General features: G+C 43.5%; 3 protein-coding genes across 3 annotated transcripts in view; 1 reads left to right on the top strand and 2 right to left on the bottom strand.

Moving 5' to 3' along the window:
- Positions 1-4,976: 4,976 nt before the first annotated feature.
- Positions 4,977-19,086, bottom strand: LOC148049901 (vomeronasal type-2 receptor 26-like). Its single transcript, XM_087705220.1, has 6 exons — positions 19,049-19,086; positions 18,080-18,309; positions 16,778-17,073; positions 10,554-10,704; positions 8,559-9,001; positions 4,977-5,438 (listed from the first exon to the last, which is right to left on the bottom strand). Exons 1-6 carry the CDS (start codon positions 19,084-19,086, stop codon positions 4,977-4,979), a joined length of 1,620 nt encoding a protein of 539 aa, XP_087561346.1.
- A 59-nt stretch (positions 19,087-19,145) lies between these two features.
- LOC148049900 (vomeronasal type-2 receptor 26-like) lies at positions 19,146-61,036 on the top strand. The gene is made up of 7 exons (XM_087705209.1): positions 19,146-19,386; positions 35,863-35,896; positions 37,065-37,206; positions 37,606-38,463; positions 41,843-42,061; positions 59,158-59,287; positions 60,132-61,036. The coding sequence occupies exons 1-7, from the start codon at positions 19,146-19,148 to the stop codon at positions 61,034-61,036; spliced, it is 2,529 nt and encodes an 842-aa protein (XP_087561335.1).
- A 62,592-nt stretch (positions 61,037-123,628) lies between these two features.
- Positions 123,629-125,914, bottom strand: part of LOC148049899 (vomeronasal type-2 receptor 26-like) — a 14,953-nt gene continuing 12,667 nt past the window's right edge. Inside the window, exon 4 of the mRNA XM_087705200.1 lies at positions 123,629-124,533. Within this exon, the coding sequence (XP_087561326.1) occupies positions 123,629-124,533 (905 nt within the window). The remainder of the gene's footprint in view (positions 124,534-125,914) is intronic.

Here is a 125,914-nt window from a genome sequence, read left to right as displayed (position 1 = left end):
AATTCCAATTCTTATTGAGACTATGTTAACACCCACCCACCCACCCCCCATAAATCCCCATCCCTAATCCTCCCGACTTCCCAGGGCCCACACCTGGCACTGCCCTCTATCTAAAGTATCTTATATTCGTATGGATTAAAAATAAAAGTAATATATTAAAAAAAATAGATAGAAAGAAAATACAAATTATATAAAGGAAAAGAAAGAAAAAAAAAAGAAAAGAAAACAAGAGAAAAAAAACTCTTTGTGTTAAGCTCAGCCCCCCATCTTTATCTATGTTTAAATAGTGTAAGTCATTCTATATGTATTTTATTCTCGTCTCTTGCTTCTTTGTTATTTACCCCAACCTCCTGTAGGCTCTCCCATTCCTCTTACAATCTAGCTCAAAAATAATCTCCCCAAACTTTCCCTTCTAGTAAAATTTAAGCAGCGTGAATCATTCCACATATTCAAATATTACTTTACAGAAGAATAATCTCGTCAAACTTTCCCTTCTAATAGGATTTAAACAGCGTAAATCATTCCATGTGCATTTTACCCTCATCCCTTGCTTCTCTAATATTTACCACTATTTCCCATAATCCCTCCAAATAACCTTTCTTAACCTTATTTTCAAACAGTAATTCACACAAGAGTCAAAATTTATACAAATTTGTGCAGACATCAATTTACAATCTAGCTCAAAATAATCTGACCAAACTTTCCCTTCTAGTAAAATTTAAGCAGCGTGGATCAAATATTACTTTACACAAAAGTCAGTTTGCATTCTATCTTAAAATGATCCCATCCAGCTTTCCCTTCTAGTAGGATTTAAACAACGTAAATCATTCCGCATGCATTTTACCCTCATCCCTTGCTTCTCTGATATTTACCATTATCAAATTTATACAGACATTAGTTTAAAATCTAACTCAAAATAATTTCACCAAGCTTTCCCTTCTAATAAAAATTAAATAGCATGGATCCTTCCACATACTTTCAACAAGAATCAGTTTACCTTCTATTTTAAAATGATCTCATCATACTTTCCCTTCTAACAGAATTTAAACAGCGTAAATCATTCTGCATACATTTTACATATATACATTCAGCATCACCCCACCAATATCCAATTCCGCTTTTTCTACCGGAGAGAGGTCGCAAACCCCCATTCAATCCACACCTTTGACGAATATTTTAGAATGTCTAAATCCTCGATCTCCGCTTTCCTGCTTCTCCGAGGGAGGGAGAGCTACCCCCTCCATCTTGCAGCAATGTGGTCTGTTGCTTGCCTTCTCCTTCAGCTTGTCTTTCCTCTTTTCCAAGTGAGTCAGGAAGTCCCGCCTTCAAAGTCTTGTAATAGAAATCTCGGGCCTCCGAAACAGAATTGAGACGAAGTCTTTGATTCTCAAATGTGACCGTAATGCCGGCTGGGGCCTCCCATTTATATTGAATCTGATGATTTCTAAGCTCTTTGGTTAAGAAAGTATAGTCTCTTCTTGCTTTTAACATCTGGGATGGTATTTCTTTGAAGTCAATCACATCCTGGCCATCAACTCGCAAACTATTATTGTAAAACTTTTGCATGATCACATTTCTGGATTCTTTTGTGGAGAAATATATAATTATGTCCCTCGGGAGCTGTCGCTGTTCCGCTACCAACAAATTCTGGCGATAGATTTTCCGAATCTGCCAATCAAAATTAAGTCCCGGGCTTCCCACCGCATGGCTGAAGGCTTCAACAAAGGTCTGTTTCAGATTCTCTCGCTCCTTTTCGCGGAATCCTCTGACTCTTATTGCAAATGCCTTCTTGTTAAAGTTTATCATAACGAGCTGTTCTTGAGTTTCTCTAATTTTTTGTTGTAATATTTGAATATTAATAGTCAAATTAGAATTAGCCTCCTCCAAACTTTCCAATTTATTCTCTATTTCAGCGGTATAATCTGACAGGGCAGACACGGTTGCAAACGTATTCGCCTTCATTTGGGCAATTTTAGACTTTAAATCACCATATAGCTCCAATACAAATTCTTTAATTTCTTGTTTAAAATCATTAAACATTTGAAAGAAAAATTCCTGTGTTAAGAATTCTCCAGTAGAGGGCGTAGGAGACAAGGGCTGCGATTCCATAGTAGATTCTTTAAGTTCATTCATAGATTCTTTAGGCACATTCGTAGAGAGACGCTTCGATTTTGACCTGGGTGCCATTATAAATAAACAAATAAACAGCGCTTTCGCTCCCCTCTGTTTCCAAAAAGAAGATTATTTTGTTAAGGAGCGGTCTGCAGGAAGGTAAAGCCGGCTAAGTACATCCCCTATCAGTCACCAACGGAGAGAAATCGCCATTTTGAAGTCCGTTTAAACAAAGAAGCCTCTAGGACAAATGAGGCTGGTGTTTAAGATAGTAATAAAAGCATAAATCTCACAGGGGTGGGAACCGCCCGTATTAATCCTAGCTTCAAACAACTTTGCTTTGTCCTGGGGGGGGGGGTGTCGCCTGTCTAGGGCTGCAAAAAAAGGCAGCAGAGAAGAACTGGCTGGAGATAAAGGCTCCGCTTACGCTGGATCTAATCTCTGTCCACAGCCAAAAAAAAAGAGAAAGGCTGTGAATTACGAATAGACCCTAGCACACAGAGCTACTCCCTGCCCCTTTATAGCCAAAAAGGGGTGATATCTATGATCTTATTTAGATATACAGACCAGATCTCTGAGAGGAGCTCGGTTGAGCCCTCCTCGGCGACAGGCTCCGCCCCCAGGAAGTCTTTTTAGAACCTTTTCTGTAGGTGTGGCCTGCTTTGTGGGAGTGGCTTGCTGGCTATGTGACCGAGTGGGAGTGGCTTGCCAGCCATGTGACCAAGTGGGAGTGGCTTGGCAGTAATATGACTGAGTGGGCATAGCCAACTTGTAAAATGTGGTGACACTCCCTTAACAATGCTCTTGCTTAGCAACCAAAATGTTGGCACAGAATACATCCAGGGGTATTCAAACTTGACAGCTTTAAGACTTGTGGATTTCAACTCCCAGAATTCCTTCTCTTGCTCTTCATCTTGAAGATGTGCGGACGGGTGGGGGGAGGGAGCTGGATCCGGTTCTAAACGACATTGTAGATTTGTGGAACCTCTTCTATAGAAGAGGTTAGAACTGGCAGGAACCTCTGATGCTCACCCTTCGCACTTCAGTCAAAGTGGAGCAGCTCAAAGGGAGTCGAAAGGCAAGCATGATCACTTCTGCCATGGCCTGGCTTATCCACTTTGGAAAGAGGGGTGTATGAACCATGGCAGCTAGGGAGGGGTGAATGCCATGTGTCAGCTGGGGTGAGGGGGCTGGGATGAAGTGGCTGTAGCCAATTGTCCTAAGCTACACATTGACAATGTTTGCAGGTCTATAAAGCATAAAAAACTGATGTTGTTCCATACGTGTTGGGAGAGATTCACTTAGCAAGCACTTCTGGCATGATTTTGGTAGCAGCCACCTATGGTGTCAGGTTTCCAAGTGATGAAACCATTCCAAGAAGAAATGTGCAAAGTCCATTTTCGAAAACAAATTTCTTTTATTTAGGTGGACATCAAATTGGCAAAGTCTGTTTTTAATTCCAGATCTGAAACAAACCTGAATTACACCACATAATATTGTAAGTTAGAAACATCCCTCAAAAGTCACACTCTCCAATAAATAATCCATCCACATTGACCAGTGTCTTCAAACTCCACCTTCCATTCTCGCCTCTGTTCCCATAGGAACTCCTAGCCAAAACAATCCTCACTATCTATTTGTCCCCCCCCCACCTTAAGAATGTGGAGAGCCTGAAAACTTCCCTTTCATAGTAAAGAGAAAGAAAAGAAATAAATGAGTATAATAGAGAGCTAAATAAAATGGCTACACATATGTCAAATTCGGGCTCGACAGATGGCCTCATTCAGCTGTTGCCACATGGAAAATGGGGGCCACTTCTGTAACTGCACCATGTGGCCATGTGAGAACGTCGTTCGTTCTGCTTCCCTCTTGCTGTTTGTGGAGCGTTGCAGAAAACTCTGGAGCTCCAGTAAATATGTAATTTCAGTTGGGGCAACAACAGTCATTTCATTTAACCAAGAAGATTAGGGGACTGGAGGCTAAAATATATGAAGAATGAAGAATGGTTGTAGGAACGGGGTATCTCTATTTTAACGAAAAGAAGGACTAAGAATGACATGACAGCAGTCTTCCAATATCTCAGGGGCTGTCCGAAAGAAGAGGGAGTCAAGCTATTCTCCAAAGCACCTGAGGACAGGACAAGAAGCAATGCGTGGAAACTAATCAAGGAGAGAAGCAAGTTAGAACTAAGGAGAAATTTCCTGATAGTTAGAACAATAAATCAGTGAAACAAGTTGCTTCCAGAAGCTGTAAATGCTCCAACACTGGAAGTTTTTAAAAAGATGTTGGATAACCATTTATCTGAAGTGATGTAGGGTTTACTGCCTAACAGGGGTTTGGACAAGAAGATCTCCAAGGTCCCCCCAACTCGGTTACTCTATTCCACTCTATTCTATTCCATTCTATTTATTTTATTTTCATTTATCTTATTATATTACATTAAAATGAGAAAATATGCTATTTTAAATTAGTAATCATTCTCTCTCTCTCTCTCTCTCAAAAAAAACACCATTCTAAGTTGGGTCTCTCTTTGATAAGTTTCCAGCCATCACTTCTTACCATTCCTACAAGAGATCTGGAGAAAGAGTGTTGGTACTTACCTGATATGCCTCTTCTAATAGAGGGGAGATAGCATCCATACATAGGTTAATATTGTCCGCCTTCTGATTGAACTGAATCCGATTAAACTTAATTAAGACACGCCTCTGTTGCTAGGCTTACCCAGTGTCAGTCTCTGTTTCGCTATTTGCTTTTGGCTGCCATTTTAATTAACAGATATATTGTTATCAGAAATAACATTAAATATAACAATATTCCAAAGACAAAATAAAGTTCTCTGTCCCCATGCAAATCAGAGATATAAATCAGAGTTTCTTGTGTCTCATTATATTCTCTCGGCAATTCAGATGGGGCCTCAGTAGGATAATGAAGCATTTGGGGAAAAAGATGCAAGCCAAGAGACCAGCCCCAGAGGCCAAGATGGAGAAGATCTCCACAGCTACCATGGACTTCCCTTTGGTGCTCAGGTATGTGGGGAGGAATGAGATCCAAACACTGCAAAAGACCAGCATGCTGAAAGTAATGAACTTGGCTTCGTTAAAGCTGTCAGGCAATTTCCTAGCCAGAAAAGCCACCGTGAAACTGACAAGGGCCAAGAAACCCAGGTACGCAAGGGCAGTGTAAAACATCAAATCTGAGCCTTCATTACATTCCAAGATGGCCTCTCCCACCAAGGAGTGGAAGTCAAATTTGGGAAATGGAGGAGAGGTTATCAGCCAGATGGCACAAATGATCACTTGAATTAGGGGACAGTTTATGACAATGGTTTTTTTTTTTTTAATTATGGTTTTATTGACATTTGTAGGCCGCCCTTTTCCCTGAGGGGACTCAGGGCGGCTCACAGAAAACCAAGGGAGGGGGAATACAACATTAAGACGACAACATATAATAAAATCAACACCATGCATTCAATATTCGGGCGGGGTAACGGTCCTTATCCCCAGGCCTGACGGGCGAGCCAGTTCTTCAAGGCTGTGCGGAAGGCTTGGACGGTGGAGAGGGTACGAATCTCCACGGGGAGCTCGTTCCAAAGGGTCGGGGCGACTGCTGAAAAGGCCCTCCTCCTTGTAGTTGCCAGCCGACACTGGCTGGCCGATGGAATGCGGAGGAGGCCCAGTCTATGCGATCTTATAGGTCGTAGGGAGGTAATCGGCAGAAGGCGGTCTCTCAAGTATCCAGATCCACTGCCATGTAGGGCTTTATGGGTGAGTAAAAGCACCTTGAAGCGCATCCGGAGATCGACAGGTAGCCAGCGCAGCTCGCGGAGGATAGGTGTTATGCGGGTGAATCGGGGTGCACCCGCGATCACTCGCGCGGCCGCGTTCTGCACTAACTGAAGTCGCCGGATGCTCCTCAAGGGCAGCCCCATGTAGAGCACATTGCAGTATTCCAGCCTAGAGAGCACAAGGGCCCGAGTGACTGTTGTGAGTGCCTCCCGGTTCAGGTAGGGTCGCAACTGGCGCACCAGGCGTACCTGGGCGAATGCCCCCCTGGTCACAGCCGTTAAATGGTGGTCGAATGACAGCTGTGGATCCAGGAGGACTCCCAAGTTGCGGACCCTCTCTGAGGGGTGTAAAATTTGACCCCCCAGCCTGAGTGTTGGAATATTGGCCAAATCTTTGGGAGGGAAACACAACAGCCACTCGGTCTTTTCTGGGTTGAGCACAAGCTTGTTAACCCTCATCCAGTCCATAACGGCTTCAAGACCCCGGCCCATCACGTCAACCGCTTCATTGATTTGGCACGGGGCGGACAGATACAGTTGAGTATCGTCCGCATATTGATGGTATCTAATCCCGTGCCTGCGGATGATCTCTCCCAGCGGTTTCATGTAGATGTTAAATAGTAGGGGGGATAAGACCGAGCCCTGCGGCACCCCATAATTTAGGGGCCTTGGGGACGATCTCTCCCCACCCACTAACACCGACTGCGACCTGTCCGAGAGGTAGGAGGAGAACCACCGTAGCACGGTGCCTCCCACTCCCACCTCCCGCAGTCGTCGCAGAAGGATACCATGGTCGATGGTATCGAAAGCCGCTGAGAGGTCAAGAAGGACCAGGATGGAGGAATGTCCTTCATCTCTGGCTCTCCAAAGATCATCCATCAATGCGACCAAAGCGGTTTCTGTGCTGTAACCGGGTCTGAAGCCTGACTGGAAGGGGTCTAGATAGTTTGCTTCCTCCAAGGACCGTTGGAGCTGGAAGGCCACCACCTTCTCAACAACCTTCCCCAGAAAGGGGAGGTTGGAGACCGGACGATAACTGTTGAGGACAGCTGGATCCAAGGATGGTTTCTTCAGGAGGGGTCTCACCACCGCCGCTTTCAGTGCGGCGGGGAAGTTCCCCTCCCGAAGGGAGGCGGTTACAACCGCCTGGATCCAGCCTCGTGTCACCTCACTGCAGTTAACAACCAGCCATGAGGGACACGGATCCAGAACACAGGTGGAGGAGCTTACAGCTCTCATGGCCTTGTCCACATCCCTGGGGGTAACGTCCTGAAACTCAACCCAGAGCTGTTCTCCTTGATCCCCCTGTGCCTCGGCTGGAACTGCAGGTGTGGAGTCCAAGTCCGACCGAAACCGAGCAATTTTGTCCGCTAAGAATTGGGCATATTCTTCAGCTCTGCCCTGCAGGGGTTCCCCCGTCTCCCTTTTGTTCAGTAGGGAGCGGGTTATCCTGAACAGGGCGGCTGGGCGGGACTCAGCGGATGCGACCAGGGTGGCTATGTGCGATCTTTTTGCAGCCCTAAGTGCCCTAGTATATTCCCTGGTGCAGGTGGTTACCATTGCTCGGTTCGATTCGGACTTATCGGACCTCCAACGGTGCTCTAGGCATCTCCTCCGGCGCTTCATCTCCCGGAGCTCCTCGGTAAACCAAGGAGGTCTCCGGGATCCGCCGCCTCGGAGGAGCCGCAGTGGCGCAATCCGGTCGAGGGCCTCTGACGCTGCCAAGTGCCACGCAGCAGCCAGAGTCTCCACCGGACTGTGGGCGAAAGTGTCAGGAATAACCCCAAGCTCTGTCTGGAACCTTGATGGCTCCATAAGACGCCTGGGGCGGAACCACCTGGTCGGTTCCTCCTCCCTACAGTGGGGGTTTGGCCTCCGGAAGTCGAGCCTCAGTAGGCAATGGTCTGACCACGACAGGGGTATGATGTCGCTCCCCCTCAGACCAAGATCATAAATCCACTGCTCCGAGAGAAATACAAGGTCAAGCATGTGTCCCGCTGAGTGGGTTGGGCCTCGAATTACTTGGGTCAAGCCCATGGCTGTCATGGAAGCCATGAACTCCTGCGCCCCATCAGAGTTTTCACCGAGCGATGGCAAGTTAAAGTCCCCCAGGACCATCAGCCTAGGGAATTCAACTGCCAGCTCGGCTACCGACTCGAGGAGCGAGGGGAGGGCTGCTGCAACGCTGTTGGGAGGCAGGTACGTTAGCAGCAACCCCACTTGAGGTCCAACTTTAACAGCAAAGACTCACACCCGACAATCTCCGGAGCAGGGACCCTACGAGGAACTAGCGACTCCCGGATAACGGCGGCCACACCTCCACCCCTTCCCTGGGCTCTCGGCTGATGCAGCACCTGAAATCCTTCTGGGCACAGCTCTACAAGGGGGACTCCTCCCTCTGGGCCCAGCCAGGTTTCAGTAATACATGCCAGGTCTGCCCTCTCGTCTAAAATTAAGTCCCGGACGAGAGGAGCTTTATGGACAACAGACCTGGCATTTAGCAACAACAGCCTGAGACCAGGGTCCTGACTACTTACGCCATCTGGTCTCGGAGTGGGACTCCCAGGGCCGGAAGGAGGGATCTCTGTAATGTAGCGAACCCTCCTTCCCCGGTAATGGCCTGCCCTGAAGTCCCCGCCGTATCTGCCCCTCCCTGTTACGAGTTGGTTAGTGTTTTTCCTAGCATTTTCCTTGTTCTGTTTCCTGGTTTGGTGGCCATGAAGGCCAAGACCACCATGACTGTTTTTGCCAACACAGAGGAAACTGCAAGAGAAAAGAGAATGACAAAGGCAGTTTGTCGGAAGAGACAAGTGAGCTTCCCAGGATGACCAATGAAGAAAAAGGAGCAGAGGAAGCAGACCAGAAGGGAGACCAGAAGGATGTAGGTGAGATTTCGGTTGTTGGCCTTGACTATTGGTGTGTCATGATATTTACGGAAAATCATCAGTACTGCAGATGTGATCAGAGAAAGGAAAAGAGCTAGAGAAGTCAAAGTGTATCCAAGGGTCTCTTGATAGCTGAGGAAGTGGATCTTTTTGGCAATGCATTGGTCCTTGTCCTTGTTGGGATACTGATCTTCTGGGCAAGGGTCACAGTGGGCTGCATCTGAAATTAAGATTTTTTGTGTAAGGATTTTAGCATCATCTGCCATGATCATTATGCCTTTGCAGGAATGACATGACAAGGTCCCCTTTTGGTCTGGCCAACCTACAAATGATGTTGGTAGTGATATAGTGCAGTTGATGGTGCATCAAAAAGGGAAATCATCCTTCATTCAGGATGATTCTAGGGAAAGGTAAGCCAGAGAATAGAATCTGTTCAGTTCCAACTGGCATGGTCAGTTTTTGTGGGAAAGAAAAGGCCATCTGTAATCACTGCTAATTGAATTGAATTGAATTGAATTGAATTTATTATATTTCTATGCCGCCCTTTCCCCCGAGGGGACTCAGGGCAGCTCACAACCCAAGTCAGGGGGGGGGGTTCAAATAAGAAAAAAGAACACGAACAAAACAATACCACAATTTAAAACACTCAACAACCATACCATTCGAGTGGGGAGAAAAACTCATTAGCCCCAGGCCTGTCGGAACAGCCAGGTTTTAAGGGCTTTGCGGAAGGTCTGGAGGGTGGTGAGGGTCCGAATCTCCACGGGGAGCTCGTTCCAAAGGGCCGGAGCAGCCACAGAGAAGGCCCTCCTCCGGGTGATCGCCAGTCGGCATTGGCCAGTGGATGGAATTCGGAGGAGGCCTAATCTGTGGGATCTAATCGGTCTATTGGAGGTAATTGGCAGCAAGCGGTCTCTCTAACTTGTGACTGCAGTGTCTTTCTGTGTGAGAGAGATTATACACTTCCCTTTTCCACTTTAAACTGGAACCCCAATAAGATAGATGGATCTATCAGCCAGGAATCCTGTATTTTATATTACCTACATTGTATTGTATATACTTTTCTTACATTGATATAGCTTAACTTATCTTTCCTACCCCCTATCTTATCTCTATATCCTTATTATTCTGCTATACCTTAATTTTACATTTCCCAATTTCTTATTTCTTGTTTCTATTGTCTAGCCCAGGGGTCTGCAAAGTTGGCTCTTTGGCTGGGGAATTCTGGGATTTGAAGTCCACCAGTCTTAAACGAGACTTTGCAGTCCCCTGGGACTCTAGACATTTGTACCATTTTTCCCAAACTAAATAATATTCTGTCTCCTCCTTTCTTTGTATTTCCTGTGTCAATTCGTCCATCTCTGCACATTCTAAGATCATCCTTATCACCTTGTCTTCCTTCAGTATTATATTGTTTTTCCATTTCTGTGCATATGATATTCTGGCCACTGTTTGCTTGCCTCCAGAAGTTGTGTATGCCCCAACACTGGAAGTCTTTAAGAAGATGTTGGCTAGCCATTTGTCTGAAATGATATAGGGTTTCCTGTGTAGGCAGGGGGTTGGACTAGAAGAGTTCAAAGGTCCCATCCAACTCTGCTATTGTATTGTGTTGTGTTGTGTTGTATTGTTGTAATATGTAGGACTAAGTATATTTCTCTACTGTACTTTGTTGTGGTTAGACCTAATAAAAATAGTTCTGTTTTCCAATCAATGCAGTTCCCTGTTATTTCCTCAAGCCACTTTTTAATTTTGGTCCAGTATTTTTTGGCCACCTTGCATGTCCACCATGTGTGATAGTAAGATAGTAAGAGAGGGCTGGACTGAGGTAGGGATGAAGTGCATTGCCACATGCTGGTAGGGGCTTTTCTTCACTTGAGCCTGAAGCAGTTTTTCTGTGTTTTCAGGAGCCTCACTTTCCACACCCTTTGGAATTACATAGTCACCAGAGCTTGCATCAGAAGAACCTCTCCTTTCAGATCTAACTACCTCAGAATTATCCTCAACTTCAGTGGGCTTGGCTGTTGACTTAGCCCAAGATTGAGGATTTTCTTCTGGAGTCCCAAAAATGGAAGATGCCATCTTGTTCCTTTTTCCTCCTTGCTGATCTTTTGGCAAATCAAACCCTATTTTTAAATTAGAACCACCACCTGGGAGCCGGAGAACCCTGGAGCTACTTCAGCCACTGGGGTCCATCCCCGTGTAAGTAGTGGGGGGTGGACATGATGGGGAAGAAGTTGGAGGAAACCGCCTGGGTGCAAAGCCAGCGGAAGATTATTCTTCCGCACTCAGCTCCTGGCGGCTACAACTCTGTTGGCTCATATTTAGCTGGTTGTCTACTAAGGCTCCAATGTCGCTCTCATAGTTACTGTTATTAAGCTTGGTTTCACCCAGTTTGTATGTGTACTTTTGATTTTTTTTCTTGCCTAAGTATAAGACTTCACTTTTCTCTATGTTAAATTTCATTTTGTTAGATAGGGTCCAGTGTTCAAGTCTGTCAAGGTCCATCTTGGTTTAAGGGTTGGACTAGACAGTCCTGTAGGGAACCCATGAATTGTGCTCTGGAATTACCCTGTAAATTGCTGAGGAGCAGAAAAGCTGTCTGGGGGGTGGGGAGGGATGAGGAGAGTTTAGATCCATGAACTTAGAGGTTCTGCTGAAAAGCATGAATTGTTTGAAGAATGTCAATCTACCAAACAATGATAATACATTTGACATTTGCTTTTTTGATCCTGGCAGGTCTACATTTAAAGTGTGTTCTACCTGTCTGGTTAGAAATGGTTCCTTCTGGACAAGGGACACATTGGTAGCAACAGACCTGCTCACCCTCTGGAACTCTTCTCCTCTCTCCTGCATGGCACCTCTTCATGCCACACCTAGCAATAGGCACCTTCTAAAAGAGAAAAGACAAATACTGTTGGTGGCCCAAACATTGAATATGCTTTTTTTATTGATTTGTTCATTCCTGATTCCATTATCTGAGTGTCTTCAAAAGAAATGGTTACCTAGGGCACATCACAAATCAAGAAAACCCATTGGGGGGTTAAGGCCAGTGCCACTCCAAACCACCCAACGATACTGGAGATTGGAACTGGGACTCGGCATGCAAAAGAAGACTTACGAATTGAGACATAGTTTTCCTAAAACAAACAATCTAAAACAATTTTTGATCTGTCACAAATCAGACTTCAAACATGTTATATGTAAAACAAGTTTTTCATCAAATGGTTGCCCACAATTTTCTTGTAAGGAGGATTTTCGGAATGTCCAGAAGGGAACGAGTCTTTTGTTGGATTTATTTGACCTTCCAGTTTACCTTTATTGCCCAGACAATTGCATCAGAGTTGATGATGAAATCTTGGTCTTGGGAAGCCCCATGGTCTATATGTCCAACTTTCATGGGGACAAAAGATAGATTTGGGAAGAGAACCCAGTTGAGAAGATCATAACGAGCAGACCCCAGTCCATCTTCTGAGAAGTATATTTCATCTCCAGCACTGTTGTTGAACTGGACAGTCCTCAAATAGGGAAGAAGCTGAAAGAAAACAGACATTCAGATAATGGAGTAATTTGTTGAAGACAACAAATGAGGCATCATGGTTTCTATCGTTCTGGGGTGGCCATCATCTTAGGAGATGTGGGTATATCTGAGAATCTAGAAGAGTTTCTTTGGTGGAGATCTGAATAATCAGAAGTAACACAAAACTTCAAAAACTCCTCTTTCCCAATGGGCATTTTTATTATAGCTTCTTCAACTGCAGTTCTATGAGAGTGATACCTATATACATTATTGATATTATTATTTCACATAATTATTTCACATAAATGGGAGTGGAAACTTAGAACCAATTTCCACCAGAGATAGTGGGTCAATCATCTGTCACTGAGATTAAGCTTGCTTGGGATCACATATCCATCATCTGACAAAAATGAAAAAAATAACATAAAAATAAATAAACTATAAAAATAGTAATTAAAATAAAAACAAATACAGAGATTAAAAAGGAAAAAAAAGAAAAGGGGGAGTCAATGGACCACTATGTCTTTTTCTGCTGTCGGTTTCCATGTTTCTTTATTTCTATTTATTCTCACTATAATGAAATTTTTCCTTAATTCTAGGCTGGATCTCTCTTTGATAATCTTCCATCTATTATTTCTTGTCCTGCCTTCAGATGCTCTGGAGATAAATTGAGCCCCTCTTCTCTGTGACAGCCCCTCAGTATTTGGAAAGCTGCATTCAGTTCACCCCTAATCTTTCTCTTTGTTGGACTAGAGTTCCAGTTCCCACAACCTCCAAAACTACAAAAGCCAAAAGCCCATGTGAATGAAACACTGATGGACACAGGGAATGGGGCATGAGAGAAAGGGCATTGAAGTAGAGAACTAAAAGAAGGATGAGGCATTTGGTGGAACAAACAAGGTGACTCTGAAGCTACAACAAGTAAGATGTAGTTGATCCTTTCAGCCTTACAAGCCTTCCTGAGATACAGACCAGCTACAGCCATCAGGTCACAAGAAACTCTTTCCTCCCAAGAACTGTGTGATGAAGAAGCAACTCACTCAAATTGAAGTTTACAAGGCTTCAGAAGTATCAAGGCTGTAAGATGTTGGATAAAGGGGGATTAAGCCCTGGAAAATGAACCAAATCACCCAATCCTTAAAAGTGAAGGCTAGCAAGGAATGGTGGTTATGCTGCCTTCATGGCTAAAATGGTGGGTAGTTAAAAGAATATAGAGTGAAAAGGCAACTTTTAACTTGTTTAGCACTAGTAATAGCACTTAGACTTATCTACCACTTCACAGTGCTATACAGCCCTCTCTAAGTGGTTTACAGAGCCAGCCTCTTGCCATGAACAATCGGGGTCCTCATTTAACCCACCTCGGAAGGATGGAAGGCTGAGTCAATCTTGAGCCTGGTGAGATTTGATCTCCCAAATTGCAGGCAACTGGCAGTCAGCAGATGTAGCCTACAGTCCTGCATTCTAACCACTACACCACACCGGTTTAGCTATTATGGAATCCAAATGCAGGACTCAAAGAAAATGGTCAAGGCTTAGGGCTGTGTTTACTGTTAACATGAGCATTGGTGGAATTCTCTCCAGAAATAATGGGAGGAACTCATTTTGAGTCATTTTTTGAGTCATTTTTTTTTTGAGTCATTTTATTAAGACTTATAGGCCGCCCTTCTCCCTGAGGGGACTCAGGGCGGCTTACAATCATAAGGGAAGGGTGTGCAGCAACAAGGGACAAACAATAAGTGACTAAAAATAAAATAGTAAAACCACAACATGCATTCAACAGTCAACACTCGGGCGGGTAAATTAGAACCTATCCCCAGGCCTGCTGGGAGAGCCAGGTCTTGAGGGCTGTGCGGAAGGTCTGGGTGGTGGTGAGGGTACGGATCTCAACGGGGAGATCGTTCCACAGGGTCGGAGCTGCAACAGAAAAGGCCCTCCTCCGTGTAGTCGCCAGTCGACATTGACTGGCGGATGGAATCCGGAGGAGGCCCAGCCTGTGTGATCTAATCGGTCGGAGGGAGGTAATCGGCAGAAGGCGGTCTCTCAAGTATCCAGATCCACTACCATGGAGTGCTTTAAAGGTGGTCATCAGTACCCTGAAGCGCACCCGGAGACCGACAGGTAGCCAGTGCAGCTCGCGGAGGATGGGTGTAATGTGGGCGAACCGCGGTGCGCCCACTATCACTCGCGCGGCTGCATTCTGGACTAACTGCAGTCTCCGGATGCTCTTCAAGGGCAACCCCATGTAGAGCCCATTGCAGTATTCCAGCCTAGAGATCACAAGGGCTCGAGTGACTGCTGCGAGAGCCTCCCGGTTCAGGTAGGGCCGTAACTGTCGGACCAGGCGAACCTGGGCAAATGCCCCCCTGGTCACAGCCGACAGCTGATGGTCGAAAGTCAGTTGTGAATCCAGGAGGACTCCTAAGTTACGGACCCTGTCTGAGGGGTATAAAATTTGACCCCCCAGCCTGAGTGTTGGAATGTCAGCCAAATTATTGGGAGGGAAGCACAACAGCCACTCGGTCTTGTCCGGGTTGAGTACCAGTTTGTTAGCACTCATCCAGCTCTTAACGGCCTCAAGGCCCTGGCTCATCACATCCACCGCTTCATTGAGTTGGCACGGGGCGGACAGATACAATTGTGTATCGTCCGCGTATTGGTGGTATTTTATCCCGTGCCTTCGAATGATCTCGCCCAGCGGTTTCATGTATATGTTAAATAGTAGGGGGGATAAGACCGAACCCTGCGGCACCCCATATTTTAGGGGCCTCAGGGACGATCTCTGCCCCCCGACCAACACCGACTGCGACCTGTCCGAGAGGTAAGAGGAGAACCACTGCAAAACAGTGCCTCCCACCCCCACCTCCCGCAGTCGTCGCAGAAGGATACCATGATCGATGGTATCGAACGCCGCTGAGAGGTCAAGGAGAACCAGGATGGACGCATGGCCTCCATCTCTGGCCCTCCAGAGATCATCGGTCAATGCGACCAAAGCGGTTTCTGTGCTGTAACCCGGTCTGAAGCCGGACTGGAAGGGGTCAAGGTAACTAGCTTCCTCCAAGGCCCGTTGGAGCTGGAAGGCCACCACCTTCTCAACAACCTTCCCAATAAAGGGGAGGTTGGAGACAGGACGATAGTTGTTTAAAATGGCTGGATCCAAGGATGGTTTCTTCAGGAGGGGTCTCACCACCGCCGTTTTAAGTGCGGCGGGGAAGTACCCCTCCCGAAGGGAGGCGGTCACGACCGCCTGGATCCAGCCATGTGTCACCTCCCTGCTGTTGGCAACCAGCCAGGAGGGACACGGGTCCAGAATACAGGTGGAGGCACTTACAGCTCGAATGGCCTTGTCCACATCCCCGGAGGCAACATCCTGGAACTCAACCCAGAGATGGTTTGCCAAGTAAATCCCCTGTGTCCCGGCTGGATCTACTGCGGTGGAGTCCAAGTCCGACCTAAACCGAGCAACTTTGTCCGCCAGGAATTGGGCATAATCCTCAGCCCTACCCTGCAAGGGATCTCCCCCATCCCTCTTATTAAGGAGGGAGCGGGTGATCCTAAACAGGGCGGCTGGGCGTGACTCGGCGGATGCAACCCTGCAGAGAACAGGACGAACTCATATTTATGCATTTCAGAAATGAATTTTACACTACGTTAAGTCCTATTGTGTGTGCTAAAGTTAACAGAGATTGTGTTCGTACAACCAGCTCTGTAGCGCAAGAAATGGCAAACTCAATACATGGGTCGACTCACACATGCCAAGCCATACAGTGTTGGGTTGACAATTTTTTCACTATGTGTTTTGGGGCGCTCCCACAAGCGCTCATGTCTATGCACAATGATTTTGTGCGCACACATAAATGTATGGGTGGGTGGGCAGAGCCTTGCACTGCCACTACTGTACTACTGGTTCTGCCAAATTGGGCTGAACTGGGAGCAACCCACCACTGAAGCCATAGAAACTAAGCCACAGTTAAAATGAACTGAGTTGAGTGTCTTTTTGGAAAGGAGGGCAAGATCGGAAAATGTGGAGAGACCTGGCATATAGGATTCCAAAGATTCAGAGATGACTGAATGGATAAGAACATCACCATCATCATAATCACCACCCAGGCTACATCCAGAAGGAAACTGAGATGGTTCTGAAAATATGCCCAATAGGACAGTTGAAACATCTGGCAGAATCTTGTTCTATGTTCTCTGTTATTCTGGGATGATGATACCTCCCTGGAATGACCACTTTATGAAACTCAATCTCTGAAGACCTTTTTCAAAGGACTTCCCTAAATGGAACTTATCTCTTTTCAACAAAAACTATACGAAATTCACTTGATAATTGTTTTTTTAAATTAGTTTCCAGTTGGTTTCATGCCAATTATATGCAGTGATATGATGCCATGTGCATTTTATTTCCAGAAATGCATATGGGAAACTTCTTCTAGAAAGATCTATGGACTGGATTTAGAAAAAAGTCACAGAAATTACCTGCCATGACTGGATATTTGAGATCCTCTTTCCAAGTCTTAGCATGGCTGGTTGCCCTCTGGACTCATACATTGCATGTAATGAATGTGCCAGAGCATAAATGGCATTGTAGATATTGTAACTTTCACCTGCCATGCTTGCTTCAAACACGTAAGCTGGCAGATTCTGCAAATTCTCTTTTCCTGTACAGGGTTTTTTCTCCTTCGGAGGGACCTTGTCTGGTTTGTGGATCTGGCAGTCAAAGACCCATTCCCACCATCGCGGGAGAAAGACATTCCTTTGTGGGTTCAAAGGGTCTAAAGACATGAGAACACAGCTGAATTTGGAGATATCCCTGGTGTGGTCTCTAAAATGCAAAGCCCCATGGAAGGGCTTTATAGCTTTCAATAGATATTCAGATTTCATCACATTAAATTTCCAATTGGATGTAAGGATCCAGACATTCAGAAATGATTTTTTTGTCAATGTTTCATAAACTAACACCAACAGTTGTACATTTCTGATGGTACTAGAGTCTCCAAATAGAATAATCACTTTGGCTTTAGACCAAGTGTTTAAAATATGGATTCCTTTCGAACTTGGACTATTAGCAAAATCAGAATTCATCATTTGAGTGAAGGCCAGGCAGATTTCCTTCTCCTTGAGCATTGGCATCACAGTTGAGATGAAATGTTCTCCATTGTCATCATCAGGGGCCACCAACCCAACCCAGTTCCACTGGAAATACAGGAGCAGCTGGACTAATCCCACATACTGAGGAAATTCACTGGGATTAATTTGGAAGAAAGAAGGATAAACTCTTCTGTCTCCCTGAGTGAACTCAAAGCCAACACCAAGCTGGAGAAAGTGAGAAACCTCTTTAAAAGACAAAGTACATTTCAATGCTGACTTTAAATGTCCCCATTGTATGTTTTATTGTCCCAATACTCAGGTTTATCCACTTTCAATGGCAGGCTTCATCTTCCTCCCTTCTTAGGAAGAGCCACCAATTACCTATTTTGCCTGGTTGTGATTGATGAGAAGTCAAAGGAACAAACCATCCACCTGATGCAGAGAATAAACTGAACTGAAAGGTACAGAAACATGATAAACTATGAAAGTCAGGAAGTGCTTCTTCTTTCAGAATTATATCAATATTATTTAGTGGTTATATAAAAATGTATCTTGCAATATAAAATGTGTCCCCCCAACAATTCCTTGGCTTCTGTTGTTTTTCTATTACATATTATATTCCCCTTACCTGTGGGACCTTGAAGAGGCTGAAGATGGAGGCCATCTGCCTTGAGGATTTGGCATTGTCACCTCCAATGACAGAGAGCAGGGTGTCTTGCCTGTCACATTTGTAATCTGGAACCATTCGGCCTCGTGTAGACAGAAGAGAGAGGCTGTGTGAGGAAATCTCCCTTGGAATCTGGGCATTCTCATAGACCTGGAAGCCAAGTGTGATGTTGGGAAGGAGATCCAGATCCTTGTTCACCTCCATGACAGCAAACATCAAGGCCAGGATGTGCTGGTAGTATTGGGGTGTGAGTCTATTGAGAGAGAAATATTGGGGAACATTAAATTTTGTGTGATTTTGTGTGCTGGTGAAGTTGGACTTGCCATTTTTGTGTGTCTTTGGAACCGGAGTTTCATCACTGGAGGCTTTCAAGAAGACATTGGATTTCCATTTGTCAGAAATGGTGTAAGGTCTTCTGCTTGGATGGGGGGAGGGTTGGTCAAGACGACCTCTAAGATTCCTTCCAAGTCTGTTCATCTGTAATCTCTTTCATTCAGCTTGGATTGATTTGTGAGGAATGAGAAAAGCGTGTCTGTCCATATCTCATATCATTTTATCACCCTCTGTTCTCCCTCCCTTCTTCACTTGGCTGAAGCCCTCCACAATGGGGGGAGAGGCACAGATTTACTAAGATTTACTAAGAGCCATTATTCATAAGCTTTGCTGACTTCTAAACTGAATGGGTTTTTTTGTAGTACCCCACAGTGGCAAAGATTGAACTTTTCTTTAGGTTTTTTTCCTGTGACTTTATGTTCAAAGTAATATTACAAGTCAACTTCTTCACCAGGGCAGTGAGTATTATAGGTGCTGTCCCTCCTAACCTTTAAGTTGTATCTCATTTTTCTCATGAAGAGTTCTGGCAAGTTAGGAAATTCTAGCCTATTTCTCAAATTTTCCTCTTTATTGAGACAAGGACAAAGATCTGAAGATCCCTAGAACAAGCATTTCTTGTCCTAACACTATTTTATTTGGACTAGATGACACATACAAACCTGGTATCACAAAGGTTTGCAACATTATCAGTAACCATCGTACACCAACCATCTCCCCTGATGAAATCATTGGAATTTCCAGAGTTCAAGAACAACGATGGCTCATTGGCCCCACAGTTTTATAGAGGTTTGCAAGAATGAGTCCAGCAAATGCAAATTCATTTATACAATAAACTCAATTGCGAGTACCAACTGCAACCATAACAAATTTTGCTCATGGCCTGACCTATCCATACTGCAACGAGCCCACTCTTGCAAACTCTGTGCAGAACTCAAAAGGCGTCAACACCAAGGAGATACTGACTTATACATCGACTACCACACTGATTGCATCAAAAGTAAGTCCCATAGCCCATCACCCAGCATCCAACTCCCACCATCCAAAACTAGGTACACATGCCCCTAACCTCCTCATTACCAACCACTACCGACCTTAAATGCAAGCTCAGTAACACAAGAAGCATCATAAACAAAATGCCTGAATTCCTCCTCTTACTACATATGGCTACGTTCAACATTATATTTGTCTGCAAAACATGGTTGAAACTACCCCTCCCTGACTCCATTATCAAAGTAAGAGATTCCCATGTTTACTGTAGAGGAGGTGGAGTTGCTATCTCCTATAAAAAGTCACAAAATCTAAAAAAAAATATTCAGGTTAAACATGAACACGCTCTTCCTAAGACCATCATCTGCAAGTTGTCCTTAAATACCATACTTTGCTTCCTGCTATGTTACAGAGCCCTTAATTAGAACATTGTACATGCTAACAAGTTAACTTCACTACTAACCAGTGATGTGCGGTGAGGTTTATACCTGGTGAGGCTCAGCTGGGCATCCTTTTGCGAAGCAGCGAAGCAGGGCAGCGGTCGGCCTCGGCGGGGGGGGGGAATTGCATCACGGGAGCAGCTTAGCGCCCGGGTCTGCAGCAAAGGCGTTTGGCGGCTCCCGCGATGCAAAGTGCCCCGCAGCCTCCAATGCTGCTGCCCGCCCACTGCCCTGCCCTGCTTCTCCAGGCTTCGTCGCTGGAAGTCCCGGATCGTCTCTGGGGGAAGGCTGGGTGAGAAGCGGAGCGAAGCTTCTCCGCGGCCTCCAGGCGCTGAGCAGAGGCTCTCGCAGGAGCGCATGCTAGCGGCCGGCGGTCTTGCAGCTGGGGCCACTCCGGGCCGCCGGCCGTTGGCACGCGCTCCTGCAAGAGCCTCTGCATAGCACCGGGAAGCCGCGGAGAAGCTTCGCTCCGCTTCTCACCCAGCCTTCCCCCAGAGGCGATCCGGGACTTCCAGCGGCAGAGCCTGGAGAAGCAGGCCGGGGCGGCGGGGCACTTTGCATCGCGGGAGCCACCAAGCGCCCAGGTCTGCAGCAAAGAGCCAGCCTCCTCCTTCTCGCCCACTCCTCTCTCCTCTGAAGCACGCCCTGCCCAACGTAAGCGTGCTCAAGAAGACATGATTCGCTGCTTGCAAATCAGGAGCCAGGAGAATTAGTGCCTCTTTTCCATCTGAACTTCTTTGCCTTCTAACTCTTTCTTAACTTTTAGAAGGCGAAAAATTCCTTATGGAAAAGAGGCCCCGAGTTCTCTCGCCTCCTGCTTTGGTTAACACTAAGCAGACACCAAGCCACTGTGACCTGGAATCTGGTAGCAACTATCTTGGCTTTAATTATTTAAAAAATATATATTTAAATTTCTTTCTTTTTCCTAAGGAGACTGGTGAGGCTTCACCTCCCTTGCCTCTAGTGACTGCACGTCCCTGCTACTAACATGGGCAGCCTCCTGCCCACACCCGTTTACCTTTCTGGGTGACCTCAATCTATCTGTCACGCCCCACTCCACTCCATAATTAGGAAAGAAGACCAGGAGACTCCATGGGTTGGAAATCCAAAGTACGTTTACTAATTATAAATGGTAAGCGAGCAGTAGTGAAGCAAAATCTGAATAATATGGCGCGAAAGCAATTGATATATAGCAAAGCCCGTTCCCCCCCCTTAGGATCAAAGCTCCAGTCCAATCATAAGTCCTTCAAATGTCAGGTGTGAGAGAACTTCAAAAAGACAGGCCAAGATGGAATGTGAAGGCCGTTGATGCAGGCGGGAAACACGTACGCATGCACAATCCCAACGACTGGTACATCCTAGAACATTCCTCCAGCAGTCCTCCAGCACATCAATTAAAACCCTCCCACATACAGGCCCCCCCCCTTCCCGTTTCATGGCAGCTGAAGCACCAGCAAAGCAGAAGCTGACATCCGGCCGTCCCCCGGAAAAAAGGCTGTCAGGCCTGGAAGAAAAAACAAACAAAACAGACAAATAACAAACAAACAAGAGAGGGAAAGGAGAAAAGTCAAGGCTTGTCGGGATAAGAAGCATAAAATTTCTGCAGTAAGCGGGGGGCACGAACGTGGGATTTATCAACCCATTCCGTGTGGGAGGGGGGAAAATGTTTCCAAGCCACAAGGTATTGGATGCGATTACGGTGCCGACGGGAATCCAGAATGTCACGGACTTCAAAATGACGTTCACCATCAATAAGCAACGGAGCAGGCGGAGGGTCATCTGTGGGCCGTAGGTCGGACACCCGAACTGGTTTGATGAGGTTGATATGGAACACCGGATGGATCCGGTTGAGATGTTTGGGCAATTGCAAACGAACAGAAACAGGATTGATAACTTTCACAATCGGGAAAGGGCCAACATACTTGGGACCCAATTTCTTTGACTTTTGCGTAGTATCCAAGTCGTGGACAAATACACTAAACCTCCAACGTGGTACTCATAGGGCTGAGAGCGTTTCTTATCAGCCTGCTTCTTATGAGCCTTATGGGCAGCGTCCAAGGTGGAAAGAGTCAGGGGCCAAAGGCGACTGAGACGTTCACTCCAGTCTGCAACGGAAGGAACCTGAGGCTGGGCTGTAGGCAGTTCGGGAATAGGAACAAAATCCTGGCCGTAAACGACCCGGAAAGGGGTGAAGCCCGTGCTGGAGTGAACCGAATTGTTATAGGCCACTTCAGCATGTGGTAACAAGTCCACCCAATCGTCCTGTTGATAATTGATGAAACAACGTAAATATTGTTCAAGGACGGAATTAGTACGTTCACAGCCGCCATTAGTCCGAGGATGGTAGGCGGAGCTAAGGCCCTGGGCGGAGCCAATGCGTGTGAGGAACTCCTTCCAAAATTTAGATGTGAATTGGACTCCACGATCGGAGATAATACGGTCGGGAACCCCATGTAATCGGTAGATGTGGGAAAGGAATAGTTTAGCCAACGCCTTGGCGGAAGGAATCTTGTGGCAAGGCACGAAATGAACTTGCTTGGAGAACAAATCAGTGACCACCCAGATGACGGTGTGCCCCTGGCTCTCGGGAAGCTCCACAATAAAGTCCATAGAAATCTCCTTCCAAGGGGCAACCGGGCGGGCGACGGACTGCAGAAGTCCCTGTGGTTTCCCCGGCGGCTTTTTGGCGGTAGCGCAAACCGGGCAACTGGATACATAAAGTTCAATGTCCTTTTTTAAAGAGGGCCACCAGAATTGTCTCTTTACGAGGTGCAAAGTTTTTACGAACCCAAAATGACCCGCCATCCTGGAGTCATGAGCGCGACGAAGGATAACAAGTCGTAGGGAAGCGGGGATGTATAATTTAGCACCAATCCACGGTAGATCGTCCCTCATGGTGCACCCGTCCCGATGGTTCAGGAACCAGTCGTCTTGAGGAAGAGCCGCTTTGAGGTCAGAAAGCAGATCGTGAGGCACGTCCTTTTGAGCTTTGGTCTGTTGACGTGTGAGTACCGGAGCTGCCAAGAGCGGTTGGATGATACTCAGTTTGGAACAATTATACTGAGGTAACCGGGACAAAGCATCGGCCATGAAGTTCTTTCCGCCCGGGATATACTTTAGAGTGAAATTGAAACGGTTAAAATATTGGGCCCAACGCATCTGCTTTGGGGAGAGACGGCGAGGTGTGCGCAACGCTTCCAAGTTCTTGTGGTCAGTCCACACTTCAAATGGGTGTTTAGAGCCTTCAAGGAAATGGCGCCAAGTAGCGAGGGCCCAACGGACTGCAAAAGCCTCTTTCTCCCAAACCGCCCAGCGCCGCTCCGTGTCAGTGAGTTTACGTGAGGTGTACGCGCAAGGTTGCAAGTTACCTTGGTCATTGGCTTGTAGCAGAACGGCCCCAACGGCGACATCACTGGCATCAGCCTGGACGACGAACGGCTGGTTGAGATGAAACCACGTTTCAAATTTTTGTCAATGAAAGAACGCATCTCCTCCATTTCCCTGGGTGACATGGAGTAAATGCGGGGTTTTGGGAGTTTGACCCCAGGCAAAATGTCAATGGAGCAATCAGTAGGCCTATGGGGGGGTAGAATGTCCGAAGATTGCTCGCTGAAGACTTCCTCAAGATCCAAATATTCTTTCGGGATTTTCTCCTCTCCTGCAATCCTCTCCTGCCCCCTAGCGGCTACTTCAGGAACGTTAGTGATGTCAGGTTGGTTTGGAGAGCCCTCCCCCACTGGAGGCACCTTCGAGCGAACACGCAAGCGGCCTGTCCACCAATTTATGTGAGGGTTCCACTTCCGGAGCCATGGGATGCCCAAAATAAGTGGCCTGTCCATGCCAGGCGCGACCACAAAAGAGATTAATTCAGTGTGGGTACCCATTTTCATTTCCAAAGGCTCAGTAAAAAAATGGGCGCCCCCCCCCCCCCGCAATCGATCCGTCTATCTGGCAAAATACAAGGGGGGGTTTTAAAGTGCGCAATTTGATGCCCAATTTTTCTACCATTGCTGGGTTGATCATGGATCGGGAACAGCCGGAATCAAGTAAAGCAAGGAGGGTGGCAGGTGTCCCCTCAGGAGGAACTTTTAATTCAATAGGGAGTAGAAGGGGCCCCTTGTTTGAACTCACCCAGTGAGGTGAAGTGTCGTCATCAGAGTCATCAGAAGAAGAGGAGTTAGCATCCGCGTCATCCTTCAATGGCTGGGCAAGAGGAGGGGGGTTGGTTTCTCCAGCGAAAGCCGTTTCCTTCTTTTTCTTTTCAGAGCCTCTTGCAGGTTTCTCTTCACGTCTGGGAGGGGGTTGGGCAGAGAGGGGCAATTTAGCCCGACAGTCGGGGGCGGTGTGGCCAAGCTTGCCACAGCGAAAACATGTTAAAGGTCTGGAGGAGCCAGAAGGGGGCCCTCTCGCGTCGCCTCGTCGTTTGGAAAGCGATTGAGTAGTAGGAGGGGGGAGGGACTTGGCAGCCCTTTCTTTCCGCTTCCTTTTTTCTTCTGTGGCATAACGCAGACGAATTAAGTCAAGCTCAGCGTCAGCAGCATGCTCAAACCAAGTGATTAAACGTCTCGGCAGGTTACGATTGACACATTGTTGATAAATGTCAGCGTTCAACCCTTCAGCAAATCTGTCCAGAAGCGCATCCTCCCCCCAGCCTCTCATGTACTGGGAAAGACACTGGAATTCCTGGATGTATTCGGCGACAGGTCTGTCGTCTTGGTCGAAGGTTAAAAACTTCAATTTGTTCCGCTTCTCAGTTAACGGGTCATCAAAACGTTGACGGAAAGCCGCCATAAAACGGTTGAAATTCCCCAAGAGGGGAGAACCAGACATATGCAAAGCAGTCGACCACGTAGCCGCCTCACCATCCAAAGATAAAAGAACCATTCTGACCCTTAAAGTGTCAGATTCAAAGTCCCGGCCATAAATCTCCATGTAGTTAAACACTTGCATAAGAAAGGAGGGAAGGCTGGCTGAACTACCATTAAAACGCACAGGCAAGGGAGGGATTTTAGCCATCCGATGTCTTCGGGGGGGAGCCTGGGGGGGAGGTCCCCTTTGGTCAGCAAAACCTCTAGCCGCAGGGGGTGACACGGGCCGAGGGGGGGGCGGGGGCGAATCCTGGCGTGGGTAACGTTGCCAACTTCTCCAGTCTCTTTCCTCCTCCCCCCTTCTCTCCTCCAAAAATGTTTGACCCCAATAATCAGGTAATTCACTCCGCTGGGGTTTTCTCACGGGGCCCTGGTGCTGATAACTTCTCCATTCTCCTTCATCGGCCCCTCTTCTTTCCCCAAAGTCCCTTTGGCTCCAATATTCAGGGAACTCACCCGCCTGAGGTTTTCTCACGGCACCTGGCTCCAGCGAAGTTTGTTGAGGTGGTCTTTGGGTGAGTCCAGCATTCCAGCTTGTCTCTATTTCTCTTTGCCCCACTGAAGTTGACCAACGGGGTAGGGGGGTAGGTTCAGGCTGACTGGAAATTTGCAGTTGAAATAAATCTTCGTGCAAAGGTCGGTCAGACGGGCTGGGCTGGTGTAAAGAAAGGTCGGGAGGTCCTAGTTCACTGGAATCCGTCCCTCCCACGGCGCCTTCCTCCTCTCTGGTCGGAGAAGACATTATTTCCCTTCTCGGTAGACGTAAATCTCCTGGAAAGGGATATTTTCAGATTTTGCTTCTTGTCACGCCCCACTCCACTCCATAATTAGGAAAGAAGACCAGGAGACTCCATGGGTTGGAAATCCAAAGTACTTTTACTAATTATAAATGGTAAGCGAGCAGTAGTGAAGCAAAATCTGAATAATATGGCACGAAAGCAATTGATATATAGCAAAGCCCGTTCCCCCCCCTTAGGATCAAAGCTCCAGTCCAATCATAAGTCCTTCAAATGTCAGGTGTGAGATAACTTCAAAAAGACAGGCCAAGATGGAATGTGAAGGCCGTTGATGCAGGCGGGAAACACGTACGCATGCACAATCCCAACGACTGGTACATCCTAGAACATTCCTCCAGCAGTCCTCCAGCACATCAATTAAAACCCTCCCACATACAGGCCCCCCCCTTCCCGTTTCATGGCAGCTGAAGCACCAGCAAAGCAGAAGCTGACACTATCTCTTATTAACTGGACCCTAAATGAATGTACAACTGAACCCATACGTACAACCCTATACAATGCTGTTAACTAATCTGGGACTGGATCAACTAGTAATTAACAACTGCCTTGATCTCCTCTTCTGCAAAAGTTTAAACTCAGTTTATGGACTACAAATAAAAGAACCCTTTTCCAACAGTGACCACAGCACGATTGACTTTTGTCCCAATATACGCCCTTACAAAAATCACCATAAAGATGGGATATCCAATTATAACGTTTAAAAAAGCCAACTATGATCTCATAGACAGTGATCTCTCATCTCCTGATCGGCAAGTTCTATTCACTGACTGTAATACTGCCAAAGACCATTATAACATTTTTTTGCTCGAAGTCAAAAAAGTCATTAAACTATACGTACCACTAATAACCCCCAAAACCAGGAAAAACAAATTACCCAAAACAATAAGGAAGATCCAATCCCCCCAAAAAATCTCTTTGGCAAAAATACAAGACTGGCTACTTAGCTAACTTTAAAAGCCGTTACAAAAACTTATGCCATCAAATAGAGACTGAATGCACCAGTTATCACATCAATCAAAAAGAAAATCTTCTGCACATGAAATCCACCCACACCTTTTATAATTTTGTAAACAACCAACTTAGGACTCGAGATCCATCCCATCTCCAAAAGGACCTAACGGCAAAGACTGTAATGATGAAGCAGTTGAAGCAAACCTCTTTAACATATTCTTCAGCTCAGTCTTTGTAAACAGAAATGGCTCATGCCCAATATTTCCTAGTTGTACCACAAATAATTACAATGAGCTAACACAAATCAATTTCACAGAAGATAATGTTGAAAAGGCACTATGCAGCCTAAAATTATCTCTATCTATTGGACCTGGTGGAGGATGTGCATACTTAAAAAATCTTTCCACTGCCATGGCTGAATATTTCAGGACCAGCTCCATGCCCAACCTATGGTCATTACCCACAGTCATCCCTATCTTCAAAAAGGGGGAGCCCAGCCTAGTTGAAAATTACAGGCCAATCTCTTTATGTTGCATCACCTGCAAAGTCATGGAGTCAGTCATAAACCAACCCTCCACTTAGAAACAAACAAACTACTCTCTAACAAACAATTTGATTTCAGAAAAAAGTTGTCCTGTAATCTGCAACTCCTACACTGCAAAAAAATATGGACAACACAACTCAATCAGGGCAAGGCAATAGACGCAATCTAAATAGACTTCTGTAAAGCCTTTGATTCAGTGGTATACTACAAACTACTACTAAAACTGAAATAGTATGGTGTCTCTGAACCCCTACATAATTGCATAGCTACATTCCTGTCAAACAGGCAACAAGTGGTCAAAATAGGGAGTGCCCTATCAAATCCTGCACCTGTTAACAACGGTATCCCCCAAGGCAGGACCAACACTCTTTATACTTTACATAAATGACTTTTGTGAGGTCATTATAAGCAACTGCATTCTCTTTGCTGATGATGTAAAACTATTTAACACCACCGGCAATGCCACCCTTCACCCTTCACAAAGACCTTGACTATGTGTCAGAATGGTCAAACAATTGGCAACTACAAATCTCAACCAACAAATGCTCTGTCTTACAGATTGGCAAAAAGAATCAGAACACCAAATACAAGCTGGGTGGACACGACCTTGTAGATGATCCTCACTCTGTCAAGGACCTTGGAGTAGTCATATCTAATTATCTAAGCACCAGAGCCACTGTAACAACATTGCCAAAAAAAGGCATAAAGAGTGATTAACCTAAACTTGCATAGCTTCTTCTCTGGTAATATTATATTGTTAACCAGAGCATATAAAACATTTGCTAGACCAATTCTTGAATACAGCTCATCTGTCTGAAATGCGCACTGCATATCAGATATTAATACAATTGAGTGAGTCTGGAGATATTTCACGAGAAAAATCCTCCACTCCTCTGCTCACAACAGAATACCTTAGGCCACTAGGCTTGAAATTCAGTCTGACCTAAGCGTAGTACACAAAATTATCCGCTACAATGTCCTACCGTCAATGACTGCTTCAGCTTCAACCACAACAATGCACGAGCACACAATAGATACAAACTCAAGGAAAAGCACTCCAAACTTGATGCAGAAAATACAACTTCAGCAACAGAGTGGTCATTGCCTGGAATGCACTACCTGACTCTGTGGTTTCTTCCCTAAAGCCCCAAAACTTTAACCTTAGACTGTCTACTGTCAACCTCACCCCATTCCTAAGAGGTCTGTAAGGGGTGGTACATAAGCGCACCAGCATGCCTACCGTCCCTGTCCTAATATTCCCTTGTATTTGTATTTGTATTTGTATTTGTATTTGTACTCATTTCATGTATTCATAGTCATGTTTATACTTACAGTGTATTTGTTATCTAATAAATGCTTGATGAAATGAATGAATGAATGAAAGAATGAAAGAATGAAAGAATGAAAGAATGAAAGAATGAAAGAATGAAAGAATGAAAGAATGAAAGAATGAAAGAATGAAAGAATGAAAGAATGAAAGAATGAAAGAATGAATACATACATACATACATACATACATACATACATACATACATACTTACTTACATACATACATAAATACATAAAAATTTCTGAAAGGAGGCCTTACATCCAGAGGGAAGAAAACAATCACCTACATTTTTCCCCTCCAGGTAAAACTTACACAATGCCAATATTAAGCCGCAATGGGTACCCATGAAAATCTGGTATTTTGGACTTCACAAAAGTTACCAGGGGCAAATTCCCTCCAATAATCAGATCTCCAGGTCTGTAAAATTCCCATTGATCTCGGACCTTTACATGTTTTGGCAATGCACATATGGTTTGTATCCCCTTAGCAGTAACTGAAGGAAGGAGCCAGAAGAGCAGAAGCAGCGGCAGGAGAGGCAGCCCAGCCATTCTCACAATCCCTCCTAGATCAGAAATCAAGGTTAGTGCAGAAGCTGAATTGCAGGGAGCATCAGAAATCTCACCAGATTTACATAGTTGAGCCTTCCTTGTCAGCTGGATGGCCCCAGGGCAAATTTATCTGATGTCTCTTTGCATTAAAGCATTTGTATTGTCTTGCTTTATTTGCTTCTATCTATCTTATTCTGAAATTAGACTACGTTCTGTATTCTATTGTAATTATAAGGTCACAAGAATAATCCATCAATAAACTACTATTATATCAATCATGAAGGTCAGTTGAGTCTCAACAAACCCCAAAGCTAGCTTTTTGGAAGACAAGCTAAGGTCCCTCCCCACTGAAAAACCCAGAGCATGGTTTGTAAAGCAAGTTTTATCTTATAAGATTCTTGTGGGTTGAAATCCAGAGGGAATACATGAAGAATTATTGTTCTTCTGCTAATTATAAGGAAAACAAATTGTCCTACTTACTCAGCAACAGGTGTTGGTTCCACCTGAGATAGGAAAAACATGTTTGTGTCTCTTGTTGCTAATCCACAGAGCAGATGGACTTGAGAGTCAAGGCAAAGTTGTGGTTTTGATTGGCATGAAAGTGAGCACCTGCACACAAGATGGAGTTTGGCCTGTGCCCTAGTATGTTCAGACAGAATGGGTTCTAATGGGGCATGGTAACAGTCAGCTGGACCCTAGGAAGAGTGAGCAATCACACCAATGTTTAAGAACTGGTGTAGTTACACCCACAAGACAAGGGATGGAATGGATTAATTGACTAATGAAATTTTTATGGCAATCCATGTCGTGCAAAATGATTCTCAGCAGCATACAACAGTCCAGTAAAAACTGCAAATAAAGAGGACAATTATTGCTTAAAACCTTTATACAACATTTATTAAAAGGAGTTAGAATTATCGGGGTTCCCAAGTCTTCTAGCATGAACAGATTTGAGGGAACTTCAGAAACTTTGAGTAGAGTTGAGGCCAACCAATGGAGCTCAGCAACCAAAGGTATAATGAGATCTACCAGAAATATAATTGTTCTTATTCATGCTTTTTGCACCAGCTGAAGTTTCTGGGTGGCCCATATGGAATGCATTGCAATAGCCCAACCAGGAGGTGACTATGGCATCCTTTGTCCTAGAATGGGTGCAACTGGCACATAAACAAAGTTGTGAAAAGGCCCTTCTAGCTGTAACTGGTTTTTATGGTTTTATTATTTATAGGCCGCCCTTTTCCCTGAGGGGACTCAGGGCGGCTTACAATATATAGGGAGGGGAGTACAAGACAGTAAGACATAACAATACATAAGTAAAAATAGTACACAACATTCATCATTCGGGTGGAGACGGATTACGATCTTTATCCCCAGGCCTGACGGGATAGCCAGGTCTTGAGGGCTGTGCGGAAGGTCTGGACGGTGGTGAGGGTACGAATCTCCACGGGGAGATCGTTCCAAAGGGTCGGAGCTACTACTGAAAAGGCTCTCCTCCGTGTAGTTGCCAGTCGACACTGACTGGCGGATGGGACTCGGAGGAGGCCTAATCTGTGCGATCTAATAGGTCACAAGGAGGTAATTGGCAGGAGGCGGTCTCTCAAGTACGCAGATCCACTACCATAAAGGGCTTTATGGGTGGTAAGTAGCACCTTGAAGCGCACCCAGAGATCAACAGGTAGCCAGCGCAGCTCGGGGAGGATAGGTGTTATGTGGGCAAACCGAGGTGCACCCACGATCACTCGCGCGGCCGCATTCTGGACTAGCTGAAGTCGCCGGGTGCTCTTCAAGGGCAGCCCCATGTAGAGCACATTGCAGTATTCCAGCCAGTAACTGCCACTTGGTGCTCAAGCAGGAGTTGTGAGTCCAGAACAACCCCACATTTCTTGCAGGGTCTGTTTGTGGCTAATGCTACCCCACCCAGCACCATAGAGTGTGTAGTCGTAGAACTAGAGATCCCCCAAATCCAAAGCCATTCATGTCTTCCAAACGTCATTGCTTTCTCCAGGGAATTTCCCTGAATGACATGGCCAAAGTAAGTGAGACTCAATTTCATGGTTTCCTTCCAGCATCATGGCTGGTGTTATGTGGTCCAGTACTTGATTGTTAGCCACAGTTACTGTCCAAAAGGTTGTCCAATTAGTTAAGCATATCACATCGCAATACTGAGACCAAGGAGAAATGTTTTAATACTCTAAATTGCATTGTACCAAATCCGAAATGGAATTTCAAACAGGAACTAAAATGATGTGTCTTTGGACAGAAATGATAAAATGATCATCTAAACAAATAATTCCCTCAACACTGTCAAACTATTCACTAAGGCTGTGTTACTATTACTATTAGTCTTCTCATCATTCCTATCACCCATTCCCTCCCACTTATGACTGCATGACTGTAACTTTGTTGCTTGTATCCTTATGATTTATATTGATATTGTTTCCCGATTGCTTATTTGTACCCTATGACTATCATTAAGTGTTGTACCTTATGATTCTTGATGTATGTATCTGTCTTTTTATGTACATTGAGAGCATATGCACCAATCACGGCCAATAAAGAATTCTATTCTATTCTATTCTGTTGTTGTCAAAATAAAAAAAATCCTTTCCAGAAAGCCAAGGTCATTCTTTGTCTCCGCATCTCTGAGCCTGACCAGAACTAGATGGGTGGAAATGCCAGTGAGGCAGTGGAAGATTGGACCATGTGATGGACTTGTGGGTGTGGGGGCAAGATCATGAACTTTGAACTGGATGGGAACCCCTGGAAGCTTTCAGATTCAGGTTTCCCGCAGAAGTACCAACATGTCTCTCTTAATAAATTGGAACTCTGAGGAAAGCTCTGCCTTGGACTCTGATTTAATTTTGTATGATATTTGGAATGCTGACACTCATTTTGAAACTGTAAGTTTCCTTTCACATCTTGTAGTTTACTTATCAATTTCTTTTCTTTTTTCTTTTTTTTTCAAGATTAATCTTTTATTACATTTTCATTTTCCTTTATACAATCACTTAAATACTGTGCAGTTAAAAAAAAAGAAGCAATAAACAACTCATAACACTTCTATCCTACATACACCCTTCCTTCTACCCCTCCAACTTTCATTTCTCCCTTCCAACAATCCCCTCTTCTACTTCCCCTCCCCCTCAGCCATTCCTTTCTCCCCTTCCCACCATCTCACCCTCCTTACATTCCCTTCTCACTCCCTCTTAATTCCCCCCTCTTCTTTCCCTCTACACCTCGCTTCGGTGTATTTCTAGTATTCATTGGTCTATTTGTTTTGTACTAAAACAAAAGAAAAATAAAAGGAAAAGAAAGAAGAAAAGAAAAAAAAAGAAAAAAAAGCAACAGTATCCAAGTGCATTCATTGTTCTGAAAATTGAGTCTATATTTCCACCCTCCCCCCCACCCCCTGAACCCCCCTCCCTGACCCCCTTCCGACTTCCCAGATCCCATTCCCGGCATCGTTCTTTATCAAGCAAAGTCTGGAGTATATTGAAACCAAATAGATTAGAAGTTACAAAATAATAATAATAAAAAAAATAAAGAACAAAAAAGAAAAGAATAATAAAAAGAAAAAAAGGGGGGAACCCCCCCCCCAAGAAAGAGAAGTCAATAAACTCTCTAACATTAAACTCAGCTTCTCATTATTTTTAAAATCTTAAACAATGTCTTTACCTGCTTCCGCATATAAATTTTATACCTCCCATCCTGCCTTTACCCGTGTCCGCATATATATATTATCCTCATCCATTGCTCCTCCCATATTTACTCCACCCTCGTGTAGACTCTCCAGATAATCTTTCTTAACCTTGTATTCAAATAACAATTTATACAAAAATCAGCTTACATTCTGGATCAAGGTAATCTAATTGAACTTTCACTACCCTTCCATCTACCCCACGCCACCCGACTCCATTCATCCCAAACCACAATCCAAGAAAACTACGATCTCCGCTCTCCTCGCCCCAAAGAATAGATCATGCACAGTTTAAATTAAGATTCAAACAAGTCTTATATAAGTCCCATACAATATATGTCCAAATTCAGCACTGCTTCTTTCAGTCTCAATATCTCTTCATTGGTATACAGCTTTGTCATTTTATACCAGACAGGAGTCCTGAAATTTTATTCAGATTAAAAATTTAAGAAGTATTTTAAAGGCATAGCTGGATCTTTATTCTTTACTCTTCTGCCCTTCCGGAAGGGGAAAGCAACACCCTCCGCCTTGTAGCCACGTGTCCCGCTGCTTATCTTCTCCTTCTCCTTGTCTTTCTCCAAGTCCGGGTGAATCAGGAAGTCCCGCCTTCAGAGTTTTGTAGTAAAAATCTCGGGCTTCGCAAACAGAATTGAGACGATATTTTTGGTTCTCAAATGTGACTGTGATACCAGATGGCACTTCCCATTTATATTGTATCTGAGAATCTCTGAGTTTTTCAGTTAAGAAAGTGTAGTCTCTCCTTGCTCTTAATATTTGAGATGGTATTTCTTTAAAAACAATCAAGTCCTGTCCATCGATTCGCAGCCTGTTATTGTAGAACTTCTGTATTATCGCATTTCTGGATTCTCTTGTGGTGAAATATATAATTATGTCCCTCGGAAGCTGTCGTTGTTTTGCTACACACGAGTTCTGGCGATAAATTTTTTGAATCTGCCAATCAAAGTTAAATCCCGGACTTCCCACCGAACGTCTGAAAGCCTCAAAAAAGGTCTGTTTCAAATTCTCCTGTTCCTTTTCACGCAATCCTCTGACTCTTATTGCAAACGCAGTCTTATTGTAATTTATCATAACGAGTTGTTTTTGAGCATTTTCAACTTCCTGTTGTAACGTTTGAATTTTAGATGTCAAATTAGAATTAGCTTTTTCCAAAAGTTCCAATTTGTCCTCCATTTCAGAAACATAGTCTGTCATAACAGTCATAACTCCGATCATATCCAAGGTCATGAGCCAAGGTGGCGCAGTGGTTAAATGCAGCACTGCAGGCTACTGCTAGATCAGCAGGTCAGCGGTTCAAATCTCACCGGCTCAGGGTTGACTCAGCCTTCCATCCTTCCGAGGTGGGTAAAATGAGGACCCAGATTGTTGGGGGCAATATGCTGACTCTCTGTAAACCGCTTAGAGAGGCCTGAAAGGCCTATGAAGCGGTATATAAGTCTACTGCTATTGCTATATCTTCCCTTGTTTGAGCAATCTTGGCATCCAGTTTATCATATAAGTCCGATAAAAGTTGTTTAATTTCCTGTCTGAACTCTTTAAGGGTTTCAAAAAGAAATTCTTGCGTTAAGAGATCTCCAGTAGAGGGTGTGGGAGGCAAGGGCAGCGATTTTGTAACAATTTCTTGAGATGTATTATTAAGGAAACGCTTAGACTGCTTCGATTTGGGAGCCATTATAAAAAACGCACAAACAAACAAGCAAACAAACAAAGTCTCTGCTCCCTTCGGTTTTAAATGGGATACTATTTATAGACTTTTAACAGTTAATAAGGAGAAGTCTTCAGGAGAATAGAGCTGATTGAGTGTGTCATATATCAAACACAGAAGCTATAAAATCGCCATCTTGTAACGCAGCTGGATAAGAAAGCCTTTTACAAAATTGAAGCTGGTATTTTGAATAGTAATAAGAAAAAAATTTACGACTTCAAGTTAATATTTGGTTTTGAAGCCATTTCAAAATTTATCTGCCTGCAGTTAATAAAACTCTATTGCCTGAATATGCAGCTTTAAGTAAAGAGGCTGAGTTCCCCTTTTATTTTGAAGTTTAAGGCTTGGCAAAACTTTCAGTGAGTAAACATTGCAACAAGACCGTTCAGCAGATTCATCACCATTTAACTTCCAGATAAGCAAAGTTAATGAAGGAGTAAAATTCTTGTAGAAATGAAACTAATTAAAAAACTTCTGCTGGCCTATTGTGAAACCAAAACATATGATAAGCAATCTCTTTTGTTTTGAATTCTTGTGAGAATTAACAAAAAGTGTTCATTATTACCGGAGAAACCAGCCTGCTCTGTGCCATTTTAAAAGCCTCTAAGTAAATAATTTTTCGGAGGAGAAAAAGAAAAGAAGCTAAAATGTTGATAAACAATTATTGTCCACGGAAACGGATTCAGCTCGTGATAAGATTAAATCAAACAAAACTTTGAACTGAGTGGGGGAGACCTACTTTGTCCTGCACAAGGCAGTTTGAAATTCCCAGCACGGACAGCCGTTCTGCCTTGGGCTAGCCCCCCTTTCCCTGCAAGCACAAAAGCTGCAAAAATCGAAGAGCATTTGCCAGCAAAACAATTTCTTCTTTCCTTCTTGCCTGAAGGATAAGAAAACCTGATAAGACATCAGATGGAAGATCCTCTAAACAGGTATGTAGCCAGGAATTCGGAGGCAGCTGATTTTTTTGCTGCCACCACCAGCAGGCTCCTCCCAGGAACGGCAATTTCTTTTCTTTTTTCAATTTGTAGGCTAAACATCTTCCCGATTTATTAGCATTTTCAAAAAAGTTTTCTTTTGCTCTTTTGATTTGTTGCACCAATTCTTCCTTTTTTATTAAGTTCAGTTTGTGTTTTATTATTTTCATTCACTAGTAATTCTGACTTCATCTCAGTGGATTTCCAAAGATTAACCCTCCCTTAGCATAAAGAGGTTTGCATCCAGTCCAAACATGTTTACTTAGCATGATCTGAATAACATGGCTGGGTCTCTTCAGAGTTGGAGCTGAGATGAACGTTTATCTTGAAGATTTAAAATCTTACTTGAGCCCTCTGAAGTCATGAGAGCATCACACTCCCTACATCATCCTTTCTTGATTTGCTCTAGGAAGAGGGTCTATTTCTGTGGCCAATGATTTGGCTTTTAATGTTGCTATGGTCCTTGCCTGCAGCCGTCCAGATGGTCCTGAGGCCAAACTGCTTCTGGAGGAGACCTTTCCAAGCACAGAAAGACTATTACAGACCTGGAGATCTCATTATCGGTGGAAACCTGCCTCTCTCAATTTCTGTAGTCCCATTTTTTATTTTAGATGAGCGTCCTGGTGATTGGGACGTCTATTATCTGTAAGTCTTTCCTTGATTGTCTTTTCATTCAGGGCAACATGGAAAGGGCAGTCTTGAAGATGGGGCAGATTTAAATCCCACCTAGCCTCACAATGTTTCTCCTTGATGATTCAATCTCCTTCTAATCCCCTTCTCAAGCCCTCTGACTCTTCACACAAGGGAGTCAACCTCTTCTCCATGTTTCTGTAGGTAAAGTGCACATTGCAGAGAAGCCAATTTGGACTGAATTTAGGGAGATCCTCTATCTTATAGTTGGACTAAATTCATCTTCCCATCTCATTATTGTGATGATCTGTAACACCATGCTTCATGCTTTCATTATATCAAATATAGAGAAAGTCTGTCTTTTGTCCCACCATGTCTCATTTACCATAAATCTCCTTTAAATCCTGGGCAAGTCAAGAGAGTTTCTTGGAGAATCCCCAACAGAAAGAGTTCTGCATTCTGAGGCATTAAATGGGCTTTTTCTAAGTGGATGTCACCCAGATATATCAGCTTAATCATTACTATCCAGCAAAAATTAATCTGGTCAGGCATTCAATTTCATTCTAATTTAATTTAATTTAATTTAAATCTCCTGTTAATCCTGGGCCCTTCTAGGTCAGCCAAGTGAGCTTCTTTGAGAATCCCCAACTGAAAGAGTTCCTCATTCTGAGACACTAAAAGTGCTTTCCAGATCTATTGGGTAAATCATTGCGGGTCAGCAAAAGTCAATCTGGTCAGACTCTAATTTATTGGATTTATGAAGCCACCAAATTGAAAAGGACTCTGATAACATGATGGGTGAAGGGTGGGAATAAGTCCCTGATAATGCAAGTTGTCAGCCTGTAAAGATTTCCAAGACTGGATATAATAAAGTGTGTAGCTTTAGCAAGATGATCAGCCTCATTTCCCTAACTGGAGTGAGAAATACATTTTGGAAAAGTCAATACTGACTTAAACTGAGTTCATGCTGTAAATGATAATTTCTGCACCCGCTCATAGAAAGGTGCTTCAGACTGAGGGAGAGACAACTGATTGACAGCAACCTTGTTTTCTGACAGCAGTAAAATAAATTGTATTGATCTGTTTTATGATTAACTCCTAGAATCCTGATAATGCTTTCTTAACCAAAATCTCCCTCCTGCTCCTGTCTAATTTTTGTCCTCCAACACATCCTCCAACAAAGACCTATTCCCAAGAACTACCAACATGTCCTGGCCTTGGCATTTGCCATTCAGGAGGTAAACACAGACCCACGGCTTCTCCCCAACATCACCCTGGGCTTCCGCATCTACCAAGAGAACCAGTATGCAAGCATGACTGAAGAGGTCAGCCTGTCTCTCCTCTCCAGCTGGGGAAAATTGTTTCCTAACTATAAGTGTGACACACAGGAGAGCCTTCTCTCTGTCCTTGGGGGTCTCAACTCTAGAACCTCATACCAGATGGCAACCGTGTTTGGCTGTTTCAAGACTTCTCAGGTACTTGTACATGTAACATGATGAAAGGGGGAATGCAAATGTAATGTTGTATGTTCTGCCTTGTGTGGTTACTTCCAATAACCTGCAGAGCCAATTCTGTGACCTGCAGAAAACATCTCATGAAAGAGCAAGGTTGTGGGGATGAGGTCTAGAATAGGATAACCTACTTGTCTAGATAGTAACAAAAATACAGATACTATTTTCCTTGTTTAACTTCTTCCTTTTTCTCCATCCCCAACCTCCCTTCAGCTAGGGTATCGCTTCTCTGACCCTGTTCTGAGGGATAAGACTCAGTTCTCCACCTTCTACCAGATCGATCCCCAGTATCACCTGCAGAATGCAGCCATTGTCCGACTCCTTCTGTATTTCCAGTGGAATTGGATTGGGATTGTTGTTCAGAAATCAGAGAGCAGTGACCATTTCATCCAGATTTTTGATGCCACCTTGTCCCAGTATGATATTTGCATACAATTTGTGGAACAGATCTTGCCCGTAATCTCAATATTGAATATATTGCACAGGACTCAAATATATATGCTTCAGACAATTTTGAACAGTGATGCTCAGGTTGTGATTATTTCTGGGGACTCCAATGCTCTGCAAAGCGTTATAGTATCCCTCTATACTTATGAAGATGAGAACCAGGCTTCTTCTGGGAAGGTCTGGATCCTGACCACCCAATGGGAATTTTCAGCTATTGGCTATCACTATGATTGGGTGAAATTAAAGTCCCTCCATGGTGCTTTGTCTTTCACGGTCCACACAAACCCAGTGTCAGGATTCAAAGATTATCTCTGGGCTCTGAATCCACACGAACCTCACGGAAACGTCTTTCTCCCCGAATGGTGGGAAGTTGTATTTGACTGTGATATGTTGAAGGCAGGTGTGTCCTCACCTGGTGGCCGAAGGGTTTGCACAGGGCAGGAGAACCTGGACACCCTCCCGGCTTCTGTCTTTGATGGAAAGATGACTGGTTTCAGCTACAGCATCTACAATGCTGCCTATTCTGTGGCACACGCATTACAGGCTGCGTATACATGGGAATCACGACGGGTATTGAAGAGGGGCAGAAAGAAGCCACAACTGCTCTCTATGAAGCCCTGGCAGGTAATTCTCATCTTCAGGTCTTCCCTTTTGGCCAAGGAATCTTTCCTTCTCTTGGTTACCTTCACTTTGCACTAAGTGTTTCTTTGTCTGGTCTACCCAATTATGGGGCAGAACATATTGCTTCCATTTCTGCCTTTCAGTCCCAATCCAGGAGCCTTCACAGACAGTGACTTTCATGACAAACTATTTTTGTGTCGAATTTATGTTTTATTCCTTTATTTCTTTGTCTGTGAAACATAAATTCTTCACTTTGCACTCTTTTAGGATTTATGAACTTTTGCCTTTAATCTCCACTCTCTTGTCTAAGTACTCCCCCCCCTCTTTTTACAAAAATCTCATATCTTGAAATTTACAGAAATTTTCCCTGTTGTCTCCAGACGATTCTTAAGGGAAACAATAAAGTAAATAAGAATGAGAACACTTAGAGAAACTTCCAAGCAGGACCATGCAATATTGATGGATCTCATTCATTACTTGGATTAACTGCTTAACCAATGAGATTTTACAGAGAAGTCACCTGGCTCTGCAGTTTTCCTATTAATTTATTTTTCCAAGCACTTTTCTTTCCCCTTCAAAGTAGCATTTGTTCCAATCCTTGAAGGTGAAGATGTAGTCGCTCCAGAAATGGAACATTCATTGTCTCAACTTCCATTTCAGTTGGGATTCTGTTGTAGCAACAGGTCATAGTTTACAAATGGAATTAAGTCTCAAATTTAATAGGTATATTTTGCCGTCCACACTTTCATTTGAGGGGGAAATAGTTTTTCTTAACCTTAAAGTGAAATATATTTTCCCTATTTGCCAAACGTTATTGTTAGTCTATCAACTAAGAAAACACTTGCTACTCTAGTTCTGCAACAGGGTATAATAAAGTAAAAGAAATAACAGGTTGTCTCTTTTTTAAACAATTTTATTTGTTTTTAAACAAAGACAAACATAAAAACAAAAATAAAAAACCCATCTTCCATTACAAATTGTAGAAAGTGTGTCAGTTGGTTACAGTATTTCCATGCATCTCTTCCATAGTCACCACCTGCTTTTCATATCAAATAGCATATTTTAAATTCACCTATATTCATGTATATCACAATTATTATATCTCAACCTGAATTTGACTATAATTGTTTTTATGTCCTTTTATATATAATATTCAAAATCTAGAATAGGATTACATAATAACATTGCATTAAATCATCCTAAAATCATCCAATCACAATACATCTTTATAACATATTCTAGATAAAGCTTTTAAACCTCCTCTCATAATCTCCATATATTGTTTATATAAAATTTCATATTATCAAACTGATATATCTATATGTGTTGTTATCACTATTAATCATTATTTACCTATAGCTAGTAAACTAAATTTAGCTTAATTTTTATTATACATTTTCATTGCATCAACCTGTATCCCTCCAGTGATAGTACAATCTTATATATCTTGCCATTTGCAGCATTAATGTTCTAGTTACTTTCTTAATAAATCTTATATAAACCACCCTAGGCAACATGCTGTTCCTTTCGTATCTCACAAAAGCTTGAAACCCAATATCTGCTCTTTCCATCAGTTTATCTTTGGTTATCACTAGTGCTTCTATCAAGATTTCTCTCCTTATCTCTGTCAATTTTCTCTCTTTTCTTCTTCTGTGCTTTGAAGTCTGGGGTAGAGTTCCAATCTATCCATCTTCTCTTTCCATATTCCGTTCTTGCCATTACCAACCACACTCACTTTATTTTCAGTATCCACAGTTTTCTTATCTGTTTGCTTCTTTTTTCCTTCCATCTTTTAAACTCTGTCCTCCACGTTCTTCATTTGGTAAACATCCTCAATTTCTCCATCCAATTTTTCTGTTTTGTATTCCATATTCTCCAAATTCTTTTCAATTCTCTCTATTACAGCTAACAGATTTTGAATTTCAAACATAATCATTTGCAATGTTACAGTTTCTTATTCCTGCTGGGCCATTCTTTAAATTTTGCAGATAATGCCACTATAGGGTTCAAGGCTATTTAATACACTTCAAAAAGGTTATTATCTTTCAAGTCAAAATGTTGTCTTCTCTCCAAAAGCTAGTGATAGAACTTCCAAAAGGCACCTGTATAAGCAACTTGTGCACTTCCTACTATCACTGTCAGTAAACAAGCTGAAAGAACCTTGAATCTCAAGTGATCAAAGAGAAAGAAGGAAAAACAATGTATCCAGCCTCCAGCCTCTAAGTGGCAGTGTAACTATTTTCCCTCCTGTTGTTACAACCCTCTTTAATCCTTCTTATTTTCTTCTTTATATTCCAAGATTAAGAAAGAAAAAACCCTTAAATTGAGATTAAAAAAACAATCCAATCAATCCAGTCAGGCATTATAAAAAAGAAGGGGAATTTTAACCCATAGATATAAGCAAAAGTGAAAAAAGAAGAAGAAAAAATTAATCCATTCAGTTTAAAAAACAGGGAGCCTCTGAAAAAGTTCCATCCATGAAAAAAAAAAAGAAATTAGAAACTGGATAACACACTAAGTTCAGTGCAAACCAATCTTGCCACCTACATTCTTTTGTCTTCAATTTTAACTTAACTTAAAAAATTTTCTCGGGTAGTCTCTTCCTCTAATAATAAAATTTCCTCACCAATTCGACACACTTTCTCTTTCTGATTTCTTCCCATTCTGGAGCTGTCCCAAATTCAGCAGCTTCATTAGCTGCATTTCTGTCGCCCCCCAAAAAGGGCTATTCCTGGATCTTTCAGGGACTTTGTGATGTCTCAATCACCATCTCTGCAGGACAGTTTAGGTTCGAATGGACCGTCCAGCAGCAGGAATTTGACTGCAATCTCGGAGCACCAAGATTGCACATCATGCCGTTGCGACATCAGCTCTCTTCCCCAACAGATTGTCTCTTAAAGGCCTATCCAGGAAATGCTGGCTAATCCCATCTCTGTTTCATGTCCTGCATTCAGAATATTATTCCTTCAACATATTGCAATTTAAAAAAAATCTTCTGTCAGTTAGCCTGCTGTTTTCTGCCATAGAAAAGCGGGGAGGGATCAGTGGATAATTTTTCATTGCAGCTTTGCAACTATGGCCTGGACTTTGCATATCACTTCAAGGTCATTTCTTCTAGCTTTGGTATGCAGCATCCCTCTGGTTGACTAGCTACAAGGGGGCTGGACTGTACAGTTTGTTTCAAGTTGCTGTTTTCGTGTGCTTTGCCTCAGAGCTTGCCTGGAATTTTTTGCTTTTGGATTGTTCCTAATAAAAGTACTTTTCTCTAAATTTCTGGAGCTGAGGATTTTTCTTTCCTATGAAACAGCCTTGACTATCTCTTTATATCAGCTCTCTTCCCTTTTATGAGCTTGTTCTTTGTTTGTTTGTTTTGCAATTTCAGATCAATGCTTTCTTGAGAAACATGGTTTTTAACAACACTGCTGGGGATGAAGTCTCCTTTTCAGAAACTGGGATGAAATATGAAGGATTTGATATCCTCAACTGGGTCGTCTTTGCAAATATGACGATCTTTCGAGAGAAAGTCGGATGGGTCAATTCCGAGGCTCCTTCATCTGAAGGTTTCAGCATCGATCCTGATGCCATTGTGTGGGCCAACCAGGTGGGGACCAGACGCTGCTTCCAGGGCTAAGGAAAACTGAGAGAAGAGAAGGGGCTGTTGAGGTGGAAACTGTGATCAGAATGGAGCAAGAAGGAGGCACTTTTATGCAGATCATGTAGCCGAGCTGAATGTTTCTCACCTCTCAACACTAAAATATCTCCTTCCAGACAAAGCCTTTATCCCGATGTGTGAAGCACTGCCTTCCAGGACAGGTCAGGAAAGTGGCAGAGGGGAGGCCCATTTGCTGCTATGAATGTGTTTCTTGCCCAGACGGGACCATCTCTAATCAAACAGGCAAGTTTGTTCAAGAAGTCCCTCAAAGCTGAATGAGGAGGTCTGGCAAGGCTGGATGGAGAGGGTTGAAGGAGAACCTGAGAGAGCAAATCAGTTCAGCCAAATCAAGATGATGCAATGTAAAGAGTGGCCCATTGAACTCAGCCTTATTTAAGGGTCTTCTGCTTGAGTTTGGGTTGGACTAGAAGACCTCCGAGGTCCCTTTCAACTATGTTATTCTTTATTCTGTACATTATTAGCAGCAGCTTTTCAAGATTATGGGGGTAAATTTTCCATGTCTTTTAGGGGAATAGCCAGTCTTAGCCCTAAATGAAGGACTGAGTGAATGAATGAACTAACAATGACATATTATCCCAAGATGAAAGGAAGAAATCTACAAATCAGAAGAATTGCATTGCTGTTCTGAGTTTTCTGCCTTACAAGCTTTCTTTGCTAAGAAAAAAGAAACAATTATAATCATCTTGAAAAAGGAGAAGTGATGGGAAAGTTTTAAACAGCTTTTGATAGTTTCTAGGGTTTCCACAGAAGGCTTTGGAAAGAACCCACAATAACTTTGGTCAAACTTAATCAACCTAGTTAATCTACTTAATCAACCTAATCAAACTTTATCAGCCTTAATCAACCTGTTCATAGGTCTCAGCAGAACTTTTAGTTGATGGTTCTGACCTTTCTTAACCTCATGGACCATCTTCCCCACCTCTCAGCTATTAATGCAGGGTAGTTTCATGCCAAAATTTTAAGTTTCCCTACCAGAATTCCCATTCCTGCTGTCACATCACATTGAAAAAAATCCAACTACCCATTTTTCCTGAAGGGGTGTGGTATGGGGTTTAAGCTTTATTATTTGGTGGGGTGGGAGTTGCTTGTTCTTTCAGTATTATGAACCTGCCAGGAAATTGTTAGAACTTTTGGAGAAAACCGAAGGCCCCACTATCTATGTTTGCTAAACTTTCCTGCAAAAATCTCTGAAGGTGAAGCAGATGAGACACATATAAACAAATGAGCAGGATTGGTGGCTGACAGGACTATCGGTCTTCTATGGGTTCCAGTAGAAACTGGGGTAAACAACAGTTGGCAATCTGTCTCACAGTAAAAGCCACAGGAATCATGGAAGTGTCTAAAGACTGGAGGGAGCTTTTATTTTCCTCCACCAAATTGACCAGCTAGAGCTGAATAGATCTCAGGGTCATCATGAATGAAGTGTAGTTTGCCCTTTATAATGCACTACAGTTAGCACAGTGGTTTATTCCATCTTTATCTTTGTGGGTTGGTCATTGCAGAGAAGGGGAAATCATGTTCAGACAAAGACTTTTGATTTCAGATGCAGTCCAGTGTGACCCTTGCCCAGAAGACCAATATCCCCACGAGAGCAAGAACCATTGCATTGCCAAGAAGCTCCACTTCCTTGCCTATCAAGATAACTTGGGATACGCTCTAGTTTCTCTCACTCTTTTTCTCTTTGTGACCACATCTACAGTCCTTGTGGTTTTCCTTAAACATCGTGACACACCAATTGTCAAGGCCAACAACCGAGACCTCACCTACATCCTCCTTGTGTCTCTGCTGCTCTGCTTCCTCTGCTCTTTCCTCTTCATTGGTCGACCCGGGAAGCTCACCTGTCTCTTCCGACAAACTTCCTTTGCCATTCTGTTTTCCCTTGCAGTTTCCTCTGTGTTGGCAAAAACTGTCATGGTAGTTTTGGCCTTCATGGCAACCAAACCAGGGAATAGGACAAATAAATTCTTAGGAAAGCCTCTGACCAACTCTATTGTCTCAGTCTGTCCCCTGGTCCAAGCAATTATTTGTGCAATCTGGTTGGTAACCTATCCCCCATTTCCCAACTTGGACTTCCACTCCTTGGTTGGAGAGGCCATCTTGGAATGTAATGAAGGCTTAGCATCAATGTTTTATGCTGTCCTTGCCTTCCTGGGTTTCCTGGCTATTATCAGTTTTATGGTGGCCTTTCTGGCTAGGAAGTTGCCCAACAGTTTTAACGAAGCCAAGTTCATTACTTTTAGTATGTTGGTCTTTTGCAGTGTTTGGATCACCTTCCTCCCCACCTACCTGAGCACCAAAGGGAAGTCCATGGTAGCTGTGGAAATCTTCTCCATCTTGGCCTCTGGGGCTGGTCTCTTGGCTTGCATCTTTTTCCCCAAATGTTATATTATCCTACTGAGACCCCATCTTAATTGTAGAGAAAATATCATGAGACACAAAAATCTCTGATTTATGCAGAGATTTGAAAATTTTAATTTGACTTTAGGGTATTTTTGTACTTGATCTGATTTCTAAAAAAAAGTTGTGACATGAGAGGATAGCTAGTTCTTTAAATAATTGGAAATGAAGTGATGTAAATAATCACAGACTATTTGTTAATCAACCACGTTTATTTTTCATGGATGTCCGTTCACCCCAGTGAGGCCCCATGAACAACTTGGAAATATGATTTGATGTTAAAGGTCTATTATCATCAAAAGTAGCTTTAAAAATATGGTGGGTTTCTTTCACTATGTTGGATTGTTTTGAAGCATGTTTGTTTGCAACTTGGCTTTGCCAAGTTCCCTGCCATCTTTTTCATTCAAATGTTTTATAGAGTTCTTTTAATTCTGCAGTTTAAATGAGCTACATTTTTTGCTCTCTATATATTTAATAGAGAACATACTTTATTAATAAACACGATCATGTAAAATAGATATTAATGGATATTTTCCTGTTTCTACTGTTGGTAGTATTTTTTATCCTTTTCAAATATTGTGAAGAAGGAAGATGCTTGGTTGGAAGAAAGGGAGGAAGGATGGGGTGGGGAGAATAAATGGAATATATTGTGACTTTTTCATGTTCAAGGAGGAAGACACCGTTGTGTGATATCCTGTTTCTTGTTTAATAAACTGATAGATAAGAAGAGAGGAAATGCCTAGAAATTGGTTATTGGGGAAGGCAAAATTCTGCATACTCTTATATATAGACAGTGGTATGTTGTCTAAAATCTCAAATGATTTGCAACAAATGTTCCATAGATTTGATATATATACTTGTGAGTACGTATTTGAAAAAGTTCTGCATCTTTAACTGTCATGTTTAGACACAAGGAGAGTTTTTCCCAAACACCATCACTCTGCTAAACGAATAATTCCCTCACCACTGTCAAACCATTCACTAAGACTGCATTACTATTAGTCTTCTCATCGTTCCTATCACCCATCTCCTCCCACTTATGACTGCAGGACTGTATCTTTGTTGCTTATATCCTTATTGTTTATATTCATATTGATTGTTTTCTGATTGCTTATTTGTACCCTATGACTGTCATGAACTGCCGCACCTTATGATTCTTGATGAATGTATCTTTTCATGTCTTTTGATGTACACTGAGAGCATGTGCACCAAAGACAAATTCCTTGTGTGTCCAATCACACTTGGCCAATAAAGAATTCTATTCTGTTCTGTTCTGTTCTGTTCTGTTCTGTTCTGTTCTGTTCTGCTCTGCTCTGCCCTGCCCTGCCCTGCCCTGCCCTGCCCTGCCCTGCCCTATCCTATCCTATCCTATTCTGTCATCTAACTGTCTGACCATATGTGATATAATCACATATCAAACTTCAAGACAGCTGTGTTTGAAAGAGAAATCTAATGAACAATTCACACGCAGCCCTTGTCAGAAAACTACAGAACTTCTGTTCCCTGTGACCATCTGGAGCAATTCAGGCCTTAAAAGATGGACAAATGTAGAACATACAGTAAGTCAGGGAATGGGGTGGAACAACCAAGAGGCATTTAAATGGATTTAGAGACATAGTGGACAATCTTCTCTGAGGAATAAACATTGATGAACAATCAAACATGGTTCAGAAGATACTGAGAAAGTCCTGGTTGGAGGAAGTTTATGAGAGTCCCTCAAAAGAATCTGAAAATGGGAAAGGGAACTATTTTTTGGCACATGGGTTTGGTGGAAGAAACAACTGTCTACAAGGAGGAAAAATATGGAGAGTTTTAATAGCACTTCCTTTCTTCATTTGTAACAAAAATCAGTCTTCAGTTACTGTATAAATAATCAGATGACTAATAAAATTGAGAGGAAGAGTTCACCAAATGTGTTCCAGAATATTTATTTATAAATACCCTGGGGAACATGGAGCAGATCCAATTTCTGAAGGGAAGCTCCTTTAGGCAAAACAGGGCCAGCAAGAAAAGAGCAGGGCCTGAGCACCTTCATAGGCTTCAGTTTTGGCCAAAGGTGTTTGGATAAGATGGAATTGTTGGTTCCTCTGTGACAGATCATTCAGGCCTTTCAAGGATGAAACTAATGCTTTGAAAGATAACCAGATGTTGTATTTCTAAGAAGATTCGAGATCTTGATCATTTCTGGGGTCTACAAATCCCATCCTTTAAAAAAAATGTTTATTTATTTGTTTGTTTTTCTACTTTCCAATATGATTATTTTTCTAAATTCCAATGTTGTTATTCTACAGGGCACTTACATATTATTATGAACTGTTACAGGGCAAGTCTCCCCATACATTCTGAACTTGTGTTACTTTTTGAAAAGACATTCAACTCACTTCATTTTAACTTTGGTTTAGTTTCTATGGCTTAGCAGACTGCCTGACCCACACCATGCATTTACTTTGCAATGTGTTACACTGAACACCTTGTTGTGAGAGGAGCAACTTCTATTAACTTTAGCAGAGAAGAGATTTTTTGTAGGTGAAGTAGTTAGAAATTTGGTGTTAATCCAGAATATTAAATCTCTTAAAGTTGGAATTGATCCAGGTTTTTTTTTTAGTCCCACAAACTTTTTTGTTTTTCTTTTTCTGCACACAATAACAAAAATCTGTGCTTTAGCCAAGGCACCCAAACTTCTGGCAGTGGTGGGGGCAGCTTCTGGGCAGCATGATCCCCCCCTCCCTAGTCAGACAGCTCCACCTGGCCTCTTCTCTGAATCTTGCCATTCTCCTGCCCCCCTCAAGTGGCAGGAGGCCCTGTGGGACAACAGGACAGCCCATTTTTCCCATGGCGTGGCATACGCTTGCTACCTCTGCTTGTCTGCTTGCAAGCAGCGATCTTCTCTCCCACCATCGTGCCACTCGCCCTCACTTCCCTGAATGCAGAGTTGAGGCTGTGCGCTTCCTTGCCAGGCTGGACCCCGGCAAAGAGCCATGCAGCTGACAGTCACTCAATGCCCCACGTAGCATCACTCAGATCCCAGTGGGTACACAGCTGCCAGCTGAGCTTTGTCTTAGGCTGGCTGGTTGGAGCAGCTCTGCAGCCACGGCCCCCGTGCTGCAGCCGAAAGAGAAGGTGCCATGCAAAAAGATCCTTACGTTGGAATCTATGAATTGGCAGGTCAAGGCAGTGGAGTACATGGTTCAGGGGGCTGCTATCCTGAAAGTGGGCAAGATCAAAAAGGAGCTGTGGAAGGGCCTCAGGAAGCCTTCCACAGAAGTTGCCAGAGCCAACATTGGTGATTCACAGCGAGCACAACTTTAGTTGGGACATTCAAGTTGCCACTGCAGGGTCAGCCACCTGGCACAAAACCTCACGGTTTTTCTCCTCTTCAGCATCATCCTCTCTGTGTCAGGTTTCCGAAAGATGTCCTAATTAACTTACGAGCCTCGAGCCAAGTTTCGAATGAACTCCAGTCATTTATTAGGAACACCATCTCGGTAATACCCACGTGGAGTCAGATCTGACATCAGTTAAATTATGATAGAACTTTACCCCTGTTTCTCCCCTCCCCTCAGTCTGTATCATAAATCACATTTGCCAATGATGTGCTGCAGCAGGTTGTAAAATTTTGTGCCTCACAAGCTGCTGTAGTAATCTGGGATCCGACTCTAGCCTAAGGTATGTGTGGAATTCTCTCCCCCCTTTCCTCCAATGTCAACTTGATAACAGAGATGGAAATGCTTTATAAGTTGACACCCTGCTCAAGCAGCAGTAAGGTCCATGGGAAATATTCCTGCCCCAGCACAGTGAACTCTGGAAGGCTGGATGAAGTTCTCAAACTGAGCAAGGAAATACTGTGAAGCCAGGTCCTTCATACCCGCATCCAGCCCACTGGAATTTGCTGCACCTGGGTAGGAATGATTCCTGCAGACCCCACCACTGCTTTCACTGGAAGCTTTCAAAAAGAGATTGAACTGCCATCTGTCAGAAATGGTGTAGGGCCTCCTGCTTGGGTGGGAGGTTGGACTAGATGACCTACAAGGTCCCTTCTGACTCTGTTAATCTGTGATGAAGCTCCCAGAACCTCTGAAGGCAACTTCTGTTCTTTTGGTTGATTGCTCTTAATACCAGAAAATTTCTCCTTATTTCCAATTTGAATGTCTCCTTGATCAGTTTCCACCTATTATTCCTTTTCTGGCTTTTGGGTGCTTTGGAAAATAGCTTAACTCCCTCCTCTCTGGAGCAGCCCCTGAGATATTGGAAGGCTGCTATCATGTCTCGCCTGGTCCTTCTCTTCACTAGACTAGCCATGCCCAGTTCTTTCCACCGTTCATTGACCATTTTTTGTGATGAGCCACAAAGGTCAGTGCTGTCCCCTTTCCTATTCAACATCTCCATAAGACCCCAGAGTAAGCTCATCCATTTCCATGTGGTGAGTTATCCTCAATATGGTGACAAAATCTAATTGCACATCTTTGCTTCTGGTAAATTAAGTGCATATTCTGTCCTGCTATTGGGAAGCTTTGAGTGTTTGAATGCTTAAAAACAGGCTTCTGATGAACCTCAGCAAGATTTGGGTTTTGTGGGACTCTGGTTCTAGGATTACTCCATCTATGGTGCTAGTTGCAGTTTGCAATGCCCCAAACAGATCCTGTGCACAATCTGGAGATGCTCCTAGATTCATAGCTCCTGCTTGAGAATCAAGGAGAAGTTCTTTTTAGGAGTCACAACTTTGCTTATGTGCTAGTTGCACCCGTTCCTGGGTGAAGGATTCTCTGGCCCCTTCTTGGTTGGATTATTGCAAGGTGTTCTGTATAGGCAGTGGTGGGATTCAAATAATTTAACAACCATTTCTCTGTCCCAATGACTGGCTGGGTGGGTTTAGCCATGGTGGGCCACAGGGGGTGGGCATGGCCAGAGTGTGTGACAGGCAGTACTTGGCCTCCTGGATACCCCCCAATGAGCAAAAAAAAAGGCCATGGGGGGCCCTCCCTGCAACCCCTCCTGCATCCTGTTTTGGGCCTAGCAGGCCTCCCTGCACTTATCTGGAAGTCAAAACGGGGCATTTGGGAACTGCAGGAAGGGGCAGGGCCAGCCAGGGATTTAATAATTGGTTCGCCCAAACTGGTCCAAACTGACTGAATCCCACCACTGTGTATAGGTCTGCCCTTGAAGAGTATTGATATACTTCACCCAGTATAAAATGCAGTAGCAAGACCAGTTATGATGTTTCTGGTAGACCATATTATGCTTCTGCTTTCTCAGCTGCATTGGTTGGCTTTGTCACTCCTGACCTTCCGAAGTTCCCTCAGACCTGGTTATGCTAGCTAGCTTGAGGACCCCAATAGGCAGTTGAAGTCATGAGTTGGTTCTATTATTATTAACATACCTCCATCTCTTAATCTCTTTTCTGTTTTAGTTCTGCTCTTATAATTCCCAGTTCTTTTATTGTGTAAAGGTTTTCAGCAAAGATGGTTTTCTCTACTTACAGGTTTCACTAGATTATTGTACGCTGCCCAGAGTGACTTTGCCTAAGATGGGTGATCATATAAATTGGATCACTCAACCAATATCGTATCCTGTCTTGTGGATATAACCCAGTGGTAGGATTCAACTTTTTTAACTACTGGTTTTGTAGCCGTGGCTTGGTGGGCATGGCTTGTGGGTATGGCAGGGGAAGGATACTGTAAAATCTCCATTCCCACCCCACTCCAGGAGAAGGATACTGCAAAATCCTCATTTGCTCCTGATCAGCTGTGACTCGGGAGGCAGAGAATAGATGGGGGAGGGGCCAATCAGAGGTGGTATTTACCAGTTCTCTGAACTTCTCAAAATTTCCACTACCAGTTCTCCAGAACGGGTCAGAACCTGCTGAATATCACTTCTGGTATAACCAAGTCAATCATTGTATCTAAACATTGGTATGATTTCTCACAGTCCCTAGGGCACAGCTGATGCCACCATAGCTCATTAGCACCCATTCTCTCTGAACATACTATGACTCAGGCCAAACTCCATCTCGTGTAGAGGTATTCACCATTGACTTTCTATAAGTCAAAAATTCAAAATATCTCATGTTCACACTGGTGTAATGGGACTGGGATTTTGTTAATATGATTTATTGGGTCAGGGATATTTTTTCTTTGTCTTCACTGTGAATTCTATTGTCTTGGGGGGGGTTGCATTGTGGAAGCTTAACCAATCTCATTGTACATATGTTGTGCACTGACAATAAAGAATTATTATTATTATTATCCCAAGTCCATCTGCTCTGTGGATTAGCAACAAGAGACAGAGATATGTTTTTTTCCCCTGTCTGGTGTGTAGACAACATCTATTGCTCATTGGGTAGAACAATTTCTCTTCCTTGCCATTATCAAAAGAACAGTAATTCTTATTTATTCCCTGTGGATTTTCACCCAGTAAAATTTTCCAAGGTAAAAACCTGCTTTTAAAAATATGCTCTGAATTCTGTCAGCGGTGGAGGACTTTACCTGGCCTTGCAAAGAACTAATCCTAGGGCTTGGTGAGACTTGGTTGGCCTTCGTGTCAAAGTTCAGAGACAGGTAAGAGAAAGTATGATGGATGTCATGGTAGTTTATTGATTGATAGGTTTTGCAACCTTACCATTAAAATAATATTAAAAAATAATGTAATAATATAAAATAGGCTAACAGAGTTGAAAGGGACCTTGGAGGTCTTCTATCCTAATCCTGTGCTCAAGCAGGAGATCTTATACCATTCCAAATAAGTGACTGTCCAGTCTCTTCTTAAAAGCCTCCTGTGATGGTTAATTGTTCTCACTGTCAGAAAATTTCTCCTTAGTTCTAGATTGGGACTCTCTTTGATCATCTAGAAAATGAAATACAGTACATGGTTTAATTTCAGAATAAGATAGATTGGAGGAACTAAAGTGATAAAATACAAATGTGTTAATGGAAAGAGACAGATACATTTGCCTTGAGGCCATCCAGCTGGCAAGGCAGTCTCTATTCCACTACAACTCTGCTGAGATTTCACGTGCTTCCTGCAATTCAGCTTCTGCCCACACCTTGATTTCTGATCTAGGAAGAAAAGTGAGAAGAATGACTGGGCTGCCTCTCCTGCTGCTGCTCTTCTGGCTCCTGCCTCCAGCTACTACTAAGAGGATGCAAAGTGTATGTGTGTCGCAAAAACATTTAAAGTTTCAGAATGGACGGGAATATTACAGGCCCAGTGATCTGATTATTGGGGGGAATTTACCTCTAGAAGCTTCTGTGCCCTTCAGTCTCCCAGATTTCCAAGGGGACCCATTCCTGGTTTTGAATCATAGAGCGTAAGTTTCACCTGGAGGGGAAGATTGTTTTCTCTATGTCTCTCAGTTTCTGTCTCTGTCCCTGCCTTCCTCCCCCTGCTCTCAGTCTCTCTGTCTGTCTGTCTCTCTCTCTCTCTGTCTGTCTGTCTCTCTCTCTCAGTCTCTCTCTCTGTCTCTGTCTCTGCCTCTCTATGTCTCTGTCTGTCTCTCATTTTCTCTCTCCAGAGGCTACTTTCAGAAATATTTCTTCTAGTGGTCTTTACATCTTTGTCCCATTCTCAATAAAGAGGCAAAGTAAAGAAATAGTTTAGAATTCCCAGTTTTTCCCCGAACTGTTTTCCTGAGGAAGATGGCATAAAACTCAAGAAGGACAACATCTAAAAGACTCTGCTAGTCTAATGAAGAAGTTGGCATAATATTAATTTGGACATAAAGTCATAATTTAAAAAACCAACCCTCCGTTTATGAATCAGCAAAGCTCATGAAGAATGGCCCTTAGGAAGTCTGAGTTGTGGAGTCTTCTCCTCAAACCTGTAGAGGCTGCTCCGAGAGAGGAATAAACTGATGAGGGAGGAAGAGGAGCAATTGAGGAGGATTTCAGCCACTGGAGGAAAGTGAAGAAAGGACGGAAAATAGAGGGGTGTAAAATGATCTGGGATATAGACACACAGACTTGTCTCCTTTCTCAGAAATCCACCCAAGTGCAATCAAAGAACATCCTTATAAAAGCCAAGACAACCCAATGGAACTTTGTGACTTACTGCTGCAAGGACAGACACAAAAGTCAAAGCCAACTCCACCAGCAGACAAGATCTTTCCTATAATGTTCCCCAATCTTTTTCTCACTATAGATCCCTACCCAAAAACTACCAGCTCTTCCTGGCCTTGATGTTTGCTGTCACAGAGGTGAATAAGGATCCAGTTCTCCTCCCCAACATCACACTTGGATTCGACTTGCATGACAATCTGAAGATGGAGAGGAATATATTCGCATTCAGCCTCTCTCTGCTCTCCACCCAAGGCCGAATGGTCCCAGGTTATAAATGTGACAGGCAGGACACTCTGCTCTCTGTCATTGGAGGTGACAACCCCAAATCTTCAAGGCAGATGGCCTCCATCTTCAGCATCTACAAGGTCCCACAGGTAAGGAGGCTGACCTGGCTACTGTATGGAGTACTTAAATAGCAGAAACACAGAGAGAGTCTAAGAATGAAAACAAAGGTGTTGTGGGGTAAAGGACTTAGATAATCCATTCTACAGTTGAATGTCTATGGAGATTCTCAGCCATCCAGGTTCACGGTTGTCCCAAAAATGCTTTTTCAAAAGGTAACTGGACTTTGTTTTTCCTTGGAAAAGGTTTTGCTTCTCATGCAAGAAGCTTCTTCAGTTTTATAGAAGTATGTACAGGAGACAAACAACAGAAAGAGACACAGAAGCCAAAGAAGGTTTTTTTTTAGGGGGGTGGGCATTTGGGGTATATGACTTGGATAATCCATGTTCTAGGTGAATTGATTTTTATATTTTATATGTTGTCAAGATATCCATAGCCATAGCAATACCACTGAGAGATATACCATTTCACAGTCCCTTACAGCCCTCTCTAAGCGGTTTACAGAGTCAGCATATTTCGATCCTCAACAATTTGGGAAGGACACTCAGAAGCCAAAGATGAAGACATGAAGTGAGGGGAAGGGACACATCAGGGATATTTGACATATAATCCATGTTATGGATGAATTGATTTTTATATTTTATATGCTAAGAAAAGTATTGATATAACATCAAAGAGATATTGATATAAATCCCAAATGCTGCACTTGCCAAGAGGAATCACATCCTAACTTTTGTGAAAGTTTATCATCTTCTTCCACCTTTCAGTGCAGTTTATTCTCTGTATCAGATTTAGGATTTGTTCCCTTGACTTCTGATCTATCACAACTAGGCAAAACAGGTAATTGGTGGCTCTTCCTAAGAAGGAAGGAAGATGAAACCTGTCACTCATAATATAATAAAATAACAGAGTTGGAAGGGTCTTTGGACATCTCTAGTCCAACCCCTTGCCTAGGCAGGAAGCACTACACCAATTCAGGTTAGCTAAAATCTTCTTAAAGAGTTCCAGTGTTGGAGCATTCACAACTTCTGGAGGCAAGTTGTTCCACTGATTAATTGGTCTAAATTAATTTCTCCTTAGTTCTAAGTTGCTTCTCTCCTTGATTAGTCCTTCTTTTCATTAAACTGGACATGCCCAGTTCATAATGAGATAGGTTGACTATTCCTGGGTAGACTAGACATAATGAGACAGGCTGACTAGTGGGGCAATCAAGCACACAATGGTGATCTCTAAAGTTACCATTAAACTGTACTTTCTCTCTTAAAGAAGATTCTCCCTTTCTCCAGCTTGGTGTTGGCTTTGAGTTATCTCAGGGAGAGAGAAGAGTTTATCCTTCCTTTTTCCGGATTAATCCCAGTGAATCTGCTCAGTATGTGGGTTTAGTCCAGCTGCTCCTGTACTTCCAGTGGAACTGGGTTGGACTGATGGCACCTGAAGATGACAATGGAGAACATTTCGTCTCATCTCTTACACCAAGGCTGAAGGAAAGGGAGATCTGCCTGGTTTTCACTGAAATGATTAAATTGGATTTTCGTGGTTTTCGAGGGTTCTCTTATATTTTCAACCTTTGGTCTAAAGCTGAAATAATTATCTTGTTTGATGATTCCAGTATCTTTAAAGACATACAGGTGATATTGTTGGCTTATCAAAAGAAGGAAAATGCACCACTTCTCAAAGTCTGGATCTTTACATCCAATTGGAAAATTATTTCAATAAGCTCTAAATATATATTGCAAGCTATAAAGCCCTTCCATGGGGCTTTGCATTTTAGGGACCACACTGGGGATGTCTCAGAATTCAGCCGTCATCTCATGTCTTTAGACCCTTTGAACCCACAAGGAGATATGTTTCTCCCAATATGGTGGGAACTGATATTTGACTGCAAGATCAACAAACCAGGAGCGAGATCTCAAACAGGGAGAAAACAATGTACAGGAAAGGAGAATTTACAGAATGTCCCACCTTATGTGTTTGAAACAAGCATGACAGGAGAAAGTTACAATATTTACAATGCCATTTATGCTGTGGCACACACATTGCATGCAATGCATGGATTAGGAGTGCGACCAACAATGATGAGGCTGGGAAAGAGGATCTCAAATGTCCAGTCCTGGCAGGTAATCCCTGTATATTTTTTTATCCATTTTGCAGATCTTTAGAGAGGAAGTTTCCAATGTGTATTTCTTCAATTAAATATCTGTACCATATCATATCCCTGCATCAAATCTGCATCAAACCAGATTGGAATAGTAACTTCAAAACCAAAACCAAAGTGAATTAAATATAATATTATTTTGAAAAGACAGGGGAGGAAGGAGTGAAGAGAAATAAACCAAACCAGTTGTCTATGGGATTCCTGTAGGTGTTCTGACCCAGGCTTCCTTTGAAAGCAAGAAGCAAAGACTTGGTCCCGACAAAACCTCTTTTATTTAGATGGCTGTGAATTCCTTTCATTCACAGCCAGCAAGGCTTAGCAAACAGTCTTTCAGAGGAACGTTTATCCATATGGACTAGTTTCCAAATTCAGGGCAAGGCAAATTTGGCACAGAGTCTCTTATAGTCACAAACAGAAGTTTCCACTCTTGAAACGACAGAATGAATTGTTTCCTGCAAAAGCTCACTCCCCCTTCGCTCCTCTTGTATTTCCCATGGGAGGGGCCAATGACCTCCAAGGTGTGGCTTTACTCTTTATACTTTATAAACTTTATTGTCATTGTACGTATATACACAGTATACAGATACTCATCTTTCTATACCTTTCAGTGCAGTTTATTCTTTGTACGAGGTTGATGATTTCTTCCTTTGACTTCTGATCTATCACAAGGCAAAATAGGTAGCTGGTGGCTCTTCCTAAGAAGGCAGGAAGATGAAGCCTGCTACTCATAGTATAATAGAATAACAGAGTTGGAAGAGACTTTGGAGGTCTTTTGGTCCAACCCACTGCCTAGGCAGGAAATCCTACACCACTTCAGGTTATCTAACTTCTTCTTAAAAACTTCCAGTGTTGGAGCTTTTCCAAGTTCTAAGTTGCTTCTCTCCTTGATGAGTTTCCACCCCTTGCTTCTTGCTCTACCCTTAGGTTCTTTGGAGAACAGCTTGACTCCCTCTTCTTTGTGGCAGCCCCGAGATATCAGAACACTGCTATCATGTCTCCCCTAGTCCTTCTTTTCAGTAAACTAGACATACCCAGTTCCTCCAACCGTTCTTCATATATTTGAGCCTATAATCATCTTTGTGGCTCTTCTCTGCACTCTTTATAGAGTCTTCACATCTTTTTTACATCATGGTGACCAAAACTGGATGCAGTATTCCAAGTGTGGCCTTACCAACGCCTTAGAAACTGGTATTAACACTTCACATGATCTTGATTCTTTTCCTCTGTTTATGCAGCCTAGAACTGTGTTGGCTTTTTTGGCAGCTGCAGCACATGGCTGGCTCATATTTAAAAGTTGTCCACTAGGACTCCAAGATCCCTCTCACAGTTACTACTATTGAACAATGTACCATATATACTGTACCTGTGCATTGGGACTGGAAACAATTTCTTGGGAGGAAACAATTCTTTGTGACCTCATGGCTGTAACTGGTCTACATCTCAGGAAAGCTTGTAAGATTGAAAGGCTCAACTACATCTTACACAACTGTGGTAGCTTCAGGGTCCCATTGTTAACTTGATCAAACACCTCATCCTTCTTTTAATTCTCTACTTCCTTCTTCCTCCCATCTCCTGTGCTCTTCAGTGTTTCTTCACTATGGAGTTTTGGGTTTTTGCTTGCCATTTGTTGTATTGCCATTCTTCTTGTGTGAAAAGCAGATTTTGTAACCTCAGAACACGCAGCAACATTTAAAGAAATTAAACCGACTGTTCTGCATCAAAGGCTAAAATGTGGACCTCTTTGGATAGTGAAATAACAAACCAGGGCAGGGAATTCCTTCCAAATGGCCCTACTTGTTGGATATTGTTCCTGCATCATTCTTTTCTCCTTGACTTTTGGCTAGGGAAAATCATTGGTATTGTATGTTGTGGTGATAGAAATTACTTAATTAACATCTTAGGGAGATATTTACATGAATGAGCTTCAAACAGTTTGACACAATGGTCAGCTATGGAAGATTCCATTCTATACCCTACAATGAGTGTGTCTGCATTTGTGGAGCAGCAGAAGTAAAAGACCTGGCTCACATCCTATTTAATTGTTGCTTGTATAAGGAGGTGAGAGACACGTACCTTGGTCCATATACCAAATGAATGAACCATTGGGATCTCCATATCAAAATAACTTCCCTTATGTGCAGCCAGAATTGGAAAATAACATTTAACACAGCACAGCCCTTAAACAAAATGGTTCAGTTGAGATCTGCATATGTGGGACTGATTGGGGTTGATTGCAGGGGTGACACAGAAATATAATTTTATCATATTTTATCTATCTTAAATTATTATATTTGATATCAATCCCATTTTAAATCATATTTGATTCCAATTCCATTTTGAATTGTATGTTATCAAATGGAATTTGATAAATGCAATATAAAATCCAGATTTTATATTGCTTTTATAAATTGTAGTAATAATTTCTTTCTGGAACTTTGCATTTTTATATGGCCCAAAGACTCATCAATGTAGACTCAATGTCAATGTGTACAATGTCATTATTCCTAAATATGTCAATTTCAATACCCTGGGCCAAAGTCAAGTTTTAAATATATATAGTTAAACATCACAGAGGTAAAAAGCACGCACTGAATTTTGGAATGTGGCATTGGAATCTCTGTCTGTAGATATCATTCTGACAAAACTGTGGTTGATGATGCCAGGATAAAAAATGCCAAATGTAGTTAAAATTTTGTAGTATTCCTCATTGTTCAGAGCTCCACCAATAAAACTAGATTCTCAAACATAAATGCATCGCTTAAGAGAATGACAGAATGATAGAAGCCATGATGTCTCATTTGTGACTTTCAACCAATTACTCCAATTTCTGAAAATCTCTTTTCTTTCAGCTTCTTCCTTATTTTAGCCATGTGCAGTTCAACAACAGTGCTGGAGAGGAAGTCTCCTTCTCAGAAAATGGACTGGGGTCTGCTGGTTATGATCTTCTCAACTGGGTTTTCCTCCCCAATCTATCTTTAGTCCCTGTGAAAGTTGGGCAAATAGACCCCAGGGCTCCTTCAGGCCAGGATTTCACTATTAATCCTGACGCAATTGTCTGGGGGGGAAAGGTGAGCTGAAATGTTCCCTAAATTTTACCCCCCCCCCAAAAAAAATCATTGTCTTCCAGGGATGCAAAATATCCTCCTAACTGGAAAGCAGGCCTATTGAATCGGGGGGGGGACGACCCATTTGATGAAAAACTTGCTTTGCGTGTAACTGATTTGTGATAGATCAAAAAGGGTTGAGATCAGGAAGAAGTTCTGCTTGAAACCCAGGATGCAGTTAGAACAGCCAACAGTGGTTTCCATAGACATTCCCATTTTGTTGGACCTCAAGATTGTTTGTTTTAGAAAATCAATAGCTCAATTCTAGTCATCTCATTGTTCCTATCAGAGGTGGGTTCCTACTGGTTTGGACCAGTTCAGCCGAGTAGGTAGTAACTTGGCCTGCCACGCCCCTGAAACAGTTCTATTGGCCGCGGTGCCATCTTGATTTTTGGTTCTGTGCATGCGCAGAACAATCTTCATTGCAAAAATGTATTTTTTTTCCTTTTCTAATATGGAGAGTGCATTTCACGTGTGCACAAAACTTTTTGCATGCCAAACTGCCAGTGAAGCCAGCAGCAACCCATCCCTGGTACCTATCCCCCAACTCCTCCCACTTATGACTGCATGACTGTAACTTTGTTGTTTGCATCCTTACAATTTATATTGATATTGTTTCCTGATTGCTTATTTGTACCCTATGACTATCATTAAGTGCTGTACTCTATGATTCTTGATGAATATCTTGTCTTTTTACGTATACTGAGAGCATATGCACCAAAGACAAATTTCTTCTGTGTCCAATCACACTTGGCCAAGAATTCTATTCTATTCACAAGCCTTTTTGCATGCCAAGTCCCAGTTCCAATCTCCAGAACTCATTGGTGGTTTAGAGTGGGATTGACCTTAATCCCCCTAGGAGCTTTTCCTGGTTTCTAGTAGACCCTACATAACAGTAGGAAGAAACAGAAATATACAAATGAAAAAAGAAGCATATTTGTCACCGAGGCCAAATATTTATCTCTTCTCTTTTAGAAAGTGCCCTTTGCCAGGTGTGCCATGAAGAGGTGCCAGGCAGGAGAGAGGAGAAGAGTTCCAGAGGGCAAGCAGGTTTGCTGCTATCAATGTGCCCCTTGTCCAGGAGGGACCATTTCTAATCAGACAGGTAGAACACACTTCAAAAGTAGATCTTCCAGGATCAAGGGAGCCATTCAGTAGAAACAAATATCCATTTTGTTGAATGTCTATGGAGATTCTCAGTCATCCAGGCCATGGTTGTCTCAAACATGCTTTTTCAAGAGGCAACCAGAATTTCTGTTTTTTCTTTGAAGATGTGTCACTTCTCATCCAAGAAACTTCTTCAGCTCACAAAGAAAAGCCAGAAAGTCCAGTTGTCTCTTGAAAAAGCACCTTTGGGACCATCATCCGGTCAGAGCTGACAAAGCTTCTTGGATGAGATGCAAAACATCTTGGGGACAACCATTTTTTTTTGTCATTTTTGGTATATTCACATTCTTCAAAATATTCACACTTTTCAGCAGAACCTCTGAGTTCATGGATCTAAACTGCCTGCCCATTCACCCCTTCCATTCTTTCCTTCTCCTCAGCAATTTAATGCAGGGTAGTTTCAGGGCATAATTTATGACTTCCCTGCAAGACTTTCTAGTCTTTCGCTTAACAACCCACTGGGAAATCCAGCTACCAATCTTTTGATGAAGAAGAGGACTGTGAATGTCAAACTTTAATTTTCATTATTTCAGGTGTGCTTCCTCTGTCAGCACTATCAGTCTCCCAGGAAATTGATGGAGAAATGGAAGATCAATCTAGCTATCTCTGCCTGCCCTTCTCTGCCAAAAAGGTCTGAATGGGTAGATGCAAAAGAGGAAGCAGGGAAGTTGAGCCTAAAAGCATTTTTGCCTCTGGCTAATGTATCCTCGGAGTTACCAGCATTAAGGAATGATTGACCCTTTTTGAGATACCATGTAATATAAAGTGACTATTGATTTCAGATGCAGCTTCCTGTGATCCTTGCCCAGAAGACCAATACCCCAACATGGACAAGGACCATTGCATTGCAAAGAAGATCCACTTCCTCACCTATCAGAATCCCCTGGGATATACTTTAGCTTCCCTCGCACTTTCTCTGTCTATGATCACGCTGGCAGTTCTGGCAATTTTTCTTAAACATCGTGACACACCAATCGTCAAGGCCAACAACCGAGATCTGACATACATCCTCCTGGTCTCCCTTCTGTTCTGCTTCCTCTGCTCTTTCCTCTTCATTGGTCGGCCCAGGAAGCTCACCTGTATTTTCCGACAAACTGTCTTTGCCGTTCTCTTTTCACTTGCAGTTTCCTCTGTGTTGGCAAAAACTGTCATGGTGGTTCTGGCTTTCATGGCCACTAAGCCAGGGAACAGGGCAAGGAAATTTTTAGGAAAACCACTGACCAACTCCATTGTCTTAGGCTGTCCCCTGATCCAAGCAATTCTTTGTGTTGTTTGGTTGGCAACCTCTGCCCCATTTTCCAGCTGGGACTTTAACTCCTTGGTAGGAGAGGCCATCTTGGAATGTAATGAAGGCTCTGTTTTAATGTTTTATGCTGTCCTCGCCTACCTGGGTTTCTTGGCCCTCATTAGTTTCACTGTAGCCTTTCTGGCTAGGAAATTGCCTGATAGTTTTAATGAAGCCAAGTTCATTACTTTCAGCATGCTGGTCTTTTGTAGTGTTTGGATCAGCTTCCTCCCCACCTACCTGAGCACCAAAGGGAAGTCCATGGTGGCTGTGGAGATCTTCTCCATTTTGGCATCTGGGGCTGGTCTCTTGGCTTGTATCTTTCTCCCCAAATGCTACATTATTCTACTGAGGCCAGATCTGAATTGTAGAGAAAATATAATAAGGAACAAGAATTTTTAACTAAGGCAGGCATAGGAAAGATATTTATTTAGTATCTGATGACATTTCTAAAACATGATGGCAGAGAAACAGGAACATGTCCATTAAATAATGCCTTATCAGGTGCTTATTTGTTATAATAAAAGTCTCTTGTTGAGTTGGATGGTATAGAAATTCAAACAATATATCTATTGTCAGCAAGCATCATGTGGCCTTTTTCATCCCATGTCTTCCAGTTCTCCCCACTGAAGCCCAGGGCCCTATGTAGAAATAAAAGCTGTTGGTAAATATATGTTCTTTATTTCAATAGGGGTACTTTCTTATGAGAAATAACTTGTATCTTTTCCCCCAAATGATACATTATCCTACTGAGGCCCCATCTTAACTGTAGGAAAAATATGATAAGACTGATAAAATCTGGAAAGTGTGCAGAGAAGAGCAACAAAGATGATTAGGGGATTGGAGGCTAAAACATGTGAGGGACAGTTGCATGAACTGGGCATGTCTAGTTTAATGAAAAGAAGGATTGGGGGAGACATGATAGCAGTGGTCCAATATCTCAGAAGCTGCCACAAAGAAGAGGGAGTCAAGTTGTTCTCCAAAGCACCTGAGGGTAGGAAAAGAAGCAATGAGTGGAAATTAATCAAGGAGGGAAGAAACTTAGAACTAAAGAGAAATTTCCTGACCTTTAGAACAATTAATCAGTGGACAAACTTGCCTCCAGAAGTTGTAAATGCTCCAACACAAAATCTTTAAGAAGAGGTTAGATAACCATTTGTCTGAAGTGGTGTAGGGTTTCCTGCCTGAGCAGGGGGTTGGAGTAGAAGACCTCCGAGGTCCCTTCCAACTCTGTTATTCTATACAATACAAGCTCCAATCACCATCCACGGGAAACTTCAAATGAAATGGAGTTAAAGGGCCACTACCTACTCCCCTTTGTCTCTCTGCTTCCCCCCTTCCAGCCAGCAGCTCCAATCAGCAGCCACAGGAAAGTTCAAATGAAATTCTATTCTAATTAGGAACAAAAAGAACAACGGCCGATAAGATCATACAAGATCATACAGGATGGGCCTTCTCCGTCGACCAGACAATGTTATCTGGCGACTCCTTGGGGGAGGGCCTTCTGTGTAGCTGCTCCGACCCTATGGAATGATCTACCCCCAGAGATCCAGACCCTTCCCACTCTCTCGGCCTAATCAAACCACCTAATAGGTTCTTCCTCCCTACAGTGGGGGTTTGGTCTCCGAAAGTCAAGCCTCAGTAGGTAGTGGTCCGACCATGACAGGGGCAAGATCTCGTTACCCCTCAAACCAAGATCACAACTCCACAGCTCCGAGAGGAATACAAGGTCGAGCATGTGACCCACCAAGTGAGTCAGGCCCCGAATTACTTGGGTCAAGCCCATGGCTGTCATGGAAGCCATGAACTCCTGTGCTCCATCAGAGTGTTCACTGAGCGAAGGCAGATTGAAATCCCCCAGAACCATAAGCCTGGGGAACTCAATTGCCACTCAGCTACTGACTCGAGGAGCGAGGGGAGGGCTGCTGCAATGCTGTTGGGAGGCAGGTATGTTAACAGCAAGCACACTTGAACCTTGAGGTCCAACTTCACCAGCAAGGACTCACACCCGACAAGCTCTGGAGCAGGGATCCTACGAGGTACTAGAGACTCTCGGATAACAATAGCCACATCCCACCCCTTTTTGGGGTCGCGGCTGATGAAGCACCTGAAAACCCTCTGGGCACCTCTCTGTGAGGGGGACTCCTCCCTCCGGGCCCAGCCAGGTTTCAGTAATGCACAGTAATACAGAGATCCAGACCCTTCCCACTCTCTCGGCCTTCCAAAAGGCTACTAAAACCTGGCTTTTCCGGCAGGCCTGGGGCTGTTGACCTCATGAATGAGGTCCAACCCTGCCTAGATTGAGTGCATGAAGTATTTTTTACTCTGCTTTTCTTCTCTATTTTTTTAACTTTTATCTTTTTTAGAGATGTATTCTGTAAACCGCCCGGAGTCCTTCGGGATTCGGCAGCATATAAATTCATTAAATTTGAATTTGAATTTTGATTCATACAGGGACTGGGAACTTTTGTTGTGAGTTTGGAACTTTTTTGTATTTGATGTGATTTATTCAAAGTAGAGAAATAAGTGAGGGCCATTTTCTTTTACTATTGGGAAATCAAGTGAAATGACTACTCACAAAATTCCTGTTAATCATCAATAATCACCCACACTTTCAATTTTGATTGATACCAATTGTCCCCAGTGAGGCCCCATGATCAACTTGGAAATTAGCTTTGATATCAAAGTTGTGGATAATAATTTGCTTTGCTTATTTTAATCAAAACAATCTTAACAATGTTTTGGGTTGAGTTCTCTATCAGGGTTTTTAACTATGTTTATAGAATTGTGTCATCAGCATATCAAAAGTTGGTAATGTTTCTTCCTTCAGTCTTTACTCTGATTTTTTATTCTTCAATTTCCAGCTTCCTCATGACCACTTTGACTTACAGGTTCATCAGGCATAATCACTTCAACATAAAATTGGAACACAACCTTGCCATGTTCCCTTCTCTGTCTTGAATAAACAGTGTGGTTATCAGGTCCATTATTGTGTCCTGCTATTATGTTCAAAAGGAAGGGGGGCTTGCTGCCTTTCTTCACATGTTTTTGCTTTTGCTGTAACCACTTGGGAATGAGGGAGGGGGATTGTCTTTGTAGACAGAGCAGACTCCCTCTCAGCCAATTCCAGCCTGGTTCCAAGGCCATCGTGCCCTGAAAATGAACTATTATCTGCCTAATACCTCAGCATTCTCAAAACAATCTTGCATCATCATATTGGCTGCCAATGTCCTGGTCTTGGTGTTTGGGGTTTGGGGAAATGGAAGAATTGCTTTGTGCTTTGTGTGGGACCTTCGGATTCTTCAGATACTTTTCTGCAACCACTTTCTCTCAGTAAAATTTCTTTTGATTTAATGGAATCAAGAGTTTTGCTTTCTAGATGGACCAACTGCGGAAGGTCCTTGCAATGGTATTTGCACAATGACTTTCCAATTTTTGTGCAGAATTGTACCAAGTTGACCAAATGTGTTAGCACCCCCAGACCTTTAAGGGGTCTCCACCACATGTCACAATCAACACAATTGAAGACTTTCCTGCAGATGTGGATATTCTTTTGATATTCTTGAGATTTTCCCATGAGCATAGATTTGCAATATGGTCATGGTTGTCATGACCACTTCTGAAGCCAGCTGGAAAATCTGGTAATTCCATTTCATTGGTCAATGCCAAACATTATTGTACGTTCTTAAGGAGCCTCTTCCAAATGTGAGGATCAGGATAATTGTGTGGTAATTGCAGCAGTCCTTAGAGTTGGCTTTTTTGGCCCTGGAATGGACACTGGTTGGAAAAACAAGAAAGTCCAGTTGTCTCTTGAAAAAAGCACCTTTGGGAATACCATGTGGACTGAATATTAAGACTTATCCTGTCCCTGCTATTATTTATCCTGTTAATTACTTTGAGGCTAGGTAGATGGGTGTTCATTGGAATAGAGAGGTTCAATCTTGAGTAGAGAGAAAGCAAGACAAAGTTGTATGATATGTGTTTCATGAACTTTCAAGAATGGTTAAGGGTAGGGAGATACCCAACCCTACAGCATCCCACAGACTTGAGCTCAGAGGTCAGACTTCTCATTTCCTGCCACAGTGGGCACTGCAGTGGACAGCAGGGTCTCCAATCCCCAACCTCCATAGGTGGCTCAGTAAGGTACCCCACATGATGCCAAGAATTCCTTATGGATGATAATGATGAGGAGGATGTAAAATTGGTCATCATCATGTCTTAGGGCAAGATTTGGTCTGCTAAGGTGATGAGTGGGTATTACCCTTGTCAGTCAAGAAAAGATAATTCATGCTGGTTCAAACCACAAAGGGTGGTGACTAAATAATGGTGTAGAACAGAATGGAGCATCTGAGAGGAGCTCTGGATCCCGTCTTTAAGAATTCCTCCAACAGTCAAAGTGATTGGATTTGAATTACATTTAAAATATTGATGACCCACTAAAATAAGAGATAGACTGAAGAGAATACAACTAAGTCATAAAGAAAAGAGGAAAGTGTCTGCTTATTTTTTTTTTTAAAAAAAAAAACATCTAGGTCTCCCACAACTGAAATGCATCTCCATTGCCTGGGTATAACTAAACCAGTTGTTCCATGTATATTAACAGAGTTGGAAGGTACCTTGTAGATCATCAAGTCCAACCCCCAACCCACCCAAGCAGGAGACCCTACACCATTTCTGACAAATGACAGTACAGTCTCCTCTTGAAAGACTCCAGTGATGAAGTTCCTACAACTTCTGAACGCAATTTCTGTTCCATGGGTTGATTGTTCTCACTGCCAGAAACATTTCTCCTTATTTCTAGGTTGAATATCGACCTGTTCAGTTTCCTTCCATTATTCCTTATCTGGCCTACAGGTGCCTTGGAAAATAGGTTGACCCCCCCCCCCCTGTCTGTGACAACCCCTCAAACACTGAAAGGCTGCTATCCTGTGTCCCCCTGGTCATTCTCTTCACCAGACTCGCCATGCACACTTTCTGCAACTATTCATCATATGTTTTAGCTTCCAGTCCCCCAATCCTCCTGGTTGCTCTTCTCTGCACCTTTTCTAGAGTCTCAACATTTTATAGTGTAGTGACCAAAAATGGATGCAACATTCTAGGTGTGGTCTTACTAAGGCTTCATAGAGTGAATCAATACCTCACTTGAGCTTGATTGTATCCCTCTCATAATGCAACATAGGACTGTGTTGGCTTTTTTGGCTGACACCACACACTGCTGGTTCATATAAACCATATAAACATTGGTATGATTGTTCACACTTCCTAGGATACAACTGACTGCCACTGTATCCCTTTAGTACCCATTCTATCTGAAGATCCTTTATCACAGGCCAAACTCCATCTTTTGTGCAGCTGTTCATGTTCATGTAGAACAAAACCTCAACTCCCAAGTCCATCTGTTCTGTGGATTAGCAAGAAGAGATGTGTTTGAACTATCTGCGGTGCAAACAATATCTATTGCTCAGTGGATAGGACTATTGCTTTTCCTTGCAATTATTGGAAGAACAGTAATTCTCATTGAATTCCCTGTGGATTTGAACTTACAGAAATCTTCCAAGGTAAAAACCTGCTTCAAAAATATGTTCAGAGTCTCCCAGTAGTGTTTGAGGGGGAGAACCTTGCTTGGTCTAACAAAGAGCTAACTCTGTGGTTTGTTGAGACTTGGCTACCCTTCGTGTCAAAACCAAACACAGGTAAGAGAAAGCATGACTGATTTAAGGGGACTTTATTGATTGATTGTTGAACTCATTTCAGAATGAGATAGATGGGAGTGAATAAAGGGATAAATTGCAAGTGAGTTACTACAAAGAGGCACTAATCAGATAAAGGAACCAGATCAATTTGCCCTGAGACCTTCCATATGCCATGACCAATTTCTGCTCTGCTAAAGAATCCACTTGCTACCTACAAGTTTCTGCACAAATCATGGTTTCTCATCCAGGAGAGAAGCTGACAGTGTCTGGGCTTTCTTTCCTGCTGCTGCTCTTCTGCCTCCTGTCTCTAATTACTGCTAAGAAAATTCTATGTGTGTTAAAAGACATCCAGATTCAGGATAAATGGGAACATGCGCATGTGCGGGACCCGGATGGCTGCCTGGCTTCTCGTTCCATAGAAGCCGGTGCTAAATACTAAAGATTTCCAGAGCCTCCGGAGTCCACCAACAATATCAGCAAAGCCCCCTGGAAGGGCTTGGTCCCAGGAATCCTGTAAGGGCCAGCATTCCGTCGGCAGCTGCCTGTGGCTGTCCCTTGGAGCAGCGGAACCACGGCGGCTCGGATCAGCGATTTACGGCGTGAGAAGATGGCGGCGCCACGCTGCCGATCTCAGCGTTTTGCAACTTTGTAACTTCTTGGCGCTCCCTCTTTCTCTCTGCCGGCTGTGACGGACTCGGAGTGGTGCGGTGAGTGCGGGGGGCTCAGTTCTTTGTCATCTGAACAGCGGGGGTTATTAGAACTGCCGGAAATCATTTGGGAGCTGTGGGTTGGGCGGCTGGCTGTATTTGCCACCGCTGTAGCCCCCCCCCCTCCGGACTTCCCCCCCCCCCATCCTACTCTGTCCGTCCTACTCTGTTGTTCTATTGCCAGCTGCCTGCTTATCCTGTGGTCCTGTGATCCTCTGGGCCGCTGTCTGTTCGGCTGGGGACTGAATGGAGGATGGAAAACGGAGCCTTGAGTAGCTCTATTATTATTCTACGCTTGATCTGAAGAGAAAAGAGGCCTGAACACTCCTCCTCCCCCCCCCCATCCTCTGGCCCCTTTATCATCACAACTGCCTCAGGCATTGCTCCTTGTCGCTCCCCCCTGTCATTGGGGAGCTTTTTTCTGACTTTTTTACCATCTCATCGATTACCTATTAGGAGCAATAGATGATGGCAGCTGTAGGGACAAGGCCTTGGCACCAAGGAAACTGGTGCTTTCTCCCCCTCTGCCTTGAGCAGCTGGAGCCAGCTTCAGACTTTGGCCCATTGGACTATGGACCTTATACAATCTCAGGAAAGAGACTGTCTTCTACGTGGACTGCTGACCTCCTCTGGGACCTTAAGAGGGACAAGACTGGACAGACCCTGCTTACAAACATCAGGCATTTTTGCCTTGCCCCCCCCCCCCACATGCGACTGCCTTGTATATCATCAATCTCTGGCCTTCCAGCTGTGGACTTTCCTTTGGGACATAGAAGAGGGAGAAGAACGGAGCAGCTCCCTCCTCATTTGTTACATCACCGCCTGATAGCGCACTGTTGCAGTGCTCCGTAATTTTTAATTTTTAAGCTTAATTTTTTATTGGTATGGTGAGTGCATGGGATTGCTAGTGTTAGAATGAATGATCCCACTTTTATTATTCCATTTTGCTGTATTTTTGTGTTTTAATTACCACGTGGGGACTGACTGAGTGAATATATGAGTATGACTGATTCGGAGGGCCTGCCGGGGAATGCGGGAGCCATAGGGGTGGCTGAGGGAACCACGCCCACGGGAGTGGGTCGGGGCATTACGGTCATAACAGGGAGGGGCAGATATGGCGGGGACTTTAGGGCTGGCCATTACCAGGGAAGGAGGGTTCGCTACATCACAGAGATCCCTCCTTCCGGCCCTATGAGTCCCACTCCGAGGCCAGATGGCGCGGGTAGTCAGGACCCTGGCCTCAGGCTGTTGTCGCTAAATGCCAGGTCTGTTGTTCACAAGGCTCCTCTCGTCCGGGACTTAATTTTAGACGAGAGGGCAGACCTGGCATGTATTACTGAAACCTGGCTGGGCACAGAAGGAGGAGTCCCCCTTGTAGAGATGTGCCCAGAAGGATTTCAGGTGCTTCATCAGCCGAGAGCCCAGGGAAGGGGTGGCGGTGTGGCTGTTGTTATCCGGGAGTCACTAGTACCTCGTAGGGTCCCTGCTCCGGAGCTTGTCGGGTGTGAGACTCTGCTGGTGAAGTTGGACCTCAAGGGTCAAGTGGGTCTGCTGCTAACGTACCTGCCTCCCAACTACGTTGCAGCAGCCCTCCCCTCGCTCCTCGAGTCAGTAGCCGAGCTGGCAATTGAGTTCCCCAGGCTTATGGTTCTGGGGGACTTCAATTTGCCATCGCTCGGTGAACACTCTGATGGGGCGCAGGAGTTCATGGCTTCCATGACAGCCATGGGCTTGACCCAGGTAATTCGGGGCCCAACCCACTCAGCGGGTCACATGCTCGACCTCGTATTTCTCTCGGAGCAGTGGATGTGTGATCTTGGTCTGAGGGGTAGTGAGACCATACCCCTGTCGTGGTCAGACCACTGCCTACTGAGGCTCGACTTCCGGAGGCCAAACCCCCACCGTAGGGAGGAGGAACCGACCAGGTGGTTCCGCCCCAGGCGACTGATGGACCCTATGAGGTTCCAGACAGAGCTTGGGGTTATTCCTGATACCCTCGCCCACAGTTCGGCGGAGACTCTGGCTGCTGCCTGGCACTCGGCGGCATCGGAGTCTCTCAACCGGATTGCGCCACTACGGCCCCTCCGGGTCAGCGGATCCCGGAGACCCCCTTGGTTCACCGAGGAACTCCGGGAGATGAAGCGCCGGAGGAGATGCCTAGAGCACCGATGGAGGTCCGATAAGTCCGAAGTGAACCGAGCAATGGTAACCACCTGCACCAAGGAATACACCAGGGCACTTAGGGCAGCGAAAAGATCTCATATAGCCACCTTGGTTGCGTCCGCTGAGTCCCGCCCAGCCGCCCTGTTTAAGATAACCCGCTCCCTATTAAATAAAAGGGAAGCGGGGGAACCCTTGCAGGGCAGAGCTGAGGATTATGCCCAATTCTTAGCGGACAAAATTGCTCGGTTTCGGTCGGACTTGGACTCCGTCCCCGCAGTTCCAGCCGAGGCACAAGAGGATCAGGTGGAACATCTCTGGGTTGAGTTTCAGGATGTTACCCCCGGGGATGTGGACAAGGCCATGAGGGCCGTAAGTGCCTCCACCTGCGTACTGGATCCGTGTCCCTCATGGCTGGTTACTAACAGTAGTGAGGTGACACGAGGCTGGATCCAGGCAGTTGTGACCGCCTCTCTTCGGGAGGGGAACTTCCCCGCCGCACTGAAAGCGGCGCTGGTGAGACCCCTCCTAAAGAAGCCATCCTTGGATCCAGCTGTTCTTAATAACTATCGCCCAGTCTCCAACCTTCCCTTCCTCGGGAAGGTTGTTGAGAAGGTGGTGGCCTTTCAGCTCCAACGGTCCTTGGAGGAAGCAAACTATCTTGACCCCTTCCAGTCAGGCTTCAGACCCGGTTACAGCACAGAAACCGCTTTGGTCGCATTGACCGATGATCTCTGGAGAGCCAGAGATGGAGGATTCTCCTCCATCCTGGTTCTCCTTGACCTCTCAGCGGCTTTCGATACCATCGACCATGGTATCCTTCTGCGACGACTGCGGGAGGTGGGAGTGGGAGGCACCGTGCTGCGGTGGTTCTCTTCCTACCTCTCGGACAGGTCGCAGTCGGTGTTAGTGGGGGGGCAGAGATCGTCCCCTAGGCCCCTAACATATGGGGTGCCTCAGGGCTCGGTCTTATCCCCCCTACTATTCAACATCTACATGAAACCGCTGGGAGAGATCATCCGCAGGCACGGGATCAGATACCATCAATATGCGGACGATACTCAATTGTATCTGTCCACCCCGTGCCAACTCAATGAAGCGGCAGACGTGATGAACCGAGGCCTGGAGGCTGTTATGGACTGGATGAGGGCTAACAAGCTTGTGCTCAACCCAGAAAAGACCGAGTGGCTGTTGTGTTTCCCTCCCAAAGATTCCACCAATATTCCATCTCTCAGGCTGGGGGGTCAAATTCTATACTCCTCAGAGAGGGTTCGCAACTTGGGAGTCCTCCTAGATCCACAGCTATCGTTTGACCATCACTTGACGGCTGTGGCTAGGGGGGCATTCGCCCAGGTTCGCCTGGTGCGCCAGTTGCGACCCTACCTGAATCGGGAGGCACTCACAACAGTCACTCGGGCCCTTGTGACCTCTAGGCTGGAATACTGCAATGTGCTCTACATGGGGCTGCCCTTGAAGAGCATCCGGCGTCTTCAGCTGGTACAGAACGCGGCCGCGCGAGCGATTGTGGGTGCACCCCGGTTCACCCACATTACACCTATCCTCCGCGAGCTGCACTGGCTACCTGTCGATTTCCGGATGCGCTTCAAGGTGCTATTAGTCACCCATAAAGCCCTGCATGGTAGTGGATCTGGATACTTGAGAGACCGCCTTCTGCCAATTACCTCCCTGCGACCAATTAGATCACACAGATTGGGCCTCCTCCGTATTCCATCGGCCAGCCAGTGTCGGCTGGCAACCACAAGGAGGAGGGCCTTCTCAGTAGTAGCCCCGACCCTTTGGAACGAACTCCCCGTGGAGATTCGTACCCTCACCACCGTCCAGGCCTTCCGCACAGCCTTGAAGAACTGGCTAGCCCGTCAGGCCTGGGGATGAAGATAGTTGCCCCTCCCGAATGATGAATGCATGTTGCCTATTGTTTTTATTATATGTCTCTATGTTACTGTTTGCATTTCCCCTTCCCTGATTTTATGTGAGCCGCCCTGAGTCCCCTCAGGGAAAAGGGCGGCCTACAAATTTCAATAAAATCAAAATCAAAATCAAATCAAACATTACAGGCCTGGGGATCTCATTATTGGTGGGAATTTTCCCCTGGTAGCTCTTCTAGCTTCCAGAGTTCCAAACTTTCAAAAGGCCCCATTCAAGCTTCCTGTCCCAACTGTGTAAGTCTCACCTAGAGGGGGAAAGATGAAGATGACGGCATTCATTGTTGTCTTCTTTGTTTTGGATTCAGGACCTCCTTTCAGAAGTGCTAGAGTGCTCTCTCCCTCCCTCCCCCCCTCTCTCTTCTCCTTTCTCCAAAGCCATAGATGTTTAATCAAGGCAGGTTGATTTAAAGTCCTCAATTGAAGGAAATAAATAAATAATAAGTTACTCTTTCATATAAAGTGTAAAATGTAACACAAAGGTGTAAGACTCTTGGCGCTGTAAATTAAGCACAAATATAAGCAGTAAAGAATAATACAGAATGACTTGGTAAAATTCCTTTGACACTGAAATACAGACAAGCCCACCAATTGGTGAGATGGTAACATCCACCACCTAAATTGAAATAAAAAAGAAGCCCAGATAAGAAAGGGTCTGCAAGAAAAGTCATGCTGTCCCCTTGAAATGCGAATTAACCTCAAGGAATGATCTTGGAAATGGGGAGGCCTTCTTCTTAGGCATCAAGCGTAATGAAGCAGAAACATATAAATTGTATTACTTGAAATCTGTCCTTGCGCTCCTTGTACTCAAGACATTGGGAAGAGTCTGGGAGGCCACACTTGAAACTGCTTTTTCAATTTCTTTGCAATAAAACTTTTGAATTGTGAACCAGACTTGCCTTTTGAATTGTGAGTATAAGAATTGGGTTTTGATATCTCACATCAATGAAACTTTGGATTTGATGTTGCAAAGAAAACCAAAAACATGTCAAGGGAAACTCCACCAGAAAACACTAATTTCCTTGTAATGTTCAGGCCCCATCACTGGAGGCTTCTAAGGAGAGATTGGACAGCCCCTTCTCTGAAATGGGATAAGTCCCCTTGATCCTTGAGGAAGGGGGCTGGACTAGAAGATCTTTAGGTCCCTTCCAGCTTTGTTATTCTATGTTCTATGTTCTTTCATTATAGGCCCATACTCAAGAATTACCAGCATTACCTGGCTTTGATGTTTGCAGTTACACAAGTCAACAAGGATCCGGCTCTCCTCCCCAACATCACCCTTGGCTTTATCATCAACAACAATAACCAGATGCAGAGGAAGATTTTGTTTTACAGCCTTTCCATGCTCTCCACAAGAGGCCAAATGGTTCCAGGTTATAAATGTGACAGGCAGGACACTCTTCTCTCTGTCACCGGAGGTCTCAACCCCGAATCCTCAAGGCAGATGGCCTCCATCCTCAGCATCTTCAAGGTCCCACAGGTAAGGGGGGATTCACTGGATGCAGTATGGAGTAGACAAAGAACAGAATCACACAAAGAAACTAAAGAAATTGGGAGCGGGGAAACATTGTGAGTATGTGACATAGACAGTCTCTCCTATAGTTGAATTCATTTTTATTTTTTATGCATGAAGATACATTTTATACAACCCCAAAGAGATAATGAGATAAGGCTGAAATGCTGTAAAGAAATCTCTTCATAATTTATTCTTCATAAAAGTGTAGTGACCTTTTCAGTACAGTTTATTCCCTGTATCAGGTTGATGGTTTCCTCCCTTCTGTTACAACAAAGTTAAATATGTAACCGGTGGCTCTTCCCAAGAAGGGAGGAAGATGAAGACTGTCACTCAATGTGAGTCAGCCTGACTGGTGGGGCAATAACCACACAATGGTGGCCTCCAAAGTCAGCACAAACTTTACTTTGTCTATGAATGAAGAGTCTCGCTTTCTTCAGCTTGGTGTTGGAAATGAGCTCCCTCAGGAAGACCCAAGAGTTTATCCTTCCTTCTTCCGGATTAATCCCAAGGAATTTGCTCAGTGTTTGGGTTTAGTCCAGCTGCTCCTGCATTTCCAGAGGAACTGGGTTGGGCTTCTGGCCACTGAAAGTGAGAGAGGAGACCATTTCATCTCAACTCTGATGCCAATGCTAAAGGAGAAGGAGATCTGCCTGGCCTTCGCTGAAATGCTGGTATCAGATCATTATCTTTTAAAGATGAAATTTATGTCTTCTACAGAAATGTGGTTGGAAATTGAAGTTATTATACTGTTTGGAAACTCTGGTGCAATTGGAAATTTGTTGGTGTGGCTGTATCTGTACCAAGATGAACTTAAGATATCATTTCACAATGTTTGGATTCTAACTTCTCATTGGAAATTTGTCGCATTTGGAAATGCTCTCAAAGCTAGGAAGGTCTTGGATAGGGCACTGCATTTTAGGGACCACATCAGGAATGTTTCAGAATTCAGACATTTCCTCCTTTCTTTAGACCCTTTGAACCCACAAGGGAATGTATTTCTTCCATTATGGGGGGAATTGGTCTTTGGCTGCTATCTCCGTAAACCAGGAGAAATCCCCCCAAAAGGAAAGAAACAATGCACAGGCAAGGAGAATTGCAGCTTTCCTTTTTGAAACAGGCATGACAGGTGAAAGTTACAACATCTACAATGCCGTTTATGCTGTGGCACATGCGCTACATGCCATGCATGGATCAGGAACCCCACCAGCTGTGCGGATGATTGGAAAGAAGATATCAAATATCCAGACGTGGCAGGTAATCTCTGTGTCTGGTCCACAGATCCTTAGAGAGGAAGCTTCCCATCTCAGAACAAATTAAATATTGGGAAACTAGTCAAAGAGAGAAACTACCTGGAATTAAGGAGAAATTTCCCAACAATGAGAACAATTGACCACTGGAACAGAAGTTGCCTCCAGAGGTTCTGGGTGCTTCATCACTGGAGGTTTTTAAAAAGTAACAGGACAGCCACTTGTGTGAAATGGTATAGGATCTCCTGCCAGAGTAGAGGGATAGACTGGAAGACCCCCAAAGTCCCCTCCAGCTCTATTCTATTCTTAAGCATCAATTGTTTTAAAAAAGAGTCACATGAATTAAGCATAATGTTTTGTTGAAAAGGGGGAGGGAAAAGAGAAGTAAACAAAACCTGTTGTCCATGCATTCTACAGAGGAAAGACCTTCCAATAAGGTCCTGAAAGGTCTTCCTTGGTTGACTGAGTTTCAAAGGGTGATCATTCTAGGGGAGACACGTCGGCCGGGAGTAAGATTACAATCTGGGTGTCTTTATGAATGGTCCTTCAACAGGTCAATGGGCCTATTTGCAGAACCAGCTCAGTTCCCCTCAGAATGTAGCTTGAACCCAACCTCTAGAGAGATACTTTTAAACCGTGATTTATGGTTCTAAGGCTAAGTGGCCCCACCTTGTTCAGTTTGTCATCTTACATGCTTGTGTGTGACAGCAGCCTCTGTCAACTTCAGCACACAAAGTAGAATCAAAGTGATCCTAATGAGTTCCTCATAACATTCTGCCTCAAAGGCTAAACATTGGACCTGTCTGGACACTGAAGAGACAACCCAGGGCAGGCACTTCCCTCCGCTTGACCATGCTTGCATTATTTCTCTCTCTGACAATCAGCTAGAGAAAGTCAGCAGAATTGTTCATTATTCTGATGTAAGTTGTTTAATCACTCAGAAAAAAAATGCAAATTGCCGTGTACAAGTTGGGTCAAAGTAAACATTTAACAATATATACATCCAAGTATCACAGGAGCAATAAACTTTGGAATGTGGATTTAAAGTAATTTGCATATGATAAATCTTTAATTCTATTAAAATTGGAGTTGAAATACCATACTACAAATCTTCAATGATAAAAAAAAATCTTTTCTAATGTCCAGGAAGGAATCAAATAATTGTTGTCAGAGTTCGAAGTAATAGACCTGTACCAAGCAAAACTGAAGCATATGAATTCCTCAAAGAATAGCTTTATTGAATATCTCGTATTGGCACAAATTTGGTGAAAACCGACTCTGAAGCTTCCTGCGGTTTTTCACCGAATTGAAAGTAAATGTTTTCCTTCAACCCAAAACAATCAGTAACATAGTCCAATCAAAGCTCTGCCTGGTTGCCTGGTGACATCACTCCTCCTTCCTCTGGCCAGGTGTGAGAATGTCCTTGGTTCCCAAGAGAAAGTATTTTATTTTGGCTACAAAATCCCAGCTATCTCGAATTCACCCCTCCTTATCCCTCAGCTCCAGTGTGGCAACACTGAAGCTCCAAGATGGCTTTGGTCAGGTCAGCTTGGAGGTAGATAGTTGTTACTTCTGATTGCTTAGATCTCCACAGTGGGAGCACCTTTGGTGACCATCTCAGAATGATAGAAGCCACAATGTCACATTTGTGGGTCTCAGTGAACTTCTCCCATTCAAGGAGGTCTCTTTTCTTTCAGATTCTTCCATATTTGAAGAATGCCCAGTTCAACAACAGTGCTGGAGATGAAATCTCCTTCTCAGGAAATGGACTGGGATCTCCTCGTTATGATCTCCTCAACTGGCTTTTCTTCCCCAATCAGTCTTTAGTCTCTGTGAAAATTGGAGAACTAGATCCCAGAGCTCCCCCAGGCCAGGATTTCACCATTAATTCTGACAAAATCACCTGGGCCTCAAAGGTGAGTTGGAAGAAAATCTTGAAGATTCAGGGAAAGGTTTGTTCCCTCATGAGGACACTAAACATTCTTCTAACTGGAAAATGGGTCTATTGAATAAAAAAAAACAGGTCAGCCATTAACACATTGGCGGTCTGACTTGTGGCAGGTCAACCAATGTTTAGGGTTGTGAAGTACTCCTGCTTGAAATCCAGGATACCGTTGGAGCAGGCAACAGTGATTTCAAGGAGCCATTCCCATTCAGTCGGATCCTGAGGGGTTTTTGTTATAGAAAAGCTGTAATCAATGACATAAGAATTTCCTTGCATTCTGAGGTCCCAGATCCAATCTCCAGCTTCCCTTTGTGGGCCAGGAGTGTCCCTGGGTGATTTGAATCCTGGTCCTGGTGATTTGTCTTCAGAAGTTATAGGCACTTTACCACTGGAGGTTTTTAAGAAAAGACCAGACAGCCTCCTATTTGAAATGGTGTAGGGTCTCCTGCTTAAGTGGAGGGTTGGACTAGAAGACCTCCAAGTTCCTTTCCAGCTCTTTTTGTATTGATTGATTGATTGATTGAACCTTTCTAGTCTGAGTCCTTTTACCACTTTCTTGCAAATTTTGTCTGCCATTCCTTTTCTGTATTTTACAATTCTGGTTTTGACCTGCTGGAGTATTTTATTTCTTTTTTGTATAAGGATAGATTGCAAAGAATGAATCCAGCAGTTCTGCTTTTTCCTGCTGTTTCCTCCTTGCTATCTTCTCCCCTGTGAATCATTTGCCTTTTCCCTTTTAGAAGGTGCCCTTTGCCAGGTGTGGCATGAAGAGGTGCCAGGCAGGAGAGAGGAGGAGAGTTCCAGAGGAAAGGAGGTTTGCTGCTACCAATGTGCCCTTTGTCCAGAAGGCACCATTTCTAATCAGACAGGTAGAGTGCATTTGAAATGTCGATAAACAAGGATTAAGGAAGATATTCAGTAAATCAAAATCTTTGTTGTTGTTATATTCGGTAAGATTGATATGCCTCAAAGTGTTCATAGTTTTCAGAAGGACCTTTCAGTTTGTGGATCTAAGCTGTCTTTCCCCCAAAGGCCACTGTTCCCATCCCACCTTCTCCATCCCTTAGAAATTTACAGCAGTGCAGTTTTAAGGAACAATTTTCTGGTTTCCTGCTAGCTTTTCTAAACCAATTGCCAAATCCAATTGGGAAAACCAGCTTCCAGTCTTTCCTTGAAGGGTTGTGCTTCAAGATATTTAAGTGTGCCTTCTTCTGTCAGCACTATTAAACTCCCAGGAAATTGATTGACCTATATAAGAAAGAGGACATTTGTCTATCTATGTCTTCCAACCCTTCCCTACAAAGAACAGATGAACAGATAGATATGAAGTACAAAGCAGAGATGTTGATTAAGAGGTAACCAATAAATAATGTACATCAAAACAGAAAGGTTCATGGCTGACATATTTCTTTGTCTTCTTGAGGTCCCAGTATAAAGTGCTTTTCAAACGGAAAAGTCCATTAATAATGCAAGTTCCCAGTGACTGGACAGAGTGATTTCCTTCCCATAGCTAGGTGAAAAGGCCACCTGGAGCTGAACAGACTTTGGCCTCTTTGTAAAATCTCATCATCATGAATGAAAGATGATTTGACCTTTTTGATGAAATGAAATTCAATAGTGAAAAAAGTAAAGTTTTACATTTAGGCAAGAAAAACAAAATGCACAGGTGTAGTATATGTGGTATTTGGCTCAATAGTAGTAACTTTGAGAGGGATCTTGGAGTCTTAGTGGAACACTATTTAAATAGGATCCAGCCGTGTGGAGCAGCTGCCAAAAAAGCCAACACAGTTCTAGGCTGCATTAACAGAGGCATAGACTCAAGATCATGTGAAGTGTTAGTACCACTTTATAATGCCTTGGTAAGGCCACACTTGGAATATGGCATTCAGTTTTGGTCGCCATGATGTAAAAAAGATGTAGACACTCTAGAAAGAGTGCAGAGAAGAGCAGCAAAGATAATTAGGGGTCGGGAGGCTAAAACATTTTTATTTTATTTATTTATTTATTTGTTTGTTTTGTCAAGCGTGTAAAAGATAATAGATTTAAGTACATACAAGATTATGAATACATGAAATGGATACAAATGAATGGAGTTGTTAGGACAGCGACAGTTAGGCACATTGGTGCACTTATGCAGGCCCCTTACAGACCTCTTAGGAATGGAGTGGAGGTCAACAAGTCTAAGGTTAAAGTTGTGGGGGTTTGGGGAAGAAACCACAGAGTCAGATTGACCACTGATGCATTCCAGGCATTGACCACTCTTGCTGAAGTCATATTTTCTGCAATAGAGTTTAGTACAGTTTACCTTAAGTTTGCATCTATTGTGTGCTCGTGTATTGTTGGGGTTGAAGATGTTGTCATTCACAGGTAGAACATTGTAGTAGATACTTTTATGTACTACACTTAGGTCAGGCCAGAGGTGGCATAGTTCTAAGTTGTCTAAGCCCAAAATTTCAAGCCTGATGGCATAAGGGATTCTGTTGCGAGCAGAGGAGCAGAGGACTCTTCTCATGAAATATCTCTAGGCTCACTCAATTGTATTAATGTCCAATATGCACTGTGGGTTGCACACAAATGAGCTGTATTTGAGAATTGGTTTAGCAAATGGTTTGTTTACTCTGGTTAGTAGTAGCAATAGCAGTAGACTTATATACCACTTCATAGGCCTTTCAGGCCTCTCTAAGCGGTTTACAGAGAGTCAGCATATTGCCCCCAACAATCTGGGTCCTCATTTTACCCACCTCGGAAGGATGGAAGGCTGAGTCAACCCTGAGCCGTTGAGATTTGAACCGCTGACCTGCTGATCTAGCAGTAGCCTGCAGTGCTGCATTTAACCACTGCGCCACCTTGGCTCTAGTACAGTGTTACCAGACAAGAAGCTACACCAAATATTTTACTCTGAAACTGAACAGTTCCCCTTTATCACCAGGCATGGTTTCCAACTTGTATTTCACCCAAACTCAAGAATTTTAGTTCCACGATCTAAATTTATTTTTAGGATTTTCCTCTTGTGATACTTGGCTACATGTACTTTCCAATAGTTGTTTTGGCCAAAATTCTTGTTAAGTGATAAATGAATGTTTGAAATGAATAAATGATTTCCATCAGAACCATGGAAAATTCAGGAGGGGACTTTCATTTGAAGTCTTAGTGAAAACAGCTGTAAAATAGCAGATCTCCACCAGGCTCCATGAAACGCAGCCAGAAACTGCTTGCTGGGAAATTCTACAGGGTTAATCCTCCCTGGAGGGGAGGTGAAGAAAGGAGAGGCGCTTCATTGATCATGAGGAAACTGCAATTTTCTCGCTGATCTGAAGAACACCCTGCTGAATGGCAGCAGGGGCAGTGGTCATTTTTGATCAGTCACAAGATGGGATGTCTGAAACACTAAGATCTTGTCCTGGAGTGGTATGTGGACAGAGCAGTGAAACTGGGTGAGAAAATTCCCAACAACTGATTTAAAGAGGCAATAGCAATAGCAATAGCAATAGCAATAGCAATAGCAATAGCGCTTAGACTTATATACCACTTTACGGTACTTTACAGCCCTCTCTAAGCAGTTTTACAGAGTCAGCATATTGCCCCCAACAATTTGAGTCCTCATTTTACCCACCTCGGAAGGATGGAAGGCTGAGTCAATCTTGAGACTGGTGAGAGTTGAACTGCCATATTGCAGGCAGCTGGCAGTCAGTAGAAGTAGCCTGTAGTACTGCACTCTAACCACTGCACCACAATGGCTCATATAACTTTTAACCTAAGTTAAAGTTTCCTCCCCAAAAATGATCTCCAAATCTTAAAAAAGTGGTGATTGGATTTATGGCGAAAGGTTAAAGACTAAAAACTAAAAAGGAAGATGAAAGATTCAGAAGTAAAAGAAAAAAACCTAAAGGATGATTTAAAACATAGAAAACCTGGAAACAACGTTGTGAAAAGTGACTATTGGTTTTCTTTTTTTAATTTAATATTTATATTTTTTTAATGCAAATAATACAAACCTTAACATATAAACTATATTGCTAAAAGTATTCGCTCACCCATCCACATAATCAAAAGCAGTCGTGAGCGAATACATTTGGCAATATAGTGTACATCTAAATGCAAAAAGGAAAAAGGAAAAAAAAAACTAATATTACAATATACCCCCACCTCCCAGATAGCCTGTTTTTCCCCCTTATATTTCTTCGCCTATAACAACTAAAAGATATACAATATATTCCAATTGTGCCCTTATCCCCTCCAAAACAATTCTTGAGTAGGTTTATTCCCTTGCCTTCCACCAAAACTGATTTTATAAAATCCCCCCATATTTCATTATAATTGTTTGCTTCGATCATCCCTTTTTTAAATTCAATTTTCATTGTTAATTTGTTTTTCTAAGTGCTATTTCTAACTCCCCTGATTGGATGACAATCAGCTGTTTCTGATTTTTATATTCTGTGGAACACTGAAATTGGGAGCAGGGGAGCCATCTACTGGTGGAAGAAGATTACTGCAACATATATAATTTAAAAGAAAGTGGGGAGAGAAGTAAATAACATCTGGAGAACCGCTTGTCCTTGACTTTTCTTAGTAGGTGTGGATGATGGGAATTATTCACTGAGGTTTTCGAAGATTCAGAAAGCAAAATAAATTGAACACTAAAACTACGTTGGAATTGTACACTGAAAAGAGGATTTGAAAGACTTGAAGGAACAAAAGAAGAAAAGATAAATAAGACTCTAAAATCTGGAAAATTGGGAAGGTGCATTCAATGCCAAACTGCATTGAAATATCGGTGCTGAATACTCGGACTGTGTTTGTCAATGATTGGATTTCTATTTCTGACTTTCCATAGAGTTTCAAATCATCCATATATAGTAGATGTGAAATTTTTTCAGCTTCTTTGGCTGTTTGGTAGCCTAATTTCATTTTTTTTAAGATTACTGATAGTGGGATCATTGCGATGATGAAGAGAAGAGGTGAAAGTGAATCACCCTGGAAAATTCCTCGCTTGATATTAACCATTCCGTAGATCTCATTCCCTACTGCCAACTCAGTTCTCCATTGTTTCATCGCCTTTTCAGTAAAGGATGTAATATTTTTGCTAATGCCAGTTGTTTCTAAGCATTTTATGATCCAACTATGTGGCAGTGAGTCAAATGCCTTTTTGTAATCAATCCAGGCCATATTCAAGTTTGTTTTTCTGTTCTTACAATTTTCTAATATCATTTTATCAATTAGAAGCTGATCTTTTGTGCCCCTGCTCCTTCTTTTGTTGCCTTTTTGCTCTACTGGCAAGATGTTGTTTGTTTCCAAATAATCCATCATGTTATCTGCAATAATGCCTGTGAGTAATTTGAAGGTTGTTGGCAAGCATGTTATTGGTCTGTAGTTTTCAGGTGTTGTTCCTTTAGTTGGATCTTTCTGAATCAAGTATGTTTTTCCAGTTGTCAACCATTCATCAATTTGGCCCTTTTGTAAAATTTCATTCAGTTGCCTGGCCAATATTGCATGTAAACTGGTCAGATATTTGAGCCAGAAACCATGTAATTGGTCCTTTCCAGGTGATGTCCAATTCTTTACCTTTTTAACTCGATTTTTGACCATCTCAGTTGTTATTTCTAATACTTGCATTTGTTTGTTGCCAATGCTTTTCTCAAAGTCATGTATCCACTTTGCTTCCTTGTTGTAGTCCTTTGCATTTTCCCACAATTCTTTCCAGAATTCAACTGTGGCCTGTTTTTCTGGTTTTTCACTTTTGGTGTCACCATTTACATTAAGACTTTGATTAAAACGCCGTTGGTCTGATCGAAATTGCTGATTTTGTTTATATTGGATGATTCGTGCCTCATATCTTTCAATTTTTCTAGCTGTTGCTGTTATCTGCTGTTTTACAATCTCTACAGCTTCATTGATGTTTCTTGTATCCAATCTATATCTCCTGATTAGCCGATCTATGATTTTGTTGTTTTTAAGCCGTTGCTCATGCATGTTGTTTAAGTTACTAGCATCTGCCCTTAATTTTTTGATTTTTTGTTCTAAACGGATTTTCCACTTTGGCTTTGATGCTTTTTCTGTTGTGTGACTAGGTACTTTAATTTTAATGCCTAGTTCATTAGTGACTATTACAGCTGCGCTGTACATTAACTGGTTTGTTTCCAAGATGGATCCCGGTTCAATTGTTGAAAACACTGCATTAACCATTTTCATGATAGGGGCCAAAATTTTCTTAGGCACAGTTTTTAGTGATGGTAAACGTTGCCTTTCCTCATTAAGCAGAAAATGCTCCATGATCTTATCCTTCAATTCTTTTTGTTTTTGAGTTAGTTCATCAGTTGGTTCAGTGATAACTGGTTCTAGTGGTGGTGATGTTATTTCCTCCCCGAGAGCTTCTTCTGGGAGTTCTACTATAGTGTCTTTAGTTGTGTCTTGAATATCAGTTGTTTCCACTTGTGATATTGTTTTTGGGGTTTTGCAATTTGCCTGAATTTCCTCATGTTCAACTTCACTAAACACTTTATTCCTTATAATAAATCGCCTTTGATCTGCTAGTCGTTGTTCACTAACATTTGAATCTGGATATTGTTGTTTCCATAATTCATACATTCGCTTTAAATATCCTCTTTTTTCTGGCTCTGAGTTGTAGTAACAGGCCATTATGGCACGGTTTTCATCTGCACTATATTTTTGTCGTTTTGTTGGCTGGTCCACTTGTAGCCCACTTGTCGACGGATGTCCAGGGACCCCAACATCCGCCGCGGCCCTTGTTAACCCGCGCGACGACCGATGCGGTATGGAATTCTTATTCGTTTTTTTCACCATATTGTATGGGTTGGCGGGGGTTTTTTTACGGGACCAGATGCCAACCTGATCCCAACCTTCCTCCTTTCTCATCCGGGCTTGGGACCGGCAATGGCGGAGTTGTTATTATTATTATTATTATTATTATTATTATTATTATTATTATTATTATTATTATATTATTATTATTATTATTATTATTATTATTATTATTATTATTATTATTATTATTATTATTATTATTATTATTATTATTGTACAATTGTATCACAGCGGCCAGTTGTTTCGCCGGATTTGGCATTGGTTACTAGTCGGGCCCCACCCAGGGGCCTAGGACGTCATAACGTATTTTCGTAATATGCGTGCAGATCCAAGCAGTGCGGCTTTTTGCATTTGACTGATGGTGATTTTGTCAATTTTTAACTGTTTTAAATGTAATTCCAGTGCTTTTGGAATAGCACCCAGTGTGCCAATTACCACTGGAATTACCACTGCTGGTTTGTGCCATAGTCGTTGAATTTCGATTTTTAAGTCCTGGTATCTTGCGATTTTTTCATGTTCCTTCTCGGCGACCCTGCTATCACCTGGTATTGCGATGTCTATGATTGTCACCTTATTTTTCTCAACCAGTGTGATGTCTGGTGTATTATGCGCCAGTATTTTGTCGGTTTGTATACGGAAATCCCACAAGATCTTGACCATCTGATTTTCGGTGACTTTTTCAGGCTGATGTTCCCACCAGTTTGTTGCTGTTTTAATATTATAATTTTTGCACAAATTCCAATGGATCATTTGTGCTACTGAATTGTGCCGCAATTTATAATCAGTCTGCACAATTTTTTTACAGCAGCTGAGTATGTGATCAACAGTTTCGTCAGCTTCTTTGCAAAGTCTGCATTTGGCATCATCAGAGGATTTTTCTATTTTGGCCTTAATGGCATTTGTGCGGATAGCTTGTTCTTGCGCAGCCAGGATTAGTGACTCTGTTTCTTTCTTTAATGTACCTGTTGTTAACCATAACCAAGTTTGTTCACTGTCCACTTTATCTTTTATTTTTCCAGAAATTGGCCATGCAGTGCTTTGTTCTGCCAACTCTCCATTCTTGATTTTATCACTTCTTTTCTATATTCTTGTTTCGTCTGTTGGGCCTTCAGGAGATTTTTGTTCTTTACTTCGATTAATAGATGTTCTTGACTTTCTTTTAAATAATCAGCCAGTGCATGTTTTTCTTCTTCAACTGTTTGCTTCACTTGTAATAATCCTCTGCCACCTGATTTTCGGGGCAGGTACAGTCTATCAGTAGTTTTTACTTCTCCATGTTTGATGTTATCCAACTGCAGAATGCCTATTTGTAGGCTTCATTTTTTTTGCATTTAATTAATTGGCCATTGGGCATTTCAATTCCCTCACATACAGTGATTTTGCCCCTTTTTATGGATACAGTGGCGCATTTTTCCATGCCAAACTGCATTGAAATATCGGTGCTGAATACTCGGACTGTGTTTGTCAATGATTTAATTTCTATTTCTGACTTTCCATAGAGTTTCAAATCATCCATATATAGTAAATGCGAAATTTTTTCAGCTTCTTTGGCTGTTTGGTAGCCTAATTTCATTTTTTTTAAAATTACTGATAGTGGGATCATTGCGATGATGAAGAGAAGAGGTGAAAGTGAATCACCCTGGAAAATTCCTCGCTTGATATTAACCATTCCGTAGATCTCATTCCCTACTGCCAACTCAGTTCTCCATTGTTTCATCGCCTTTTCAGTAAAGGATGTAATATTTTTGCTAATGCCAGTTGTTTCTAAGCATTTTATGATCCAACTATGTGGCAGTGAGTCAAATGCCTTTTTGTAATCAATCCAGACCATATTCAAGTTCGTTTTTCTGTTCTTACAATTTTCTAATATCATTTTATCAATTAGAAGCTGATCTTTTGTGCCCCTGCTCCTTCTTTTGTTGCCTTTTTGCTCTACTGGCAAGATGTTGTTTGTTTCCATATAATCCATCATGTTATCTGCAATAATGCCTGTGAGTAATTTGAAGGTTGTTGGCAAGCATGTTATTGGTCTGTAGTTTTCAGGTGTTGTTCCTTTAGTTGCATCTTTCTGAATCAAGTATGTTTTTCCAGTTGTCAACCATTCATCAATTTGGCCCTTTTGTAAAATTTCATTCAGTTGCTTGGCCAATATTGCATGTAAACTGGTCAGATATTTGAGCCAGAAACCATGTAATTGGTCCTTTCCAGGTGATGTCCAATTCTTTACCTTTTTTACTCGATTTTTGACCATCTCAGTTGTTATTTCTAATACTTGCATTTGTTTGTTGCCAATGCTTTTCTCAAAGTCATGTATCCACTTTGCTTCCTTGTTGTAGTCCTTTGCATTTTCCCACAATTCTTTCCAGAATTCAACTGTGGCCTGTTTTTCTGGTTTTTCACTTTTGGTGTCACCATTCACATTAAGACTTTGATAAAAACGCCGTTGGTCTGATCGAAATTGCTGATTTTGTTTATATTGGATGATATAATTATTAGTATTAGTATTAGTATTAGTATTAGTATTAGTATTAGTATTAGTAGTAGTAGTAGTAGTAGTAGTAGTAGTAGTAGTAGTAGTATGGTTCATTGACATTGCAATGCCTGGTGATGCACGAATTGAAGATAAGCAGCAAGAAAAAAAATCACAACGTGCCGGGAGTTGCAAATTGAGGTTGAGAGACTGTGGAAAAAGAAATAGTGTGTAATTGGAGCCCTTGGAGCAATACATAAAGGGCTACCTCACTATTTGGAAATTTTAAATTTACCTGACTTGAACATTCTGACTCTACAAAAAACCACTCTACTTGGAACATCTTATATCCTCCAACATTACCTTAACAGTTCCTAGGTCCTTGGTTAGGACTCAAGCTGCTGAGCTACTAACCAGCCCCAAAGGCTGTGAATCTCACCAAAGATTATAACAAACAACAACAACAACAATAATGTATATAATAATAGAACAGGTAGAATTAGTAGGAGATAATAGTAGAGACAGTAGAATTGGTTTGACTTGCTGTTTTCTTCCTGTAAGAATTCCTTTGCTAAGAATTGGAATTGCCTCTGCCTTTTGCTTCTACCGGTGATCTAACTCCTGTTATCTTGTGTTGTTTTTTTTTTATAACTCAGTGCCTGGTCCGTATCTGAAACAAGAAGGGGGAAATGTCGTGGTTTGTCAGGGTTTCATTGGGCAAATACCTGTGTTGCTAAGCATCAAGCCCTTCTGTCCCTTGCCACAAGCCAATGAAGGGCTAGGGGTCCAGAATTAGGTACTACGCTGATGTTTCTGAAGTTAGAAAAGAATGCCATTCTTTCCCCACAGATAATGCATCTTATCTGTCTGTTCATGGAATGGTCTACCCAGCTCTTCTTTGTACAAATAAAAGTTGTCTCTTTTCCGAGCCTCTTCTTGAGTCTCTCTCTTTGGCATTCTGCTGACTCAAGTAGCAATAGCAATAGCAATAGCAATAGCAGATTTTTATATACCGCTTCATAGGCCTTTCAGGCCTCTCTAAGCGGTTTACAGAGTCAGCATATTGCCCCCAACAACAATCCGGGTCCTCATTTTTACCCACCTCGGAAGGATGGAAGGCTGAGTCAACCCTGAGCCGGTGAGATTTGAACCGCTGAACTGCTGATCTAGCAGTCAGCTGAAGTGGCCTGCAGTACTGCACTCTACCCACTGCGCCACCTCGGCTCTTTTTGGGACCTTACTGTGATTCTCTTTGACAAGATTCAAAGTGGTCCTAATGGTTTCCTGGTCTGAAATTCATCTGAATTTCCTGTATCAAAAGGTTAAAATGTTGGACCTATCTGAACATTATCATTATGTGATGATAAGAACCGCAACATCTCATTTGTACCTTTAACCCAAATACTCCAATTTCTGAAGGTCTCCTTTCTTTCAGATTCTTCCCTATTTGAGCAATGTGCAGTTCAACAATAGTGTTGGAGATGAAGTCTCCTTCTCACAAGATGGACTGGGATCTGCTCGTTATGATCTTCTCAACTGGGTTCTCTTCCCCAATCGATCTTTTGTCCCCATGAAAGTTGGACAAGTAAATCCTGAGGCTCCCCCAGGCCAAGATTTCACCGTTGACTCTGATGGAATCATCTGGGCCCCAAAGGTGAGCTGCAAGGAAATTTTGTAAGTTCAAGAAAAGATTCATTCTCTTCTTGAGATGCAGAACTTCTTTCTAGGTTGAAAAATAATCAATTGACTCAGAAATCATGACAACCATTTGGTGAAAAATCTACTAACAAGTTTGAGGTCTGATTTGTGTCATTCCACAAAGGGTAAGGCTTGGGAACATTGTTTCCTTGAAATGCAGGATGCAATTACAGTAAGCAACAATGATTTCCATGGACCATTGTCACTCAGTTGTATCCTCACAGTTTGTTCTTTAAGAAATGCTCTCGTCCCATCACAAGCCTTCCTCTGCATGCTGAGATTCCAGATCCAAACTCCCGCATCCATGAGTGTGTCAGGAATGCCCCTGGCCTGATTCCCTCATGACTGTTCATGATTTCTGATAGACAGTGGCAATATATTTCTTTAGAAGAGATTCTGAATATAGAAGTAGGAAGAAGGAAAGAAAATAGGAATGGGGAAAAGAATGGATGCAGCAGGTTCATTGCTTAGGTCATCTCAAGTATTTCTTTTTCCCTCTTTCAGAAGGTGCCCTTTGCCAGGTGTGGCATGAAGAGGTGCCATGTAGGAGAGAGGAGAAGAGTTCCAGAGGGCCAGCCAGTTTGCTGCTACCAATGTGATGCTTGTCCAGAAGGAACTTTTTCTAATCAGACAGGTAGAGCAGACTTCAAATATTAATCTTCCAGGATCAAAGAAGACATTCATTGTCATTTTTATGAGCTTGACGAGAAATCATATTTTCAGCAAAACTTTTCAGTTTAGAGATATAAACTGCCCTGGCCACAGAGGCCACCTTTCCTGATCCTCCGCAGTTCCAGGCAAGGTAGCTTTAGGGCAGAATTTATGAATGTCCAACTCGGATTTCTACTGGTACTCTAACGTCCAATTGCAAAAACTGCCTTCCAATATTTCCTGAGAAAGTGTGGTGTGTGCTCCAACCTTTCTTTTTTATTATTCAGAATATCCTCCTTCCGTCAGCACTATCAACCTCTGAGGGAATAGACCTGCCAGGGAAAGAGGACATTCCTCTATCTATGTCTCTTTGATAGAGCAGGAGGGAGCAAAAAAATGTCTGAATGAACTTATTTGAGGTACATAGCGGAGTGTCAGGCCTGGAAGCCATCTTTTACATTGGGCCTTCAAGCCTGTCACATATTCCACTATGGAAAACTGGGAGGAGGGTTTATATGGTGCATGGGAGGTATATAGTCAAAATAAGATTCTTTCTCATAGAGTCAAGGTCATCTTCCCCCTGCACCTGTTTCAAGCTGGTGCTTATGCCCTTCCCCCCTCCATCTACAGCCACCTCACCCAACACAGACTTACAAACCTTGGCCTTTGGGATTCTTCTCGGGACTTAGAAGAAGGGAGAGGGGCAGAGTGCCATCATTCCATCTACCCTCTATTTTACAATCGCCCAGCCAATCACGGTTTTTTGGGGACATTTGACTTTGGGTGCTTTTCGGGACCTGAGGAAGGGAGAGGGGCGGAGCAGCTCTACCTCCTCTTTCCATGCCACTGACTATCTTAACCGTACTTGCGCAGTGCTCCGCACATTTTAGGAATTTTAGGAATGTAGTGTGAATGGTGTGCCTGGCTGATGTTTTTACCCAGTTTTTAAACACCATATTGTTGTATTTTTTGTGTTTAATTAACATACGTGGGGAATGCACGGATGAGTGGCTGTGTATGTATGAGAGGATTGAGAGTACAGCCTGGCGCCCCCTCCACTGAGTGCTATTGCAGAAGTGGTAGGGGGCCCAGGCCTACCTCCCGTCCCAGAATGAGTGACAAAAATCGCCTGCTGGATGGAGCGGAGGCTGTGGGAGGGGATATGGGGTCTACGGGTGCGGGAGTGGGCCGGAGCATTACGGTCACTATGGGGAGAGGCAGGTACGATGAGAACTTCAGGGCTAGCCATGACCGGGGAAGGAGGGTTCGCTACATCACAGAGATCCCTCCTTCTGGCCCTGCTAGTTCCACTCCAGGGCCAGATGGCGAGAACTGTCAGGGCCCTAGTCTCAGGGTGTTGTTGCTAAATGCCAGGTCTGTGGTTCACAAAGCTCCCCTTGTCCGGGACCTAATTTTAGATGAGGGGGCAGACCTGGCATGTATTACTGAAACCTGGCTGGGCCCAGAGGGAGGAGTCCCCCTCACTGAAATGTGCCCAGAAGGATTTCAGGTGCTGCATCAGCCGTGACCCAAGAGAAGGGGTGGGGTAGTGGCTGTCATCGTCCGAAGGTCTTTAGTTCCTCATAGGATCCCTGCTCCGGAGCTTGTCAGGTGTGAGTCCCTGTTGATGAAGTTGGACCTTGGTGGTCAAGTGGGTCTGTTGCTAACATACCTACCTCCCAACAGCATTGCAACAGCCCTCCCCTTGCTCCTCGAGTCAGTAGCCGAGTTGGCGGTAGAGTTCCCCAGGCTTATGGTTCTGGGGGATTTCAACCTGCCTACACTTGGTGAACGCTCTGATGGGGTGCAGGAGTTCATGGCTTCCATGACAGCCATGGACTTGACCCAAGTAATTCGGGGTTTGACCCATTCAGCGGGTCACACGCTTGACCTTGTATTCCTTTCAGAGCAGTGGAGATGTGATCTAGAGTTGAAGGGCATTAAAACCTTGCCCTTGTCATGGTCTGATCACTTCCTACTGAGGCTTGACTTTCGGAAACCAATCCCCCACTGTAGGGAGGGGGAACTGATTAGGTGGTTCCACCCCAGGCACCTGATGGACCCTTTGCGACCTCTCCGAGGCAGCGGATCCAGGAGGGCCCCTTGGTTTACTGAGGAACTCCGGGAGATGAAGCGCCAAAAGAGATGCCTAGAGTGCCGCTCGAGGGCCAGTAAATCTGAGTCAGACCGAGCACTGATGAGAGCCTTTATCAGAGCCTATCTCGTGGCAATACGGGTGGCGAAATGTTCGCATTTTGCCACCCTTATTGCATCCGCTGAATCGCGCCCAGCTGCCTTGTTTAGAATAACCCGCTCCCTCTTGAAAGGGAGGGATGCGGATGACCCTTTACAAGGTAGAGCTGAGGAATTTGTCCAGTATTTAACTGATAAAGTCGCTCGGATTCGGACAGAGCTGAACTCCAATTACACGGTACCAGCCGAGGTACTGGGGGAAGGTCTTGAGCATACTTTATGGATTGAGTTTCAACTTGCTTCTCCTGAGGAAGTGGACAAGGCCATGGGAGCGGTGAGTGCCTCTACTTGTATACTGGACCCGTGCCCCTCCTGGCTGGTCTCGACCAGCAGGGAGGTGACACACGGCTGGATCCGGACGATAGTTAACACCTCTTTCCAGGAGGAAATTTTCCCGCTCCTCCTAAAGGATGCGGTGGTGAGACCCCTCCTGAAGAAACCATCTCTGGACCCAGCCATTTTGAGCAACTATTGTCCTGTCTCCAACCTGCCCTTTGTTGGGAAGGTTGTTGAGAAAGTGGTGGCCTCTGAACTCCGACGGTCCTTGGATGAAACCGATTACCTAGATTCCTTTCAGTCGGGTTTCAGGCATGGTTACAGCACGGAAACTGCTTTGGTCGCGCTGATCGATGATCTCTGGCGAGCCAGGGATAGGGGTCACCCCTCTATCCTTGTGCTCCTTGACCTATCAGTGGCCTTCGATACCATCGACCATGGTATCCTTCTCCGACGGTTGCGAGAGGTGGGAGTGGGAGGCACCGTCCTTCGGTGGTTCTCCTCCTACCTCTCGGACAGGTCGCAGTCAGTGTTGGTCGGAGGGCAGAGGTCAACCCCAAGGCCCCTCAACTATGAGGTGCCGCAGGGTTCGGTCCTGTCCCCCCTCCTATTTAATATCTACATGAAGCCACTGGGTGAGATCATAAGCCGGCACGGGATTAAGTACCACCAATACGCGGATGATACGCCCCGTGCCAACTCAGTAAAGCAGTAGAAGTGATGTGCCAGTGCCTGGAGGCTGTCAGGGTCTGGATGGGAACGAACAAGCCTGCACTCAATCCCGACAAGACTGAGTGGCTATTGATGCTCCCTCCCAAGGATGGTCCAGCCATTCCATCTCTTAGCCTGGGGTGGGGGGTGAAATTATATGCCCCTCAGAGAGGGCTCACAATTTGGGAGTCCTCCTGGATCCACAGTTGACTTTGCCCAGGTTCGCCTGGTGCACCAATTACCACCCTACCTGGATTGGGAAGCCCTTCAGACAGTCACTCATGCCCTTGTGACCTCAAGACTGGATTACTGTAACACGCTCTACATGGGGCTGCCCTTGAAGAGTGTTCGAAGACTTCAGTTAGGCCAGAACGCAGCCGCGTGAGCGATTGTGGGTACACCCAGGTACACCCACGTTACACCTATCCTCCGCGAGCTGCACTGGCTACCCATTAGTCTCTGGACCTGCTTCAAGGTTCTGGTCATTACCTATAAAGCCCTACATGGCATCGGACCTGGGTACCTGAGAGACCGCCTCCTGCCGATTACCTCCCATAGACTGATTAGATCTCACAGGTTAGGTCTCCTCCGGATTCCATCTGCCAGCCAATGTCGGCTGGCGACTCCCCGGGGGAGACCCTTCTCTGTTGCAGCTCCAGCCCTCTGGAATGACCTCCCCGTGGAGATTCGGACCCTTACTACCCTCCCAGCCTTCCGCAAAGCCACCAAGTCTTGGCTGCTCCAGCAGGCCGGGGGGCTTATGAAACATCCAGCCCCATGGAAACTGTGAATGTTGCGTATTTTAAAGTGTTGTTTTTGTCTATTTATCCCCCTTCCCTTGTTTATTGTGAGCCGCCTGGAGTCCTTTGAGAGTGGGCGGCATACAAGACACATAAACTAAACTAAACTAAACCTGGATGACATGATTGGGGGGAAACTTCTTTTGGGACAGTGTTTGATTGGACCATGTGATGGACATGTGGGTGCTGGGCTGGGACTTGAACATTCATTTGGTTGAGGAAAACCTGGAAACTTTCACATTTGGGTTTTTCCTGATGGGCCAATATGATATCTCTAATGCATTGGAACTTTGAGGAAACTCGGGCCTCTGGGTTTTATTTCATTGGGGGTATTACATGGAACCCTGACACAAAGAGGTTAAGGCAAAGATAATATACACACAAACAAAATAGCAGCATTCCTGGATAACAGATCTGTCATTCTTCTTAGTGTTCCATTATAAAATGGGAAAAAAAGAGGCAGGCGCCTCAGACTGAAAGCCATATTACTCATGGAGGTCCACAGTGAATGGATAGCTGGAACTGAACAAAACCTTGTCTCTGGCTAATCTATCTCCTTGATCATCATTAAGGAAGGATGATTTGCTCTTTTCAATGCCCCATAAATTGCACATGGGTTTTTTCACCATTCCCTTTGTGGGTAGAACAACAACAGAAAGTTAATACCTGCATCACCTTTGGGTTGGGGATAATGTGTATGGTAGTTGATCAAGAAATCCTTAGACACTTTTTTTTTCAGATGCAGCTCAATGTGAACCCTGCCCAGAAGACCAATATCCCAACAAGGACAAGGACCAATGCATTGCCAAGAAGATCCACTTCCTTGCCTATCAAGAGACCCTGGGATACATTTTAGTTATTCTTGCTGTCTTTTTCTCTGTGATCACTTCTGTAGTCCTGGTGATTTTCTATAAACATCATGACACACCAATTGTCAAGGCCAACAACAGAGATCTCACCTACCTCCTCCTGCTCTCCCTCTTGCTCTGCTTCCTTTGTTCCTTTCTTTTCATTGGTCAACCTGGGAAGGTCACCTGTCTCATACGACAAGCTGCCTTCGCCATTCTCTTTTCCCTTGCAGTTTCCTCTGTGTTGGCAAAAACTGTCATGGTGATTCTGGCCTTCATGGCTACCAAGCCAGGGAACAAGGCAAGGAAACTCTTAGGAAAACCACTGACCAATTCCATTGTCATAGCCTGTCCCCTGATCCAAGCCCTTCTTTGTGCCACGTGGCTGGGAACCTCTCCTCCATTTCCCAACTTGGACTTCCACTCTTTATTTGGAGAGATCATCTTGGAATGCAAGGAAGGCTCAGCTTTAATGTTCTACATTGTCCTTGCCTACCTAGGTTTTTTGGCCTTTGTCAGTTTCACGTTGGCATTTTTAGCTAGGAAATTGCCTGATAGTTTTAATGAAGCCAAGTTCATTACTTTTAGCATGCTGGTTTTTTGCAGTGTTTGGATTACCTTCCTCCCCACCTACCTGAGCACCAAAGGGAAATCCATGGTGGCTGTGGAGATCTTCTCCATTTTGACTTCTGGAGCTGCTCTCTTGGCTTGTATCTTTTTCCCCAAATGCTACATTATTCTACTGAGGCCCCATCTTAACTGTAGAGAAAATATAGTAAGGAACAAGAATTTCTAACTAATGCAGGGAAGTATTTCCAGCTGGTGAGGAATTTTTATTGTTTTTAAAAAAGAGACTGCCTACAAAAACTGAAAAATCAATTTAAATTGAAGACTAGAAGAATCAAGTTGCGGAATTAAATTCGGAATGGTTTTGGACAGTGGTTATCTTACTTCTTAAATGCTATTTTCATGGATCAAATCTATGCAAAGAGCCAAGGTGGCGCAGTGGTTAATGCAGCACTGCAGGCTACTGCTAGATCAGCAGGTCAGCGGTTCAAATCTCACCGGCTCAGGGTTGACTCAGCCTTCCATCCTTCCGAGGTGGGTAAAATGAGGACCCAGATTGTTGGGGGCAATATGCTGACTCTCTGTAAACCGCTTAGAGAGGCCTGAAAGGCCTATGAAGCAGTATATAAGTCTACTGCTATTGCTATTGAAACGGATGGATTAAGTTTTCTTCTTCTAACTTCTCTTTGTGACTCTCTGTAATCTATAGATTAAAGTTTTCCTCTTTTAGTGCTGTGGATATTTTTCTAATTCATTTAAAGATTGGACCTCTTTTTCTAACTTGAAATACAAAAAGATACAAAAAGAAACTCTTTAACAGTGTTTCCACTCAGACCCTGGGAGGTTTTGCTGATCGGAGTTTTGTGTATTCAAAATTGAACTTTTTTTTTCATAGATTGTTTTGACTTGGCTCCACAAGGTTTTACTGGCTACAGAGTGATAACAATGGAAGCACTTAGATGTCCCTTTGAAGTATATTTCCAATCAGAGAAAAGTGAGAACAACATTCTTTGTGAATCTATGCCTTAATTTTATTAACCTTTCAACCTAGAGCAGCTTTGTTTGTTAAAATTGCACAACGTCAAGAAAAAATAGAGGTCTTAACTTTGCAAAATATATTTTCAGAACTACAGAAATTATCAAATATAGATGAAAGAATAGAGAAAAAACTGGAATACCTAGAGCACATAACAAGAAAATATGATGAAAAAATTGAGGATGTTCATCAAATGCAAAACAGGGTGATTGAAACTAAAAAAAACGAAGTGGAAAATGAATATAAAGAGATTAAACCTGCTGATATCTATGGTAATTGGTTTATTCCTGAAAATGGAAAGAATGGAATACTGAAAGAGGAATTAAATGGAACCTTTTAAGCCAAAGGTCAAGATATAGAAGAAGATAAAATTAAAGAATTTATGGACTTAAAGAAAGACATTCTATTAGCAAAAGCATTGATAACACTGCTGACAATCAAAGACAAGCTGAATAAGGAAACAGAAAGAGGGCATCAAGATTATATGAGAGATCTTATAAGCAAGGAGTTGCTAAGAGAAGTCCATACAAAGCTGATCAAGAAGATGTTTAGAGGATTGGTGCCACAAATGGCAGAAGATATGAGATTATTTTGTTATTGGAATGATAGATGGAAGAATATAACTTAAAACTAGTTAAACCTAGTGAAATTTAGTGATAATAGATATAAAGAAATAATTGATAATGATAATAATGTATACAATGTGTAGTTTAGTTTAGTTTAGTTTAGTTTTATTTGTCTTGTATGCCGCCCACTCCCGAAGGACTCCGGGCGGCTCACAATAGACAAGGGAAGGGGGAAGACTAGACAAAGACAACACTTTAAAAACAATACCACAACATTCACAATTTCCGCGGGGCTGGATGTTTCACAGGCCCCCCGGCCTGCTGGAGCAGCCAGGACTTGGTGGCTTTGCGGAAAGCCGTGAGGGTCGTAAGGGTCCAGATCTCAACAGGGAGATCATTCCAGAGGGCTGGAGCTGCAACAGAGAAGGCTCTCCCCCGTGGGGTCGCCAGCCGACATTGGCTGGCGGATGGAATCCGGAGGAGACCTAACCTGTGAGATCTGATCGGTCTATGGGAGGTAATTGGCAGGAGGCGGTCTCTCAGGTATTATGATAAGTAATAATTGGATATGAATATTGAATGGTACCCATGAAAGGAAGATTAGAAATCCTTTTGGATCATATACAAAGGTTAATAAAAAAAGAACTAAGTTAGATACAGTTAAGTTTTGATTATTAAGGGGAAAATGTTATGATACAGGATATAGCCAAATAAAGGAGGGATAATGATGACAACCTATATACATATACATGAGTATAATATAAGGAAACTAGATGAAAATTGCCAACAGCGATTTGGAAAGGAGGACTAGAAAAGTCTGTTATTAAATATTATGGATGTTTAACTAGAATAGGACATAAGGATTCAGTGTTATTGGAGGATTTTAGAAATATTAAATGAAATGCCAGTATGTGGTTATGTATTAAATCTTGGTATATTTTATGATGAAGGATGTTTAAACAATTATAGTCAAATAAAAATGGAGGTATAAAGGTAACATGTATAAATATCTGAGTTAAAATACTTCAGTTAATATAAATTATGCTTGATGACTGTGGAAGAGATGCATGAAAGTCTTTTGTAACCAAGTGATACACTTTCTACAGTATGTAAAGAAGAAAGATTTTATGTGTTGTGTTTGTTTGAAAATAAAAAATAAAAAAATTAATAAAAAAATAGGCACTTTTCAGATTTATGTTGAAAAGGAAGTCGAGAGCACCATCTACTCTTGAAAGGAAAAGTGACTTCTAGACTCCTGGAAATATACAGATGAGGAACGGAATATCTGATATCCAGTGGAGGGCTGTGACTTTTAACTGTTTATTGTCTTACACTTACCAGAGGTGGAAATAAGACATTTTATGATAGAAACTCTGGGAAACTAGAATAAAAGACAAAATTACGGAACAGATTCAAACAACTTGGAAAATAGCTTGGATTATTAGAATATGGAGTAAATATTGGAACTGGCCCAGCTAAATAAATGACTTTGCTTTTAAATAAACAGCTTTTGATTGAAATTAATATCAGCTGGAAAAAAGGCAGCATGGGAATCTGAGAGGAGTTGGACAATGAAATTCATGGCAATCTCCTGGCCTGGATGGGTCTGCCACCTGCTGAAGTAGCTCTGGGGGATTTCTGGGCCTTTTTTCATGGCCTCACAAGTGGCAAAGCTCTTGACGTGGTCATCAATACCCCTCTTCATTTTTGGCCACCAAAATTGCCTTCTGGCAGGTGCAGGGTTTTCAAGTAGCCAAAATGGCCTGCCTGCTTAGAGTTGTGACTTGGAGTCAGAGGCTAGTAGGCAAATACAGTTTTGAACTTTTCCAGGCTAGTCCATCTCTCAGGGTCAGTGCCCCCTTGTTGTCATTGTACCATGGGTCAGATGGCAGCTCGTCTCTTAGCTTCTGGGTCATCCCACCTCTGGTTGTAGCTCCATGTCACCTGTCCTGTCCTTGGGTCATGGCTTGTGAGGCAGGTTGGGAGGGGGAAATCATGGTGTGAACCACCTCCTCATATTTCCTATTGTACTGTGGCTTGCACGATAGGGCATCTGCCAAGAGGTTTCCCCCACACACACATCCCAGAACGTACTTTAGCTCAAAATTGAACAATTTGAAGTACAGTGCCTGGCGAACCTCATTTGGGGAAAGGCTTTGTGTGGTCTTGAGTGCCTCCAGGTTCTAATGGTCAGTTCAAACTTCAAATGGAATGTGACTACCCTCAAGAAAGTGTCTCCAGTTCAATAGGGCCCATTGGACTGCATAGGCTTCCTTCTCCCACACAGCCCATCTACTCTCAGTCTCCGTCAATATTTTGGATGTGTATGCACAGGGTTGCAAGTTGCTGTTAGAGTTCTTCTGGAGGATAACTGTTGTGATGGCCACATCACTGGCATCAGCATGGATGACAAAGGGCTGCTCTGGATCAGGGTGTCTGGGGATTGGCTTCTTGACAAATAGGGTCTTCAGAGCCTCGAACTGCCAGTGGAATTTTAGTGTCCAGTTAAGAGGTTGACTTGGGTGTGGCTGCTGCAAACACCCAACTCCTTATCCCTCAGCTCCAATGTGGCAAAACTGAAGCAACACTGAAGCATCAGATCAGCGTCAGGGCTGACAGTATTATGTGCAGCTCCCATTTATCTGAAGCTGGTTTCAGTAAGTGTTGGTTGGAGATGAGAGAAAGAAGATGAGAGGTGGATGATTATTTGAATATGAGCCAGGAATGTGCAGCATAAGCCAAAAAAAAAAAACCTGCATACCCAACGAAACTGAAGCCCCTATTGCATTTTACTCCAGGACCTTGTCCACTGCTGAGCGGAACTACAGCCAGCTGGACCGTGAGGCTTTGGCTGCAGTGGCTGGATTAAAAAGGTTCCATGAGTATCTATATGACCAGGACTTCGAACTGGTTATGGACCACAATCATATTGGTGATATTTAATCCTGTGCTGGCGTATGATTTCACCCAGTGGTTTCATGTAGATATTGAACAGGAGGGGGGACAGGACCGAACCCTGCGGCACTCCATATTTGAGGGGCCTAGGGGTCGATATCTGTCCCCCAACCAACACCGACTGCGACCTGTCCGAGAGGTAGGAGGAGAATCACCGAAGAACGGTGCCTCCCACTCCCACCTCCCATAACCGTCGCAGAAGGATACCATGGTCGATGGTATCGAAGGCCGCTGAGACGTCAAGAAGCACTAGGATAGAGGAGTGACCTCTATCCCTAGCCCACCAGAGATCATCGATCAGCGTGACCAAAGCAGTCTCTGTGCCGTAACCAGGCTTGAAACCCGACTGAAAGGGGTCCAGATAATCTGTTTCATCCAAGGTTCATCAGAGTTGAAAGGCCACAACTTCTCAACAACCTTCCCCATGAATGGGAGGTTGGAGACTGGACGGTAATTGTTCAAAATGGCTGGATCCAGGGAAGGTTTCTTGAGGAGGGGTCTCACCACCACATCCTTTAGGGGGTGCGAGAAGGATTCCTCCCGAAGAGAGGTGTTAATAATCCCCTGGAGCCAGCCACATGTCACCTCTCTGCTGGCCGAGACCAGCCAGGAGGGACACGGATCCAGTAAACAGGTGGAGGCACTCACCGCTCCCATGGCCTTGTCCACTTCCTCAGGAGCGACAAGTTGAAACTCGCTCCATAAAATCCAATCAGGACCTTCCCCCGGCACCTCGGCTGGTACCATCCAAGTGGAGAATGATCCTACATATAAGGATTGCAATTCCACACTCTCTATTTTCTAGCAGGCTTTTGCTCCCGTGATACTTGGCTATATGCACTTTTAGATATTGCCTTTTTGCTCCAGGTCTTATAAATGGCAAATGTATTTTAGGAATAATAAAATAATTTCTGTCACAAATTCCGCTGACTTTCTTGAGCTCATCGTCAAAGACAGAGGAATGTAGGAACCAGGTCTGTCCACATGGGACCTTGTGGAAGGAATCACCTGTCCTGGTTTGTCACTTCCCTGTCCAGAGAGAGTTCCAACGTTTAGCTTTTGATGCACAAAAACTGATGACTATCTGATCAGGAGCCCATTAGGACCACTTTGAGTACTGCTGTGTGTTCTGAGATTGACAGAGACTGTGTACACACCACAATCTGAGTAGTGCAAAAATGAGAAACTGAACCAATGGGGTGGGGTGACACAGGATGCTAAGTCATAGAAACATGAACCATGGTTAAAATTAATTGTCATTTTATCAGTTGGATACAGGCCACATCAGTGCTAGGATATAATCTTTTTTCTACCGGTTCTATGGGCATGGCTTAGTGGGCATGGCTTTGTGGGTATGGCAGGGGAAGGATACTGTAAAATCTACATTCCCTCCCCACTCCAGTCAGAAGTGGTATTTACTGGTTCTCCAAACTATTCAAAATTTCTGCTACCAGTTCTCCAGAACTGGTCAGAACCTGCTGAATACCACCTCTGGGCCACATGCTAAGGGAAACTGAAGTGGTTCTGCATATATGCCCATGAGGATCTCAACTCTGACTCTTGAACATTTATAATCTGGAACTGTTTGGCCCTGTGTGAAGAGGAGGGAGAGGCTGATTAAGGAATTATTCACCTCAATTTTGTGATTGTCATAGATGTGGAAGCCAAGGGTGATGTTGGGGAGGAGAACCATATTCTTGTTAACCACTCTGATTGCAAACACCAAGACCAGAAACTGCTGGTATTTCTTAGGTACAATTCTATAGTGAGGGGAAAAAACATTGTTGACCTCTGACTACAAACATCAAGGCCAAGAACTGCTGAGAACTAGAGTGTGGATGTGGAACTAGAGTGAGAAAAACTTTGGGAAATATTACAGGAAATCTGGGTATGGTGGCAGAGTTTGACCTTCTTTTGGGGGGGGGATTTGTGGAGCAGCAACTCCCATCTTTCATTGGGTGTTTGATTTAGTAGGACTTCAACTGACCTCTTGAATATCTTCAACAACCACACCCAGATTGTTACTTTGCTCTGGACTTACACGTCCTCTCTGGAATGGTCACTCCTTAAAACTTAAGAAACTTTGGGAGATCTTTCATGACAAGAAGGTCTTTCCTCTCTGTGTCTTATAGACAACTGGTTTGATTTCCTTCTCTTTTCTTCCCTCTGCCTCTTTTCTTCCAAACATCCCAATTCATATTATATATTTTAAGTAATTTCTGTTTTAATTTGTACTGAGATGCATTCATATGGTACCATGTGGATATTTAATCAGTAATTCCAAAAAATCGTATGGTGAGCTTCCTCTCTAAGAATCTATAGATTGGATAAAAAGTCTCCCAAATTACCCGCCATGACTGGACGTTTGAGATCCTCTTTCCAAGTCTCTTCAGGGCTGGTCTCGCTCCTGATCCAAACATTGCGTATAATGCATGTCCCAAAGCATGAATGGCATTGTAGATGTTGTAACTTTCACCTGTCATGCTTGTTTCAAAAATCTAATTTGGCAGCTTCTGTATATTCTCATTTCCTGCACATTGTTTTTTCCCCTTTGGAGGGACCTTGCCTGGTTTGTGGATCTTGCAGTCAAAGACCATTTCCCACCACTGTGGGAGAAAGAGGTCCCCTTGTGGGTTGAAAAGGTCTAGAGACAGGAGGAAATGGATGAATTCTGAGAGATCGTCAGTGTGGTCGCTAAAATGCAAAGACTCATGGAAGGGTTTTATACATTTTGATACACTCTGAGATCCTATCACACTTACTTTCCAATGGAATGTTAAAACCCAAACTCTGCAAAATGATGTCTTTGTCCATTCTTCATGAGCATTCATTGACAATACTAAATCTGTAATACTACGGAGTCTCCAAACAGTACAATCACTTCAGCTTTAGACCAGGTTTTGAAACTATGAAGTAATTTCAACCTTGTAGTAGTAAAAAGTTCGTATTTGATCATTCCAGTGAATGATCTCCTTCTTCTTGAGCATTGACGTTAGTGTTGAAATGAAATGTTCTCCACTGTCATCTTCAGAAGCCAAAAGACCAACCAAGTTCCACTGGAAATGCAGGAGCAGCTGGACTAAACCCACATACTGAGGAGATTCCTTGGGATTAATCTGGAAGAAGGAAGGATAAACTCTTCTCTCTCCCTGAGAGAACTCAAAGCCAACACTGAGCTGGAGACAATGAGAATGTTTTTTTCAAAGACAAACTAAAGGTAGATGTTATCTTTTTGGGGGTGACCATTGTGTGTTTTGTTTGTTTGTTTGTTTGTTTGTTTGTTTATTATATTTATATGCCACCCTTTTCCCCCGAAGGGGACTCAGGGCGGCTCACAACTCAAACCAGGGAAGGGGGATACAGACAAAAAAAATTAAAAAATGACACATAATGCATAATTTAAAACACACGGCAGTCATACCATTCGAGACGGGGGCAACAGCTCTTTAGCCCCAGGCCTGTCGGAACAGCCAGGTTTTAAGGGCTTTGCGGAAGGCCTGGAGGGTGGTGAGGGTTCGAATCTCCACGGGGAGTTCGTTCCAGAGGGTCGGAGCAGCCACAGAGAAGGCTCTCCTCCGGGTAGTCGCCAGTCGACACTGGCCGGCGGATGGAATTCGGAGGAGGCCTAATCTGTGGGATCTAATCGGTCTAGTGGAGGTAATTGGCAGCAGGCGGTTTTGTCATCCCACTAAACAGGCTGTGTCTCTCTGAGTGGCAACTTTAATCTCCTTCTATTCTTAGGAAGAGCCACCAGTTGCATATTTTGTCTGGTTGTGACAGGTGAAATGCCAATGGAACAAAGCATCGATCTAATACTGAGAATAATCTTTACACAAAGGTTGATATATTTTTTTGAAGAATACATTAGAAAAAAAATCCTCTTGGGACATAAGAGGATTTCTGAATTATCCCACCATCTATTTCTTTGGGGTTATATAAAAGCATATCGATATATAAAACATAACATGCATTCACTAAATCACATTTCTCCCCCCCTAAATAACTTGGGTTTCATCTTTGGTTTCTATGTGTGTTTGTGTTGTTTGTCTACTCCATAACTTATCTGGAGCCCCCCCCCTTACCTGAGGGACCTTAAAGATGCTGAAGATGGAAGCCATCGGCCTTGAGAATTTGGAATTGAGGCCCCCAATGATGGAGAGTAGGTTGTCCTGCCTGTCACATTTATAACCTGGAACCATTTGGCCTCTTGTGGAGAGCAGAGAGAGGCTGATTGTAGAAATCCTCCTCTCAATCTTGTGGTTGTCATAGATGTGGAAGCCAAGGGTGATGTTGGGGAGGAGAACCTTGTTGACCTCTCTGACTGCAAACACCAAGGCCAGGAACTGCTGGTAGTTCTTGGGCATGACTCTATAGAGAGAAAAACATTGAAGGACATAACAGGAAAGCTTGTGTATACTGGTGGAGCTTGCCTTGCTTGGGGGTGGGATTTTTGGAGCACCAACTCCCATGTTTCATTGTCTTTGAGATTTTAAAAAGAATTAAACTTGGGTCCCTTTGCGAGAAGGGACAAAAGCCTGTCTGTCCATATTCGAGATAATTAAATACCCTTCTGTCATCCTTCCTTCTTTTATTTTGCTCTAGTGGCTGTAATTTTTCCAGTTGCTGCTCTAGCATCCTAATCAATTTGGGTTTCTAATGGAGCAGCTTTTTCAGATCTGGATAGCATTACTCAGCAAAGAGATCCAGTGGGGGTCACAGCAGAGTAGAACAGAACAGAGTGGAGCAGAGCAGAGCAGAACAGGACAGGACAGGACAGAACAGAACAGCAGAGTTGCAAGGGACTTTGGAGGTCTTCTAGTCCAACCACCTGCTTAGGCATGAAACCCTATACCATGTCAGACAAATGGTTATCCAATCTCTTCTTAAAAACGTAGAGGGTTGGAGCATTTACAATTGCTGGAGGTAACTTGTGCCACTGATTAATTGTTCTAACTGTCAGGAAATTTCTCCATAGTTCTAGGTTGCTTCTCTCCTTGATTAGGTTCTACCCATTGCTTCCTGTCCTGCCTTCTGGTGCCTTGGAGAATAGCTTGACTCCCTCTTCTTTGTGGCAGCCCCTCAAATGCTGGAAGACTGCTGTCATGTCACCCCTAGTCCTTCTTTTCATTAAACTAGACTTACCCAATTCCTGCAACCGTTCATCCTATGCTTTAGCCTCCTGTCCCCTAATCATCTTTGTCGCTCAAAAAGTGAATTTTGTTTTGTTTTGTTTCCTCAGTATCCCACACTGATTGAGTATCCCCCACTGATTCTTTGGGTGTTCCCTCCACAAACATTATAAGCAGTGGTTGGATTCAGACAGTTCGCACCACTTTGGGAGAACCGGTTGTTAACTTTCTGAGCAGTTTGGTGAACTGGTTGTTGGAAGAAATCATTAGGGCAGAGAATCGGTTGTTAAAGTACTGATTATAAGCCAACTTCTTTACTAGACCTGTATAGTTTCCTTATTTTTTAATGTTTATTATTTCATGATGAAGAATTCTAGAAAATTAAGGATTCTAGCCTCTTTTATGACTTAAGTTCTTTATTGAAAAAGGGACAAATATTTGAATATAATAATATTCATATATTATTATATGAATAATATTCATATAAAATAAAAATACGACTTCAGCAACAGAATGGTCAATCCCTGGAATGCACTACCTGACTCTGTTGGGAGTCTGTTATGCATGGGATATGCATGAGATACGTATGAGATGAATGAATGTCCCACTTTTTATTATCATATTGTTGTAAATTTTTGTGTTTTTAACTCTTACGTGGGGACTGTTTGGGGGAGTGCATGAGTATGTGTGATTCGGAGGACCTGCCGGGAGATGCGGGGGCCATGGGGGTGGTTGAGGGGACCAGAGACACGGGAGAGGGTCGGGGTATTACGGTCGTAACAGGGAGGGGCAGATACGGCGGGGACTTTAGGGCAGGCCATTACCGGGGAAGGAGGGTTCGCTACATTACAGAGATCCCTCCTTCCGGCCCTATGAGTCCCACTCCGAGACCAGATGGCGCAAGTGATCAGGACCCTGGACTCAGGCTGCTGTCACTAAATGCCAGGTCTGTAGTACACAAAGCTCCTCTCGTCCGGGACTTAATTTTAGACGAGAGGGCAGACCTGGCATGTATTACTGAAACCTGGCTGGGCCCAGAGGGAGGAGTCCCCCTTGTAGAGCTGTGCCCAGAAGGATTTCAGGTGCTACACCAGCCGAGAGCCCAGAGAAGGGGTGGGGGTGTGGCCATTGTTATCCGGGAGTCGTTAGTTCCTCGTAGGGCCCCTGCTCCGGAGCTTGTCGGGTGTGAGTCTCTGCTGATAAAGTTGGACCTCAAGGGTCAAGTGGGTCTGCTGTTAACGTACCTGCCTCCCAACAGCGTTGCAGCAGCCCTCCCCTCGCTCCTCGAGTCGGTAGCCGAGCTGGCAATTGAGTTCCCTAGGTTGATGGTCCTGGGGGACTTTAATTTGCCGTCGCTCGGTGAAAACTCTGACGGGGCGCAGGAGTTCATGGCTTCCATGACAGCCATGGGCTTGACCCAAGTAATTCGGGGCCCGACCCATTCGGCGGGGCACATGCTCGACCTCGTATTCCTCTCGGAGCGGTGGATTTGTGATCTTGGTCTGAGGGGTAACGACATCATACCCCTGTCGTGGTCAGACCACTGCCTACTGAGGCTCGACTTCCGGAGGCCAAACCCCCACTGTAGGGAGGAGGAACCGACCAGGTGGTTCCGCCCCAGGCGACTTATGGAACCGTTAAGGTTCCAGACGGAGCTTGGGGTTATTCCTGATACTTTCGCCCACAGTCCGGTAGAGACTCTGGTTGCTGCTTGGTACTCGGCAGCATCGGAGGCCCTCGACCGGATTGCGCCACTACGGCCCCTCCGAGGCGGCGGATCCCGGAGACCTCCTTGGTTCACCGAGGAACTCCGGGAGATGAAGCGCCGGAGGAGATGCCTAGAGCACCGATGGAGGTCCGATAAGTCCGAATCGAACCGAGCAATGGTAACCACCTGCACCAAGGAATACACCAGGGCACTTAGGGCAGCTAAAAGATCTTACATAGCCACCTTGGTTGCGTCCGCTGAGTCCCGTCCAGCCGCCCTGTTTAGGATAACCCGCTCCCTATTGAATAAAAGGGAAGCGGGGGAACCCTTGCAGGGCAGAGCTGAGGACTATGCCCAATTCTTAGCGGACAAAATTGCTCGGTTTCGGTCGGACTTGGACTCCATCCCCGCAGTTCCAGCCGAGGCACAGGAGGATCAAGTAGAACATCTCTGGGTTGAGTTTCAGGATGTTACCCCCGGGGATGTGGACAAGGCCATGAGGGCTGTAAGTGCCTCCACCTGTGTACTGGACCCGTGTCCCTCATGGCTGGTTACAAACAGCAGTGAGGTGACACGAGGCTGGATCCAGGCGGTTGTTACCGCCTCTCTTCGGGAGGGGAACTTCCCCGCCGCACTGAAAGCGGCGGTGGTGAGACCCCTCCTAAAAAAGCCATCTCTGGATCCAGCTGTTCTTAATAACTATCGTCCAGTCTCCAACCTTCCCTTTCTTGGGAAGGTTGTTGAGAAGGTGGTGGCCTTCCAGCTCCAACGGTCCTTGGAGGAAGCAAACTATCTTGACCCCATCCAGTCAGGCTTCAGACCCGGTTACAGCACAGAAACCGCTTTGGTCACATTGACCGATGATCTCTGGAGGGCCAGAGATGGAGGACATTCCTCCATCCTGGTCCTCCTTGACCTCTCAGCGGCTTTCGATACCATCGACCATGGTATCCTTCTGCGACGACTGCGGGAGGTGGGGGTGGGAGGCACCGTGTTGCGGTGGTTCTCCTCCTACCTCTCGGACAGGTCGCAGTCGGTGTTAGTGGGGGGGCAGAGATCGTCCCCTAGGCCCCTAACTTACGGGGTGCCTCAAGGCTCGGTCTTATCCCCCCTGCTATTCAACATCTACATGAAACCGCTGGGAGAGATCATCCGCAGGCACGGGATCAGATACCATCAATATGCGGACGATACTCAATTGTATCTGTCCGCCCCGTGCCAACTCAATGAAGCGTCAGACGTGATGAGCCGGGGCCTTGAAGCCGTTATGGACTGGATGAGGGTTAACAAGCTTGTGCTCAACCCAGAAAAGACCGAGTGGCTGTTGTGCTTCCCTCCCAAAGATTCGATCAATATTCCATCACTCAGGCTGGGGGGTCAAATTTTATACCCCTCAGAGAGGGTTCGCAACTTGGGAGTCCTCCTGGATCCACAGCTATCATTTGACCACCATTTAACGGCTGTGACCAGGGGGGCATTCGCCCAGGTTCGCCTGGTGCGCCAGTTGCGACCCTACCTGAATCGGGAGGCTCTCACAACAGTCACCCGGGCCCTTGTGACCTCTAGGCTGGAATACTGCAATGTGCTCTACATGGGGCTGCCCTTGAAGAGCATCCGGCAACTTCAGTTAGTGCAGAACGCGGCCGCGCGAGTGATTGTGGGTGCACCTCGGTTCACCCACATAACACCTATCCTCCGCGAGCTGCGCTGGCTACCTGTCGAGCTCCGGATGCGCTTCAAGGTGTTACTAGTCACCCATAAAGCCCTGCATGGTAGTGGATCTGGATACTTGAGAGACCGCCTTCTGCCAATTACCTCCCTGCGACCAATAAGATCACATAGATTAGGCCTCCTCCGTATTCCATCGGCCAGCCAGTGTCGGCTGGCAACTACAAGGAGGAGGGCCTTCTCAGTAGTAGCCCCGACCCTTTGGAACGAGCTCCCCGTGGAGATTCGTACCCTCTCCACCGTCCAAGCCTTCCGCACAGCCTTGAAGAACTGGCTAGCCCGTCAGGCCTGGGGACAAGGATAGTTGCCCCTCCCGAATGATGAATGTATGTTGTTTACTCTTTTATTATATGTCTCTATGTTTAACGTCTGTATTCCCCCTCCCCGATTTTATGTGAGCCGCCCTGAGTCCCCTCAGGGAAAAGGGCGGCCTACAAATATTAATAAAATCTCTAAATCTCTAAATCTGTTGTTACATCCTCAAACCCCCACAGTTTCAACCTCAAACTCTCTCCTGTGGACCTCATCCCATTCTAAGAGGTCTTTAAGGGGCCGTGCATAAGAGCTCCAGCGTGCCTACCATCCCTGTCCTACTGTCCCCATTTATTTGTACTCATTTATTATGTATATACTTATACCTGATTATACTTATATGTTTATATGGTATATTCATGCTTGTACTTGTTTTCTCATACATGCTTGACAAACCAAATAAAATAAAATAAATAAAAATAAAAAGTACACTAGTTAATTGCAAACATCATGAGGACCACGACTTCTAAAAGTATGCAAAAGAAAAGAAACAATTATCTACATCTTTCCCTTCCAGGTGAAACTTACACAGTTGGTAAACTATCCTGAGATGGATCACTAATAAAGCCAACTGCACTGAAGGAAAAAACCAAAGTTTTCAGGGGCAAATTCCCCCCAATAATGAGATCACCAGGCCTGTAATAATCCTCCAGAATCTCCAAAGACCTTGTCAACACACATCCGGTTTTCATCCTCTTTGCAGAAGTTGGAGGCAGGGACCAAAAAAGCAGCAGCAGCAGGAGGATGCAGCCCAGTTATCCTTCCCTTCTAGATCAGAAATCTAGGTTTTTGCAGAAGGTAAACTGCAGGTAGCCCTTGAAATCTCCCCAGAGCTTTAGTACAAGAGAGAGAGTCCGTCCTGGTCCAAGTACTTATTTGCGCCACATGGCTGGGAACCTTTTCCCCTTTTCCTAACTTGGACTTCCAGTCCTTGTTTGGAGAAATTATCTTGGAATGTAAGCAAGGCTCAGGTTTCATGTTTTATGGTGTCCTCTCTTACCTAGGAATGTTGGCCCTCATTAGTTTCACAGTGGCATTTCTAGCTAGGAAATTGCCCGACTGCTTTAATGAAGCCAAGTTCATTACTTTTAGCATGCTGGTCTTTTGCAGTGTTTGGATCTCCTTCCTCCCCACTTACCTGAGCACCAAAGGGAAATCCATGGTGGCTGTGGAGATCTTCTCTATTTTGACCTCTGGAGCTGCTCTCTTGGCATGTATCTTTTTCCCCAAATGCTTCATTATTCTGCTGAGACCTGATCTGAATAGGAGAGAAAAATTAGTAAGAAGCAAGAATTTGTAACTCATGGAAGAATCAGCTTCATTTATATTTGTCTTTGAGAGATGTTTATTTATGATTTCTAAAAAAAGGGGGATGGCATCGAAGAGGAATTTCTCCATTAAACATTACTAGTTCCAATTTCCAATTTTGCATGTGTGCATAGTAGCCATGCACAGAATATTTGAAAAGGTCAAAAAAAGCTGTTGTGGCAACTGGGGTACCGGTTCAGGGGTATGGCAAGCATGCTGTCCCTACCAGTTCGGCAACCCAGTTGCCATTTCCACTACTGGTTACACCAAACCGCTGTGAACCGGTAGGAACCCACCTCTTGGTATAATCCCCAGTTCCCTTTGGAACCACATCAGTCACTAAGAGGAGACTGGTCAAATAAATAGCAATAGCAATAGCAGTAGACTTATATACCACTTCATAGGGCTTTCAGCCCTCTCTAAGCGGTTTACAGAGAGTCAGCATATTGTCCCCAACAATCCGGGTCCTCATTTTACCCACCTCGGAAGGATGGAAGGATGAGTCAACCCTGAGCCGGTGAGATTTGAACCGCTGAACTGCTGATCTAGCAGTAGCCTGCAGTGCTGCATTTAACCACTGCGCCACCTCGGCTCAGCCTCCCTGCAGAGAGGGGCAGCAAATCCAGCCTCCCTGCAGAGAGGGGCAGCATAAAAGAATCTCAAAGTCATCAGGCCAGGACAAAGGGGACGAGGATAGCTTCTCTTCAGATCGCATTGGAGGTGATCTATTTTGAGTTGAGCCAAGAAGGATGGTTGCCATGCTGAAATGCCTCTAAGGCCAGCCCTGGGGATGGTAAATGGAGATTTCTCAAGACCAAAAGTCTGGGGAACCCCTCAGTCAACTGTGAAATGCCATCCAGAAGCTCAGACACAGAGGTTGCTGTGCTGCAGGAAGGCTTATGTAGCAGTAACGATCCCAACTGGTCCTGTGAATGAATCTTCAAGAAAGGAATTTCAGACCTGGCAATTTGGAGAGCAGCATCCCAAAAGACCAAAAGAGACACACGGATGACAATTGTTACCCTTAGGCTACAGCAACAGAAATTTGCAAGTCTTGCCAAAAAAGTGAAATTAATATCCTGAGATATTTCCTCAAATTACATTTCTGCATGGTGCCACTACTCCCAAGTAGCACTCATATTATGTGATTTATCTATTATCAAACTAGGGCATAAGCAAAAATCCATTGTGTGTGCAGGGGTCCCTTTCATGTAGGTCACCTACACAGTTTCTCCTTGACTCCATCTGCTCTGTGCATTACACGAAGAGACACAAACATATTTTCCATTCTGCTGTATAAAGAGAAGCTGTTGCTAAGGGTTTGGTTTGGTTTTGGTTTTATTGACATTTGTAGGCCGCCCTTTTCCCTGAGGGGACTCAGGGCGGCTCACAGAAACCAAGGGAGGGGGAATACAGCATTAAGACGACAACATATAATAAAATCAACACCATACATTCAATATTCGGGCGGGGTAACGGTCCTTATCCCCAGGCCTGACGGGCGAGCCAGTTCTTCAAGGCTGTGCGGAAGGCTTGGACGGTGGAGAGGGTACGAATCTCCACGGGGAGCTCGTTCCAAAGGGTCGGGGCGACTGCTGAAAAGGCCCTCCTCCTTGTAGTTGCCAGCCGACACTGGCTGGCCGATGGAATGCGGAGGAGGCCCAGTCTATGCGATCTTATAGGTCGTAGGGAGGTAATCGGCAGAAGGCGGTCTCTCAAGTATCCAGATCCACTGCCATGTAGGGCTTTATGGGTGAGTAAAAGCACCTTGAAGCGCATCCGGAGATCGACAGGTAGCCAGCGCAGCTCGCGGAGGATAGGTGTTATGCGGGTGAATCGGGGTGCACCCGCGATCACTCGCGCGGCCGCGTTCTGCACTAACTGAAGTCGCCGGATGCTCCTCAAGGGCAGCCCCATGTAGAGCACATTGCAGTATTCCAGCCTAGAGAGCACAAGGGCCCGAGTGACTGTTGTGAGTGCCTCCCGGTTCAGGTAGGGTCGCAACTGGCGCACCAGGCGTACCTGGGCGAATGCCCCCCTGGTCACAGCCGCTAAATGGTGGTCGAATGACAGCTGTGGATCCAGGAGGACTCCCAGATTGCGAACCCTCTCTGAGGGGTATAAAATTTGACCCCCCAGCCTGAGTGTTGGAATGTTGGCCAAATCTTTGGGAGGGAAACACAACAGCCACTCGGTCTTTTCTGGGTTGAGCACAAGCTTGTTAATCCTCATCCAGTCCATAACGGCCTCAAGACCCCGGCCCATCACGTCAACCGCTTCATTGATTTGGCACGGGGCGGACAGATACAATTGAGTATCGTCCGCATATTGATGGTATCTAATCCCGTGCCTGCGGATGATCTCTCCCAGCGGTTTCATGTAGATGTTGAATAGCAGGGGGGATAAGACCGAACCCTGCGGCACCCCATAATTTAGGGGCCTTGGGGACGATCTCTGCCCTCCCACTAACACCGACTGCGACCTGTCCGAGAGGTAGGAGGAGAACCACCGTAGCACGGTCCCTCCCACTCCCACCTCCCGCGGTGGGACAATGGCTTTTCCCTGCAATTATCAGAAGAACAGTCATTCTTCATGTATCCCCTATGGATTTCTAGACACAAAGATGTATCAGGATAAAATTTGCTTTAAAAAATATCTCTGAGTTCACCAGCTGGGGGGCAGAACCTGTCACCTTAGACTGTCTTGCAAAGAGCTCACTCCTGGGTTTGAAGAGACTCACACACCTTTGTTTCATCTATGGTCACAGCCCAAAAACAGGTAAGCGGAAGCATGGTTGCTATACATTTCTCCTGGTGCCATCCAGGTGGCACAGGTGGTGTCTGATCTGTGAATGTTCCAGTGTGATTTCAGGAGCAACCTTCAAATCAGTTTCTACATAAATCTTCATTTCTGTTCTAGGAGGGAAGGTAATAAGAATGACCGAGCAAGAGTCATGCTGCTTCTGATGCTGATGCTCTTCTGGCTCCTGGCTCCAAATACAGCAAAGAGGCTACAAACCATTTGTGTGTTCAGGAATTATATAGACTTAGATGAAAGCTACTATAGTCCTGGTGATCTCATTATTGGTGGGAATTTGCCCTTGGGAAGCATTTTACAGTCTCCTGTCCGAGACTTTACTACACCAAAAGTTCGTCGACAGAACACGTAAGTTTCAGTTGAAGGAGAAACACAGAGATAAATCATTTCTTTGCTTTAAATTCTGGGACTCCTTCCTTTTAGTATATACTTCTTCTAGTATATTGAATTCTCCTGGTGTAGGGCAAGCTCTTAAAATAAGCTGGAATTCTCAATCTCTTTGTCAGGAAGATGCTAAACAACAGAAATGCAGAGGGAAGCTGTGCTGGTCTAGTGAAGAAGTCAAATCATAATATTAATGTGACCGATGTGTTGGGGTAGGAAAGTCAAATAAAAGCTCAGCACTCTTCAAGAGTTCAGGAGTTACAAATATCCCTCTCAGTGTTGGAATCAGCATTGCTCATGTATAATGGCCTTCAGTAAATCTATGAGGTGAACTCAACTGTAGTCCTGTGCTCAGCAATGTTTACATCACCCGAAGAAGCTGCTCCAAGAGAGACATTTAATAATTATGGTAAAAGGGGAAAGGCAGTTGGAAAGGATTGCAGCCACTGCAGCAAAGTGAATATGGCAGGGATGATAGAGAGGATAAAACAGTCCATGAGATCCAGGGAAATGATTGTCTCCTTTCTCACAACAAAGTCATCCAAGTTTAATCAAGGGAAAACCCATGGAAACAAAAAACCCAACCCATTGAAATTTGGGAGTTTCTGTCCCAAAACGTTCCCGCAAAGAATGAAGCAAATTTTAAAGCCATGCACAAGCTTTCCTGTAATGTTCTGTAACGTTTTTCTCAAAACAGACTCAGCATCAATTACTACCAGCAGTTCCTTGCATTGATGTTTGCTGTCTCCGAGGTCAATAAGGATTTTCTTCTGCTCCCCAACATCACCCTTGGCTTCTACAACTATGGCCATTTCGAGAGGGAGATCAATATTTCCTTAAACAGCCTCTCCATGCTCTCCACACGAGGCCAAGTGGTTCCAGGTTAAAAATGTGACCTGCAGGACACTCTGCTGTCCATCATTGGTGGTCTCAGTGCTATGTCCTCAAGGCTGATGGCCTCCATCTTCAGCATTTTTAAGGTTCCACAGGTAAGAGAGCTCTCTTGCATACAGTACGGAATAGACAAAGATCAAAAGCACGTACAAAAGCCAAAGATGAAAGTAAAAATAGTTCTTTTTGGGGGGGGGGGGTATAATGAACTTGTGACTCTTAGTTTATTATTTATTAAAGGGTAGCCTTCATTTTAATGCCATTTATTCTCTGTATCAGTTTGTTAGTGTCTTCCCTTGTCTTCTGATGTACCACAACCAATAAAAATGGCTAAGAAGGGAAGAAGATTAAGTTTGCCAGTCAAAGAGAGTCAGCCTGACAGAGGGCCATCAAACACACCATGGTAACTACTAAAGTCAGCATAAAAAGTTTTCTTTTTCTTTGAAAAAAGAATCTCTTTTTCTCCAGCTCGGTGTTGGCTTTGAATTCTCTCAGGGAGAGAGAAGAGTTTATCCTTCCTTCTTCCGGATTAATCCCAAGGAATCTCTTCAGTATGTGGGTTTAGTCCAACTGCTGCTGTATTTCCAGTGGAACTGGGTTGGGCTTTTGGCTCCTGAAGATGACAGAGGAGAACGTTTCGTCTCAACTCTGACGCCGATGCTCCAAGAGAAGGAGATCTGCCTGGCTTTCACTCTAATTATGACAGTGGATAAAATCATAGTGAAAAAGTTAATTCTCAATTTCCGTACCTGGTTCAAAAAAGCAGAAGTGTTTATTCTCTTTGGAGACTCACATACTATCTCTGTAATAGGGGGATTATATATTTTGGAAACATTCAAAAAAGTATCACTTAGGAAAGTTTGTATCTGCACTTCCCATTGGAAACTTGGTGTGGACAGACCTGAATACACATTGCAATATATAAAGTTTTTTCATGGGGTCTTGCATTTTAGGGACCACTCTGGGGATGTCTCAGAATTCACCCACTTCCTCCTGTCTTTAGACCCCTTGAACCCCCAAGGAGATTTATTTCTCCCTCAATGGTGGGAATATGTCTTTGGCTGCAAGATCCATAAATCAGAAAAGATCCCTCCAAAGGCTGAAAAACAATGTACAGGAAAGGAGAATGTGCAGAATCTGCCCAATTACATTTTTGAAAGGAGGATGACAGGACTAAGTTACAATATCTACAATGCTGTTTATGCTCTGGCACATGCTTTACATGCAATGCATAGATCCAGAGCTCAACTGACCATGAAGAGGCTTGGAAAGAGGATCTCAAATATCCAGTCATGGCAGGTAATTTCTGTGGCTCTTGACTCAATCTGCATAGTTCGGAAGCTCCACATATGAATTTCTTCATTTCCTGATTAAATGTCTGCATACTCCCATATGAATTCATCTGCAACCCTACCCTTTTTCTTGAGTTTAGTGTTTGTTGTGTTACTCAGCTTATTGTGTGAAAACAGCTTCTGATTAATAATGGATAGAAACTAATCAAGGAGAGAAGCAACCTAGAACTAAGGAGAAATTTCTTAAGGAACAGTTTACCTTTAGAAGTCGTGGGTTCCCAATTGCTGGAGTCAGTTAAGAAGAGACAGGATAGCCACTTATCTAACAGATTGTTTGTTGTTTGAGCAGGGGATAGACTAGAAGACTTTCAGTGTCCCTTCCAATACTGTGATTCTGTTTCTATGACAACCACAATACAGAGCAAGATTCAAAGTGGTCCTAATGGGTTCCTGGTATGAAATTCATCAGAATGTTCTGCATCAAAGGCTAAAATTTTGGACCTCTCTGAACAGTGAAGTGACCAACCAGGTCAGATGCTTCCTTCCACATGGCCCAGTAGATCAAACCTTGTTCCTGCACTCTTCTGCCTTTGTCAATGAGCCAGAGAAAATCAGTGGAATTTTCCATGGTTCTGATAGAAATGATTTAGTCACTTCAAACTAATTAATCAAATTAATTTATCAGTTAATATGACCATAGGACAAAGTGCATGTGGCCAAGTATCACGGGGAAAATCCTAAAATTGAATTTAGATTGTGGAACTAAAATTTTTGGGTGTTGGTGAAATTGGAGTTGGAAACCATGCCCAGTGATAAAGGGAAAAGTTTTAGTTTCAGAGTTAAATACACCTGATTCTTCAGATGGTCACCATGAGATAGAAGTTGCTTCCGAAATATAAACCCATCTTCTCAAGATGGCCATTATGTGATGATAGAAGCCATGATGTTTCATTTGCTTTCTAGTGCGAATACTCCAATTTCTGAAAGTCTGCTTTCTTTCAGATTCTTCCCTATTTGAGGAATGTGCAGTTCAACCACAGTGCTGGAGATGAAGTCTCCTTCTCAGAAGATGGACTGAGATCTGCACATTATGATCTTCTCAACTGGGTTCTCTTCCCCAATCAATCTTTTATTCCCATAAAAGTTGGCCAAGTAAATCCTGAGGCTTCCCCAGGCCAGGATTTCACCCTTAACTCTGATGGAATCGTCTGGGCCACAAAGGTAGCTGCAAGGAAATTTTGTAAATTCAGGGAAAGATTTGTTCTCTACCTGAAATGCAAAACATCTTCCTAACTTGAAAAATTATCAGTCGAGTCAGAAATTATGGCAGTCATTTGGTGAAAATTCTGTTTTGCATGTAACACACACATACAATACATACACAGAGCTTAGGCTAGGGAACAATTTCTGCTTGAAATGCAGGATGCAAGTACAGCAAGCAATAGTGATTTCCATGGACCATTTCTGCTCAGTTGTATCCTCATGGTTCTTTCTTTTAGAAATGCTGTGGTTCAGTCACAAGCCTTCCTCTGCAGGATGAAACCCCAGTTCCAATCTCCAGCATCTATTGATGTCTCAGGAATGCCAGTGGCCTGAATCCCTCAGGAGGTCTTCCATATTTCTGATAGACATTGGCAATGTATCTCTTTAGAAGAGAATCTGAACATAGAAGTAGGAATGGGGAAAAGAATGAATGCAGCAAGTTCATTCCTTAAGTAATTTCAAGTATTTCTCTTTCAGACCATCCCCTTTGCTAGGTGTGGCAGGAAGAGATGCCATGCAGGAGAAAGGAGAAGAGTTCCAGAGGGAGAGCAGGTTTGCTGCTATCAGTGTGACACTTGTCCAGAAGGGACCATTTCTAATCAGACAGGTAGATCATGATATTTCAGGTATCAAGAAAGACATTTATTAAATCAATATATTTTTATTATTGTGTCATTTTTGTTAAAATTGAGATGCACTCATACTTTTCTATTGATCTAAACTGCCCTGGCCCCAGAGGCCACCTTTCCCGATACTCAGCAAGGATAGTTTTAGGGTACAATTTATCAATCCCCAATTTCCATTTCTGCTTCTATAGCTGTGTAAAAAAGTCCTGCACGCTTTCGGTTTTAAGCTGTATTTATATGTTTAATCAACATTTCACTCATAGAAACCACACAAAATTAATAATTTGATGAAAAATTCTGTAGTTGGATTGAGATGCATAATTTGTATTAATATAACCAAAATCTTTTTAAGGCTTTGAGTGAGTTTATGTGCTAAAACAAACACAACTTGAATTTTCGAGAACGTTAGAATCGAAAGTTGCCAGTCAGCAGCGAGCTTTGGCTGACCAATCAAAATGCACAGAGGCTAAACCTATGAGCCAATCAATGTTGTCATACTCTCTGATTATAAATAGGCATGAAAAGCATTGAGAAATTTAATTTAGCTCTGGCTGCAGGCAAGGATGAAGGCCTTTGCTTTCACCAGTACTGAGCAGTGGCATAACATCATTGAGCTTCATGAAGAGGGTTACTCATGTACAAAAATAGCCAAAAGAGTGAAATGCACAGTGAGCAGAGTGGTTGAAAAATACTAAATAACTGGTTCAGTTGATGACAGTCTCCGCTCTGGAAGACCAAGAAAGTTGACAAAATGGCAAGATTGGGCTCTGCAACGCATTTTGATGGCTGACAGGAAGCTCACCTGACCTCAGATTACAAGAATTTGGGGGGAAACATGTGATGTAAAAGTGTGCACAAGCACAGAGCATCGCAGGCTGCTTGCCAGAGGGATGAAAGGCTACAGGGCTTGAAGTAAACCTTTGCTCCCAGACGCTCACCACTCTCGTCACTGTGCGTGGGCCAAGAAATATGCCAAGTGGACCAACGAACAGTGGACCAAGATCATCTTCAGTGATGAGAGCAATTTCTACTTGACTGGGAATCAGTGTAATAAGTATGTCAGAAGATTTCCAGCTGAAAAATTTAGGCCATACTGCTTGAATCTATCTGTGAAGCATCCATTGCATGTGATGATCTAGGGCTGTATCGCTGCTTCTGGTATTGGTCGGATACAAATTTTGCAGGGAATCATGAATTCCAAGCAGTATGTTGAAGTCCTGGAAAAGACCATGCTTCCTTCATCTCAGCAACTTGTAGGGAAGGACTTTTACTTCCAGGATGACAATATTCCTTGTCATCGAGCCATATCCATCCAGCAGTGGATGAAGAAACATGTGCTCGACTCCTGGAGTGGCCAGCTCAGAGGCTGGATTTGTACCCAGTTGAGAACTTGTGGGCCAAGATTGATTATGAAATAAGCAAGAAGCATCCAAAGACCAAGCAGGAACTGATTGAATCCATTATTGCAGCCTGGCACCACATTGTCACCAAAGATCATATGCAAAGGCTTATACAGTCTTTGTCGAAGCGATGCCGCCTGGTGATAAGCAATAAGGGCTGGCCAATTTCATATTAGTAACCATGATTGGTTACCTAAATGGTCCTTCACTTCCAATTGGGAAACCAACTTTCAGTCTTTTCCTCAGGAAGTGGGGCATGTGGTCTAAGCTTTTATTTGATCATTTAAAGTGTGCTTCTTCCAGTAGCTCTATCAAGCTCTGAGGAAATAGACCTGCCAGAGAAAGAGGAGATCCACCTATTTATGCCTCTTTGATAGAGGGAGAGAGAGAAAGGCTGAATGAACAGATTTGTTGTACAAAGCAGAGAGATTAAGGCTATAAGGTTAAGGGATGATGTACACACAAAGAAAACATCAGCATTCCTGGATAATATATCTCTCTGTCTTCTATATGTTCCATTATAAAATTGGAGGGGGGGATGGGAGAGGCAGGAATATCAGACTGAAAGCTGCATTACTCATGGAAGTGAACAATGAATGGATAGCTGGAACTGAATAACACAAAACATTGTCTATGATTAATCTATCCCAAGGATCATCATACATTTAAGATGGTTTGCCCTTTTTGAGGTTCCATAAATAGCACAGTGTGTTCTTTCATCACCCCCTTTGTGTGTAGGGCAATAGCAGAAAGGCAGTGCATGTATCATCTTTGCGGAAGGGATAATACACATGGTAGTTGCTCAAGAAATCCTTAAACAAAGACTTTTGATTTCAGATGCAGCTCACTGTGAACCCTGCCCAGAAGACCAATATTCCAACAAGGACAAGGACCAATGCATTGCCAAGATGATCCACTTCCTTTCCTATCAAGACACCCTGGGATACACATTAGTTTTTCTTGCTCTTTTCCTCTCTGTGATCACTTCTGCAGTACTGGTGATTTTCTATAAACATCATGACACACCAATTGTCAAGGCCAACAACCGAGATCTCACCTACATCCTCTTGGCCTCCCTCCTGCTGTGCTTCCTCTGCTCCTTCCTCTTTATTGGTCAACCAGGGAAGATCACTTGTCTCTTCCAACAATCTGCCTTTGCCATTCTCTTTTCCCTTGCAGTTTCCTCTGTGTTGGCAAAAACTTTCACAGTGGTTCTGGCCTTCATGGTAACCAAGCCAGGGAACAGGACAAGGAAACTCTTAGGAAAACCACTGACCAACTCCATTGTCATAGCTTGTCCCCTGATCCAAGCAGTTCTTTGTGCCACCTGGCTGGGGATCTCTCCCCCGTTTCCTAACTTGGACTTCCACTCCTTATTTGGAGAGACCATCTTGGAATGTAAGCAAGGCTCAGCTTTAATGTTTTACATTGTCCTTGCCTACCTAGGTTTTCTGGCCTTTGTCAGTTTCACAGTGGCATTTCTAGCTAGGAAATTGCCTGATATTTTTAATGAAGCCAAGTTCATTACTTTTAGCATGCTGGTCTTTTGCAGTGTTTGGATCTCTTTCCTCCCTACCTACCTGAGTACCAAAGGGAAATCCATGGTGGCTGTGGAGATCTTCTCCATTTTGGCATCTGGAGCTGCTCTCTTGGCTTGTATCTTTTTCCCCAAATGCTACATTATTCTGATGAGGCCCGATCTAAATTGCAGAGAAAATATAGTAAGAAACAAAAATTTCTAACTAATTCAGGGTGTTGCCTCATTTATATTTCTCTTCATTGTATGTTTAGAATGCGATAAGATTTTAATGAATGATGACGTGAAGTAGAAATTTGTCCATCAAAGAATTTGTTATTAAGTTCTGCAATTACTTACAATATTCCTGTGGTCAGTTTTTTTTTAGCATGTTTTAAAATTGTCCTTAGTGAGGTCCATTGCCCTGTATGGAAGGAAAACTTGTTATTAATGATGTGCTTATTATTTCAGATATTTCTAAATTTATATATCAACGGAACAAACCCAAAATTAACTTTAAAATACTGCAAGATGCTAAAGAAAATGGAGGGTTGTGTTTATCAGACCTGAAATTGTATTTTGAGGCATGTTGTTTGGCTTGGTTAAAAGTGTGGGTGAACCTCCAGAATAAGAGTCTATTTGAATTAGAGGGCCACAAATTGAGGTTTGGATGGCACGTTTATTTATGGTATAATAAAATTAAAGTTAATGTTGATTTTAAAAATCACTTTGCTAGAATATTCATACTAAGTGTTTGTAATAATTATACAACAAAGTTATATACATAGTTTCCTTTTTGGGTATCCCCCTAAGAAGCTTTTTAAAGAAAAGAAATGGTGTTGAAACCAGACAGGTGGACGTATAGTAACATAATTTCTTCAAACTCTACATTAAAGTTGAGGGAAGAACGTGAATTAGAGGGTTATATTTATCATTGCTTTACATATCAAGAACTCAAAGAATGGTATAAATCAAATAAAAAGAGTTGTGGGTGTCAGCACTTCTTCATTGGATAATCAGGAAAGAAAACCACAAGACTCCATTGATAGAAATCAAGTGTACTTTTTCTAATTATAAATGAACAGAAGCGTGGCAAAGCGAAGTCTGATTATTTAGGCGCGAAAGCAAATGATATATAGAATAACCCATTCCCCACCCCTTGGCATCCCATGCACAGTCCAATCATAATTCTCCCAAGTGTCAGGTGCGAGATAACTTCAAAAGGCATCACCAAGATGGAATGTCGGTGCCGTTGGCCTTGGTGGGAAACCTCCTCCGCATGCACAGTAAGACGGGCAGTAGAAACTCCAGAATCTTCCTCCAGCACAATCAGCAGTCCCCTCCCAAATACCATCAGGTGGCCTCTCGTGTGAGAAAGAGAAGCATAGGAAGAATGTGTGCAAATTGTCCCATAAAATAGCAAAATCAAATTCTCTGGTTTTCAATAAAGCTTTATCAAAATTTCTATGACAATGTAACTGAAATATTTCTTTTATTAAGAGAATATTTCTCTGTTGAAGATAGTAACAATAGGAGAGTGGCAACATAATTTGTAGTTTGTTAATTGTGGATATGTATGATTATATCATCTATTCCTTATGCATATATAATTTTCTGCTCCCTTCTCAAATGTACGAATATGGCTGCATCCTTTGATCTTTAAGAGTTCTTCCCACTATTCTCTGGAGAAAATTTATCCTGGGCAAACTTTTAATAAACAATACTGCTGAGAGACTTGATTATTGTTTTTTAGCCCTGCATTTGAAGCCTGAAGGCTGAAGCAAATGTAATAGCTACATAAACATTGCAGATAGTCCTTGTTCAGCTACAATGATGAAATAGTTACTTTTCAACCCATCACATTGCTGGGAATGGGACAATTGGCTGCAATCGCCTTTCCCCAGCCACCTCAACCAGTCACCCCATTTCAGCTAACCCACCATGGCCACCCATCTCCATAAGTCCCATCCTGGTCCCTCCCCTCCCTACCAACCTCACCCACTGATTCTCCCTAACAACCACTCCCCAGCCACCCTCCCATCACTGCCTCACTCTTGCCAATTCACTACAGTACAAATTGCCCCGGCAGATCTGCAACAAAGGACAATTAGCCCTGCTTGTCTCAACTGTTCCCAGGCTAAAGCCATTCCCAGAAAGTCCTTCACACTGCAACAATCGCCTCCTCCACTACTGACTACTGGAATTGGAGACCATTCCCCATTTTTTCATCTCCTCCCATACGAGAATCACTCTCAGAGAAGAGGAACATGGACCATGTTAATTGAAGACAGTAAGAGGCTCTATGTCAGATCTGCCATAAAGGATGAGAGCGGGGAGATAAGGAAGGAGGAATGACAGGAAAGAGAAGAGCCAATCAGAGACAATGACTGAATGATCCAAGGACACAGGCATGGCAATTGATTGCAAAGAGCCACCACACAGGCTCCAAACTTTAGTAACCAGAACAGCTCATTTTAACCTCCTTGGACACAAACAAGATGACCTATGGGGAAGGACCTGGGTGTCACCCAAAGTCCAAGGCAAAATATTGCTCAAAGTTCCAATTGATTAAGAGTGACATATTGGCACATCTGGGAAAACCCAAATCTGAAAGCTTCCTAGTTTTCCCCACCCAGTTGAAAGTTCATGATCTTGCCCCCACACCCACAAGTCCATCCCATGGTCCAATCTCTCACTGCCATGCTGGCAGTTCCACCCATCCAGTTTGAGTCAGGTGCAGAGGTGCAAAGACAAAGGATGACCTTGTATTCTAGAAAGGAATTGGATTTTGGCCACATAGCATTTAACTCCATACCACCCCTCTCTCATTTTCCCACAATAGAAACGGCATAGTAGAATAAAAGTGTGGCAGGCCAAGGATCCAAAAGGAATATGGCTGCAGGCCTGACACTGGGATTATGGAAAATTACATGGCTTATGTAGGAATCTTCAGATCTGGCTTTGCTTATGCTGTAACCACTTGACTTTTAGTAAAACTACATCCAACTCTACAAATAGAGTTAAGGATTTTTCTTTCCTAAATGTCTAAGCTGGGACAGGCCTGCCATTCTGTCCACCAGCAAGGCTAGCAAAGATATTATAGAACCTTTGGTCCCAGCTGGAGACCCATAGATGATGCTTCCTAAATTAGAGGCTCTGTCACTCCAGGAGAGATTGAGAGTTTTATTCCCACAGATGGTTGTATGGAGAGCACAGTTCTGCCGTGCATTGACAGCAGGTTACAGCTTGTGAGCACCTTTTGCAAATTAGACACCCCAGGCCACGGAATTGATCACCAAACTGAAGTGCTGGATTGGCAGCTGCATGATGGGAACAGAAGCTGTCTGGCCTACATGCTCACCAGTGGTGGCTTTCAATTTTTTTTAGAACCTTTTCTGTAGGCCTGCTTTGTGGGAGTGGCTTGCAGGCTATGTGACTGAGTGGGAGTGGCTTGCCAGCCATGTGACCAAGTGGGAGTGGCTTGGCAGTCATATGACTGAGTGGGTGTAGCCAACTTGTAAAATGTTGTGAAACTCCCTTAACAATGCTCTTGCTTAGCAACCAAAATGTTGGCACAGAATACACCCAGGGGTATTCAAACTTGACAGCTTTTAGACTTGTGGACTTCAACTCCCAGAATTCCTCCTCCAGTCATGTTGGCTCAGGAACTCTGGCATTTGAAGCATGCAAGTCTTAAAGCTGTCAAGTCACAAGACCCTCGCACCCCTAACCCTTTAGAAAAAACCCAGGGGTATTCAAACTTGACAGGTTTAAGACTTGTGGATTTCAACTCCCAGAATTCCTCCTCTTGCTCTTCATCTTGAAGATGTGCGGACGGGCGGGGGGATCCGGTTCTAAATGGCACTGTAGATTTGTGGAACCTCTTCTATAGAAGAGGTTAGAACTGTCAGGAACCTCTGATGCTTACCCTTCGCACTTCAGTCATAGTGGAGCAGCTCAAAGGGAGTCGAAAGGCAAGCATGATCACTTCTGCCATGGCCTGGCTTATCCACTCTGGAAAGAGCAGTGTATGAACCATGGCAGCTAGGGAGGGGTGAATGCCATGGGTCAGCTGGGGTGAGGGGGCTGGGATGAAGTGGCTGTAGCCAATTGTCCTAAGCTACACATTGACAATGTTTGCAGGTCTATAAAGCATAAAAAACTGATGTTGTTCCATAGGTGTTGGGACAGATTCACTTAGCAAGCACTTCTGGCATGATTTTGGTAGCAGCCACTAATGGTGTCAGGTTTCCAAGTGATGAAACCATTCCAAGAAGAAATATGCAAAGTCCATTTTCGAAAACAAATTTATTTTATTTAGGTGGACATCAAATTGGCAAAGTCTGTTGTAATTCCAGATCTGAGACAAACCTGAATTACACCACATAGTATTGTAAGTTAGAAACATCCCTCAAAAGTCATCCTCACCAATAACTAATCCATCCATGTTGACCAGTGTGTTCAAACTCCACCTTCCATTCTCGCCTCTGTTCCCATAGGAACACCTAGCCAAAACAATCCTCACTATCTATTTGCCACCCCCCACCTTAAGAATGTGGAGAGCCTGAAAACCTCCCTTTCATAGTAAAGAGAAAGAAAAGGAATACATAAGTATAATAGAGAGCTAAATAAAATGGCTACACATATGTCAAATTCGGGCTCAACAAATGGCCTCATTCAGCTGTTGCCACATGGAAAATGGGGGCCACTTCTGTAACTGCACCATGTGGCCATGTGAGAACGTTGTTCGTTCTGCTTCCTTCTTGCCGTTTGTGGAGTGTTGCAGAAAACTCTGGAGCTCCAGTGAATATGTAATTTCAGTTGGGGCAACAGCAGTCATTTCATTTAACCAAGAAGATTAGGGGACTGGAGGCTAAAACATATGAAGAATGAAGAATGGTTGTAGGAACTGGGTATCTCTAGTTTAATGAAAAGAAGGACTAGGAATGACATGACAGCAGTCTTCCAATATCACAGGGGCTGTCCCAAAGAAGAGGGAGTCAAGCTATTCTCCAAAGCACCTGAGGGCAGGACAAGAAGCAATGCGTGGAAACTAATCAAGGAGAGAAGCAAGTTAGAACTAAGGAGAAATTTCCTGATAGTTAGAACAATTAATCAGTGAAACAAGTTGCTTCCAGAAGTTGTAAATGCTCCAACACTGGAAGTTTTTAAAAAGATGTTGGATAACCATTTATCTGAAGTGATGTAGGGTTTACTGCCTAACAGGGGGTTGGACTAGAAGATCTCCAAGGTCCCCCCAACTCGGTGATTCTATTCCACTCTATTCTATTCCATTCTATTTATTTTATTTTCATTTATCTTATTATATTACATTAAAATGAGAAAATATGCTATTTTAAATTAGTAATTATTCTCTCTCTCAAAAAAAAATAATAGCCCCCATTCTAAGTTGGGTCTCTCTTTGATAAGTTTCCAGCCATCACTTCTTACCATTCCTACAAGAGCTCTGGAGAAAGAGTGTTGGTACTTACCTGATATGCCTCTTCTAATAGAGGGGAGATAGCATCCATACATAGGTTGACATTGTCCGCCTTCTGATTGAACTGAGTCCAATTAAACTTAATTAAGACAAGCCTCTGTTGCCAGGCTTACCCAGTGTTAGCCTCTGTTTCGCTATTTGCTTTTGGCTGCCATTTCGATTAACAGATATATTCTTATCAGAAATAATATTAAATATAACAATATTCCAAAGACAAAATAAAGTTTTCTGTCCCCACACAAATCAGAGATATAAATCAGAGTTTCTTGTGTCTCATTATATTCTCTCTGCAATTCAGATGGGGCCTCAGTAGGATAATGAAGCATTTGGGGAAAAAGATGCAAGCCAATAGACCAGCCCCAGAGGCCAAGATGGAGAAGATCTCCACAGCTACCATGGACTTCCCTTTGGTGCTCAGGTACGTGGGGAGGAATGAGATCCAAACACTGCAAAAGACCAGCATGCTGAAAGTAATGAACTTGGCTTCGTTAAAGCTGTCAGGCAATTTCCTAGCCAGAAAAGCCACCGTGAAACTGACAAGGGCCAAAAAACCCAGGTAGGCAAGGGCAGTGTAAAACATCAAATCCGAGCCTTCATTACATTCCAAGATGGCCTCTCCCACCAAGGAGTGGAAGTCAAATTTGGGAAATGGGGGAGAGGTTAGCAGCCAGATGGCACAAATAATCACTTGGATTAGGGGACAGTTTATGACAATGGAGTTGGTCAGTGTTTTTCCTAGCATTTTCCTTGTTCTGTTTCCTGGTTTGGTGGCCATGAAGGCCAAGACCACCATGACTGTTTTTGCTAACACAGAGGAAACAGCAAGAGAAAAGAGAATGACAAAGGCAGTTTGTCGGAAGAGACAAGTGAGCTTCCCAGGATGACCAATGAAGAAAAAGGAGCAGAGGAAGCAGAGCAGAAGGGAGACCAGGAGGATGTAGGTGAGATTTCGGTTGTTGGCCTTTACTATTGGTGTGTCATGATATTTACGGAAAATCACCAGTACTGCAGATGTGATCAGAGAAAGGAAAATTGCTAGAGAAGTCAAAGTGTATCCAAGGGTCTCTTGATAGCTGAGGAAGTGGATCTTTTTGGCAATGCATTGATCCTTGTCCTTGTTGGGATACTGATCTTCTGGGCAAGGGTCACAGTGGGCTACATCTGAAATTAAGATTTTTTTTGTGTAAGGATTTTAGCGTCATCTGCCATGATCATTATGCCTCTGCAAGGATTGACATGACAAGGTCCCCTTTTGGTCTGGCCAACCCACTAATGATGTTGGTAGTGATACAGTGCAGTTGATGGTGCATCAAAAAGGGAAATCATCCTTCATTCAGGATTATTCTAGGGAAAGGTCAACCAGAGAATAGAATCTGTTCAGTTCCAACTGGCCTGGTCAGTTTTTGTGAGAACAAAAAGGGCATTGCAATCACTGCTAACTTGTGACTGCAGTGTCTTTCTGTGTGAGAGAGATTATACGCTCCCCTTTTCCACTTTAAACTGGAACCCCAATAAGATAGATGGATCTATCAGCCAGGAATCCTGTATTTTATGTGTGCACATTGTTTATTGGCTTTCCTCTGGCTCTGACGAGAGGGCTAGACTGAGGTAGGGATGAAATGCATCATGTCTTTTTTTTTTAAAAAAAAAATAATTTTAAAAACTTAAACACATCAACGAAGACAAACATGTAACTAAAAACAACACAGGAACTAAATGATACATCTTAAAGCAGATACATATCAGCGAATCTTTACAGTTATTGTTTCCTCTCCTACACATTCCAAACTTTACATTTGTACCTTGTTTCTTACTTCTTTTGTGTATGATTCCTTAATTATTCACATTTAGCCATTTATGTCAGACTATCATATTACCTACATTGTATTGTATATACTTTTCTTACATTGATATATCTTATCTTTCTCACCCCCTACTTTCTATATCCTTATTATTTTGTTATACCTTAATTTTACATTTCCCAGTTTCTTATTTCTTGTTTCTATTGTCTAGCCCAGGGGTCTGCAAAGTTGGCTCTTTTAAGACTGGTTTGAGTTTGAGTTTAATAAAATTTGTATGCTGCCCACTCCCTTGGGACTCTGGGCGGCTCCCAGCAAGACAAAAGAAACATTTAAAATTTAAAATAAAACACAAATATAAAATTCCACATCATCCATTCCATCTAAGCGGGGCTGGATATCAATCAACAGCCCCAGGCCTGCCAGCACAGCCAGGTCTTAGCGGCTTTACGGAAGGCTGGGAGAGTGGCAAGGGTCCGGATCTTTATGGGTAGATGGTTCCACAGGGCCGGCGCAGCAACAGAGAAGGCCCTCCCCTGGGGGGCCGCCAGCCGGCATTGTCCAGTTGACGGCACCCGGAGGAGGCACAACCTGTGTGATCTTGTTGGTTGTTGGGAGGTAAGTGGCAGGAGGCGGTCTCTCAGGTAGCCAGGTCCTAAACCATGTAGGGCTCGCTTCAAGATGACTAGCATCTTGAAGCGCGTCTGGAGACCAATGGGGAGCCAGGGAAGCTCACGGAGGAT

The sequence above is a fragment of the Thamnophis sirtalis genome, unplaced genomic scaffold (genome assembly GCF_051295495.1).
Source record: "Thamnophis sirtalis isolate CommonGarterSnake01/CBP01778 unplaced genomic scaffold, rThaSir2_p1.2 scaffold_1, whole genome shotgun sequence".
NCBI lineage: Eukaryota > Metazoa > Chordata > Lepidosauria > Squamata > Natricidae > Thamnophis > Thamnophis sirtalis.
The sequence above is the reverse complement of the archived record's forward strand: the minus strand, read 5'-3'. Positions and strand labels throughout refer to the sequence as shown.

What these genes read in the sequence shown, in the direction of transcription:
- LOC148049900 (XM_087705209.1), top strand. Translation starts at nt 19,146, where the DNA reads ATGGCTCATTGGCCCCACAGTTTTATAGAGGTTTGCAAGAATGAGTCC. An exon ending in TCTCTATGAAGCCCTGGCAG is followed by an intron (nt 38,464 to 41,842) that starts GTAATTCTCATC and finishes TTGCAATTTCAG; the next exon opens with ATCAATGCTTTCTTGAGAAA. An exon ending in CCATTGTGTGGGCCAACCAG is followed by an intron (nt 42,062 to 59,157) that starts GTGGGGACCAGA and finishes CTTCTCTTTTAG; the next exon opens with AAAGTGCCCTTTGCCAGGTG.
- LOC148049901 (XM_087705220.1), bottom strand. Translation starts at nt 19,086, where the DNA reads ATGGTTACTGATAATGTTGCAAACCTTTGTGATACCAG. An exon ending in CAAATATCCAGTCATGGCAG is followed by an intron (nt 10,705 to 16,777) that starts GTAATTTCTGTG and finishes GTAATTCCAAAG; the next exon opens with GGTGTGGAAAGTGAGGCTCC. An exon ending in ACACATGGTGGACATGCAAG is followed by an intron (nt 9,002 to 10,553) that starts GTGGCCAAAAAA and finishes TCTTAATTTCAG; the next exon opens with ATGCAGCCCACTGTGACCCT.